At 41.2% G+C, this 144,179-nt stretch overlaps 2 protein-coding genes across 2 annotated transcripts; both read left to right on the forward strand.

The window, feature by feature from the left end:
- The first annotated feature begins 14,129 nt into the window (after nucleotides 1-14,129).
- LOC120930554 (zinc finger protein 91-like) lies at nucleotides 14,130-48,670 on the forward strand. Its single transcript, XM_040341730.1, is given in 3 exon segments — nucleotides 14,130-16,024; nucleotides 20,444-20,455; nucleotides 47,773-48,670. Coding segments are annotated over 3 exon segments (2,805 nt in total).
- Nucleotides 48,671-85,316: 36,646 nt separating this feature from the next.
- On the forward strand, nucleotides 85,317-86,606 carry LOC120930555 (zinc finger protein 665-like). Its single transcript, XM_040341731.1, has one exon. It carries the CDS (start codon nucleotides 85,317-85,319, stop codon nucleotides 86,604-86,606), a length of 1,290 nt encoding a protein of 429 aa, XP_040197665.1.
- The last annotated feature ends 57,573 nt before the right edge of the window (nucleotides 86,607-144,179 follow it).

Here is a 144,179-nt window from a genome sequence, read left to right on the forward strand (position 1 = left end):
AAATAATTTACTCGTTCACATGTCTTGTTACTTTGACAAATGTATTTCAGCTTGAATGTGTTAAAGACTTATTTTATTTTATTTTCAAGCAAATGTTGCACTAATTGTGTACATTACCCTTGTTCATCATTTGCATTTGAATTTGGTTATTGTTTGATATTTAGTGTTCAAGGTTTATCTCCGGAGAATTACATTCTTTAATAGGGGAGGTAGGATGAAAGTCTTTGAGACTTTGTATTGTTCTCTGTGGCCCTGCTGAGGAGTTTTATTCTCATGTACTGATCTGGTGTATATATAGGTATCACTAGGTTTCTTTTTCTTGATTTTTGGGGATTATTATAATATATTCTATCCAACAAAATATTTGTTTTGCTTTTGTTTTTACATTTTTCATTATTGCTCTTATAATGCATGTATTATGGAGATGAGCAGAGGGGAATGTGTGCAATAGTCCAAAAGTACACAATCTAGGTTGGGGGTCTCAAAACTATGGCCTCCCAGTTGTTCGGGAACTACAATTCCCATAAAAAAAAATAGCCTGCAAAAAATGAATGCAAGAATTACATGAAAGACTTGTTAGTTTTTTTATTATTTAGTTTGTCTCTCACAAAATAGAATTCTTCTGGGAAATAGATCTGACCATGACAAGTATACTGTAGTCATGATGTCATGAGCTATATATATTTTTCTAAGATCTACTCTGATTAACTCTATAAGATTACAAATTATGTGTGAAAAACATTTAGACTCCATGCACACTATAAGCTAAAAAAATTCCAGAAAAATGCTGGATGAAAAATGCTGATAATATCATTTTTGTTCCAGCTTCTAGTAGCATTTTAGTAGTTTTAGGAGCATTTAGAAGCTTTTAGGATAAGTTAGGAGCATTAGCATTTTTGCTGTACATAAAGATTATTTTTTTGGAAAAAAGCTAAAAAAAGGTGTTAGACTTCATGCAAATTGGTTTTGTGTTTTGCCTGTAGAAGCAGATCAATGTTATCCTATGTGTCCATGTACATTAGGATATCAAGGAGCATATTTTGAGTTTAACGTTTAGAAGCAGAAAAAAAACCTTCTCATTCGCATTTCTGATTAGAGATTGGATGCAGAAAAAATGTTAAACTCTCCTAAACTTGTCTAAACTTTGTACAAAAAATGCTAAATATGAGCACTTTTTACTCTGGAGAGAACAGGAATTTTTTAAAGCCCAGTGTGCATGGAGCCTGAGAGGCAGGAAAAAAAACCTTCTGGTTCGTGTTTCTGATTGGAGCTTACTGGCAGAAAAAAACATAAAACTCTCCAAAACTCATCTAAACTTTGTACAAAAATGCTCTATATGAGTGATTTTACTGCCAAGAGAACAGACTTTTTCTTTTTTGTTTACAAAAGTTTATTGAGTAGTATATTGTAGTACAAGCATAGGTAAAGATATAAAGTACAACATTTTTTGAAGGCATACAAATATTAAAGCAACATGTGAACAATTTTGCATTGAATATTCCTGAGTACATTCAAAATGATCATGGTAACATTATTTTAGAAATTGAGAGTATATCACAATATTGGAAGCAACCACAGAGAATTACCAGTACGACCACTTGTCTTCAAAGATGTGAAGGCTATCGTTAATTGTGTGAAATATTCTCTCTGAAAGCTTCAATAGCTCCATTCTATCAAGAACCTGTGACCATACTAATTCCCCAGACCTCCAGTTAAGTGCTATCATCCATTGCACCGAGCTACAAAGTGAGTGGAGGAGTCTGGTGCATGGGGGTGGGATGTTTGGGGCATTACCATATAGGAGGCAGATTTGTGGCGTGAGGGCAATCTTGTGTTTGGAAGAGGTTTCAAGTCTGCGAGCTGCTTCCAGCCAGATTTGTGAGAGACGTGGGCAGCTCCAGAATGTGTGGAGTAAAGTACCGTCTGTTTGGCAGCCCCTGAAGCAATTAGGGGATACTGATGGGTAGAAGGTATGGATTTTTGATGGTGTGAGATACCACCTTGTAAATAGCTTTGTGGGTGTCTCTCTAAAGGATACCGCTTTATTGCTTTTACGGAGGTTTTCCGACATGGAGTGCCAAGTGTCAGGCGAGAGGGTGAAATCTAATTCTGTTTCCCATTGGATCATGGGATGTGATTTTTCTGGGGCAGAGAAGTCATTAAGGAAATTATAGAATTTAGAGATCATGCCTTTGTCTCTGGATGTAGATTTACATATTCTCTCGAATATCGTGATGTTAGGATTTGTGGAAAGTGAGAAGTGCGAGCGAAAAAAAGATTTGATCAGCAGATATCTTTCAGATTCTGAAGAGGGGAAGTTATAATCCTTTTGGAAGGAATCAAAAGATCTAAAGGACCACTTGGACTGCAGCGAACCCAGAGATGTTAGTCCCCTATCAATCCAGGCGGAAAACAGATGACTGTTTGTATATGCAAGGGGTAATCTAGGGTCACCTAAAAATGATGTGAGTGGAGAGACTTCTGAAGCCAGTGGAAAAATGTCTCTGGAGGTTTGCCAGAGTTTGAAGGCATGAGCTACTATAACATTGCGTTTAATGAGGTCTCGGTAAAGAACATATTTGGACCAAAGAATCCCCTGTAGGTGCAACGGTTGTATGGATGAGGTCTCAAAGCTAATCCAGGGGATATTTTTAGTTGGGGAGAACCATTGGGAGATCTGGGAGAGACGTGCGGCTAGGAAATATTTCCATAAGTTGGGAAGACCCAAACCACCCTTGGATTGAGATCTATATTGCAAAGCGTAGCTGTATCTCGGTTTCTTGTCTGCCCATATAAATTTGTTAATGATTCTCTGTAGTGCTTCGAGTTTAGATTTAGGGACATTAATTGGTATGGTACGAAAATAATATAATAATTTGGGGAGTATATTCATCTTAATTGCACAAACTTTGCCCAAAAATGAAATATGATATTTGGACCAGGCATTCAGGAGGGTGGTAATGCGTGCGAACAAGGGGGTGTAGTTGGCCTTAAATAGACCATTATGAAGTGGGGTGATGTTGACACCTAAATATTTGATTGAGGATGAGATCCATGTGAAGGGGAAGTTGGTTTGGAGAAGAGTGAGTGAGTCTGGGGGGATGTTGATAGGTAGAGCGGAGCACTTGCTTAGATTGATTTTGAGTCCGGATACTTTGTGGAAGAGTTCTAGAACTTTAAGTAGCACGGGTAGGGAGGTATGGGGATTTGTAATATATATCAGTGCATCGTCAGCATACAGACTAATTTTATGTTCCTGATGCTCTTTAGCATAGCCCTTTATGTCTGGGTTAGCTCTAATAGCTTGGGCAAGTGGCTCCATAGCTAGGGCGAAGAGGAGTGGGGATAATGGGCAGCCCTGTCTTGTTCCTCTGCCCAGGGGGAAGAAGTCAGAGTTGATACCAGGTAGACGGATGCGTGTTTGTGGGGAGCTATAAAGAGCGTTAAACCCCTGCAAAAATGCTCCAGAGATTCCAAATCTGGGTAGTAAATAATTTAGGTAAGTCCAGCTGACGCTGTCGAACGCCTTGTGAATATCAAGGCTAAGGAGACATGTTTGGCGAGCATGGAGATTTGCATCCTGGATAATGTTGGTAACAAGCCTGATATTATCTGTGATCTGCCTATTGGGGATGAAACCTGATTGGTCTATGTGCACTAATGGAGAAATCACCCTAGCAAGTCTATCTGCCAGGATCCTGCCAAAGATCTTGAGATCATTATTTAGGACCGAAATTGGTCGGAAATTTTGGGGGAGTGAATGGTCCTTATTGGGTTTGGGGATAAGGGAAAGGTTGGCCAATAGCATTTCCTTTGGGAAGGAGTTACCTTCTAGTATGTGGTTGAATAGGTTTTTTAAATGAGGGGCAAGAAGGGGGGCGTATTTTTTATAGTACAAGGAAGTGTAACCATCAGGGCCAGGCTCTGTAGAGGGTTTAAGAGATTTAATGATAGATGTGATTTCCTCAATAGTACATGGGGAATTAAGAGAGTCTAAGCTTTCTTGTTTTAGGGAAGGGAGATTGAGACTGTCCAGCCATGATTTGGCGGCTAAACCTGGGGGAGTGTTGGGATCTGACATAAGGTCTCTATAGAAGGAGGTGAATATTTCCATTACTTTTTGCGGGTGGGAGATTAAGTTACCATTATTGTTTCTAAGTTTATATGTATGGGTGGGGTTACTGTCTTGTTTGAGTTTTCTTGCGAACATTGCTGAGTGAGAGTTACAATGTAGCATATATTTAGCTTTGGAAAATCTAAGTGATTTTTCTACATTGGTGGAAAGGAGTAAATCTAGGGATTTTCGTTTATCTTGTATTTGTTGAGTGATAATAGGATTAACATTGTGATGTAATTTAATGTATAGATGGTGGAGTTCATTGGTAAGACGTTTAATGTCTGCCTGTCTTTTTTTGTTTTTTGATGCTGCTAAACTAATAATATGGCCTCTCAGGACCGCTTTATGAGCGACCCATATTGAGGTGGGTGGGGTTTCATCATTGATGTTGTCTGTGAAATAGTTTTCTATGTGTGTGGAAATAGTAGACTTGCAAGAGGAGTTGGTTAGAAGAGAGTCATTGAGGCGCCAGTTGAATGGGGAGGGGGCTAAGCCAATATATGAGGTGGTGAAAGTACAGATATTATGATCTGACCATGGGCAGGGATGAATTTGAGCCTGTGTAGAATTGGCTAGGAGAATGGGGGTAGAGAATAGGTAGTCAAGCCTGGCGTAACAGTCGTGCGGGTGTGAATAGTGGGTATAGGCCCTGATACCAGTGTTATGAGCTCTCCAAGTGTCTAGTAGTTGTGTTTTGTTGATCAGGCGATTAATGGTTTTAGAAAATGATTTCGTATGTGGGGATACATTACTCCTATCGAGGATTGGGTGAGCAGCCAGATTAAAATCTCCACTTATCAATATGTGGGGTGAGTGGTATCTATCTAGAGTCTCAAAAAAATTGAGGAAAAAGGAGGTGTGTGTATCATTCGGAGCGTAAACAGATTCTATGGTGATCTCCCTGTTATTGATAGTTCCCTTGAGTATGATAAATCTACTCTCAGGATCTCTAAATACGTGCTGTATATCAAAGATTATTGAGTTGCGAATAAAAATGGCGACGCCCCTAGTTTTGTTATTATATGTGGTAAAATATGTCTGATTGTAGGATTTGTGAAAATATTTGGGGTGATTAGAGGATGCAAAGTGAGTCTCCTGGAGAAGAATAATGTCAGCCCCTAGCTTTTTGTATTGTTGAAAAACCTTTTTGCGTTTGTTGGGGGAATTAAACCCATTTGTATTGTGTGAGAGAAATCTAAGACCCATGACTGGATTTAAAGTAGACTATCAGCAGAACAACAGATAAGTTAAGAATCTGCCGGTATAGAAATATTTCAGATTGAGTCAAGTAGACATGTATTGAATCAGTCTTTCTATTGGTGTGCTGTAGGCGAAGTAAACCCAAGAAGTGTTTATATGGAGTTAGTGTAATTGTTACATACATTGGTTTGTAGAAAGCATAAATATATAAAACATGTTGGTTGCGTATACCTATAGGTGAGGAGGAACAAAAATACTTATACTCTATGCTCGTAAGAAACACATTCAACTTTTTAAATAGAGAATAATAGGAGATAGCACTCGTGGTGCCATCCAGGAATATCATGACAGGTGGAGACCCATCTAACCTGGATGAATATAGTATCAATGAAGAAAAAAAAATAAACGAGAAAAACAATATGAAGGACAACAAGAAAAAAAAGTCCTTTTCCTGCGTCAGGCCTAGCCAGACCATCAGTGATGGAAGTCTAGACGAGGACCGAGGCAGGGGTGGGGTCAATCCAGCGACGGTGGACGCACCCGGTCAAAGAAGGCAATTTAAACTGCAAAGAATCATCATATTAGTGCATGACTGTTAGCAACGTAGAACAACAACATATAACATTATTAAGGTTAAAGAACATGGCCTGTAAGGTTAACAACATCTTCATGGTAATTGAATGAGAGCAAATGATGGGTATGAACCTGTGGGCAGTATCCCCGATTGACCAGCAGGGGGGGGAGAGACACACATGAAACACATGAAAATGCAACACAGAGACTGGGGATCAGGATAGGAAAGTCTAGGGAGTCCATCCTTTTTCTGTAGAATCCAAATGTGGTATTAAATTCCGATCAACCTGGGTGCTAGGGTATAGGGAAGAATCATACTGAAGGAGTAGGCACCTGGCATGTAAAAAAGATTATAGTGCAGACAATACAGTGACTTGAAGTGTCCCATTACTATATATGGGAGCTGGTAGTGTGTTTCAATGAGCTGTATGAGTGACTTCCCAGCCTAGATGTCTAGAAGCCTCTGACAGGTAAGACGCATACAGGGCAGACAGTACTATGACTTGAAGTGTTCCCTTATCATACCTAGCAGCTGGTAATATGCTTCACTGAGCTTCAGTGAGCTGTGTCAGAGAATTTCCAGTCCATATATTGAGACTTAACTGGGTGATGCCATATGTCAGTATAATCATGGGGGTTAGACATATGTAAATCTATGATGTCTCACCCACTCCCGCATAATCCGCACAGAGCCATCAAATTAAAGTTGTCTGCACTCCATGCAGAGTGAGGTCGAATTCCAGGAGTAAACAATTTAGAAAATAAAGTCATACCTTCAGAACAGATGGTATAATAACATGAAGCATCCATTCAAAGTTAACATGGGTTAGTTCTGATGGGGGTTGAAAAGTCTCCTTTGATCTCTCTGGCTGCGCCTGTTGGAAGGGGTAGACCAAATAGGTGAGGGCCTTGGAGTGGAAGGGAGCCGTGGGTGAGGTTCAGGGGGCAAGAGGCCCAGCTTAATCAGGAGTTCCTTTCCTTCTATTACATTATAAACTGTGTACGTGGATCCGTTGTGGGGGATAGTTAGTTTGAAGGGGAATCCCCATCTGTACTTTATCCTAGCAGATTGTAGGACCGAGGTAACCTCCTTCATCCTGCGTCTTCTGTCTAATGTAGCAGGGGAGATGTCTGGGTAGATTTGTATGCGTTTCCCTTCAAAGGAAATGTTGGGGGAATTCCTGGAAGCACGCATGATGTCTTCTTTTACAAGGAAATCCTTCATGCACATAATGATGTCTCTAGGGGGATTTTCAGGGGGGGGTTTGGGACGGAGGGCCCTGTGTATCCTATCGCAGGCAAATGCTGAAATCTGCTTTTCTGGTAGGAGACCATGAAATACTTTGGACACTGCTGGTAATAGATCTGTAGTAGATTCTGGAATACCACGTATTCTTATGTTCTGGCGGCGATTGCGATTGTCCAAATCTTCGACCTGGGCCTGCATGAACGCAAAGTTATCTGCTAAATTTTCATAGTCCTTTCTCAGGTCGTTATGTGCCAGGGAGAGTTCGTCATGTTTTGTCTCTAGGAGATCCGTGCGGCCCCCTATGCTGGCTATCTCATGGGACAATGCAGCGGTGGATTTGTGTACCTCCCTCTCAATTTTATCTACCAGCTTATCAAAAATGTGTGAGAGACTCTCATCCAAGTCAGCCTTAGAGAGAGGGGAGTTGTACTCACGATTTTCCAAACTTTTGGGAGGCTGTGAGACGAGTTCATCCTCTCCCCACACGCTGCTGCCGGCGCCATTTTGGGATTTCTTCCCTGATCTCTGCTCCATGTCCAGGAGGAAGTTTGTCAGCGAATGCTGCTGGTTTCGATTTTTTTTTTTGGTTGCCAGGCATGCACCCCGCTTTCCCACAGGGGTGCTGATGGTTTTTTTCTTAAAACGAGGGTTGTGGCCCTGGGGAAACGGCTTCTGAGTGACCGGGTGTGGCGGAGCTGTGACTAGGCACGTCCCATCAGCGTCACGCCGCGCATGCGAGAACAGACTTTTTCTTAAGCCCAGTGTGCATGGAAACTTAGTTTACTAGCTTTTAGAAGCAGTTAGGAGCTTGTAGAAGCAGTTAGGAACATTTCTGCTGGAAAACGCTCCAAGAAACTCTACAAAAACAATTTTTTTAAGGTCAAACCTTAATGCCGCGTGCACACGACTGTTTTTTGGGTTGTAAAAATAATGACGTTTTTAATGGTCTAGTTTTTTTCAACCCGATCATTAAAAGTGCCTTGCCTACACATGATCGTGAAAAAAAAAGTACGACGGCACTATAAAGGGGAAGTTCCATTCGAATGGCGCCACCTTTTGGGCTGATTATGCAAATTTCCCTTTATTAACTTGCTTCTGAGCATGCACATTTTTTTCACGTTGTTAAAGCCCACACACAACCATTTTTAAGACGTTAAAAACGACAACGTGAAAAATTAGAGCATGTTCGAAATTTTTAATGCCCATTTTTAACGTCGTGAAAAATGCTCTGGAGCCCACACACGATCGTTTTTAATGAAAAAAAAAACAACATCATTTTTTACAACCCGAAAAACGGTCGTGTGTACGCGCATAAGAGATTTAATTTGTATGCAATCAGGGAGGACCTTGCACTACATGGTTTTGGTAAATCTGAAGACAAAAACCTGCAGAAAATGTAATCATGTATATGGGGCTTTGTCTTATTTTCTAAAGGAGCTGAGAATCTTTACCTTATAAATTACATCAATATGCACTTAAATTATCCAATCATTTAAAAAGAAAATTCATGTTTACCTATTTTATCGGCACTTTATTCGATATTCAGAATGGACATGAATTTGTTTTATACTTGTTGGAATATTTAAAGTGAATATTTGAAGTGGAGCAATTGATTGTTCAGAAGGTTTGTAATAGTAAGCTCTTTATTTTTTCTTCAAAAGTTTGTATATAAATAGATTTAGTATGTCACTATACTAAATCTATTTTTTCTTCAAATTTCACATAGGGCAACTTAATTGGGTACAGGATGGGTCCTATATCGCAATATTTTTTAAGAAGCCATACATATTTTATCTACAAGTGTTCAGATAAAACAATAATCTTTGGAAAAGACCAAAACATTTCTAAGCATTTCCATTCACAATGACATCCTTGTTTAAGTTGTTTTTGGTATCTATTGAGCCAATTATCATACTGTTTAGTTTAAGGATCCTTCCCAATACTGTATATCCCCCCTCAGTATTAAAATGCTAATGACTGGGATGATCAATGAAAATAAAGGATAGTTGCACTGTTCCAAATATATCACAATATATATCACAAAGTAAAAAAGGAAAAAATATAGCCTGGAAAAAATGAATGCAAGAATTACATGAAAGACTTGTTAGCAGCAACATATACAATTTGGGTTTTAGATACACTTTAATCTGAATGGAAGTGAGGCAGAAATTAGATACAAAGATGTTTTTCTATTGAGAGCATTTTACCTGTTGTGATTAGATATACATGTTTTTCTAATATCTTCTCTGATTAACTCTCTATGATTAAAAATATGTGTAAAAAGACATTTAGGCTTAGTTGAGAAAGGCTAAAGGCTTACCGGTATTTGCTAAAGAAGCTGAGAATCTCTACTCTATAAATTGAATGAATATTCACTTCAATTATCCAATCATTTAAAAAGAAAATGCATGTTTACTTATCGGCACTTGATTAGATATTCATAAAGGGCATGCATTTGTTTTATATTTGTTGGAATGTTTGAAATGAATATTCACATACATTTTTAAGTCAAAATTCTCAACTACCTTAGCAAATCAGCCTCATTACATAGTACATAGTAGGTGAGGTTGAAAAAAGACACAAGTCCATCAAGTCCACTCTATAACCTATATCATTAATTCACTTGTACCTAATTTAATCTATAAATTAGTCAGTGACTAAAGGCCCGTACACACAATATGAAAATCGGATTGAAAAATTAGTACGACGAGCGGCCTGCGGATTTTCAGATCATTAGTACAGTGCTTTCGACAGCCAATTTCACTTTTTCCTCAGACAAAAGCTGTATATGTAGACTATAACATTTTTGTCGATGTGAACTCAACATCCAATTTTTGTGTCATTAGTGCGATTTTCGTACGAAGAAAAATCATAAGAGCATTACTACGCATGCTTAGAAACAAAAGAACACATACAAAACTATTCAACACATTACGTCACTTTTGACGTTGTAATTTGTCGTACGAAAAATGTTGTATTGTGAGTAACCTCTTCACTTCCAACATGAGCCTAGCATGCCACAAAAAATGGATGTTCGGTCGTCCGAAAATAAAAGTGTGTGTACAAGGCTTTAGTTTACAGCAGCTTATCTAACTTCCATTTTCTCAGCAGGACTTTGTAAAGGTGGGTGCGCACAGATTAAAATTTGGCCAGTTCAGCAGGGAGAGGTCGAATTTTGATGTGTGTGTGTAGCCCTTCCTTTTCAACAGAAGTCAATTGACATATTGGGCACAATTCACTAAAGGTTATCGCATGCGTTATGATGGTCACCTGACCACTTAACACATGTGATAATGAGAATGTCAATTCACTATTGTTCGTATGCGGTGTTTAGCGCAAACACTAAAACTGTTTGTTAGAAACTGCATAAAAGTAATAAGTACTGGTCCAAGCTTGCGATAACTATGATAATGGTCAGATCCTGGTTTAGTGGTAAGTGATTGATTTAAAAAAAATAGGCAGGAAAGAACACGCTGGAGTAGGTATAATTTTGGTTCTACTCAGAAGTTGTCTCTGGGGGCTGGGAGATTTCATAGCACAGAGGATGGAGCCCTTTGAATCCAATCTTCTGGAATTCAAAGTAATGCAGAAAAGGAGGAGGAGAAGATCTCTAGTGGTCCTTTTCTAGGAAATTTCAGGATAAATTCATGGATGCTGATACCCTGAAGAAGTTCCGCTTATTCAAGATACAAATCATGGCGATGTATACCCATATCATATGGTAGCAGGAACAAAGATTGTCTCTGGACAGCCCAGTGGCGGCCCATCCATAGGGACGCACGGGTGCTGCCCCTCCTCCCACAGTCACAAAAAAAACAAAAAAAAACGGGCCCTTTAAGAACTTTTATTCGGCTAAAATGTCATTTTGACATTTTAACCGCAGTTCTGGCAGCCGTCTATAGAGGGCGCTGCAGCGCCACCCCCTCTCGCAAATAACACACATTCGTGCATAAATGCACGAATGTATGTTATTGTTGGTTGCCAGCTGCCTGGTCTATTCATAAAACCGGACGTGGGACGCCGGTTCCCCGAATAGCGGCAGCTGGTTGGCTGGGGGGAACTTCCTATCAAAGCCAGCGGCTCTGATAGGCTTTTCTAGTACCTCCCTCCGGCTCTCGGATGTCTATACTCAGAGCGCAGGCAATCTGCGGTCCTTGCATAAGACAAACGGCCATTTCAGCCAATCAGGTTCCCGGATTCTGGTTATCAGGAACCTGATTGGCTGAAGCTTCACCACAGCGGCAGAAGACATCAAGGGAGGACATGGAAGCTTCAGGTAAGTGCTTTTTACAGGGAAAGGGGCGACAATGGGCACAGTGGCATCATGGGGCACAGTGGTGACAAAGGGCACAGAGGTGACAATTGGCACAGTGGCATCATGGGGCACAGTGGTAACAATGGGCACAGTGGCATCATGGGGCACAGTGGTGACAATAGGCACAGTGGCATCATGGTGCACAGTGGTGACAATTAAAGGGCACAGTGGTGACAATTGAGGGGCACAGTGGCTGCGTTTGATGGCATGGCACAGTGGTGACAATTGATGGAACAGTGACTGCGTTTGATGGCATGGCACAGTGGTGACAATTGGTGGCACAGTTTCTGTGTTGCATGGCACAGTGGTGACAATTGATGGCACAGTGGCTGCGTTTGATGGCATGGCACAGTGGTGACAATTGATGGCACAGTTGCTGTTTGATGGCATGGCACAGTGGTGACAATTGATGGCACAGTGACTGTGTTGCATGGCACAGTGGTGACAATTGATGGCACAGTGACTGCATGTGATGGCATGGTACAGTGGTGACAATTGATGGAACAGTTGCTGTGTTTGATGGCATGGCACAGTGGTGACAATTGATGGCACAGTGGCTGCATTTGGTGGCATGGCACAGTGGTGACAATTGATGGCACAGTTGCTGTGTTGCATGGCACAGTGGTGACACAGTGGCTGCGTTTGATGGCACAGTGGCTGCATGTGATGGGCACAGTGAGGCTGCAAGTTTTTTTTGCGCCCCCCCCCAAAAATTTTGAGCACCAGCCGCCACTGGGACAGCTGCACACTGAACAAATTGTAGCCTTTATTGAAAGAAGGACAGCACTACAAATTGGGTTTTATTTTATTTTACTTTGCTGTGACTTTTAGTGCTGTACTTCTTTCAATAAAGGCTACAATTTGTTCAGTGTGTGGCTGTCCAGAGACAATCTTTGTTCCTGCTTTGCTAAGTGCATTGCCTGCACCTGAGTTGTCTGCAATGGTGGATGTTCGTTTGGGTTCCCACCTGGAGTGGCTATTCCCTTTCCCTATCTCATAGGGTACCTTGAGCCCTCAACCCAGAGCAGCCATGCCACACCAGCCATGATTAAATTGTTGGCTGCCTTACACTTTTACACTTGCACAATTGAGATCCTTGCGATAACTTACCACATGGTTTCATGCGGTATTTGAGGCAGAATTCGAAAATATAACACTTGATTTTAAGGAGAGTTTCTTTATGAATTACACAGTTTTTTTAAAAAAACACTGTGCATTATTTTACCGCATACTCGGATGTGGCAATATATCGCTAAATGAATTGTGCCCATTAACTTTTGTTGAACGGCCAAGCTGGAAAACTTTTGGTGATCAGTGGCTGCAGGTGCTGATCAGTGTATTCTCACAGTGCAGAGCACCACTGTCAGAATACAATGTTGCAGTGACGCAGATTCCTCCATTCACCTCGCTTATGTGGAATGGAGAATCTATTCATTCTTTTTTCATTTTACCCACAAGATGAAAAAAAACTGGAGGTTTACAGATCAGTCCCCCAGTTTTCTTGCTGTAGCACTGTAACATATAAAGGTAACTGAAAACCTGTTGACTTGGTGGATGGGAGGGTTATAACTCCTGTCAATTTATTTTTTGCCATGTTTGTCCAATTGGGTAGATTTACCTTTACGTTTTGTTCCATAGCCAAGTAAGTAGATAAAGAAAATTATGTGAATTCCTTGGGTGTCCACAGGTCACCAGAACTTGTGCCCCATTTGAAAATGTCCCCTCCATTACATTTCTAGGGACAGCCCAAAATGTGGGGTTCCTTTTACTTTCAGTTTCAATGATAATGGTAGACAGGACAAATAGAGAATGTGAATTTCCCTAACAGGTGCAAAGACTGCATTAAAACAGTTTTCCCATCCATCTTCACTCTAAAACAAACAAAAAAAGCTTTGCTTTTAGTTATACTTCAAATAAAAAATGTTATGATTTAATGACAATTGGATCATAAGTACTCATCATGACTAGTCATTATTATAAATAACATCCCGCTATGGTCACCATAATGATAAACTATAGTGTACACTTTTACTTATTAATCCACAAATCTGTAAAGTTGTATAGCTATACATCTCAGTCTGTTGGTGATATTACACATCTGTTTACACATCTATTTTTATTTCTCTTATAGGTAAATTATTAAGCTCAGTTGTAAACCAAACACCTATTGTTGAATAAATCACAGCTAAACTGATTGTCATTAACACAAGATGAGTCACATAGGCCTAAAAGGCCAAAATGTTCTGGACTTGAGAGATATTGAACCTCAATGTCACTAAAGTCAATTGAAAAAATTCTGCAGATTTTTCAGCCCTCTGGAGGGAAGAAGGTTCTGAAGGGGGTGCAAACTTGTACCCCCCTTTCCTGTTCAGCCAGGATGCATGTATATATGATGGTTTGGTAAATATTTTGGGATGATCAACACATCATTTTTTTGTGTTGAAGGATCTGGAATGGATTTTGGACTATAGTGTGCATGCTTAATTATTAATCTAAAAATCAGTAAAGTTTTATAGCTATACTTCTCAGTCTGTTGGTAATAATAACATCTGTGTAAACATCTGTGTAAACATCTCTTTTTATTTTTCATATAGGTAAATTACTAAGCTCATCTGTAAATTGAACATCTATTGTTGAAAAAAAATCGCAGCTAAACTGATTGACATTAACACAAGATGAGCCAAAGAGGAGAAAATTTGTATCCGTGCTCTGAGTGCCAGAATATATTTACTTCTAAGTCCAAACTCAATGTTCATCTGAGGATTCACACTGGAGAGAGGCCATATAAATGTTCAGAATGTGACAAATCCTTCTTAAAAAGTGATCTTCTTGCTAAACACCTGAGAATTCACACAGGAGAGAAACCGTTTAATTGTTCAGAATGTGGCAAGTGCTTCTCACAAAATGGTAGTCTTACTCAACACCAGAAGATTCACACAGGAGAGAAACCATTTAAGTGTTCAGAATGTGAAAAGTGCTTCTCATTAAGTTCTGCTCTTACTAAACACCAGAAGATTCACACAGGAGAGAAACCATTTAAGTGTTCAGAATGTGGAAAGTGCTTCTCATACATTTCTGATCTTACTAATCACCAGAAGATTCACACAGGAGAGAAACCATTTAAATGCTCAGAATGTGGCAAGTGCTTCTCACAAAATGGTAATCTTACTCAACATCAGAAGATTCACACAGGAGAGAAACCATTTAAGTGTTCAGAATGTGGAAAGTGCTTCTCATATAGTTCTGCTCTTACTAAACACCAGAAGATTCACACAGGAGAGAAATCATTTAAGTGTTCAGAATGTGGAAAGTGCTTCTCACATAGTTCTGATCTTACTAAACACCAGAGGATTCACACAGGAGAGAAACTATTTAAGTGTTCAGAATGTGGAAAGTGCTTCTCAGAAAATAGTAATCTTACTCAACACCAGAAGACTCACACAGGAGAGAAACCATTTAAGTGTTCAGAATGTGGAAAGTGCTTCTCATATAGTTCTGATCTTACTAAACATCAGAGGACTCACACAGGAGAGAAACCATTTAAATGTTCAGAATGTGGCAAGTGCTTCTCACATAGTTCTATACTTACACAACACCAGAGAATTCACACAGGAGAGAAACCATTTAAGTGTTCAGAATGTGGAAAGTGCTTCTCATATAGTTCTGTTCTTACTAAACACCAGAAGATTCACACAGGAGAGAAATCATTTAAGTGTTCAGAATGTGGAAAGTGCTTCTCACATAGTTCTGATCTTACTAAACACCAGAGGATTCACACAGGAGAGAAATTATTTAAGTGTTCAGAATGTGGAAAGTGCTTCTCACAAAATAGTAATCTTACTCAACACCAGAAGACTCACACAGGAGAGAAACCATTTAAGTGTTCAGAATGTGGAAAGTGCTTCTCATATAGTTCTGCTCTTACTAAACACCAGAAGATTCACACAGGAGAGAAATCATTTAAGTGTTCAGAATGTGGAAAGTGCTTCTCATATAGTTCTGATCTTACTAAACACCAGAGGACTCACACAGGAGAGAAACCATTTAAATGTTCAGAATGTGGCAAGTGCTTCTCACATAGTTCTATACTTACACAACACCAGATAATTCACACAGGAGAGAAACCGTTTAATTGTTTGGAATGTGGCAAATGCTTCTCACAAAGTTCTCATCTTACAACACATCAGAGAAATCACACAGGAGAAAAAACATTTCAATGTTCAGAGTGTGAAATGTGCTTCTCTGATGGTTCTACACTTAGTATGCATAAGAGAATTCACACAGGAGAAAGACCATTCAAATGTTCAGAATGTGACAAGTGCTTCTCTTTAAAGTCAAGTCTTGTTACACACCAGAGAACTCACACTGGAGAAAAAACATTTTAATGTTCAGAATGTGGCAAGTGCTTTTCAGATAATTCTTATTTTAATTTTCATAAAAGGAGTCACACCGGAGAGAAATCATTTAAATGTTTAGAATGTGGAAAGGGCTTCTCAGAAGGTTCTAAACTTAATATGCATAAGAGGATTCACACAGGAGAGAAACCATTTAAATGTTCAGAATGTGACAAGTGCTTCTCTTATAAGAAAAACCTTGTTACACTTTTTTCTTTTTTCTTTTATTCTTCTTCTCTTTTTTTCTTCTCTTCTTCTTCTCTCTTCCTTTTCCTCCGAAAATACTCTGTGTTATGCTTTTATTATCGGCCATATCGCTACAGCTTACCAGTCCCAGATGATGGGATTGGAATTTTGTCAGACATGCTAATCCTGACATACCTTTGCTATATTAATAGGCCATGTAAACTCGAATGAACATATGTCTATGTACTTTCCTTGTCTGTATATTGTGTTGTTCCATTTTCTTTCAATAAAAATTGTTTATGGAAAAAAAAAAACCTTGTTACACACCAGAGAATTCACACAGGAGAAAAAAACATTTAAATGCTCAGAATGTGGCAAGTGCTTCTCACAAGGTTCTATTCTTAATAAACATAAAAGGATTCACACAAAAGAGAAATCATTTCAATGATCAGATTGTAGAAAGTGCTTCTTACATAGTTCTAATGGGCCAGATCCACAAAAACCCGGCGCAACGTAACTTTTCCGATTTAAGTTACACCGCCGCAAAATTCCCAAGTTAGTGCCCGATCCAAAAAGCACTTACCTGGAAATTTGCAGCGGTGTAACTTAAATCCGTCCAGCGCAAGGCGTTCCTAATCTAATGGGGCGAGTCCCATTTAAATTAGGCGCGCTCCCGCGCCGGACGTACTGCGCATGCTCCGTCGGGTAACTTACCCGACGTGCATTGCGCTAACTGACGTCGCTCCGGCGTCATTTGCTTAGACGTTAATGTAAATGGCGTCCAGCGCCATTCACGGACGTCTTACGCAAACGAAGTAGAGTTTTAAATTTCGACGCGGGAACAACGGCCATACTTACCATGGTCAAATAGGACTCAGCCCTAGTTTTACGCGGCGTAACTCGACATAAACGACGTAGATTTAGAGCGACGGGTCGGTCCGAACGTTCGGGGATCGCCGTAAGTCTTCATTTGCATATTCTACGCTGGCCGCAATGGCCTCGCCACCTAGCGGCCAGCCTAGAATTGCATCCTTAAGATCCGACAGTGTAATTCAATTACACATGTCGGATCTTCTGCCTATCTATAGGAAACTGATTCTGTGGATCAGTTCCATAGATAGTGTGAAGAAAATAGACTTTATTCTGGACTTTCTCATAGGTTCTGTTTGTTTTTTAAGAACCCCTGGACCGATCTGGGTGAAATTTGGATATGTTGATCCCCCAGATCGGAGCTATCAGGGGATATGTAATTGTAGGGATACCTTGTGTGGAAAGGGGTGCTCCAACTTTTGGGAAACTTGGGGTGCTCTCTGCCTGGAGATAATTGGTTTATTCCTTAACTGATATCAATATCTCCCAGGCAGAGCTTGCTGTGATAATATCGTCTGCGGTGTCATGTAAATGAACTTTGGTCTGCCTCTCAAGAAGCATTCATTGTGTGAATCTCTATTGTTTAGCAGGTGAGAAGAGCTTAGCTCTGCATCACCTCGTCTGGGTAACTGACCAGTAATTAACACATGTGAATTACATCGGAGACAGGACGTCTGTTTCCTTAGAGGTCATTAGTAAAACCATTGTATGATGTTGTGTGAGGAGATTGTCATTGTTCATCTGATTACTTCAAGTATTCCTTTTGCTGTATATAAGACCTGCCTCTCATTAAAGCTATTGTATATCTGGACACCCTTCATGAAGTCTTGGCTCATGTTTGGGGGGAACATTCATCTTGGAAACTGCATTCATCTCCACTATCCCCCTACCTTCTATGGTAGCGATAATCACTTATGCTCGGCGATTGAGGGACAGAAAGAAGGCCGCAGTACCTTAACCACTGCAGGTCTTAACAGATAGAAACAGGGATACAACGGCGTATCAGTAGATATGCCGTCGTATCTCTTTTGAGGATCTGGCCCAATGTTACTATATACCAGAAGATTCACATGGGAGAAAAGGCCATTTACATCTTCAAACTGTGAGTGTGAATTCTGACACAGATCGCCAGTGAAGAGCTCAGATCACAGCTTCATAAACTGTCCGTTTCTGTGTCAGTCTATGAGACTTCACTGTGTGTAGAGATAATCGGCGGGAGAACAAATTCAAACACTTCTCCCCCGATTATCTCTGTTTCATAAACTGTTTATGGGCTGTGATCAGTGGTGATCCCTGGGATCACCGCTCTTCACTGCTTCATAAACGGACACCTTAGTATGCATAAGAGAATTCAAACAGGAGAAAGACCATTCAAATGTTCAGAATGTGACATGTGCCTTTCTTACAAGTCAAGTCTTGTTACACACCAGAGAATTCACACTGGAGAAAAAACATTTTAATGTTCAGAATGTGGCAAGTGCTTTTCAGATAATTCTTATTTTAATTTTCATAAAAAGGATTCACACCGGAGAGAAATCATTTAAATGTTTAGAATGTGGAAAGGGCTTCTCAGAAGGTTCTAAACTTAATATGCATAAGAGGATTCACACAGGAGAGAAACCATTTAAATGTTCAGAATGTGACATGTGCTTCACTTATAAGCAAAACCTTGTTACACTTTTTTCTTTTTTTTTCTTCTTCTTCTCTTCCTTTCTTCTCTTCTTCTCTCTTCCTTTTCCTCAGAAAATATTCTGTGCTATGCTTTTATTATCGGCCATATCGCTACAGTTTAACAGTCCTAGATGATGGGATTGGAATTGTGTCAGACATGCTAATCCTGACATACCTTTGCTATATTAATAGGCCATGTAAACTTGAATGAACGTATGTCTATGTACTTTCATTGTCTGTATATTGTGTTGTTCCACTTTCTTTCAATAAAAATTGTTTATGGAAAAAAAAAACCTTGTTACACACCAGAGAATTCACACAGGAGAAAAAAAATATTTAAATGCTCAGAATGTGGCAAGTGCTTCTCACAAGGTTCTACTCTTAATACACATAAAAGGATTCACACAAGAGAGAAATAATTTCAATGACCAGATTATAGAAAGTGCTTCTTACATAGTTCTAATGGGCCAAATCTTCAAAGGAGATACGCAGGCGGAACTGCTGTTCAGCCTGCGTATCCCTGTGGCTATCTTTGGAAACGATCCTCAGAAGGATTTTTCCAAAGATAGGCATAAGATCCGACATCTGTAAGAGACTTACACTGTCGGATCTTAGGATGCAGTATCGCATCCGCCGCTGGGGGCATTTCGAGTCGAAATGCCACTTTGCGTATGCAAATGAGTACTTAGGCAGATCCACAAAGCTTTTTAGCTTTGTGTTTTCTGCGTAAGTTACGTTTTGCATGCGTAAAATTAGGGATGCTTTTACAAGGCCTAAACTGTTTAGACCTTGTAAAAACAAACCTTTTTTTCGATCGCCGCGTTTTTTTTAAAATTTCGAATTTTTTTCCCGGCGTGTATTTTGTTTTTTACCCGACGCAACTTTATTGTCCCGTCGCGATACACAAAGCCCGGCGTAAAGTACGTTTGCGCGATGCACGTCGGGAAAAATGACGTCACACGCATGTGCCGAACGTCCGGCGCGGGAGCGCGCCTCATTTAAATAGGAATCGCCCCCTCGATCAGACGACCACCTTGCGACGGAGGCACTTAGGTTACTCGGCGTGTAATTTCTAGGTAAGTGCTTTGTGGATCGGGCACTTAGGTAGAAATTTAACGCCTGTGTAACTTAACTGCTGAAAGTTAAGTTAGGCAGGTTTTTTGAGAATTTGGCCCCATGTTACTATATACCAGAGGATTCACATGGGAGAAAAGGCCATTTACATCTTCAAACTGTGACAAATTCTTTATACAAAGGGAACATCTTACTCAACACTAGACAATTCACACAGGAGAGAAGACATATCCAAATCTACAATCACATCAAAAGTTTTTTCTGGTGGGGAGCGATATATAGAGCAAATTAGACTATAAGAAACAAGTACTGATCCATACAGGACTCATGTTACTGACTCATAATTTCAAAGCTAAAACTGACTTCTTAATGTTGTATTAATTAAAATCATATCATTCTAATGCACATGTAGAAGCATAAAACATTTTTAACCACTTGATCTCCGGGAGATTTACCCCCCCTTAATGTGAACAGCCTCAGAAGATATACAGAGATGAAACAAATAATCCTAAAGTACATACGTTTTTCTTGTATATTTGCTGTCATAAGCTTTCTACACTCTTGGCAAAGTGCAGATCATGTTAAAAATCATTCCTCCTCTTTCAGCAGCACATAGGGGTGGGTGGGGATTACACAGAGTGAGATCTGATTGGTGAAAAGGGATACCCCTCCTCCACATAGGCAGAGGAACAAAGGAACATGCCGAGCTATAGTCTGAAAAGACAAAATCCCTGTTAAACTCACTCTAACCTCCCGACACAAATTTTTAGCTCATGTTATGTCATGTGTAGGAGAACTTTTCAGAAGTGACTCATGCTGATAACAGAGGAACGGAGCACCAGAGAGAAATGACACAATGGGGTTGACTTACTAAGGCAAATCCACTGTGCACTGCAAGCAGGGCTGATCCGCCCTATAGGCTCACTATGCAAGCCGCTTAGGGCCCCGCAAAGATGCGGAGGGCCCCCCAAATTACTAAAGGCCACACCTGGTGAGAAGTCATTTTCGGCCCCCTACCCCGATTCTCAACTGGCTTCTGGCTGCATGGGAGAAGAGGTAAGAAGTCAGGACCCCCCCGCTTCTCACTTTACTGTAAGATGACATTTCCGACAGCAGAATACCCCCCTCCTCCCCCTTCTCAACTTTAACAACTTTAATGTGACATGTCACTGTCGGCAGCACCCCCCCCGCAAATTTTATGTGACATGTAATTTTAGGCAAACCCTCCCCGCTTCTCAACTTTTAATGTCACATGTCATCTTGCTTAGGGCCCCAGGGAGGTCAGGATTGGCACTGACTGCAAGTGTATTTGGAAGTGCAGTTGCAGTATATCTTAAATGAGGGGAAACTCTGCCGTTTTCTATCATCTAATCCAAGCAAAAATGCTGTTTTTTATTTTCCTTGCATGTCCCCTCAGTTCTTTAGTGACTGCACTTCCAACTGCACTTGTAGTGCACAGTGGATTTGTCTTTAGTAAATCAACTCCTATGGGAAGTGCAATCACTGTAGATTTGAGGAGGGCATACAAGGAAAATAAAAAAACAGCATTTTTGCTTGTACATGATTGGATGATAAAATCAACAGAGCTTCCTCTCATTTCAGATCTTCCCCTCAGATCTACAGCAACTGCACTTCCAAGTGCACTTGCAGTGTACTTGTAGTGCAAAGTGGATTTGCCTTTAGTAAACCAACCCCTTAGAGCTTTAGAGAGAGAGACACGTAAACACTACTGATATTTGTACTTAGTTCAACTTACTTGAATGGGGTTTACAAACACTTTAATGACCAGGCCATTTTTTGCGATACGGCACTGCTAAACTATACCTGACAATTGAGCTGTCATGCAGCGATGTACCCAAATAAAATTTTCATCTTTTTCCCCACAAATAGAGCTTTCTTTTGGTGGTATTTGATCACCACTGTGTTTTTTTTTATTCTTTGTGCTATACAAAAAAAGTCTGACAATTAAAAAAATATATATATATTTGTATGTTCTGCTATAAAACATATACAACAACAAAAAAATCTTCATAAATTTAGACCAATAAAATATTTTTTTTATTTTTTCCCCCAACAATTAGAGCTTTCTTTTGGTGGTATTTGATCACCATTGCATTTTTCTTTATTATTTGTGCTATAAACAAAAAAAGACTGACAATATTTGCACTTTCTGCTATAAAACATATCCATAAAAATAAAAGTAAAATGTATTCATATATTTAGACCAATATATATTCTGCTATATATTTTTGGTAAAAATTCCCAATAAGTGTATATCGATTGGTTTGTGCAATAGTTATAGCATCTGCAAACTTTGGGATATATACCGTAATTCTCATTTTAATTTTCTTTCTACTAGTAATGCTGGTGATCAGCGACTTATAGCGGGACTGCGATATTGCAGCGGACATTCTGACACTGACACTTTTTGAGAAGCAGTGACACTAATACAGTGATCAGTGTTAAATGTATGCCTAGCCAGTGTTATGGTATAAACTGTGTGCTGATTTTACTAAGGGAAATTATGGATTTTATTCTTTTTTTTTGCAGGAAAATAAAAATCCATAATTTCCCCACTGCCAGGACAAAACTCTACCTTCTTTACATTGACAGAGTTTTGTACTTTGTGTCTTCCAGAAGATTGGCGGGTGCCGGTGGTCATCCATTGGCCGACACCCGCTGATCGGCATCTGCTGTGTCTAATCACAGCAGAGTGTGCACACCCCCTACCCAAAAAAGCTGGATCAAGTGGCTAGTACGGGATCCAGAAGAGCTGCCTTGCTGCCGTATATCTGTGTTATTTGGTCAGAAGGCAGTTAATATATCTCTTTTTACTTTACACACAGAATGTTGAGAATGCCATGAAAATAATTGGTTTTGCTTAATAAAGCTTAAGGGGATGACTAAGTTGCAAATATATAAAAAAAGATGTTTAAATTCTGTAGATGTACTCAAAATGTGTCTAAAAAATAAAAAGTGTATCTGTACAAATCATTACTGCCAAGGCAAGGATGGCAAGGATTAACATTACCTGGAAGAAACATTCTCCCTCCTGTTCATCAAAACATGATATTACAAGAATAACAGTTTTCAAATGCTATTACACTAGTATCCAAGCCTGTGCTACTGCCCATGCTTCTCAAGTATAGACCTCAGTTCACCAAAAAAACAAGTAGATACTCAGGAAGTCCACAGGTGCCAAATCTTGTCATATATTGGGACATCCTCGGCATAAATATGTTGCTTTGTAGAGGGATACCACATAACTAACAAATTGCATCCAGGGGGACAAGGTTGGGGTCCTAGCTGACTTCAATTTGAGTTCCTTTAACCTTCCTGGGATAAAATAGCAGAATACCCAGTAGATTATGTGTCAGTCTAGCAAACGCTAGTGAATCCACCAGTCCAAGGAGACAAATGCTGACTTTCGGGGGGATAGGTGGTCAACCTATAAAGAAATTGAGTCACCTCTTGCCAATAATCCTGAATCTGTGGACACTCCCAAAAGATAAGCACAAAGCCTGCCGGAGCACTAGGGCATCTCCAACAGGAGGCTGGTTTCATCAATTTAAATGTGAATAATAATTTCAGTATTAGATTAGCATAAAAAGATTGTATTTTTGATCCATGTAATTTATCTTGGACTGAATATTTTAACTCTTCCCCACTATATTCCAAGCTAAAGGGGAAATGTTAGTACGAGTTATATTGTTAGTCACAATAGTGATATTTCAGTTACAAGTGGATCCTCTATGTTATATATATATATGTGATAAATATAAAGTTATGCACTTAGGGAATAAGAATATGCATGCATCATACATGCTAGGGGGAGTACAACTGGGGGGATCTGTAGTGGAGAAGGATCTGGGGGTCTTGGTAGATCATAAGCTCAATAATAACATGCAATGCCAAGCTGCGGTTTCCAAAGCGAGCAAAGTCCTTTCTTGTATTAAGAGAGGTATGGACTCCAGAGACAGAGATATAATTTTGCCCCTGTACAAATCATTAGTAAGACCTCATCTGTAATATGCAGTTCAGTTTTGGGCACCAGTTCTCAAAAAGGATATCGGGGAACTGGAGAAAGTGCAGAGAAGGGCAACCAAACTGATAAGAGGCATGGAGGAGCTCAGCTATGAGGAAAGATTAGAGGAACTGAATTTATTCACTCTTGAGAAGAGGAGAATTAGGGGGGATATGATCAACATGTACAAATATATAAGAGGTCCATACAGTGGACTTGGTGTTGAGTTATTCACTTTACGGTCAACACTGAGGACAAGGGGGCACTCTTTACGTCTAGAGGAAAAGAGATTTCACCTCCAAATATGGAAAGGTTTTTTCACAGTAAGAGCTGTGAAAATGTGGAACAGACTCCCTCCAGAGGTGGTTCTGGCCAGCTCAGTAGATTGCTTTAAGAAAGGCCTGGATACTTTCCTAAATGTACATAAAATAACTGAGTACTAAGATTTGTAGGTAAAGTTGATCCAGGGTAAATCCGATTGCCTCTCGGGGGATCAGGAAGGAATTTTTTCCCCTGCTGTAGCAAATTGGATCATGCTCTGCTGTTTTTTTTTGCCTTCCTCTGGATCAACTGTGGGTATGAAGTTGGGTGTATGGGATTGTACTGTGTTTTTTATTTTGTTTATTTTTTTGTGGTAACTAACTATGTAACTATATCTCTTGGATGCTCTGGAAATGTAAGGCCCTGTACACACAATCAGTCCAAACTGATGAAAACGGCCTGAAGTTCAGTTTCATCAGTCCAAACCGACCGTGTGTAGGCCCCATCGGTCTGTTGTCCTTCAATCCAGAAACAGAGAACTTGCTTTAAAATTGGACCGATGGACGCCTGACCGATAGGTCAAAACCGATGGTAAGTACGCAAAAGAATCGGTTTCAAACCCGGGCATGCTAAGAATCAAGTCGGCGCATGCTTGGAAGCATTGAACTTAATTTTTCTCTGCACGTCAATGTGTTTTACGTCACCGCTTTGGACTTGAACGGTTTTTGAACTGATGGTGTGTAGGCACATCAGACCATCAGTCAGCTTCATCGGTTAACCGATGAAACTGAACTTCAGTCCGTTTTTATCAGTTTGGACTGATCGTGTGTACAGGGCCTTAGAGCCTCCCTAACCTTTGTGCGATCCACCATTTTATAGTTATATTTTCCATAATACAAAATAAACAAAAACCACAGTGCGGAGAGTAGAATACTCTCTTTAACCCTAAACAATATACATCTAACCCTCAAATACGGTCCAAGAAGAAATATGGGATGGGTAAATCTTCACAGGGTAATATGTACACCCCATTTCTATATAATGCCAATTTTATTTTAATGTTTTAAATACCTCTTTTTATTGCATACATTCTAATAATATACTATATGGGTCAACCATAATAACACATTAGACAGGTAGATGCTCCTTCTTTATTAGTGCTGCACAAAGGCTGTGCTTTGCTGATCCTTTTATGTCTATAGAAGTTTATCTGGCAGGGATTATACCAGTGAGATTATAACAGTATGCTGTCTCTAATGATATCATCCCAACCAAACTGCTGAAAGAGTGTGCCGATATTTTGGCACCAGCTATCTTGCAGCTCTTAAACCAATCATTCAACGGTGCCCACCTTGCTGAAACATGGTATAATCAAACCGATTCTAAAAAAAAACACCCTCAACCCCAAAGATCCAAACAACCGTCGACCCATAACAGCCCTAAATGTCTTCTCCAAGATAGTGGAGAAAGAAGTTGTACAACAGCTACAACATCATTTAGACGCTCATAAATTACTCGATCCATTTCAATCGGGTTTTCGTCCTGGTCACGGAACAGAAACAGCGCTGCTCAAAATATGGGATGACGTTCTAGAGGCCGCAGACGAAGGAGAATCCTGTCTCCTGGTACTGTTGGACCTAAGCACTGCCTTCGACACTGTAGAGCATGGACTACTTCTGACTCGGCTAGTTGAAGTAGCCAGAGTCACGGAATGTGATTTAGCTTGGTTCTCCTCCTTCTTGGAAAACCGATCACAAAAAGTGAAATTGGGGCCTTTTACTTCTGAAAAACGGACGGTATCATGTGGAGTCCCTCAGGGTTCCCCTTTGTCGCCGGTTCTGTTCAATATTTATCTCCGCCCTCTTTTTGAAATCATCAGTAACCAGAAGTTACTTTATCACTCTTATGCAGATGATACACAATTGTATTTTCGCATATGCAACAAAAAGGATCATTCTCTTGGACTAGAGAAATGCCTTTCTTTAATAGAAAACTGGATGACAAAGAGTTATCTTAAACTCAACGGTTCAAAAAACAGAACTTCTTCTGTTTCACGCCAACCGTAAAAAATCATCCCGCAATGACATGGACGCCCCCGCCCATTCTGGGTCAATCCATCACCCCCAGCGCCAAAGTCAAAAGTCTCAGAGTCATTTTTGACACCAACATGACAATGGATGCACAAATAGGGTCAGTAGTCAGCGTATCGCACCATCTGCCGCGCCTACTACGCAGACTCACCCCCTTTATTCTGAAAGAAGACGTTGCAGTCGTGGTGGGAACAATTATCAATTCCAGACTGGACTATGCAAATGCCCTCTATCTCGGACTCCCCAAATACCAAATCACTCATCTGCAAGTCGTTCAAAATACGGCCGCTCGACTAGTGACTGGCAAAAAAACATGGGAATCAATCTCACCTTCACTGAGATCCCTTCACTGGTTGCCAGTAAAAGACAGAATCACTTTCAAGGCACTCTGTCTAATGCATAAGTGCATTCATGGAAACGCCCCCCAATATCTATGCGAAAAAATAAAAGACCACAACCCCAATGCTATTCTACGATCCACCAATCAGAACCTTGTCCAGATACCCAAAGCCAGATACAAGTCCAAAGGAGATCGAAGGTTTGCAGTCCAGGGACCTCGACTGTGGAACACTCTGCCCGCCACCACTCGATTGGAGTCGGACCACTTGGCCTTCAGGAGAAAGATTTAAACCCATCTCTTCTGAGGTCAAGGGGTTGCACTCACAGAATGGATACAGCGCCCAGAGGCGATTCAGTTCACATGTGTTGCGCTATATAAGTTTTTCACTCACTCACTCACTCATTCACTAAAATACAAACTAATTCGAAATTAAGTGATGCCTAAGCTTTACATCAATTGATTGAGTTTAGAAGCAGCAGTTTCTTATAAAGACAGGAGCCTTGCATTCACAACATTTGGTCTCCCACATTACACAGAACATGGAAATACAATAGTTTTAGAAACACAAACTAGTAAAGTTTGTAGGAGGAGTTTTCATACTGCACTGAGCTGTCTTATAAGTATCCAGGACCCCGGCAGCATGGGCGTCTACTCCATAGGGCAAGGGAGGGCGCTTGCCCATCTAGAAATCAGTGCCATGATCCCCGGGGAGAAAAACAGTGGGCAGGACGCAAGGTGGCGGCACGGCGAATCCAATTAGTGCCACTCTCTCTTCTAGCTCCAGCTGACAGAGAGGGGGAGGGGGGGGCGATCAGGGGAGATATACAGCACAGCCAGCCCACCGCTCTCCTCTCCCTGTCACAGTGCCGCTGCCGAGTTCTCCGGTAAATGGAGCAGCGTTGCTGTGACAGGGAGAGGAGAGCCGCGGGCTGGCTGTACTGTATATCTCCCCCGATCGCCCCCTCCCCCTCTCTGTCAAGAGAGAGAGAGCGGCTCTAATTGGATTTGCCGTGCCACCGCCTTGCTCATTGCTTTCCTCACCATGATTGACCACAGCAGAGGGCCAATCAGAAGATTCTGGGGACTGGGGGCATCATGGAAAATGTAGTCCCTTAAGAGTGGCGGCCCCAGCGTGTCCACAGACACCATGCTAAAGCCCCCAGCATGCAAGCACTCTGCTGGGGGGGGTTACAAGAGGAAAAAAGAGAATACTGTGCTCATGCTGGGGGAAGCCAGAGAGCGAGCCACGGTGTGCCCTCACCACCAGAGAGCCACGCTGTACCCGCACCAACCAGAGAGTCACGCTGTACCCGCACCAACCAGAGAGCTACGCTGTACCCACACCAACCTGAGAGCCACTCTGTACCCGCACCAACCAGAGAGCCACGCTGTACCCACACCAACCAGAGAGCCACGCTGTACCCACACCAACCAGAGAGCCACGCTGTACCCGCACCAACCAGAGAGCCATGCTGTACCCGCACCAACCAGAGAGAGAGCCACTCTGTACCCGCATCAACCAGAGAGGGAGTCACACTGTACCCGCACCACCAGAGAGAGCCCAGCTGTACCCACACTACCAGAGAGGGAGCCCCGCTGTACCCGCACGACCAGAGAGGGAGAAAGACTGAGCCGCTGCCAGGGTACAGGCATGCTACACTACTGACTAGAGTCACCCCAGGCAACCCAGAGTGAGCAAACATCCAGTTGCGGTTTCACCAGGTCTGGTAAGAGGGCCTGTTGGCCATTATCCATTACTGTTCCTAGGGACTTCCTAGGGAAGTGTCTAACCTGATATCCTCCCATCTATGCTGGGGGCAATTATTGCAGAAAATGACACCAAATGCTGGGAGTTTTTAGTGCAGAAACTGACACCAGTGCTGAGGGTCATTATTATGTACACTGGTACAGATGCTGAAGTTTTTATTCTAGAAATCTGCACCGATGTGGGGGGTTATTATTGTTGCTACTGACACCAATGCTGGCGATTTTTATTGAGGAAACTGACAGCAAAGCTGGAGATTGTTATTGCAGAAACTGGCACTGATCCTGGGGGTTGTTATTTACCTGGGGGGGGCTCCCTTTTTTATGATATTGTTATTCAAAGTTGCTTGATAGTTGCATCAGGTTTCTCAAAACTTTGCATGCCTGCGCTTTATGTGATAATGACTAAGCCCTTCATGACATTGTCAAAAAGGGACCGAGCATGGATGACCTTAAAATAATGATCACATTATTAATAACACATGATTGTTCCCTAGTGTCGGGTAGACACTAAGGGCACATTCACGTTGAGGTGCTGGGGGGATCAACACATTTACTGTCATTTTAGCAATGCTTTTGGCCACTGGCTAGTATCTCTGGGGTGGTCCTAAAGCACCCCAAAGATACTGCTTGCATGATTGTTTTTTAACGCGTTGCAAGTGCACCACTCCAGTGTGAAAGCACTCGGATTTTCACACTGGAGAGACAGAAGAGACGCTTTGCAGGAGCTATTTTTAGCGCTTAAACGCCTGTAAAGTGCCTTAGTGTGAAAGTAGTCTTAGGAAATGTGAGTGTATTTTCAACAGTTTTTAATAAATATTACATGTTGTAAAACAAGATTAGGCTTTTGAAGTTTTCCTTTCTTCTTCCCCTTAATTGTCGGTGGTTCATTGTGGGTGAAATACTGACAAGTGGAAAGATTGAAATCAGAGAGTGGAGAGAGATACAACATCACGCTATTGCAGACTTGGAAACGGATCATCCACATGGGTTGGAGGAGATACTAACAGGTTGAGAAGTTGGAGTCCACCGAGTAGGAATAATCCAAATATTTAATTCTGTGCAATTGCTGGATTATAATTTTACCAGCCACAACTGTTGGTGAGTCACTTTAGAACTTTTCTGATGAAAGGAGCACATTAGCCATCTGAATCTAAAGCCCCATACACACTATCAGTTTTCCTGCAGGTTTTTCTCTTCAGGTTTACCAAAACCATCTAATATGAGGTCAAACCTTAAGGCCGCGTACACACGATCGGTCAAACCGATGAGAACGGTCTGATGGACCGTTTTCATCAGACTAAACTGATCGTGTGTGGGCGCCATTGGTTATTTATCCATCGGTTAAAAAAAATTAAACTTGTTTTAAATTTAACCGATAGAAAAAAAACGATCGTTTGTAGGCACGTCCATTGGTTAAAAATCCACACGTGCTCAGAATCAAGTCGACGCATGCTTGGAAGCATTTAACTTCATTTTTTTCAGCACGTCTTTGTGTTTTCCGTCACCGCGTTCTGACATGATCGTTTTTTTAACCGATGGTGTGTAGGCACGACTGACCATCAGTCAGCTTCATTGGTTAACTGATGGAAAAATCCATCAGACCGTTCTCATCGGACGGACCGATCGTGTGTACAGGGCATAAGAGTTTCAATTCGTATGCAATCAGGCAGGCCCTTGCACTATATGGTTTTGGTAAACCTGAAGAGAAAAACCCACAAGAAAACTGAAAGTGTGTTTGGGGCTTAAGAAGTGTTGGATCACGCTGTCTCAGCCTTTTGCTTGAGAACTGGGATTTGGGTTTTGGATTTTTTTAGACTTTTTTGCACAGATGCACTTTGGGAGATTTTAAGTGATTTTTTTGTTTTAACCACTTAAAGTGGTTGTAAACCCTTGTGGTGTTTTACCTTAATGTATGGTATGCATTAAGGTAAAAAAAAACTTCTGGCAGTGACAGGCCCCCCGTTTAACTTATCTGAACCCCTTCATTCTCATGGCGGATGCGCACTCTCCCTCTCTGCATGAGGTCCTGGCTCTTGATTGGATATAATGATAGCAGCGCAGACATTGGCTCCCACTGCTGTCAATCAAATCCAATGACGCGGGCACCAGGGGGAGAGGCCGTGTCCCGCTGCTCTGTGTGAAAACACGCAGAAGCAGGACTCAGGAGCATGCTCGCACAGGGGTCCACCAAGGGGATCGTATCTCCCGAGGTGAACACTCGGTGCGGGAAGGAGCTACCAGCGCTGCTGGAGGACCCCAGAAGAGGATGATCGGGGGCCACTCTGTGCAAAACAAACTGCACAGTGGAGGTAAGTATGACATGTTTGTTATTTAAAAAAATTGAGTTTACAACCCCTTTAACCACTTCCCGACTGCCGCATGTAGATATACGTCGGCAGAATGGCACGTACAGGCACATTGGCATACCTGTACGTCCCTGCCTAGACGTGGGTCGGTCGGATTCCCACGGGGAGCAATCCGGGATGATGGCGTGGCTATTCATTCATAGGCGCTCCGTCGCAATCGCTCCCCGGAGCTGAAGAATGGGGAGAGCCGTATGTAAACACGCCTTCCCCGTGCTTCACTGTGGCAGGTGCATCGATCGAGTGATCCCTTTTATAGGGAGACTCGATCGATGACGTCAGTCCTACAGCCACACCCCCCTACAGTTGTAAACACACACTAGGTGAACCCTAACTCCTACAGCGCCCCCTGTGGTTAACTCCCAAACTGCAACTGTCATTTTCACAATAAACAATGCAATTTAAATGCATTTTTTGCTGTGAAAATTACAATGGTCCCAAAAATGTGTCAAAATTGTCCGAAGTGTCCAGCCATAATGTCGCAGTCATGAAAAAAATCACTGATTAGTACCATTAGTAGTAAAAAAAAAAAAATAATAAAACTATCCCCTATTTTGTAAACGCTATACATTTTGCGCAAACCAATCGATAAACGCTTATTGCGATTTTTTTTACCAAAAATAGGTAGAAGAATACGTATCGGCCTAAACTGAGGAAATTTTTTTTATATATGTTTTTGGGGGATATTTATTACAGCAAAAAGTAAAAAATATTGCATTTTTTTCAAAATTGACGCTCTATTTTTGTTTATAGCGCAAAAAATAAAAACCGCAGAGGTGATCAAATACCACCAAAAGAAAGCTCTATTTGTGGGGAAAAAAGGATGCCAATTTTGTTTGGAAGCCACGTCGCACGACTGCGCAATTGTCTGTTAAAGCGATGCAGTGCCGAATTGTAAAAACCCCTTGGGTCATTTAGCAGCATATTGGTCCGGTCCTTAAGTGGTTAAAGGACTGTGCCTGATTTTCAGACTTGGTGTTTACAAGTTAAAATCAGTTTTGTTTGCAAGAAAATTACTTAGAAACACCAAACATTATATATATATATTTTTTTCTAACACCCTAGAGAATAAAATGATGGTTGTTGCAATACTTTCTGTCACACCGTATTTGTGCAGTGGTCTTACAAGCGCACCTTTTTGGGGAAAAACAAAAGTTTTTTAATTTAAAAAAAGCCAACATTAAAGTTAGCCCAATTTTTTTTATATTGTGAAAGATAATGTTACGCCGAGTAAATTGATGCCCAACATGTCAGACTTCAAAATTGCGCATCCCTTGTAATAGAAAAAAGCATGACAGAACCTCTTAAATATGAGATGTGGGGTCAAAAAGACCTCAAATCTCATATTTACACTAAAATGCAATAAAAAAATTTTATTGGAAAAAAATAAAACAACGTTAAAAGCATTGGGTGGAAGTGACGTTTGACGTTGCTTCTGCCAGTCAATGCTATGGAGCCAAGTGGGGGCCATCTTCCCATTACTCGGCAGCCAGCCAAACGGAGGAAGGATGCTATTGGCTTTGTTGCTACCGACAGGTCTTGTAAGCGACGGAGACCACCGAACCACGGTGGGTGGGGACCCCTCTCCCCCACAGATAAAAGTGTTCTTGCAGCGAATCCGCTGCAGAGACCACTTTTATCTGAAAGCCGACCGCCTGCTGAAGAAGAGGATACCGAGTTTTGACAGCTAGGTGCTGCCATAACAATAATATTCCTCTTCAAATAGCCGACATGTAACGACGTTGGGTGGTCGGCTAGTGGTTAAGAAAATATTTAAATAATTAACCGTATATAAAAAAAAAAACTGTAGATATACAGATTAGCAATTCTGATCTTTATGATAGGTTATATATTATAGGAAAGTGACTTAATCCAGAGGGTTAGCAAAATGACAAGTGATTCTTCAGGTTTGCAATAGTAAGCTCTGTGTTGTTTTCAACAAAGGTTTTTCTCCATGTGTTACCATACTAAATCTATTATTTATCCACATTTCACATAGGGCAACTGAATAGGGGTCAGGATGGGTCCTACAGTATGTCTGAATGTTTTTATTTACTACAAGGAGTCATATCTATGTTACGTAAAAGTGTTTAGATAGAACAATAATCTATCTTTGGAAAAGACCAGAAGGTATGTGTTAAGCATTTCCAGTAATAATGAAATCATTGTTTTATTTGTTGTTGGTATCTATTGAGCCAATTATCATACTGTTTAGTTTAAGGATCCTTCCTGATACTGTTTATCCTCTCCCAGTATTGAAATGCTAATGACTGGGATGATCAATGAAAGCAAAGGATAGTTGCACTGTTCAATAAGAAGTAATAAACATGCCTTTAGTTAGGTAAATTAAACCTATTAGCAAATCTAATATCACTTCATGTTGGTGAGTGGTGGTAAACTGTATATAAGATGAGGTAGAGCTCAGTGAGTTACTAATATTACAGACTGATCAGGAGAAGAGGGAGCTGCTGAGATATCTCTAACTATACTACACTATTCCAGGTATCTATACATTGTTTGATGGTGAAATTAATTTACTTGTTCACATGTCTTGTAACTTTGACAAATGTATTTCAGCTTGAATGTGTTACAGACTTATTTTATTTTATTTTCAAGCAAATGTTGCACTAATTGTGTACATTAACCTTGTTCATCATTTGCATTTGAATTTGGTTATTGGTTATTGGTTTGATATTTAGTGTTCAAGATGTATCTCCGGAGAATTTAATTTTTTAATAGGGGAGGTAGGATGAAAGTCTGTGTGACTTTTTATTGCTCTCTGTGGCCCTGCTGAGGAGTTTTATTCTCATGTACTGATCTGGTGTATATATAGGTATCACTAGGTTTCTTTTTCTAGATTTTTGGGGATTATTATAATAAATTCTGTCCAGCAAAATATTTGTTTTGCTTTTGTTTTTACATTTTTCATTATTGCCCTTATAATGCATGTATTATGGAGATGAGCAGAGGGGAATGTGTGCAATAGTCCAAAAGTACATAATCTAGGGTGGGGTCTCAAAACTATGGCCCCCAGTTGTTCAGGAACAACGATTCCCATAAAAAAATAGCCTGGAAAAAAGGAATGCAAGAATTACATGAAAGACTTGTTAGCAGCAAAATATACTGGGGTTTAGATACACTTTAATCTGAATGAAAGTGAAACAGAAATTGTAGATAAAATTATGCTTTTTTATTATTTAGTTTGTCTCTCACAAAATAGAATTCTTCTGGGAAACAGTTCTGGCCACAACAAGTATATTGTAGTCATAATGTCATGAGATATATATATTTTTCTAAGATATACTCTGATTAACTCTCTAAGATTACAAATTATGTGTGAAAAACATTTAGGCTCCATGCACACTATAAGCTAAAAAATGGAAGAAAAATGCTGGATGAAAAATGCTGATAATATCTTTTTTGTTCCAGTTTCTAGTAGCATTTTAGTGGGCAACATCGTTTTTAATGATGAAGTTGGAAAAACTTATTTTTTTTCATGCCGAAAAACGATTGTGTGTACGCAGCATTAGATTCAGATGGCTAATGTGCTCCTTTCATCAAAAAAGTTCTAAAGTGACTCACCAACCTCACCATTTGTGGCTGGTGAAATTATAAACCAGCAACTGCACAGAATTAAATATTTGGATTATTTCTACTCCGTGGACTCCAACTTCTCAGCCTGTTAGTATCTCCTCCAACCCATGTGGATGATCTGTTTCCAAGTTTGCAATAGCGTGATGTTGTATCTCTCTCCACTCTCTGATTTAAATCTCTCCACCTGTCAGTATTTCACCCACAATGAACCACCGACAATAAAGGGGAAGGAGAAAGGAAAACTTCCATAGCGTAATCTTGTTTTAAAACTTGTAACATTTATTAAAAACTGTTGAAAATACACTCACATTTCTTAAGTGTCTACCCGACACTAGGTAATAATCGCATGTTATTAATAATGCGATCATCTGTTCCTGGCTATGTTCCAAAACACGAGAGCCTGATCTCTAAAAATGCGTCCTACACTCCGCTCTGCTAGTTTTGTTGTATTTACTTCCTCACGGAGCGGGTTTTGGAACATATCTAGGAGCAGAGGATTACATTATTAATAACACATGATTGTTCTCTAGTATCGGGGAGACACTAAGGGCACATTTACGTTGAGGTGGTGGGGGCATCGGCAACTTTACTGTAATTTTAGCGATGCTTTTTGGCCACTGGCTAGTATCTTTAGGGTGCTCCTAAAGTGCCTCAAAGATACTGCTTGCAGGATTGTTTTTTAAAGCACTCGGATTTTCACACTGGAGTGACAGAAGAGGCGCTTTACAGGTGCTTTGCAGGAGCTATTTACGCCTGTAAAGTGCCTCAGTGTGAAAATAGCCTTAGGAAATGTGAGTGTATTTTCAACAGTTTTTAATAAATATTACAAGTTGTAAAACAGGATTACGCTATTGAAGTTTTCCTTTCTTCTTCCCCTTAATTGTCGGTGGTTGAAATACCTTTGTGGGTGAAATACTGACAGGTGGAAAGATTGAAATCAGAGAGTGGAGAGAGATACAACATCACGCTATTGCAGACTTGGAAACAGATTATCCACATGAGTTGGAGGAGATACTATCAGGTTGAGAAGTTGGAGTCCACGGAGTAGAAATATTGCAAATATTTAATTCTGTGCAATTGCTGGATTATAATTTTAACAGCCACAACTGTTGGTGAGTCACTTTAGAACTTTTCTGATGAAAGGAGCACATTAGCCATCTGAAACTTAAGCCAAATAACACACTATGGCCCGGATTCCCATACATCGGCGCATATTTATGCCAGCGTACCGTATCTAATATACACTACGCCGATGCCGCGCAGAGAGGCAAGCACCAAATTCACAAAGCACTTGCCTCCCAAACTGCACTGGGTTCCCTCGGCATAAGTCGTCGTAAGTGAAAGTGGGCGTGAGCCATGCTAATGAGGCGTGACCCCATACAAATGATGGGCCGAGTGCCATACAAGTACTTAAAACTAAGGGCGCATGCGCCGTCCCGGGGACGTACCCCAGTGCGCATGCTCAGAATCACGTCGGAACGTCTCCCTAAAATACGACGGATCACTGCCTATGATGTGAACGTAACCTACGCCCAGCCCTATTCACGTATTACGTAAACGATGTAAAATATGACGGCTGTGTTCCCTGGTCCATACGTTTGCATGAGTTGCGCCTCATATATGGGGAATAACTTTATGCCGGGCGTACGACTTACGTAAATCGCGTATATTATGCGCCGGGCGCAAGTACGTTCGTGAATCGACGTATCTCCCTCATTAGCATATGTGAATAGGAAATCAATGGGAGCGCCACCTACGTCCAGCGTAAATATGCACCCATGATACGCCGGCAAAGGAAAGTTACGTCGGTCAGATGAAGCCTATTTTCAGGCGTATCTTGTTTTCAGAGTCTGGCGCATAGATACGACGTGGCATATTTACACTTACGCGGCATATCTGTAGATACATCGGTGTAAGTGCTTTGTGAATCCGGGCCTATCAGTTTTCCTGCAGGTTTTTCTCTTCAGGTTTACCAAAACCATCTAATATGAGGTCAAACCTTAAGAGTTTCAACTCGTATGCAATCAGGCAGGCCCTCACACTACATAGTTTTGGTAAACCTGAAGAGAAAAACCTGCAAGAAAACTGATAGTGTGTATGGGGCTTGAGAAGTGTTGGATCACGCTGTCTCAGCCTTTTGATTGAGAACTGGGATTTGGGTTTTGGACTTTTTTGGACTTTTTTGCACAGATGCACTTTGGGAGATATTAAGTGATTTTTTTGTTTTAACCACTTAAAATGGTTGTAAACCTTGTGTTTTTTTACCTTAATGCATGGTATGCATTAAGGTACAAAAACTTCTGGCAGTGACAGGCTCCGTGTTTAACTTATCTGAGCCACTTCATTCTCTTGGTGGAGATGCGCTTTCCCTCTCTGCATGAGGTCCCAGCTCTTGATTGGATAGGTTGATAGCAGCGCAGACATTGGCTCCCGCTGCTGTCAATCAAATCCAATGACGCGGGCGCCAGGGGGTGAGGCAGAGTCCTGCTGCTCTGTGTGAAAACACGCAGAAGCAGGACTCAGGAGCATGCTCGCACGGGGTCCACCAATGGGAGCGTTTCTCCCAAGGTGAACTCTCGATGCGGGGAGGAGCTGACAGCGTCGCTGGAGGACCCCAGAAGATCTGGGCCACTCTGTGCAAAACAAACTGCACAGTGTAGGTAAGTATGACATGTTTGTTATTTAAAAAAAAAAAAAAGGAGAGTTTACAACCCCTTTAAGGACTGGGCCTATTTTTCAGACTTGGTGTTTACAAGTTAAAACCCCAAACATTATGGCCCGGATTCACAGAGCACTTACACCGACGTATCTTGAGACACGCCGCGTAAGTGCTTATATGTGCCGTTGTATCTATGCGCCTGACTCTGAAAGCAAGATATGCCTGAAAATAGGCTTCATCCGACTGACGTAAGCTTCCTACGCCGTCATATCGTGGGCACATATTTACGCTGGCCGCAAGGGGCGCTCCTATTGATTTACGATTCGAATATGCAAATGAGTGAGATACACCGATTCACGAACGTACTTGCGCCCGGCGCATTAATATACACGGTTTACGTAAGTCCGGTGTAAAGTTAAGCCTCATAAAGCAGGTGTAAGTCAGCAAATGGCTGCACCAGGAAATACAGCCGTAGTTTTTTCCGTAGTTTACGTAGTACGTGAATAGGGCTAGTCGTAGGTTACGTTCAAGTCGTAGGCAGTGATTCGACGTAACTTAGGCAGTTGTTACGACGTGATTCTGAGCATGCGCACTGGGAAGCGTCCATGGGACGGCGCATGCGCCGATTGTTATTCGTATATTGATGGTGCTCGGCCCATCATTTACATGGGGTCATGCCTCATTTGCATGGCTCACGCCCACTGCCACTTACGACGAGTTATGCCGAGGGAACCCAGCGTAGATTAGGGAGCAAGTGCTTTGTGAATACTGTGCTCGCCACTCCGCGCTATTTTCGATACGCTACACCGGCAGAACTATGCGCCAAGGTATGTGAATCCGGGCCTATATATATATTTTTTTCTAACACCCTAGAGAATAAAATGATGGTTGTTGCAATACTTTCTGTCACACCGTGTTTGTGCAGCGGTCTTACAAGCGCACTTTTTTGGAGAAAAATACACTTTTTTTATTAAAAAATAAGCCAACAGTAAAGTTAGCCCAATTTTCTTTATATTGTGAAAGATAGTGTTACGCCGAGTAAATTGATGCCCAACATGTCAGAATTCAAATTTGCACATCCCTTGTAATAGAAAAAAGCACGACAGAACCTCTTAAATATGAGATGTGGGGTCACATCTAAAATGCACTAAAATGCAATAAAAAAATGTAATTGAAAAAAAAATGAAACGTTAAAAGCATTGGGTGGAAGTGATTTTTGACGTTGCTTCTGCCAATCAATGCTATGGAGCCGAGTGGGGGCCATCTTCCCATTACTCGGCAGCCAGCCAAACGGGGGAAGAATGCTACGGACAGGTCTTGTAAGCGATGGAGACCACCGAACCACGGCGGGTGGGGACCCCTCTCCCCCACAGATAAAAGTGTTCTTGCAGCGAATCCGCTGCAGAGACCACTTTTATCTGAAAGCCGACCACCTGCTGAAGAAGAGGATACCGGGTTATGGCAGCTAGGTGCTGCCATAAGAACAATATTCCTCTTCAAATAGCCGACATGTAACAACGTTGGGTGGTCGGCTAGTGGTTAAGAAAATATTTAAATAATTAACCGTATATAAAAAAAAAATCTGTAGATATACAGATTAGGAATTCTGATTTTTATGATAGGTTATATATTATAGGAAAGTGACTTAATCCAGAGGGTTGGCAAAATGACCAGACAAGTGATTCTTCAGGTTTGCAATAGTAAGCTCTGTGTTGTTTTCAACAAAGGTTTTTCTCCATGTCTTACCATACTAAATCTATTATTTCTCCACATTTCACATAGGGCAACTGAATAGGGGTCAGGATGGGTCCTACAGTATATCTGGAAAAAAGATGAGTTGCGCTAGGAGTCGCAACTTAATGCGAAAATAATATAAATAAATAAATGCATAAATGAATAAATGAATAAAGTGCTAGTGCAAAAAATAGCAAAAAAAAGGGGATGATGCCCAAACAGTCATGGGAAAAACCTTTCGGGGTAATTACAACAATCTGCTATTTGGGACCAAACGCTTAAAAAACTTTGTTAGTCCATTAGAATTGCATACTAATCAATTGTTAGGCAGTCCAAAATGAGAGGGGAAATCAACAGCAGAACCCCAAAACATATGAATGTCCAAATAGATGGGCAAAAAACAGTTGCAGAGTAATAAAATGATCCAAATATTGAACAGCCTCTGGTCTCTGGTCAGAAGAAACATATATTCCCACCGAGAGGTAAGTAAGGGTGTGCTCTTACCAGATCCACGATCATAAAAAGCGTGTCGATCCACTCAGGTCATGGAGAAAACTCGGTCACAGCTGACAGGCAGAATATCCTCTCCAATGTGTTTAACGGCTCCACGTCCATCCGGCGAACCAGGGGAAGAAATAGGCTCAGAATGTGAAGTACCGTCAAATATTTATTAAAAATTGTGCAACATATACACAGCGGTACATATAATTTAAAATTGCCGGCTAAACAAGCAAACAGATACAAATAAAAAACGTGTGCCCGTGCATCCGGGGTCACGTAAAACGCAATGACGTTCGGTGCGTGGCTCTGCCCGGATCGATTTCACCACAGATGGCGTTGTCAAAGGGCACCTTTGACAACGCCATCTGTGGTGAAATCGATCAGGGCGGAGCCACGCACCGAACGTCATTGCGTTTTACGTGACCCCGGATGCACGGGCACACGTTTTTTATTTGTATCTGTTTGCTTGTTTAGCCGGCAATTTTAAATTATATGTACCGCTGTGTATATGTTGCACAATTTTTAATAAATATTTGACGGTACTTCACATTCTGAGCCTATTTCTTCCCCTGGTTCGCCGGATGGACGTGGAGCCGTTAAACACATTGGAGAGGATATTCTGCCTGTCAGCTGTGACCGAGTTTTCTCCATGACCTGAGTGGATCGACACGCTTTTTATGATCGTGGATCTGGTAAGAGCACACCCTTACTTACCTCTCGGTGGGAATATATGTTTCTTCTGACCAGAGACCAGAGGCTGTTCAATATTTGGATCATTTTATTACTCTGCAACTGTTTTTTGCCCATCTATTTGGACATTCATATGTTTTGGGGTTCTGCTGTTGATTTCCCCTCTCATTTTGGACTGCCTAACAATTGATTAGTATGCAATTCTAATGGACTAACAAAGTTTTTTAAGCGTTTGGTCCCAAATAGCAGATTGTTGTAATTACCCCGAAAGGTTTTTCCCATGACTGTTTGGGCATCATCCCCTTTTTTTTGCTATTTTTTGCACTAGCACTTTATTCATTTATTCATTTATGCATTTATTTATTTATATTATTTTCGCATTAAGTTGCGACTCCTAGCGCAACTCATCTTTTTTCTTTTTACTTTTTGCGTGTATATCACATGTTTAGCGTTGCTGCTGGAATTACTCACTATTTATTTATTCACTTATCCATTTGAAATTCATTTATATTCATTCTCCTAGCGCGAGGAAAACCCCCCCTCTTTCCTACAGTATATCTGAATGTTTTTTTTTCTTCAAGAAGTCATATCTATCTTATGTAAAAGTGATTAGATAGAACAATGAACTATCTTTGGAAAAGACCAGAAAGTATGTGTTAAAGCATTTCCAGTAATAATGAATTCATTGTTTTATTTGTTGTTGGTATCTATTGAGCCAATTATCATACTGTTTAGTTTAAGGATCCTTCCTGATGCTGTTTATCCCCTCCCAGTATTGAAATGCTAATGACTGGGATGATCAATGAAAACAAAGGATAGTTGCACTGTTCAATAAGAAGTAATAAACATGCCTTTACTAAAGTAAATTAAACCTATTAGCAAATAGAAATCTAATATCACTTCATGTTGGTGAGTGGTGGTAAACTGTATATAAGATGAGGTAGATCTCAGTGAGTTACAAGTATTACAGATTGGTCAGGAGAAGAGGGAGCTGCTGAGATATCTCTAACTATACTACACTATTCCAGGTATCTATACATTGTTTGTTGGTGCAATTAATTTACTCGTTCACATGTCTTGTTACTTTGACAAATGTATTTCAGCTTGAATGTGTTACAGACTTATTTTATTTTATTTTCAAGCAAATGTTGCACTAATTGTGTACATTACCATTGTTCATCAATTGCATTTGAATTTGGTTATTGGTTTGATATTTAGTGTTTAAGATGTATCTCCGGAGAATTAAATTTTTTAATAGGGGAGGTAGGATGAAAGTCTGTGTGACTTTTTATTGGTCTCTGTGGCCCTGCTGAGGAGTTTTATTCTCATGTACTGATCTGGTGTATATATAGGTATCACTAGGTTTCTTTTTCTATATTTTTGGGCATTATTATAATATATTCTGTCCAGCAAAATATTTGTTTTGCTTTTGTTTTTAAATTTTTCATTATTGCTCTTATAATGCATGTATTATGGAGATGAGCAGAGGGGAATGTGTGCAATAGTCCAAAAGTACACAATCTAAGGTGGGGGTCTCAAAACGATGGCCCCCCAGTTGTTCAGGAACTAAAATTCCCATAAAAGAATAGCCTGAAAAAATGAATGCAAGAATTACATGAAAGACTTGTTAGCAGCAAAATATACAATTTGGGGTTTAGATACAATTCAATCTGAATGAAAGTGTCTCTCACAAAATGGAATTCTTCTGGGAAACAGATATGGCCATAACAAGTATACTGTAGTCATGATGTCATGAGATATATATATTTTTCTAAGATCTACTCTGATTAACTCTCTAAGATTACAAATTATGTGTGAAAAACATTTAGACTCCATGCATACTATAAGCTAAAAATAATGGCAGAAAAATGCTGTATGAAAAATGCTGAAAATATCATTTTTGTGCCAGCTTCTAGTAGCATTTTAGTAGCTTTTAGGAGCATTTAGAAGCTTTTAGAAGTTAGGAGCATTAGCCTTTTTGCTGTACATAGATTATTTTGAAAAAAAGCTAAAAAAAGGTGTTTGGTTCCATGCACACTGGGCTTAAAAATGTCTGTTCTTTTTGGAGAAAAAAACTTCCATATAAAGCATTTTTTGTACAAAGTTTAGACGAGTTTAGGAGAGTTTTAATTTTTTTCTGCCAGTGAGCTCCAATCAGAAAACACGAATGAGAAGGGTTTTTTTTTCAGCCTCTAAACATTGTTATAAAAAATATGCCTGTAAACGTGCTAATGTGTATGGACACAAAGGATAACATTGAGTTGTTTCTACAGGCAGAACACAAAACTCCTGTAGAAGCAACGTTTTTTATTTTTTAAAAAGCGCTGCTTCTACTATGCTTCTACACATATCCTATGTGTCCATGTACATTAGGACATTTAGAGGCATATTTTGAGTTTAACGTTTAGGCAGAAAAAAAACCCTCCTCATTCGCATTTCTGATTGGAGCTTGGAGGCAGAAAAAATGTAAAACTCCCCTAAACTCGTCTAAACTTTGAAAAAAAAATGCTCTATATGAGCGCATTTTAATCCAGAGAGAACAGGCATTTTTAAAGCCCAGTGTGCATGGAGCCTGAGAGGCAGGAAAAAAAAAACCCTTCTGGTTCATGTTTCTGATTGGAGCTTACCATATATACTCGAGTATAAGCTGACCCGAATATAAGCTGAGGCACCTAATTTTACCACAAAAAATTGGGAAAACTTATTGACTCGAGTATAAGCCTAGGGTGTTCATCTGCATGCCTCATTGTGCCTCACTTTGCCTCACTGTGTCCATGTGCATGCCTCACTGTGTCCATGTGCATGTCTCACTGTGCCCATGCCTCACTGTGCCCATGCCTCACTGTGCAAATGCCTCACTGTGTCCATGCCTCACTGTGTCCATGCCTCACTGTGCCCATGCCTCACTATGCCCATGCCTCACTGTGTCCATGACTAGACTGACGTTTAACATGGGAGTCTATGGAAGGGGTGCCCGGCATTGAAAAATCGGTGCTCCCCAGCCGTAAGTCCCCCAGACAACAAATTTTGCACACTTGTAGAGGAAGAGTGGTGCTACATGTGTGCAAAGTTTACCAGGTACCGGTACCGGATCCCCAAAGTCCGAGGAGATCAGGCGCAAAAAGGTGACTCGAGTATAAGCCAAGGGGGCATTTTCAGCACAAAAAAATGTGCTGAAAAACTTATACTCGAGTATATACGGTACTGGCAGAAAAAAACGTAAAAATCTCCAAAACTAAAAATTAAATCTAAACTTTGTACAGAAATGCTCTATATGAGCGATTTTACTGCCAAGAGAACAGATTTTTTTTAAGCCCAGTGTGCATGGAAACTTTTTCCTAGCTTGTAGAAGCAAGTTAGGAGCATTTCTGCTGGAAAACGCTCCAAGAAACTCTACAAAAACAATTTTTTTCCTGCTCCTAGAAGCTGAAGCTCAAAAAATGCTAATAGCCTAAAGTAGTGTGCATGGACACTATTTATCTTCTAGAAACTTACAAAAATTCTAGTGTGCATGGAGCCTTAGACCCCATACACACTATTAGATTTTCAGCATATTTTTGTCTTCAGATTTATCAAAACCATATATTATGAGGTCAAACCTTAAGAGTTTTAATATGTATGCAATCAGGGAGGACCTTGCACTACATGGTTTTGGTAAATCTGAAGACAAAAATCTGCAGAGAATCTAATCATGTGTATGGGGCTATATTTTCTAAAGGAGCTGAGAATCTTTACTTTATAAATTACATCAATATTCACTTAAATTATCCAATCATTAAAAAAGAAAATTCATGTTTACCTGTTTTATCGGCACTTGATTAGATATTCAGAATTGTTATGAATTTGTTTTATACTTGTTGGAATATTTGAAGTGAATATTTGAAGTGAAGCAATTGAATGTTTGCAATAGTAAGCTCTTTGTTTTTTCATCAAAAGTTTTTCTCCATATGTCACCATACTAAATCTATTCTTTCTCCAAATTTCACATAGGGCAACTTAATTGGGTACAGGATGGGTCCTATATCTCAATGTTTTTTAACAAGCTATTCATATTTTATGTACAAGTGTTCAGATAAAACAATAATCTTTGGAAAAAAACAAAAAGTTTCTAAGCATTTCCATTCACAATGACATCCTTGTTTAAGTTGTTTTTGGTATCTATTGAGCCAATTATCATACTGTTTAGTTTAAGGATATATCCCAATACTGTATATCCCCTCCCAGTATTAAAATGCTACTGACTGGGATGATCAATGAAAAAAAAAGGATAGTTGCACCGTTCAAAATATATCAAAATATACATCACAAAGTAAAAAAGGAAAACATATAGCCTGGAAAAAATGAATGCAAGAATTACATGGAAGACTTGTTAGCAGCAACATATACAATTTGGGTTTTAGATACACTTTAATCTGAATGAAAGTGAAGCAGAAATTAGATACAAAGATGTTTTTCTATTGAGAGCATTTTATGTGTTGTGATTAGATATACATGTTTTTTTTAATATCTACTCTGATTAACTCTCTATGATTAAAAATATGTGTAAAAAGACATTTAGGCTTAGTTGCGAAAGGCAAAAGGCTTACTTGGCTAAAGGAGCTGAGGATCTCTACTCTATAAATTGCATGAATATTTACTTCAATTATCCAATCATTTAAAAAGTAAATTCATGTATACTTATAGGCACTTGATTAGATATTTATAAAGGGCATGAATTTGTTTTATATTTGTTGGAATATTTGAAGTGAATATTCACATACATTTTTAAGTCAAAATTCTCAACTACTTTAGCAAATCAGCCTCATTACATAGTACATAGTAGGTGGTGTTGAAAAAAGACACAAGTCCATCAAGTCCACTCTATAACCTATATCATTAATTCACTTGTACCTAATTGAATCTATAAATTAGTCAGTGACTAAAGGTCCGTACAAACGATATGAAAATCGGATGGAAAAATTAGTATGACGAGCGACCTGCTGATTTTCAGATCGTTAGTACGGTGCTTTAGACAGCCAATTTCACTTTTTCCTCAGATAAAAGCTGTATATTCAGACTATAAAATTTTTGTCGATGTGAACTCAACATCCAATTTTTGTTTCATTAGTGCAGTTTTCGTACAAAAAAAATCATAAGAGCATGCTTAGAAACAAAAGAACACATACAAAACTATTCAACACATTACGTCACTTCTGATGTTGTATTTTGTCGTACAAAAATTTTCATATTGTGAGTAACCTCTTCACTTCTGACATGAGCCTAGCATGCCACAAAAAATGGATGTTTGGTCATCCGAAAATAAAAGCATGTGTACAAGGCTTTAGTTTACAGCAGCTTATTGAACTTCCATTTTCTCAGCAGGCCTTTGTAAAGGTTAGTGCGTACAGATCAAAATTTGGTCAGTTCAGCAGGGAGAGGTCGAATTTTGATGTGTGTGTGTAGCCCTTCCTTTTTAACAGAAGTCAATTGACATATTGGGCACAATTCACTAAAGGTTATCACATGCATTATACTGGTCACGTGACAGTTTAACGCATGTGATAATGAACATGTCAATTCACTATTATTTGTATGCGGTATTTAGCGCAAACACTAAAACTGTTGTTAGATACTGCATATAAGTAATAAGTACTGGTCCAAGCTTGCGATAACTATGATAATGGGCAGATCCTGGGTTAGAGGTAAGTGACTTTTTGCTATAATAAATATCCCCCAAAAACATATAAAAAATGTTTATTTCCTCAGTTTAGGCCGATACGTATTCTACCTATTTTTGGTAAAAAAAATCGCAATAAGCGTTTAATGATTGGTTTGCGCAAAATTTATAGCGCTTACAAAATAGGGGATAGTTTTATTGCATTTTTATAAACTTTTTTTACTACTAATGGTGGCGATCAGCAATTTTTCTCGTGACTGCGACATTATGGCGGACACTTTGGACAATTTTGACACATTTTTAGGACCATTGTCATTTTCACAGCAAACAATGCATTAAAAATGCATTGTTTACTGTGAAAATGACAATTGCAGTTTGGGAGTTAACCACAAGGGGGTGCTGAAGGGGTTAAGTGTGACCTCATCTGTCTTTCTAACTGTAGGCGGTGTGGCTGTAGGTGTGACGTCATTGATTGTGGTTCCCTATATTATGGAACACACGATCGATGATGGCGCCACAGCGAAGAACGGGGATGCTGTGTTTACACACAGCTCTCCCCGTTCTTCAGCTCCGGGGACCGATCGCGGGACTCCAGCGGCGATCTGGTCCGCGGGTCCCGCGGTCACGGAGCTTCGGGGGCCGGGTCGCGGCCGCGCACCGCGGGCACCCGCCCGCAACCCACGGCTAGGCACTAAAAGAGGACGTACCTGTACGTGCTTGTGCCCAGCCGTGCCATTCTGCCGACGTATATGTGCAGGAGGTGGTCCTTAAGTGGTTAAGGAGAGTTTCTTTGTGACTTACACAGTTTTTTTAAAAACACTGTGCATTATTTTACCGCATTCTCGGATGTGGCAAAATATCGCTTAATGAATTGTGCCCATTAACTTTTGTTGAACGGCCAAGCTGGAAAACTTTTGGTGATCAGTGGCTGCAGGTGCTAATCAGTGTATTCTCACAGTGCAGAGCCCCACTGTCAGAATACAATGTTGCAGTGACGTGGATTCCTCCATTCACCTCTCTTATGTGGAAGGGAGAATCTATTTATTCTTTTTTCATTTTACCCACAAGATGAACAAAAAAAACCCTAAGTGAATATACTCAGCTTTACACATAACTGGAAGTTTACAGATTAGTCCCCCAGTTTTTTTTTACTGTAGCACTGTAACATATAAAAGTAACTGAAAACCTGTTGACTTGGTGGATGGGAGGGTTATAACCCCTGTCCGTTTATTTTTTGCCATGTTTTTCCAATTGGGGAGATTTTCCTTCACTTTTTGTTCCATAGCCAAGTATGAAGTTAAATAACATCCCTGTTAATTACGTGAATTCCTTGGGTGTCCACAGGTCACCAGAACTTGTGTCCCCATTTGAAAATGTCCCCTCCATTACTCCAAAATGTGGGGTTCCTTTTACTTTCACTTTCAATGATAATAGTAAACAGGACAAATAGAGAATGTGAATTTCCCTAACAGGTGAACAGACTGCACTAAAATAGTTTTCCCATCCATCTTTACTCTAAAACAAATAAAAAAAGCTTTGTTTTTAGTTATACTTGGAATAAAAAATAAACTTTTATGATTTAATGACAATTGGATCATAAGTACTCATCATGACTAGTCATTATTATAAATAACTACCCGCTACGGTCACCATAATGATAAACTATAGTGTACACTTTTACTTATTAATCTAAAAATCTGTAACGTTGTATCAGTCTGTTGGTGATATTTCAAATCTGTTTAAACATCTATTTTTATTTCTCATATAGGTAAATTACTAAGCTCAGCAGTAAACCAAACACCTATTGTTGAATAAATCACAGCTAAACTGATTGTCATTAACACAAGATGAGTCACATAGGCCTAAAAGGCCAAAATGTTTTGGACTTGAGAGATATTGAACCTCAATGTCACTAAAGTCAATTGTAAAAATTCTGAAGATTTTTTCAACCCTCTGGAGGGAAGAAGGTTCAGGAGGGGGTGCAAACGTGTACCCCATTTCCTGTTAAGCCAGGATGCATGTGTATATGAGGGTTTGGTATATATTTTGGGATGATCAACACATCATTTTTTTTTGTTGTAGGATCTGGAATGGATTTTGGACTATAGTGTGCACGCTTAATTATTAATCTAAAAATCAGTAAAGTTTTATAGCTATACTTCTCAGTCTGTTGGTAATAATAACATTTGTGTAAACATATTTTTTTTATTTTTTATATAGGCAAATTACTAAGCTCAGCTGTAAATTGAACATCTATCGTTGGAAAAAAATCACAACAAAACTGATTGACATTAACACAAGATGAGCCAAAGCAGAGAAAATGTGTATCCGTGCTCTGAGTGCCAGAAGATATTTACTTCTAAGTCCAAACTCAATGTTCATCTGAAGATTCACACTAGAATGAGGCCATATAAATGTTCAGAATGTGACAAGTCCTTTTTAAGAAGTGATCATCTTGCTAAACACCTGAGAATTCACACAGGAGTGAAACCGTTTAATTGTTCAGAATGTGGCAAGTGCTTCTCAAATACTTCTAATCTTAGTCAACACAAGAAGATTCACACAGGTGAGAAACCATTTACATGTTCAGAATGTGGAAAGTGCTTCTCACAAAATGCTAATCTTACTCAACACCAGAAGATTCACACAGGAGAGAAACCATTTAAGTGTTCAGAATGTGGAAAGTGCTTCTCACATAGTTCTGTTCTTACTCAACACCAGAAGATTCACACAGGAGAGAAACCATTTAAATGTTCAGAATGTGGAAAGTGCTTCTCAGGAAATGGTAATCTTACTAAACACCAGAAGACGCACACAGGAGAGAAACCATTTAAATGTTCAGAATGTGGAAAGTGCTTCTCAGATCATTCTACTCTTACTCAACACCAGAGAATTCACACAGGAGAGAAACCGTTCAATTGTTTGGAATGTGGCAAATGCTTCTTAAAAAGTTCTCATCTTACAACACATCAGAGAATTCACACAGGAGAAAAAACATTTCAATGTTCAGAATGTGACATGTGCTTCTCTGATGGTTCTACACTTAGTGTGCATAAGAGAATTCACACAGGAGAAAGACCATTCAAATGTTCAGAATGTGACAAGTGCTTTTCAGATAATTCTCATTTTTATGTTCATAAAAGGAGTCACACCGGAGAGAAATCATTTAAATGTTTAGAATGTGGAATGTGCTTCTCAGTAGTTTCTAAACTTAATATGCATAAGAGGATTCACACAGGAGAGAAACCATTTAAATGTTCAGAATGTGACATGTGCTTCTCACGAGGTTCTATTCTTAATAAACATAAAAGGATTCACACAAGAGAGAAATCATTTCAATGATCAGATTATAGAAAGTGCTTCTTACATAGTTCTAATGTTACTATATACCAGAGGATTCATATGGGAGAAAAGGCCATTTACATCTTCAAACTGTGACAAATTCTTTACACAAAGGGAACAACTTACTCCACACTAGAAAATTCACACAGGAGAGAAGCCATATCCAAATCTACAATCACATCAAAAGTATTTTTTTTGGGGGGGGGTATATAGAGAAAATTAGACTATAAGAAACAAGTACTGATCCATACAGGACTCATGTTAGGGACTCATTTTAAAGCTATAACTGACTTCTTAATGGTGTATTAATTAAAATCATATAATTCTAATGCACATGTACAAGCATAAAACATTTTTAACCACTTGACCTCTGGAAGATTTACCCCCCCTTAACGTGAATAGCCTCAGAAGATATACAGAGATGAAACAAATAATCCTAAAGTACATACGTTTTACTTGTATATTTGCTGTCATCAGCTTTCTACACTCTTGGGAAAGTGCAGATCATGTTAAAAATCATTCCTCCTCTTTCAGCAGCACATATGGGTGGGTGGGGCTTACATCGAGTGAGAGCTGATTGGTGAAAATGGATACCCCTCCTCCACATAGGCAGAGGAACAAAGGAACATGCCGAGCTGTAGTCTGAATAGACAAAATCCCTGTTAAACTCACTCTAACCTCCCCGACACAAATTTTTAGCTCATGTTATCTCATGTGTAGGCAGGGCTGCCATCAGGAATCATGGGGGCCCTTACACAGCTTCAGGCATGGCCCCCTAGAGCAGAGAACTGGGGGTGGGTGCTGCGGCCTAAAAATTGAGAAGCAGGGGGGGCCGCGAATTGGGTTTCTTTACAAAAGAAAGAAATAAAAAGATATATATATATAAAAAAAGGGGGTAGCCATCCGGGGCCCTGGGGACCAATGGGCCCTTTAAGAAAAAGAAAAAAAAAACCCTTACAAAAAAATGGGGTTGCCATCCGGGCCCCTTACAGGTTTACTGCCTGTACCCCCCTGAAGGCAGCCCTGTGTGTAGGAGAACTTGTCAGAAGTGACTCATGCTGATAACAGAGTAATGGAGCACCAGAGATAAACGACACATTGGGGTTGATTTACTAAGGCAAATGCACTGTGCACTGCAAGTGTACTTGGAAGTGCAGTTGCTATATATCTGAAATGAGGGGAAGCTCTGCTGATTTCTATCATCCAAACCAAGCAAAATGCTGTTTTTTATTTTCCTTGAATGTCCTCTCAGTTCTTCAGTGACTGCACTTCCAAGTGCACTTGTAGTGCACAGTGGATTTTTCTTTAGTAAATCAACTCCTATGGGAAGTGCAGTCGCTGTAGATTTGAGGAGGGCATACAAGGAAAATAAAAAACAGCATTTTTGCTTGTACATCATTGGATGATAAAATCAAGAGAGCTTCCTCTCATTTCAGATCTTCCCCCTCAGATCTTCAGCAACTGCACTTCAAAGTGCACTTGCAGTGCACTTGTAGTGCAAAGTGGATTTGTAAACCAATCCCTTATGCCGCGTAGACACGATTGGTTCATCTGATGAAAACGGTCTGATGGACCGTTTTCATCAGACTAACCGATCGTGTGTGGGTCCCATCGTTTTTTTTCCCATCGGTAAAAAAACGTAGAACCTGTTTTAAAATTATCTGATGGTTAAAAAACTCATAAACAAAAACGATCGTCTGTGGGGAAATCCATCAGTTAAAAATCAACGCATGCTCAGAATCAAGTCAACGCATGCTCGGAAGCATTGAACTTTTACGTCACTGCGTTCTGACACAAACGTTTTTTTAACTGATGGTGCGTAGGCAAGACTGATGAAAGTCAGCTTCATCGGATATCTGATGAAAAATCCATCGGTGTGTGTACAGGGCATTAGAGCTTTAGAGAGAGAGACACACGTAAACACTACAGATATATGTGCTTAGTTCAACTTTCATGAATGGGGTTTACAACCACTTTAATGACCAGGCCATTTTTTTGCGATACGGCACTGCTAAACTATACCTGACAATTGAGCGGTCATGCAGCGCTGTACCCGAATACAATTTTCATCTTTTTCCCCACAAATAGAGCTTTCTTTTGGTGGTATTTGATCACCACTGTGTTTTATTTTAATTTTTTGTGCTATACAATAAATGACTGACAATTAAAAAAAATATATATATAGTTGTATGTTCTGCTATAAAACATATCCCAAAAAAAAAATCTTCATAAATTTAGACCAATAAAATAAAAATTTTATTTTTTCCCCCAACAATTAGAGCTTTTTTTGGTGCTATTTGATCACCATTGCATTTTTTTTATTATTTGTGCTATAAACAATATGTATTCATATATTTAGACCAATATATATTCTGCTATATATTTTTGGTAAAAAATTCCCAATAAGTAAACTTTGGGATATATACCGGAATTCTCATTTAAATTTTCTTTCTACTAGTAATGCTGGTGATCAGCGACTTATAGCGGGACTGCAATATTGCGGCGGACATTCTGACACTGACACTTTTTGAGAACCAGTGACACTAATACAGTGATCAGTGTTAAACGTATGCCTAGCCAGTGTTGTGGTATAAACTGTGTGCCAATTTTACTAAGGGAAATGATGGATTTTGTTCTCTTTTTTGCAGGGAAAGAAAAATCCATAATTTCCCCACTGCCAGGACAAAACTCTGCCTCGTTTACATTGACAGAGTTTTGTCCTTTGTGTCTTCCAGATGATTGGCGGGTGCCGGTGGTCATCCATCGACCGACACCCGCTGATCAGCATCTGCTGTGTCTAATCACAGCAGAGTCAGGTCGTCGGTGTGCACACCCCCTACCCGAAAGTGCTGGATCAAGTGCCTAGTACGGGATCCAATGCAGAAGAACTGCTTTGCTGCCGTATATCTGTGTTATTTGGTCAGCAAGTGGTTAATATATCTCTTTTTACTTTAGACACAGAATTTTGAGGATGCCATGAAAATAATTGTTTTTTCTTAATAAAGCTTAAGGGGATGACTAAGTTGCAAATATATAAAAAAAGATGTTTGAATTCTGTAGATGTACTCAAAATGTGTCTAAAAAATAAAAAGTGTATCTGTACAAATCATTCCTGCCTTAGTTTCATCAATTTGTTTGACATCTCTCTTTATTATAAATTGTGGCCCAGATTCGGAAAGAATCACGTATCTTTAGGGCGGGCTTAGCGCATCTCATATACGCTACGCGCCGTAACTTAGAGAGGCGAGTACCGTATTCAGAAAGAACTTGTGCCCTAAGTTACGGCGGCGTAGTGTAAATGGGCCGGCGTAAGCCCACGTAATTCAAATGATCAAGGCAGTGGGCGTGTTGTATTGAAATGAGCCGTGACCCCATGTAAATGAGTGTCCGATCGAACGGCGCATGCACGCGAATTCTCAGAGTCACATCGCAAATACTCCCTAGGATACGTCGGCTCAATGCTTTGTCGAAGTGAACGTAACATACGCCCAGCCCCATTCACGTACGACTTACGCAAACAACGTAAAATACGACGCTGTTCCGACGTTTCCGACGTCCATACCTTAACATGACTTACCCCTGCATTATGAGGGGTAAACTTACGCCGGACCGACGTCTTACGTAAACGGCGTAGGTAAATCCGACGGGCGCAAGTACGTTTCTAAATCAGCGGATCTAGCTCATTTGCATATTCTATGCGTAAATCTACGGAAGCGCCCCTAGCGGCCAGCGTAAATATGCACCCAAGATACGACGGCGAAATAGACTTACGTCAGTCGTATCTTGGACAAATTCTAGCGTATCTGATTCTTTAAATCAGGCGCCAAGATACGACGTCTCACATTCAGACTTACGACGGCGTATCTGAAGATACGCCGTCGTAAGTTGTTTCTGAATCCCGGCCAGTATGTTTAAGTTACAAAACATAGCCATTGGGACATACCCTGGCTAACAATTGCACATAACTATGTGCATAACAGAGTACAACTCACATCTTATCTTATAACTCTAACCACACATTGCTCAGATCCACCTCAGTTAGGAGTATGGAAAGGATTAACATTACCTGGAAGAAACATTCTCCCTCCTGTTCACCAAAACGTGATATTACAAGAATAACAGTTTTCAATTGCTATTACACTAGTATCCAAACCTGTACTACTGCCCATGCTTCTCAAGCATAGACCTCAGTTCACCATCAATCCAAGTAGATACTCTGGAAGTCCACAGGTGCCAAACCTTGTCATATATTGGGACATTTTTGGGATAAATATGTTGCTTTGTAGAGGAATACCACATAATGAACAAATTGCATCCAGGGGGACAAGGTTGGGGGCCTAGCTGACTTCCATTTGAGTTCCTTTAACCTTCCTAGTATAAAATAGGAGAATACCCAGTAGAGTATGTGTCGCTCTAGCAAAAGCGGCAAATCTACCAGTCCAAGGAGATAAATGCTGACTGTCGGGGGGATAGGTGGTCAACCTATAGAGAAATTGAGTCACCTCTCGCCAATAATCCTGAATCTGTGGACACTCCCAAAAGATATGCACAAAGCCTGCCGGAGCACTAGGGCATCTCCAACAGCAGGCTGGTTTAATCAATTTAAATGTGAATAATAATTTCAGCATTAGATTAGCATAAAAAGATTGAATTTCGATCCATGTAATTTATCTTGGACTGAATATTTTAACTCTTCCCCACTATATTCCAAACTAAAGCGTAAATGTTAGTACGAGTTAAATTGTTAGTCACAATAGTGATATTTCAGTTACAAGTGGAGCCTCTATGTTATATCTCTTGGATGCTCTAGCAATGTTAGAGACTCCCTAACCTTTGTGCGATCCACCATTTTATAGTTATATTTTCCATAATACAAAATAAACAAAAACCACAGTACGGAGAGTAGAATACTCCTTAACCCTAAACAATATACATCTAACCCTCAAATACGGTCCAAGAAGAAATATGGGATGGGTAAATCTTCAAAGGGAAATATATACACACCATTTTTATATAATGTCAATTTTGTTTTAATGTTTTAAATACCTATTTTTATTGCATACATTGTAATAATATACGATATGGTTCATCCATAATAACACATTAAACAGGTAGACACTCCTTCTTTATTAGTGCTGCACAAAGGCAGTGCTTTGCTGATCCTTTTATGTCTATAGAAGTTTATCTGGCAGGTATTATAACAGTGAGATTATAACAGTATGCTGTCTCTAATGATGTAAAATACAAACTGGGTAATTCGAAATTAAGCTTTAACCGCTTAACGACGGCCGCATTTATATGTATGTCCACAGAATGGCACGTACAGGCATATGGGCGTACCCGTACATCCCTGCCTTTCCCTGGGTCCAATCGGGAACCCCCCGCTACATGCAGCAGTCGGAAATCGTCGGGAAGCGATCCGGGACGAGGGCACGGCTATTCATTTCTCCCCGGAGCTGAAGAACGGGGAGAGCCGTATGTAAACACGGCTTCCCCGTGCTTCACTGTGGCGGCTGCATCGATCTTGTCATCCCTTTTATAGGGAGACACAATTGATGATGTCAGACCTACAGCGACACCCCCCTACAGTTGTAAACACACACTAGGTGAAGCATAACTCCTTCAGCGCCCCCTGTGGTTAACTCCCAAACTGCAACTGTCATTTTCACAATAAACAATGCAATTTAAATGCATTTTTTGCTGTGAAAATGACAATGGTCCCAAAAATGTGTCAAAATTGTCCGAAGTGTTCGCCATAATGTCGCAGTCACGAAAAAAAATCGCTGGTCGCCGCCATTAGTAGTAAAAAAAATTATAATAATAAAAATACGATAAAACTATCCCCTATTTTGTAAACGCTATACATTTTACGCAAACCAATTGATAAACGCTTATTGCAATTTTTTTTTACCAAAAATAGGTAGAAGAATACGTATCGGCCTAAACTGAGGAAAAAACATTTTTTTATATATGTTTTTGGGGGATATTTATTATAGAAAAAAGTAAAAAAATATTGCATTTTTTTCAAAATTGACGCTCTGTTTTTGTTTATAGCGCAAAAAATAAAAACCGCAGAGGTGATCAAATACCACCAAAAGAAAGCTCTATTTGTGGGAAAAAAAGGATGTCAATTTTGTTTGGAAGCCACGTCGCACGACCGCGCAGTGCCGAATCGCAAAACCTGGCCTGGGCATTTAGCTGCCTAAAGGTCCAGGGCTTAAGTGGTTAAGCTTTTGAGCTTTACATCAATTGATAGATTTTAGAAGCAGCAGTTTCTTCTTAAAGTGTTACTAAACCCAGGAGCCTGCATTCACAATATTTGGTCTCCCACAGTACACAGAACATGGAAATACAATAGTTTTAGAAACACAAACTAGTTTTGTTACTTCTATCTAGTAAAACTTGTAGGAGGAGTTTTCATACTGCACTGAGCTGTCTTATCAGGATCCAGGACCCCTGGCAGTGCTGATTGGCCCTCTGCTGATCACATGCACTCTTCCAAGAAAAAATACCTCTCTAGCAATGGAGTTGAAAAAACTAGTAGAGTTGGCGCCAGCCTAGCAAATTCTGATAGTGTGAGTGTACTTTCCAAATGCATGCTCTAAAATGACCATAAATATGGAAAAATTAATGAATATAAAATAACTATAAATATAAAGAGTAAATGATGAGAGATTAAATTAAATACAAAAAGTGCACGTGAATGGTGCTATGGATAAGAACAGTCAATGTGCAACTGTGTGCTGGAGTGCTGGATTTTGCATAGTAAAAAGTGCTTTGTGCCAAATTCAACGCTGTTGACGTGTTCCACACAGTGACCCCTCCTGCTGTGCTCTTATGTGTACTCACCAGATCCTCCACCCCCTCTTGGGGTGAAGCGCTTTCACAGTGTATGCCCTGTGCGGCACTCTGGCAATTTGAGGTTTCCAATGTTAGCTCATATACAAAAGAGAGGAATCCCAATAGTGTGATACCATTTAAAAAACGTTTTGCCTTTATTGATAAAACTAGGTACTCACAATTTAGGCAGATTAAACAAGCGATATAATAGACCATTTTTCGGAAGTGTGTAGTGACAGCCGTCTCTTTGCTCGACCGGTTTCGTCATCCGACATCATCTGGAGTGACCAGATGTCACTCTCACTTCCTATTTATCCTAACATTGCGTCCTGAGCTACGGCCGCCATTTTCCGTGTGATTTTGGAGACCGAAGCCCGTTTGCATGGATGTCTATGGACGGCGGCCATCTTTGGTAAGGTTTTGCAGACCGAAGACTGATACTGTCACCGCCGCAATTTTCTATGAGTTTTTGAAGACTGTGGCCACAGTGTTCTTGTGAATAAGTTTCAATGCAGCCTTACGAGTGGGACGCAATGTGATTACATTCTTTGTGTTTACAATCGGGAAACTAAAATGTGACTTACATTTAAAAACATATAAAAACATACTTATTTGCACAGAAATTGAAACGGACAGTAATACATCTTAATAGAACACCTTTGGGGTCATATAAGAACGCATGTCTATGTGTATAGAGAAAACCTATGCATATGCTAATAATATATATATATGTAATGCAGCTATGGCAATGCATATCTGCCTATTAATAGCCCCCTGTGAAAGCATATGTGTATGCCTATGTACATTCACTGTGCTAGCAATATTAAAAACCATAAATGGAGGGAAACTATAAAAATATAGACTTATAGGGGAACTGGGGATTATAAGAATGAATTACTAATGTAGGATATATATGTATAAAATTATTAAAAATATGGAGATTAAAATGCAGAAATGAAAGATAGAATAAATAGAGGAAATATAAATGTATATGTGTTGAAATGGGAATGATTAATTGTGTTATTCCCAATTAAAAGCCGGATCGAAGGAAATATAGGAGCCCAATTAGAAATTGGTCAGGAAGCAATTTAAGTCCAAATCTATGTTTATACCCGAAGGTTGGAGGGTATCAAGCTCAAAGATCTATCGAGTTTCATTTTGTGATACTTTGATTTTCTTATTTTCTCCTCTCCAATGGCCTTTATTCTTGTAAATTGCATAAAACATCATGCATATGGGATCTCTATTGTGGTAGTCCCTAAAGTGTCTCGAGGCGCTATTTTTATTGAACCCTTTTTTTATATTAGCAATATGTTCACGAATCCTGACATGTAATTCCCTAGTGGTTCTTCCTACATATTGTTTTTGACATGGGCACTCTATGACATACGTCAAATGAGTACTGTTGCATATTATTAGTCGTTTTATATGGTGCCTTGATCCATTTGATGTAGAGGTGAAATCAACTTTTTTCTTGTCAGTTTTTTTACTCACCTTACAGGGGAGACATGCACCACACTTGTGGAACCCTTTTAGATTTTTAAAGATCTTAATCTGTTTAGGAGGGTCCAGAGCATTATGCAGAAGTTGGTTCCTGAGATTTGGTGCCTTTCTGTAGATGAAAGAAGGCCTATTAGGTATTATAGTTTTCAAGATTTTGTCTGATTGTAGGATGGGCCAGTGTTTGTTTATTATGGTTTCAATGTCCTTATGCTGTATATTATATCCTGTTAGGAAGGCCATGTCCATAGCCTTCTTTTTCTTTTTGGGTACTTCTACAGTCATAAGTTCTCTTTTCATTTTCTTCACTTTCTCTTTGAGCGCTACCATATCTTTCTTCTTATAGGCTTTTTCCACAAACTTATTTATGATAGAGTTTGCCTGGGTTTCATAATCCTTGGCATTACTGCAATTTCTGTAGATCCTCATTAGCTGTCCCTTTGGGATATTGCTTATCCACTGTTTATGGTGACAGCTCTTGGTTGGAATATAGCCATTCCTGTCCGTTTTTTGAAGAAAGTTCTGGTATTAATGTTTCCATTTTCCTTAAACAATTGTAAGTCTAAAAAATCGATTGTCTGTGTGTTCTAAGTACCTGAGAAAGTGATCCCATAGGCGTTATGGTTGATTTCAGCAAAGAAAGATTGTAATTCTTCTTCTGTGCCTCGCCAAATGATTAAAATATCATCTATGTATCTACGGTACAGTTGGAGATTTGTCCTTTGGGTGCTGTATATTTGTTCAGCCTCCCAATGGTTTAGAAAAACGTTATCTACACTGGGGGCATATTTGGCCCCCATTGCCATGCCTTCAGTTTGGGTAAAAAATTCCCCTTTATGCCAGAAATAGTTATGGCTCATTGCCAGCCTCAGGCCTTCTATGATGTACTGTATGTGTTCTTCTTTATTGTTGGTTTGATTATATAGGGCCCATTCAACACGTTGTGTCCCATCCTCTTGAACTATATTTGTGTACAATGAATTTACATCAATTGTAAGCAGTATGTCAGTTTCCTCCACCTCCACACTTTTTAATTCATTGATTAATTGTCTGCTGTCCTTAAGATATGATTGTCCCTCCTCCACTAGTGGTTGTAAAAACCCATCAATGTACGCTCCTAATCTCAAAAATAGCGAATCAATTCCACTTATTATTGGCCTCCCCGGTGGTTTACACTTCCGAAAAACGGTCTTTTATATCGCTTGTTTAATCTGCCTAAATTGTGAGTACCTAGTTTTATCAATAAAGGCAAAATGTTTTTTAAATGGTATCACACTATTGGGATTCCTCTCTTTTGTATATGAGCTATCATTGGAAACCTCAGCAGCAACACAGGGGGACAAGAAATTGCCAGAGTGCTGCACAGGGCATGCACTGTGAAAGTGTTTCACCCCAAGAGGGGGTGAAGGATCTGGTGAGTGCGGGCCACATAAGAGAGCAGCAGGAGGGGTCACTGTGTGGAACACGTCAACAGCGTTGAATTTGGCACAAAGCCCTTTTTACTATGCAAAATCCAGCCCCGGGGGGCGTGCATCGCAGCGATCGTTGTTGCAGGGTGTCAGTCTGACACCCCGCAACACCGATCACCCCTAGATCGGCTGCTTCTCTGACAGGGGGGGTTTGTGCTGATCGATTATCAGCACAGCCCCCCCGAGGATGCCCACACTGGACCACCAGGCATGCCACTAGACCACCAGGGATGCAAAACACAGGTATGCCACCCTAGACCACCAGGGATGACAATGACAGAAATAATGGATGCCAATCAGTGCCCGCAATGGATGCCAATCAGTGCCCACAATGGGCATCACAGATTGACAGGCATTGTTTGGCACTGATTGGCATCCATTAGTACAACACATACGTTAGTGCCACCTATCAGTGCCCATCTATGCCCATCTGTGCCACCTATCAGTGCTCATCCATGCCGCCTATCAGTGCCCATCCATGCCGCCTATCCGAGCCCATCCATGCCACCTATCCGTGCCTATCCGTGCCGCCTATCCATGCCCATCCATGCCACCTATCCGTGCCTATCCGCGCTGCCTATTCATGCCCATCCATGCCGCCTATCCATGCCCATCTGTGCCGCATATCAGTGCCCATCAGTGCCGCCTATCAGTGCCCATCAATGCCACCACATCAGTGCCACCTCATCTGTGCCCATCAGTGCCACCTTATCAGTGCAATGCCACCTTATCAGTGCCCGTCAGTGCAGTACCATCAGTGCCCATCAGTGAAGGAGAAAACTTACTTATTTACAATGTTTTATAACAGAAACAAAAAAAAACTTTCGGTCATTTTTTTTTTTTTGCAGAAAATAAAAATCCCAGAGGTGATGAAATACCACCAAACGAAAGCTCTATTTGTGGGTACAAAATGATAAAAATGTAGTTTGGGTACAGTGTAGCACGACCGCGCAATTGTCATTCAAAGTGCAACAGCACTGAAAGCTAAAAATTAGTCTGGGCGGGAAGGTGTATAAATGCCCTGTATGGAAGTGGTTAATTACAAATAACAAAAAAACCTGGGGAATGCCCAGGGAATGCCCAGGGAATAACCAAGCCCACTTACCAACCAGAACAACCAATTAACCTGTCTAACAGTATGCGTTAAAAACAGGGGTTTTGTCCGCACGCAAACGCATGCGTGAGCCACAGAGCCGCGCCAAGGAACCCTGCAATCTGTGGTCCTAACACTAAACAATGAGTGTCCCCACAATGGAGGCACATGCATTTTAATGGATAGATAGGGGCAGGTGGACTGAAGGGGAGCCACTCCTCCTTAAAGGTGCAGGAGCACACCAAACACCCAGCATATAGCACAATGGCTGCAAAGGTGTTGGTGTGTTGCTGGACCAATACAAGCACCACAGGTAAAAAAAAAAAAGGTGTCCACCACCCCATCTATAGCTGGCCATAGCAGTAAGTAGCATTGGAAGGCTAAAGCAGATAACAAAAAAACCTGGGGAATGCCCAGGGAATAACCAAGCCCACTTAACGACCAGTTCGCAAATAATACAACAAATCAAGCTTGGTACATACATATTGAAAATCTGCCGGTACAGCAGGAATCGGACAACTTTTTGTATGTGTGTACTTTCTGTTCAACAGACGCACATCAGTGAAGGAGAAAAATTACCTGTTTGCAAAATTTTATAACAAACTATGAAAAAGGTTTTTCATTTTTTTTCAGTCTTTCCCTGTATGTTTCAAAGTGAAATACTGTACTGTCTAAAGTGACACCATATGTAAAGTATAGAGTGATACATTTGGTGAATGTGCTGCTGCAACTCTTATGTGAGATACACACACCAGAACAGATATAAACAAACCGAGCTGCGCTGCAACTTACCATATTTTTCGCACTATAAGACACACTTTTTTCCCCACAAAAAATGGTTGAAAATGCCTGTGCATCTTATGGAGCGAATATAGACCGGCCGACTGCCCAATCCCACATACAGCAGCAGCACAAGCTGAGTAAGAGATGGAAGACACACAGAGCGGGCTGTGTCTGTGTGCATTCCATTTCCTCTCCCTTCTTCTGTGAGCAGTGGGGGTGGGGATTGTTAAAGCAGCAGCAGGACTGAGAAACTTGCAGAGGGGAACACTGCATTGCAGGCAATTAGTGTGCAATAACCACTAGCAACTGAATGGTGAGTGACAATCTGTAGTAACCTCTAGAAACCAATCAGCAAGTAGTAATGTGTTATAACCTCCAGCAACTGAATGGTAAATAGTCTGAGGTGGTTATTACACATTACCATTTTTTTCCTCTAAAACTTAGGTGCGTCTTATGAGCAGGTGTGTCATATGGACCGAAAAACTAAGTGCAAATGTCGCAAAAACGACTATATTAAATTGCATCGTATGATAGATACGTGAATTGAAAGAAACATCTACAATAATAAAAGTAATACAAAAATTTTATTTAATCGTAAAAAAATCAATTAGATCCAAAAATGTGTGACAAGACACTATTGGACCAAAATGTTACATGTGAGTTCCATAAAAATGAATGACATACCAAATGTCCATGTCACTAAGGTCAATTAGGAACACAAACAGTGAACCTCACACTAAAACACCAATGGTGAGTCCCACACGGCAAGCGATGGAATACAGTTATAGCAGACAGTTCGTCAATCTATTATTCATTGGAGACTTCAAACAGATATGCACCCAAGAAGAAGTGATGAAAAATAGGAAAAGGGGTCCTCCACCTTTGATATTAGAGCCGCTTACTAGCTATACAGATCTCTTGTCAGGAGATCGTAACCGCATGTGGCTGATCATCCCAGCCTTGGGTCTCCTATTGGTAAACTGCAGACACTCCTGAGTCCTCTACGCTTAATATACTCAATTTACCTCTTGGTTAGTGAATCCCCATGTGAATATAGAAACTACCATAGTGTGATACTGTCTGGATGTTTTATTATTCATGTTATGTTCTTGTTCTTGTATGTTTGTTTAGCCCAAAAAAAAAAAAACCCAGGGGTGAATAAATACCACTAAAAAAACTCTATTTGAGTGAAAAAAAATGATAAAAATTCCATATGGGTACAGTGTTGCATGACTGTGCAATTGGTTAACCTCCCTGGCAGTATGATTCTGTCTGGAATTACGTACCAAAAGCGGTACATTTATTTTGCAAGGAAATTGGTGTTTTATACTGTAGGCCTGTAATTTTTAGAAATAACTCACTTAAATCTGACCAAGCAAGAGTCTTGTAGGCATCCCGGGTATGATTTTTTTTTTTAAAACAAAATTATAAATTATAATATAATAAATAATTATAAATAATTATAACAAATAATAATATAATTATAATAAAAATTATTCAATAATGTAATCAACTCAAAATCACTGAAATTTGCAGTTGCAGAATTGTCGCTGTCATTATTTTATTTTTTTTATGACGAATTTCCCCGCAAATCGCTATCGCACAATTCTGCAAGTGATTATAATTTATTATCGCTGTTTTCTAGCTGATCTAAAACCATTTTTGACATAAAGGGACACTTTTGGACAATCTACAGTTTGCAGGCAGAAATGACATTTTTTATTATATAAAAGTACATGTAGGGCACTGGGCAGACCACTAGGGACAAGGGGGTGTGTATTTTTTACATACAGTACTGTAATCTATAAGATTACAGTATACTGTATGTAATGTGTTTGTTTACTTTTTTGAATTTGGCGCCGTTCTCCGTCCCCGTGCGTCGTAACGTCGCAGGGAACGGAGATCGGCGTCACACGGGGACTGTGAATCGAGCGAGGAGGTCCCGCTCGCTCACACAGCGGGTGGCATCGCTGGATCCAGGGACAAGGTGAGTAAACCAAGCCTGTGGATCCAGCGAAAGGTAAGCCCGTCCAGCCCGAGCGTGACTCGGGTTTGCCGATCCTAACATGTAAAACCAACCCCGAGTCGCGCTCGGGTTTACCGTCAGGGGGGTTAAAGGACACAACATAAAAGAGGAATCAGCGCCACAGAACTACCTGGACAATTGTGGATCCCAATTGAGAATGCTGCCGCTCAATCGTAGTAAAATAATAGTAGATAATGCAACAAATATGTTTGCAGCGCAAAGCTCTGGAATATCCACAATTGTGTTAACAATTTGTACCAAATATGTATTAATTCTAAAAAAGATGGACTTTATATGGTTCAAAAATCTCAGCCTTTCACTGAAACAATCTACCCTCTTCTTATATGTGGAATAAATTAAATAATATTGATAATATGTGAAATAGAGTGAAACTAAAAATATTCTATTTAATAATTTAAATAAAGTGCAAGTGCTTATTCACTGAATAAATGTCTGTGATAACGTAACATTCAATACTCTCAAATCCATAGACAATAGTGTGTGTAAAACAATAAATTAAACTGCAAAAAAATGTTGTAAACCCAAAAATGTTAAATAAGTGTTTAAAGCTCAAAGAAAATGACTGAATTTATATACACCTAAGCAAACTGTGCAAGACCATATATGTGCCATAATTATGTGTAAATAAATAAATAAAATGATATATGGTTATTTATTGAAATATTTTCTTAAAACAAAAACAAACCAAAAAATTCACTTAATATCCCCCAAAGTGCATCCGGGCAAAAAAAAAATCCAAAAAATTCCAAAACCCAAATCACAGTTCTCAATCAAAAGGCTGAAACAGCGAGATCCAACACTTCTTAGATTCAGATGGCTAATGTGCTCCTTTCATCAGAAAAGTTCTAAAGTGACTCACCAACAGTTGTGGCTGGTAAAATTATAAACCAGCAATTGCACAGAATTAAATATTTGGATTATTTCTACTCTGTGGACTCCAACTTCTCAGCCTGTTTATATCTCCTCCAACCCATGTGGATGATATGTTTCCAAGTCTGCAATAGTGTGATGTTGTATCTCTCTCCACTCTGCTGATTTCAATCTCTCCACCTGTCAGTATTTCACCCACAATGAACCACCGACAATTAAGGGGAAGAAGAAAGGAAAACTTCCATAGCATAATCTTGTTTTAAAACTTGTAACATTTATTAAAAACTGCTAAAATACACTCACATTTCTTAAGTGTCTACCCGACACTAGGTAACAATCAAGCGTTATTAATAATGCGATCCTCTGCTCCTGGCTATGTTCCAAAACACGAGAGCCTGATCTCTAAAAAAGCATTCTAGCCTCCGCTCTACGGGCCAGATTCACAGAGAACTTACGCCGACGTATCTGTTGATACGCCGCGTAAGTTCTAGGATGCGCCGTCGTATCTATGCCTCGTATTCTTGAAACCAGATATGCCTGAATTCTGGCTCCATCCGACCGACGTAAGTCTCCTACGCCGTCGTATCTTGGGTGCATATTTACGCTGGCCACTAGGGGCGTTTCCGTTGATTTACACATTGAATATGTAAATGAGCTAGATACGCTGATTCACGAACGTACTTACACCCGTCGCAGTAATCTACGCCGTTTACGTAAGGCGTATGTCTGGCGTATAGTTATCCCTCATAAAGCAGGGGTAAGTGATGTTAGGGTATGGACGTCGGAACAGCCGTCGGATTTTACATCGTTTGCGTAAGTCGTACGTGGATGGGGCTGGGAGTAGGTTACGTTCACGTCGAAAGCATTGAGCCGACGTATCTTAGGGAGTATATGCAACGTGATTCCTAGCATGCGCGCACATGCGCCGTTCGTTTTGGAATTAATTTACATGGGTTCACGGCTAATTTTAATACAACACGCCCACTACCTTCCTAATTTGAATTAGGCGGGCTTACGCCGGCCCATTTACGTTACGCCGGCGTAAATACGGGAGCAAGTGCTTTGTGAATACTCAGCTTGCCTCTCAATGTTACGTCGGCGTAGTGCATATGAGATGCGCTACGCCGGCACAAAAATACGCCGCTGTCTCTGGCCCTCCTAGTTTTGTTGTATTAACATCCTCACGGAGCAGGTTTTGGAACAAATCCAGGAGCAAAGGATCACATTATTAATAACACATGATTGTTCCATAGTGTCGGGTAGACACTAAGGGCATATTTACGTTGAGGTGGTGGGGGCATCGGCAGCTTTACTGTTATTTTAGCGATGCTTTTGGCCGCTGGCTAGTATCTTTGGGATGCTCCTAAAGCGCCCCAAAGATACTGCTTGCAGGATTGTTTTTAACGCCCCGCAAGTGCACCACTCCAGTGTGAAAGCACTCGGATTTTCACACTGGAGAGACAGAAGAGTCGCTTTGCAGGAGCTATTTTTAGCGCTTAAACGCCTGTAAAGTGCCTGAGTGTGAAAGTAGCCTTAGGAAATGTGAGTGTATTTTCAACAGTTTTTAATAAATATTACAAGAAGTAAAACAAGATTACGCTATTGAAGTTTTCCTTTCTTCTTCCCCTTAATTGTCGGTGGTTCATTGTGGGTGAAATCTGTGGCGTAACTAGAGACTTCAGGGCCCCGGTGCAAGAAATCATGAAGGACCCCCCCGCCCCCCCCCCCCCAAAAGCCTGATTTTGATACTTAATTTTTTCACACTGTACAACTCTGTTTCTGATTTCACTTGAGGGGGGGGGGGTCTGCGGCGACAGTGATGGTGCCATCCTCTCCCACCACCACCTGTGCCTCTTACTAATCCCATCCCCCCACCACTGATCTCATCCCTACCTCTGTTGTAGAAGTAATAGGGGGATAGGGATGAGATCAGTGGTGGGATGAGATCAGTAAGAGGCACGGGTGGTGGTGGGAGAGGATGGAACCTCCACTGCCACCACAGCCACCCCTCCTCAAGTACCACCGCTGCCACCTCCCTCAAGTATCACCGCTTCCACCCCCCCTCAAGTACCAGCGGTACTTGGCTGCGGCAGCAGTGTTGGTGCCATCCTCTCCCACCACCACCCGTGCCTTTTAGGGATCCCATCCCCCCACCACTGATCTCATTCCTATCGCCCCCATCACCTCTGTTGTAGAAGTAATAGGGGGATAGGGATAAGATCAGTGGTGGGGGGATGGGATCAGTTAGAGGCACAGGTGGTGGTGGGATAGGATGGCACCACCACTGCCAACCCCCCTCAAGTACCACCACTGCCAACTCCCTCAAGTATCACCGCTAGCACGTATCACCGCTACCACCCCCTCAAGTACCACTGCAGCCACCCCCCTCAAGTACCAGTGGTGGTACTTGATGGGGGGGTGGCAGCGGTGGTACTTGAGGGGGGTGGCAGCGGTGGTACTTGAGGGGGGTGGCAGCAGTGGTACTTGAGGGGGGTGGCAGCAGTGGTACTTGAGGGGGGTGGCAGCAGTGGTACTTGAGGGGGGGTGGCTGCAGTGCTACTTGAGGGGGGTGGCTGGGGTGCTACTTGAGGGGGGGTGGCTGCGGTGCTATTTGAGGGGGGGTGGCTGCGGTGCTATTTGAGGGGGGTGGCTGCGGTGGCGGTGCCATCCTCTCCCACCACCACATGTGCCTCTTACTGACCCCATCCCCCACCACTGATCTCATCCCTATCCCCCTATCCTATCACCTCTGTTGTAGAAGTAATGGGGGGATAGGGATGAGATCAGTGGTGGGGGGATGGGATCAGTAAGAGGCACAGCCAGGTGTTGGAGGAGGATGGTATCAATTGCTGAGCTGAGTGATCTCTGACTGTCACTTTTGATTCACTTACCGTCAGTTATCCACCACTTTCTGTTCTGTGGCCTGCCCTGGGTCACTCTGTCCCCTTCACTGTGCGGCTGTTCTGTGCCTTCTCCCGCCAGGATGCCTTGCCTCATGCCTGGGACACCGGGTGGGTACACGCGCGCACGCTGCTGCAGAGTCCGCCCCGCCTCCCTACATCTGTCTGTGTCTCTGGATAGGCGTGGGGCGGAGGCGGGGGCGGGGACGGTCCACAATCTCAGTCAGTTTGAGACGCTGCCTCAGCCTCTGCATTGTTTTTCTCAGGCTCGCGGCTGAACGAACGGCATGCAGTGCGCACCACATCAGCCAATAAACAGTGTGACAGTCAGGTGGGCCCCCCCGGACTTACAGGGCCCGGTCGCAGCTGCGACTGTTGCGACTATGAAAATTCCGCCACTGGGTGAAATACTGACAGGTGGAAAGATTGAAATCAGAGAGTGGAGAGAGATACAACATCACGCTTTTGCAGACTTGGAAACGGATCATCCACATGGGTTGGAGGAGATACTAACAGGCTGATAAGTTGGAGTCCACTGAGTAGAAATAATCCAAATATTTAATTCTGTGCAATTGCTGGATTATAATTTTACCAGCCACAACTGTTGGTGAGTCACTTTAGAACTTTTCTGATGAAAGGAGCACATTAACCATCTGAATCTAAGAAGTGTTGGATCACGCTGTCTCAGCCTTTTGATTGAGAACTGGGATTTGGGCTTTGGATTTTTTTGGACTTTTTTGCACAGATGCACTTTGGGGGATATTAAGTGATTTTTTTGTTTTAACCACTTAACCACTTCCAGACCCGCGCACGACGATGTACGTCCTTTTTTTAAAGATGGATATCTCGGTAACGGTGTTCAAATCACACAAGTGATGTATCGCCGCGATTGTTAGAGCGAGAGCATTAATTCTAGCCCTAGGCCTACTCTGTAGCTCAAAAAATGCAACCTCTATTTTTTTTAAACGTCGCCTATCGAGATTTTTATGGGTAAAAGTTTGACGCCATGCCACGAGCGGGCGCAATTTTTAAGCGTGACATGTTGGGTATCATTTTACTCGGCGTAACATTATCTTTCACAATATATAAAAAAATTGGGCCAAATTTATTGTTGTCTTATTTTTTAATTAAAAAAAGTGATTTTTTTCCAAAAATGTGCGCTTGTAAGACCGCTGCGCAAATACGGTGAGACAAAAAGTATTGCAATGACCACTATTTTATTCTATAGGGTGTTAGAAAAAGAATATATAATGTTTGGGGGTTTTAAGTAATTTTCTAGCAGAAAAAACTGTTTTAGTCTTGCAAACACCAAATCTGAAAAACACCTAAGGTCTGGAAGTGGTTAAAATGGTTGTAAACCCTCCTATGCATTAAGGTAAAAAAACTTCTGGCAGTGACAGGCTCCCCGTTTAACTTACCTGAGCCCCTTCATTCTCTTGGCGGAGACGCGCTTTCCCTCTCTGCACGAGGTCCCGGCTCTTGATTGTATAGATTGATAGCAGTGCAGACATTGGCTCCCGCTACTGTCAAATCTAATGACGCGGGTGCCAGGGGGCAAGGCTGAGTCCCGCTGCTCTGTGAGAAAACACGCAGAAGCAGGACTCGGGAGCATGGGGGGTCCACCAAGGGGAGCGTTTCTCTCGAGGTGAACACTCGATGCGGGGATGAGCTACCAGTGCCGCTGGAGGACCCAAGAAGAGGGCGATCGGGGCCACTGTGTGCAAAACAAACTGCACAGTGGAGGTAAGTATCACATGTTTGTTATTTAAAAAAAACAAAAAAGGAGAGTTTACAAACCCTTTAACCACTTAAGACCCGGACCAAAATGCAGCTAAAGGACCTTGCCCCTTTTTGCGATTCGGCACTGTGTCGATTTAACTGAAAATTGCGCAGTCGTGCGATGTGGCTCCCAAACAAAATTGGCGTCCTTTTTTTCCCACAAATAGAGCTTTCTTTTGGTGGTATTTGATCACCTCTGCGGTTTTTATTTTTTTTGCTATAAACAAAAATAGAGCGACAATTTAAAAAAAAATGCAATATTTTTAACTTTTTGCTATAATAAATATCCCCCAAAAATATATATATAAAAAAAATTTCCTCAGTTTAGGCCGATACGTATTCTTCTACCTATTTTTGGTAAAAAAAATCACAATAAGTGTTTATCGGTTGGTTTGCGCAAAATTTATAGTGTTTACAAAATAGGGGATAGTTTTATTGCATTTTTATTAATTTTTTTTACTACTAATGGCGGCGATCAGTGATTTTTTTTCATGACTGCGACATTATGGCAGACACTTTGGACAATTTTGACACATTTTTGGGACCATTGTCATTTTCACAGCAAAAAATGCATTTAAAATGCATTGTTTATTGTGAAAATGACAGTTGCAGTTTTGGAGTTAACCACAGGGGGTGTTGTTGGGGTTATGTGTTCCCTGAAGTGTGTTTACAACTGTAGGGGGGTGTGGCTGAAGGTGTGATGTCATCGATTGTATCCCCCTATAAAAGGGATGACACGATCAATGATGGAGCCACAGTGAAGAACGGGGAAGCCGTGTTTACACACAGCTCTCCTCATTCTTCAGCTCCGGGGATGGATCGCGGGACTCCAGCGGCGATCAGGTCCGTGAGTCCCGCGGTCACGGTCACGGAGCTTCGGACCGGGTTGCGGGAGCGTGCTGCGGGCTCGTGCCCGTGACCCCACGGCTGGGTTTAAAGGACAACATACCTATACATTGATGTGCCCAGCCGTGCCATTCTGCTGACGTATATCAGCGTGAAGGGGTCCTTAAGTGGTTAAGGACTGGGCCTATTTTTCAGACTTGGTGTTTACAAGTTAAAATCAGTTTTGTTTGCTAGAAAATTACTTAGAAACCCAAAACATTATATATATATATTTTTTTATAACACCCTAGAGAATAAAATGATGGTTGTTGCAATACTTTCTGTCACACCGTATTTGTACAGTGGTCGTACAAGCACACTTTTTTGGGGAAAAATTATTTTTTTAATAAAAAAATAAGCCAACAGTAAAGTTAGCCAATTTTTTTTATATTGTGAAAGATAATGTTACGCCGAGTAAATTGATGCCCAACATGTCAGACTTCAAAATTGCGCATCCCTTGTAATAGAAAAAAGCATGACAGGACCTCTTAAATATGAGATGTGGGGTCAAAATGACCTCACATCTCATATTTACAATAAAATGCATTAAAAAAGTTTAATTGGAGAAAAATAAAACAAAGTTAAAAGCATTGGGTGGAAGTGATGTTTGACGTTGCTTCTGCCAGTCAATGCTATGGAGCCGAGTGGGGGCCATCTTCCCATTACTCGGCAGCCAGCCAAACGGAGGAAGGATGCTATTGGCTTTGTTGCTACCGACAGGTTTTGTAAGCGATGGAGACCACAGAACCACGGTGGGTGGGGACCCCTCTCCCCCACAGATAAAAGTGTTCTTGCGGCAAATCCGCTGCAGAGACCACTTTTATCTGAAAGCCGACCGCCTGCTGAAGAAGAGGATACCGAGTTTTGGCAGCTAGGTGCTGCCATAACAACAATATTCCTCTTCAAATAGCCGACATGTAACGACGTTGGGTGGTCGGCTAGTGGTTAAGAAAATATTTAAATAATTAATCGTATATAAGAAAAAAATCTGTAGATATACAGATTAGGAATTCTGATTTTTATGATAGGTTATATATTATAGGAAAGTGACTTAATTAGCAAAATGACCAGACAAGTGATTCTTCAGGTTTGCAATACTAAGCTCTACGTTGTTTTCAACAAAGGTTTTTCTCCATGTGTTACCATACTAAATCTATTCTTTCTCCACATTTCACATAGGGCAACTGAATAGGGGTCAGGATGGGTCCTACAGTATATCTGAATGTTTTTATTTACTTTAAGAAGTCATATCTATGTTATTCAAAAGTGTTTAGATAGAACAATAATCTATCTTTGGAAAAGACCAGAAAGTATGTGTTAAGCATTTCCAGTAATAATGAACTCATTGTTTTATTTGTTGTTGGTATCTATTGAGCCAATTATCATACTGTTTAGTTTAAGGATCCTTCCTGATACTGTTTATCCCCTCCCAGTATAGAAATGCTAATGACTGGGATGATAAATGAAAGCAAAGGATAGTTGCACTGTTCAATAAGAAGTAATAAACATGCCTTTAGTTAGGTAAATTAAACCTATTAGCAAATCTAATATCACTTCATGTTGGTGAGTGGTAGTAAACTGTATATAAGATGAGGTAGAGCTCAGTGAGTTACTAGTATTACAGACTGGTCAGGAGAAGAGGGAGCTGCTGAGATATCTCTAACTATACTACACTATTCCAGGTATCTATACATTGTTTGATGGTGAAATTAATTTACTCGTTCACATGTCTTGTTACTTTGACAAATGTATTTCAGCTTGAATGTGTTACAGACTTTTTTTATTTTATTTTCAAGCAAACATTGCACTAATTGTGTACATTACCCTTGTTCATCATTTGCATTTGAATTTGGTTATTGGTTTGATATTTAGTGTTCAAGATTTATCTCCGGAGAATTACATTCTTTAACCACTTGACCACCAGGCCTATTCTGGCACTTCTCTCCTTCATGTGAAAATCACAATTTTTTTGCTAGAAAATTAATCAGAACCCCCAAACATTATATATTTTTTTTTAGCAGACATCCTAGGGAATAAAATGGCAGTCATTGCAATACTTTTTGTCACACCGTATTTGCGCAGCGGTCTTACAAGCGCACTTTTTTTGGATAAAAATCACTTTTTTGAATTAAAAAATAAGACAACAATACATTTTGCCCAATTTTTTATATATTGTGAAAGATAATGTTATGCCGAGTAAAATGATACCCAACATGTCACGCTTAAAAATTGCGCCTGCTCGTGGCATGGCGTCAAACTTTTACCCTTAAAAATCTCGATAGGCGACGTTTAAAAAATTCTACAGGTTGCATTTTTTGAGTTGCAGAGTAGTAGTTCTAGGGCTAGAATTATTGCTCTCACTCTAACGATCGCGGCGATACCTCACTTGTGTGGTTTGAATACCGTTTTCATATGCGGGCGCTACTCGCGTATGCGTTTGCTTCTGCGCGCGAGCTCGTCGGGATGGGGCGCTTTAAAAATTTTTTTTTTTGTTTTCTTATTTATTTTTATTTAGCTTTATAATTTTCTACACTGAAAAAAATAAATAAAAAAATTGATCACTTTTATTCCTATTACAAGGAATGTAAACATCCCTTGTAATAGAAAAAAGCATGACAGGTCCTCTTAAATATGAGATCTGGGGTCAAAAAGACCTCAGATCTCATATTTAGACTTAAATGCAAAAAAAAAAAAAAATGTAATTTTTTCAAATGACAAAAAAAAAAATGTTTCTTTAAGAGGCTGGGCGGGACTGACGTTTTGACGTCACTTCCGCCCAGCAGAGCTGTGAGGACGGGTGAAGGAGATTTCTCCTTCAGTCCCGTCCCCGCTCAGCTGCCGGACACATCCGATCCCCTCCGCCGCTACCGACGGCTCCGGTAAGCGGCGGAGGGCGCGGGAGAGCGGCGGGAGGCCCCTCTCCCGCCACCGATAACGGCGATCTCGCGGCGAATCCGCCACGGAGACCGCCGTTATCGTGTACACCAGAGCCCCCTGAAAAGATGAATATCTCGGTTGTGGCAGCAGCTGCTGCCATTATCGAGATATTCAACTTTAAAAACAGGACGTCTTTTTGACATGGGGCGGTGGTCAAGTGGTTAATAGGGGAGGTAGGATGAAAGTCTCTGTGACTTTTTATTGCTCTCTGTGGCCCTGCTGAGGAGTTTTATTCTCATGTACTGATCTGGTGTATATATAGGTATCACTAGGTTTCTTTTTCTAGATTTTTGGGGATTATTATAATATATTCTATCCAGCAAAATATTTGTTTTGCTTTTGTTTTAAAATTTTTCATTATTGCTCTTATAATGCATGTATTATCCACTTCCAGACCGAAGGTGTTTTTCAGATTCGGCATTTACAAGACTAAAACAGTTTTTTTTGCTAGACAATTACTTAAAACCCCCAAAAATTATATATATTTTTTTCTAACACCCTAGAGAATAAAATGGCGGTCATCGCAATACTTTTTGTCACACCGTATTTGCGCAGCGGTCTTACAAGCGCACTTTTTTTGGAAAAAATTAACTTTTTTGGATTAAAAAATAAGACAACAATAGATTTGGCCCAATTTTTTTATTTATTGTGAAAGATAATGTTACGCCGAGTAAAATGATACCCAACATGTCACGCTTTAAAATTGCGCCCGCTCGTGGCATGGCATCAAAGTTTTACCCTTAAAAATCTCGATAGGCGACGTTTAAAAAATTCTATAGGTTGCATTTTTTGAGCTACAGAGTAGCTCTAGGGCTATAATTATTTCTCTCGCTCTAACAATCACGGCGATACCTCACTTGTGTGGTTTTAATACCGTTTTCATATGCGGGCGCTACTCACGTATGCGTTCGCTTCTGCGCGCGAGCTCGTCGGGACGGGGCGCTTTAAAAATTTTTTTTTTGTTTTCTTATTTATTTTTATTGATTTTATTATTTTTTACACTGAAATAAAAAAAATTATCACTTTTATTCCTATTATAAGGAATGTAAACATCCCTTGTAATAGAAAAAAGCATGACAGGTCCTCTTAAATATGAGATATGGGGTCAAAAAGACCTCAGATCCCATATTTAGACTTAAATACAAGAAAAAAAAAAAGGAAAATTTTTCATTTAAAAAAATGACAACAAAAAAATTGTCTCTTTAAGAGGCTGGGCGGGACTGACGTTTTGACGTCACTTCCGCCCAGCAGAGCTATGAGGATGGGTGGGGGCCATCTTGCCCTCACTCAAGTCCTCACTCATCAGGCGGCAGCATCCGATCTCCTCCGCCGCTACCGATGGCTCCGGTAAGTAGCGGAGGGCGCGAAAAGAGCGGCGGGAGGGGGGGCCTCTCCCGCCACTGATAACGGCGATCTTGCAGCAAATCCGCCACGGAGACCGCCGTTATCGTTTACACGGCCGCCCGCTGAAAATATGGATACCTCGGTTGTGGCAGCAGCTGCTGCCGTTACCGAGATATCCATATTTAAAAACAGGACGTACATTTACAATAGGCGGGTCGGGAAGTGGTTATGGAGATGAGCAGAGGGGAATGTGTGCAATAGTCCAAAAGTACACAATCTAGGGTGGGGGTCTCAAAACTATGGCCCCCAGTTGTTCAGGAACTACAATTCCCATAAAAAAATAGCCTGGAAAAAATGAATGCAAGAATTACATGAAAGACTTGTTAGTTTTTTTATTATTTAGTTTGTCTCTCACAAAATAGAATTCTTCTGGGAAACAAATCTGGCCATAACAAGTATTCTGTAGTCATGATGTCATGAGATATATATGTTTTTCTAAGATCTACTCTGATTAACACTCTAAGATTACAAATTATGTGTGAAAAACATTTAGGCTCCATGCACACTATAAGCCAAAAAAATGCCAGAAAAATGCTGGATGAAAAATGCTGATAATATCATTTTTGTAGCTTTTAGGAGCATTTAGAAGCTTTTAGGATAAGTTAGGAGCATTAGCATTTTTGCTGTACATAAAGATAATTTTTTTGGAAAAAAGCTAAAAAAAGGTGTTAGACTCCATGCAAACTGGTTTTGTGTTTTGCCTGTAGAAGCAGATCAATGTTATCCTATGTGTCCATGTACATTAGGATATCAAGGGGCATATTTTGAGTTTAACGTTTAGAGGCAGAAAAAAAAACCTTCTCATTCGCATTTCTGAGTGGAGATTGGAGGCAGAACATTTTTAAAACTCTCCTAAATTCATCTAAACTTTGTACAAAAAATGCTAAATATGAGCACTTTTTACTCCAGAGAGAACGGTTATTTTTTAAAGCCCAGTGTGCATGGAACCCGAGAGGCAGGAAAAAAACACCTTCTGGTTCGTGTTTCTGGCAGAAAAAACGTAAAACTCTCCAAAACTAAACTTTGTACAAAAATGCTCTATATGAGCGATTTTACTGCCAAGAGAACAGACTTTTTCTTAAGCCCAGTGTGCATGGAAACTTAGTTTACTAGCTTTTAGAAGCAGTTAGGAGCTTGTAGAAGCAGTTAGGAACATTTCTGCTGGAAAACGCTCCAAGAAACTCTACAAAAAAAAAAATTTTAAGGTCAAAACTTAATGCTGTGTGCACATGACCGTTTTTGCAGGTTGTAAAAAAATTAAGGGCCAGATCCACAAAAGAGATACGCTGACTTAACTCGATTTTTCTAAATTTACACGGCGTGTATCTTTGCGCCCGATCCTCAAAACGAGAAGCGCCTGAAATTCCGGCTTTTCCGTCCTACCTAAAATAATTACACCGGCGCATTCTCGGGCGCAAATTACGCTAGGCACGCCGCTTTATTTGATAGGCAAAGATGCAAATCAGGGAGATAGGGCGATCCACAGAATTAATTGTGTGCGCCGTAGATTACGCCCTGTGCGCACCTGTTAGTTTCCCGGTGGGAATTTACACTTTATAAAAGCAGCCCTAATTTTACACATGCCGTCTGAATGTCTGCTGAAGCAACACCATTGCTGAAGAGCTCAGCACACACACACTTTCAGGACTACATCTGTCTGCCAAAATGCCAGGACCATCAATGATCCTAGCTGCATTAGTGTCTATAGAGGCGCAAAGAAGGAGGAGGGCACAGAGGAGGAGGAGGAGGGCACAGGAGAGGGTATACCGCCCACGCCAAGATCTCTTTGGCATGCCTGATTCTGAAGTATTCCGCATCTTCAGATTTAACCGTGAGGCCATCCTTGAATTAACAACAATACTTCAGGATGATCTTACCAGCCCAACACAACGCTCCCATGCACTGCAGCCACTCATGAAAGTACTGGCAACTCTTCATTTTCTTGCCACTGGCTCTTTCCAACGCACAAGTGGAGGCGTGGCTGGGATGGCACAATCCTCCATCAGTAGGTGTGTGCACCAAGTGGTCCCTGCAATCCTGCGGCGCATGGGAAATCAATTTCAAAAACCCACCCAGGAGGACCAGCGTTTGAAGACCATGACAGACTTCTATCAGTTTGCCAGATTTCCACACACCATCGGGGCCATTGATTGTACCCATGTGGCACTACAACCCCCCCATGCTACTGAGCACATGTTCCGGAATCGTAAAGGCTGGCATTCCATAAATGTGCAAGTGATCGTAGATGCCCATGGCCTCATCTGGCACGTCTGTGCTAAATTTCCGGGATATTGCCATGATAGTTATATTTACCGGCAGACCCAGATCTCCAGAGATTTGGACCAGAACATGTATGGAGACAGCTGGCTGATTGGTGAGTGACATGTGTGTCAGGTATGTCCCCCCCATGATGCTGACATCACAAGGGGCACATGCATGACTAATATCCTCCTGTCTTTTCCCTTACAGGTGACTCTGGATATGCCCTGGGACCTCACATGATGACCCCATTCAGGAACCCCCAAACCCCAGGAGAGCAACGCTACAACCAGGCGCACATACGTACCCGGGGCGTGGTTGAACGTACCTTTGGGCTTCTGAAGTCCCGCTTCAGATGCCTGGACAAGACTGGGGGTACACTGCTGTATTCCCCAGACTTTGTGTGCCAAATAATTGGGGCATGTTGTATACTCCACAACTTTGCCCTCAGAAGGGGACTGCATATTGACTTATGTGATGACCTGACCCCCGACCCAGGCAATACCCCCCGAACCAACTCTACCCGGTCTGCTGAGGGCACAGCAGCCAGGAGATGCCTTGCAGAAGGCATTTTTTCCCAGTAAACGTACATGATTAATGTCACAATAAGAATGTATCTTTTCCCTGTAAATGCACATCAATAAAGTCACAATGATAATGCATGAATGCACACCACTGTGGTTCCTAGCACAGACACATCACATGCACATCGAATTGGATTAGATCCAAGTCCCCCCCCCTTTGGGACTTGGGAGCAGTAACGCCATGCCACGGCTCCAATTATGTCACTGTGCATTCATACACCATTCAGGAACCTGGGATTGCACTTCTCCCTGGTCCTGGGGATCCCTACTCCACCAAAACTGAGGGTGACACCCTTAATTTCTCAAGAATGCCACCCCCCCACATTCACACATCATTCACACACATAAATCAAATCATAAGTACAGAAGACCAAATTAAATAATAAAAAAAAAAAATGCATAAACAAAAAAACAAAAGTATCCCAGCAAATTAATTAGCGGCAGCGATTGCTACGCCTTGGCTGGGCAGGGGCACGGGCAGGGGCACGGGCAGGGGCATGGGCAGGGGCACGGGCAGGGGCACGGCCACGGCCAGGCTGTCGCGGAGGATGTCCATTGGGGGGGGTGAGCTGGGGAAGGAGGAGCCTCCTGGGGGGGTGAGCTGGGGAAGGAGGAGCCTCCTGGGGGGGTCAGCTGGGGAAGGAGGAGCCGCCCCTGCTGGCCTGCCCTCCATGGCCCCTGCAATGCGAGTGAGACAGGCAGTGAGGGCAGCCGCATTGGCCTGGCCAGACCTAGTATTGTCCTGCACAGCCTGGGTCAGGGCACTCAGCTCATGGGCCACGCGTGTTGTGGCGGTCTGTATGTCGTTCAAACATGTAATGACCGCCGTTGAGTTGGTGGCCACATCACCGAGTGCCTCCATCATTTCACCCTGGCTGTGCTCCATCTGCGTAATTTTTTCAAGTATTTTCCCAAGAGTGCGGGTCTGCCGGGCATTGTCCTTCACCACACTGGCCGACAGACGCTCGCCCACAGCCACGGTCTCCTGGGTTGGCCCCCTGGCTGCCGCTGAGTCTTGCGGGCCTGGAGGAGGGGAGAGAGTGACCCTGGTGACTGGAGGCCTGTTGGGGGAGAAGTGGGAGGGGCTACCCCTGATGGTGGCCTGACTGGTGCCAGCCTCAGGGGTAGCCTCAGGGGAAGAATCAAAGGTCATCATATCAGTGGCCAGGAGGACTTCCTGGCCAATCTGCATATTTTCGTCCTCCTCCCCCTCATCATCCTCCTCCCACTCATCCTCCTCCCCCTCAACCTCCTCCCCCTCAACCTCCTCATGAGTGGAGGTTTGGCCAATCCCCTCCCCTGGGGAATCCTGCCCTTCTTGGGACTCATCATCAGCCTGTCTTGGGGGTGGTGCTGCAGCCTGGCCCGATGGGCCTGCAACCTCCTGGCCTGCAACCTCCTGGCGTGCAACCTCCTGGCGTGCAACCTCCTGGCCATCTGTGGAGGACACAAAACAATCACATGTTTGAGGAACCACACACTTGGCACATCTTCCCTTCCCCCACCCACACATGCTAATCAACAGAGAATAAACAAAAAAACCTACCTGTCCTCCTAGGAACATCTGACGTATAGCCAGGCAGGCCCACCACCTGCTGTGGGTGGAAACACTGGGCCACTGCCCATTCCTCCTCCATCAGTCTGACTGGGCAGGGTCCCCCTCCTCCAGTGCCCCTGGTATGGGCGTCGATCCTTGCCATCTTATTCCGGACGACGCTCCTCAGATCATTTATTTTTTTCTGTATGCCAGCGGGGGTCCTGGTCTCCCCCCCGCCGCATTGATCTGGTCCGTGATTTTTTTAATAAGCTGCCTCCTCCTGGCCGGGGTGGTGTTCTGGCTCTCAGGGCCATGCAGAAATCGCCCATATTTCACAATGCCCCGAGCAAGAATTTGCTTCTCTCCCAGGGTGAAATTAAGCTTCCTGCGTTTGGGGGGCATCACATACACCACCCAGCAACAACAAACACACCCGACAAACAATCTACAATACACACCCAAAAACCAGACAAAAATATACACCACAAAAAACTAACCAAAATCTAACCACACAAGGACACAGCTAATAGTAATTCAAAAACAAACACGCACCAACAAACAAACAAAAAACAAACACCAAAAAAAAATCAGCAAAAACACTAACAAACAAATTAAATAAAGACACTTCGCAAAAACAAACAACAACTAGACTCTCCAACTCCTCAAACACTTTTCTCACAAACACAACTTACCAACACACAAACAAACAGAGCAGAAGCAAATTGCTCATGGAAGGGGAACAATGGGATATACTTTTGCAAGGGAAGTGTGTGTGTGTGGTGCTTTTTACACACAGGGCGATCCTCAAACTAAGTACACTTGGCCTTCTACCTATCTCACTGATTGCGCCAAGACCAGTTCTGCACATGCCCAGTGAGGTCCCGATTCGTGCGCGCATGCGCAGTACGGCCGGCGCCTCATATGCATGGGGTCACGGCTCATTACAATGAAGCACGCCCACTTCCTTCCCACTTGCAAAAACCCCGCCTTACGCCTCTGAATTTAAGTTACGCAGGCGCAAATTTAGACGCAAATGCGCTGTGGATACGGCACTTACGACACCAACTTAGGGCAACGTAACTTAAATGACATAAGTTAGGACAAACTAAATTTGCACCGCTGGCTGAGGATCTGGCCCTAAGTTTTTAATGGTCTAGAAAAACAACGTTTTTTTCAACCCGATCGTTAAAACTGCCTTGCCTACACACTATCGTGAAAAAAAAAATGTACGACGGCACTTTAAAGGGGAAGTTCCATTCGAATGGCGCCACCCTTTGGGCTGATTATGCAAATTTCCCTTTAATAACTTGCTTCTGAGCATGCACATTTTTTTCACGTAGTTAAAGCCCACACACAACCATTTTTTAAGACGTTAAAAATGACAAAGTGAAAAATTAGAGCATGTTCGAAATTTTTAAAGCCCATTTTTAACGTCGTGAAAAATGCTCTGGAGCCCACACTCGATAATTTTTAATGAAAAAAAAACAACATAATTTTTTACAACCCGAAAAACGGTCGTGTGTACGCGCATAAGAGATTTAATTTGTATGCAATCAGGGAAGACCTTGCACTACATGGTTTTGGTAAATCTGAAGACAAAAATCTAATCATGTGTATGGGGCTTTGGCTTATTTTCTAAAGGAGCTGAGAATCTTTACCTTATAAATTACATCAATATGCACTTAAATTATCCAATCATTTAAAAAGAAAATTCATGTTTACCTATTTTATCGGCACTTTATTCGATATTCAGAATGGGCATGAATTTGTTTTATACTTGTTGGAATATTTGAAGTGAATATTTGAAGTGGAGCAATTGAATGTTCAGAAGGTTTGTAATAGTAAGCTCTATGGGCCAGATCCACAAAAGGGATACGCCGGCGTATCTACTGATACGCCGTCGTATCCCTGTTTCTATCTATGGAACTGATCCACAGAATCAGTTTCTCATAGATAGGCAGAAGATTCGACATGTGTAAGGGACTTACACTGTTGGATCTTAGGATGCAGTACCTCGGCCACCGCTGGGGGCATTTCTCGTAGAAATGCCGCGTCGTGAAGTCTCCGTAAAGTGTTAGTTTGCAAACGCAAAATTAGGGCTGCTTTTACAAGGTGTAAAGTTAGTACACCTTGTAAAAGTATACCCTTCTTTCCCGCGACGCTGTAATTTTTTTTCTTTATTTTTTTTTCCCGCCGCATGTCTTTTTTTCCCGACGCAACTTTTTTTACCCGGCGCGATTCACAAAGCTCGGCGCAACGTAATTTTGCGCAATGCACGTCAGGAAAATCGCGTCGGAAGCATGCGCAGTATGTCCGGCACGGGAGCGCGCCTAATTTAAATGGGACTCGCCCCATTAGATTAGGAACGCCTTACGCCGGACGGATTTAAGTTACACCGCTCAAAATTTCTAGGTAAGTGCTTTGTGGATCGGGCACTTAGGTAGAGATTTTGCGGCAGTGTAACTTAAATGGCAAAAGTTGAGTTACGGCTGTTTTTTGTGGATCTGGCCCTTTATTTTTTCTTCAAAAGTTTGTATATAAATTGATTTAGTATGTCACCATACTAAATCTATTCTTTCTTCAAATTTCACACAGGGCAACTTAATTGGGTACAGGAAGGGTCCTATATCACAATATTTTTTAAGAAGCCATACCTACTTTATCTACAAGTGTTCAGATAAAACAATAATCTTTGGAAAAGACCAAAACGTTTCTAAGCATTTCCATTCACAATGACATCCTTGTTTAAGTTGTTTTCTGTATCTATTGAGCCAATTATCATACTGTTTAGTTTAAGGATCCTTCCCAATACTGTATACCCCCCCCCCAGTATTAAAATGCTAATGACTGGGATGATCAATGAAAACAAAGGATAGTTGCACCGTTCAAAATATATCACAATATATATCACAAAGTAAAAAAGGAAAACATATAGCCTGGAAAAAACTGAATGCAAGAATTACATGAAAGACTTGTTAGTAGCAACATATGCAATTTGGGTTTTAGATGCACTTTAATCTGAATGAAAGTGAGGCGGAATATAGATACAAAGATGTTTTTCTATTGAGAGCATTTTACGTGTTGTCATTAGATATACATGTTTTTCTAATATCTACTCTGATTAATTCTCTATAATTAAAAATATGTGAAAAAAGACATTTAGGCTTAGTTGAGAAAGGCTAAAGGCTTACTGGTATTTGCTAAAGAATCTGAGAATCTCTACTCTATATTCATAAAGGGCATGCATTTGTTTTATATTTGTTGGAATATTTTAAGTGAATATTCACATACATTTTTAAGTGAAAATTCTCAACTACCTTAGCAAATCAGCCTAATTTACATAGTACATAGTAGGTGAGGTTGAAAAACGACACAAGTCCATCAAGTCCACTCTATAACCTATATCATTAATTCACTTGTACCTAATTTAATCTATAAATTAGTCAGTGACTAAAGGCCCGTACACACAATATGAAAATCGGATTGAAAAATTAGTACGACGAGCGGCCTGCTGATCTTCAGATCGTTAGTACGGTGCTTTCGATAGCCAATTTCACTTTTTCCTCAGACAAAAGCTGTATATGTAGACTATAAAATTTTTGTTGATGTGAACTCAACATCCAATATTTGTTTCATTAGTGCAGTTTTCGTACAAAGAAAATCATAAGAGCATGACTACGCATGCTTAGAAACAAAAGAACACATACAAAACTATTTAACACAAGACCTCACTTATGACTAGGGTTGTCCCGATACCACTTTTTTAGGACCGAGTACAAGTACCGATATTTTTTTTCATGTACTCGCCGATACCGAATACCGATACTTTTTTTAATGTCATGTGACAGTTTTCAAACCACAATACAGACTAATGATATGAAGAATGCTCTTTACATTGGGAAGAATGATCCTTACATTGGTGATCAGTGGGAAGAATGCCCTTTACATTGGTGGTCGGTGGGAAGAATGCCCATTACATTGGTGGTCGGTGGGAAGAATGCCCATTACATTGGTGGTCGGTGGGAAGAATGCCCATTACATTGGTGGTCGGTGGGAAGAATGCCCATTACATTGGTGGTCGGTGGGAAGAATGCCCATTACATTGGTGGTCGGTGGGAAGAATGTCCCTTACATTGGTGGTCGGTGGGAAGAATGCCCATTACATTGGTGGTCGGTGGGAAGAATGCCCATTACATTGGTGGTCGGTGGGAAGAATGCCCATTACATTGGTGGTCGGTGGGAAGAATGCCCCTTTACAGATAGCGAAAACATTCATTGGGGTCACTATTTTGCGAGTTGGAAATTAATCAATGCTGCTTTTTGGATTTTAGGTGCAATGAAGAATAACTGTCAGAAGGTGGCACTGTCTTCCTTAAGAGTTAATTCTTATCTTTGTATTCATGAGAGAAAGGCAACCCCCTCCCAGCTCTTCCCTCCCCCTGGGCCATGCTGAGCTTATTAAAAATGAACTTTGATAAAAAAAATCGGTTCTAAAATAAAATATAAATCTATAAATAAATGTATCAATTTCTTCTAAATGAGTAATGCTATTTAGAAAACAGAAAACATGCAATGCAGTAGACAGTGACACACGGCACTTCTGCCAACTGCACATAGCTTGCAATTACTGTGTCCTACTAGTGACAGTATTCATACTTCACAGTTCACACAATCTTTTACTTGCCGAGGTCTGCCTGCTACAACGTCCGTCCTCGTCCTGATCTCCGCCCACTCTCCACCCCTTTCCGCCAACTCTCAGCAGTTAGCACGATCTCCTGTGCTAGTTCTCCGCCCCTCTAAGCAAATACAATGATCTCCGCTGTCTCCCCACCCCTTCTCAGCCCCCTGCTCTCCACCCACTCTCTGTACCCACTCACTCTTTTACTTGCCGAGGTCTGCCTGCTAAAACATCTGTCCTGCTCGTCCTGATCTCCGCCCATCTCCGCCCCTTTCCGCCCACTCTCCGCCCCTTTCCGCCCACTCTCAGCAGTTAGCACGATCTCCGCTGCTAGCTCTCCGCCCCTTCTCAGCCCCGCTCTCCGCCCCTCTAAGCAAATACAATGATCTCCGCTGTCTCCCCACCCCTTCTCAGCCCCCTGCTCTCCACCCTCTCTCTGTACCCGCTCTCCGCCCTCGATCTGCACCCGCTCGTCACATGAGAAAAAAAAGTATCGGCAGAAGTATCGGGAAGCATCGGGAGCATTTGCGCGAGTACAAGTACTCGCGCAAATGCTCAGTATCGGTCCCGATACCGATACTAGTATCGGTATCGGGACAACCATACTTCTGACATTGTGTTTTGTCGTACGAAAATGTTCGTATTGTGAGTAACCTCTTCACTTCCGACATGAGCCTAGCATGCCACAAAGATGGAGGTTCGGTCGTCCAAAAATAAAAGCGCGTGTACAAGGCTTTAGTTTACAGCAGCTTATCTAACTTCCATTTTCTCAGCAGGCCTTTGTAAAGGTGAGTGCGCACAGATCAAAATGTGGCCAGTTAAGCAGGGAGAGGTTGTATTTTGATGTGTTGCCCTTCCTGTTCAACAGAAGTCAATTGACATATTGGGCACAATTCACTAAAGGTTATCGCATGCGTTATGATGGTCACGTGACCACTTAACACATGTGATAATGAAAATGTCAATTCACTATTATTTGTATGTGGTATTTAGCGCAAACACTAAAACTGTTTGTTAGATACTGCATAAAAGTAATAAGTACTGGTCCAAGATTGCGATAACTATGATAATGGTCAGATCCTGGGTTAGAGGTAAGGTATTGGTTTAAAAAAATAGGCAGGAAAGTACACGCTGGAGTAGGTATCAGCTAGGTTCCACTCAGGAGTTGTGTCTGGAGGCTGGGAGATTTCATAGCACACATGGAGCCCTTTGAATCCAATCTTCTGGAATTCAAAGTATTGCAGAAAAGGAGGAGGAGAAGATGTCGAGTGGTCCTTTTCTAGGAAATTTCTGGATAAATTCATAGATGCTGATACCCTGAAAAAGTTCCACTTATCCAAGATACTAATCATGGTACAGCATACCCAACTAATAGGGTACCTTGAGCCCTCAACCCAGAGCAGCCATGCCATACCAGCCATGAATAAACTGTTGACTGCCTTACATTTTTACACTTGCACAATTGAGATCCTTGCGATAACTTACCGTACGGTTTCATTCGGTATTTGAGGCAGAATTCAGAAATATAACACATGATTTTAAGGGGAGTTTCTTTGTGAATTACACAGTTTTTTAAAAACACTGTGCATTATTTTACCGCATACTCGGATGTTGCAAAATATCGCTTAATGAATTGTGCCCATTAACTTTTGTTGAACGGCAAAGCTGGAAAACTTTTGGTGATCAGTGGCTGCAGGTGCTGATCAGTGTATTCTCACAGTGCAGAGCCCCACTGTCAGAATACAATGTTGCAGTCACGTGGATTCCTCCATTCACCTCGCTTATGTGGAAGGGAGAATCTATTTATTCTTTTTTTCATTTTACCCACAAGATTAAAAAAAAACTGTGAATATACTCATCTTTAGACATAACTGGAGGTTTACAGATCAGTCCCCCAGTTTTCTTGCTGTAGCACTGTAACATATAAAGGTAACTGAAAACCTGCTGACTTGGTGGAAGGGAGGGTTATAACCCCTGTCCATTTATTTTTTGCCATGTTTGTCCAATTGGGGAGATTTACCTTCACTTTTTGTTCCATAGCCAAGTAGGTAATTAAAGAAAATCCCTGTTAATTACGTGAATTCCTTGGGTGTCCACAGGTCACCAGAACTTGTGTCCCCATTTGAAAATGTCCCCTCCATTACTTTTCTAGGGACAGTCCAAAATGTGGGTTCCTTTTACTTTCACTTTCAATGATAATGGTAAACAGGAGAAATAGGGAATGTGAATTTCCCTACCAGGTAAACAGACTGCACTAAAACAGTTTTCCCATCCATCTTTACTCTAAAACAAACAAAAAAAAGCTTTGCTTTTAGTTATACTTGAAAAAAAAATAAACTTTTATGATTTAATGACAATTGGATCATAAGTACATATCATGACTAGTCATTATTATAAATAACATCCCGCTATGGTCACCATAATGATAAACTATAGTGTACACTTTTACTTATTAATCTAAAAATCTGTAAAGTTGTATAGCTATACATATCAGTCTGTTGGTGATATTACAAATCTGTGAAAACATCTATTTTTATTTTTCATACAGGAAAATTACTAAGCTCAGTTGTAAACAAAACACCTATTGTTGAATAAATCACAGTTAAACTGATTGTCATTATAACAAGATGAGTCACATAGACCTAAAAGGCCAAAATGTTCTGGAATTGAGAAATATTGAACCTCAATGTCACTGAAGTCAATTGTAAAAATTCTGCAGATTTTTCAGCTCTGGAGGGAAGAAGGTTCGGGAGGGGGTGCAAACTTGTACCCCCCTTTCCTGTTCAGCCAGGATGCATGTATATATGAGGGTTTGGTATATATTTTAAGATGATCAACATGTTTTTTTTTTGTGTTGAAGGATCTGGAATGGATTTTGGACTATAGTGTGCACGCTTAATTATTAATCAAAAAATCAGTAAAGTTTTATAGCTATACTTCTCAATCTGTTGGTAATAATAACATCTGTGTAAACATCTCTTTTTATTTTCATATAGGTAAATTACTAAGCTCAGCTGTAAATTGAACATCTATCTATTGAAAAAGAAAAATCACAGCTAAACTGATTGACATTAACACAAGATGAGTCAAAGAGGAGAAAATTTGTATCCGTGCTCTGAGTGCCAGAAGATATTTACTTCTAAGTCCAATCTCAATGTTCATCTGAGGATTCACACTGGAGAGAGGCCATATAAATGTTCAGAATGTGACAAATCCTTCTTAAAAAGGGATTTTCTTGCTAAACACCTGAGAATTCACACAGGAGAGAAACCGTTTAATTGTTTAGAATGTGGCAAGTGCTTCTCACATAGTTCTAATCTTACTCAACACAAGAAGATTCACACAGGAGAAAAAACATTTAAATGCTCAGAATGTGGCAAGTACTTCTCACAAAATGGTAATCTTACTCAACACCAGAAGACTCACACAGGAGAGAAACCATTTAAGTGTTCAGAATGTGGAAAGTGCTTCTCATACATTTCTGATCTTACTAATCACCAGAAGATTCACACAGGAGAGAAACCATTTAAATGCTCAGAATGTGGCAAGTGCTTCTCACAAAATGGTAATCTTACTCAACACCAGAAGATTCACACAGGAGAGAAACCATTTAAGTGTTCAGAATGTGGAAAGTGCTTCTCATATAGTTCTGCTCTAACTAAACACCAGAAGATTCACACAGGAGAGAAACTATTTAAGTGTTCAGAATGTGGAAAGTGCTTCTCACAAAATGGTAATCTTACTCAACACCAGAAGACTCACACAGGAGAGAAACCATTTAAGTGTTCAGAATGTGGAAAGTGCTTCTCATATAGTTCTGATCTTACTAAACACCAGAAGACTCACACAGGAGAGAAACCATTTAAATGTTTAGAATGTGGCAAGTGCTTCTCACATAGTTCTAATCTTACTAAACACCAGAGGACTCACACAGGAGAGAAACCATTTAAATGTTCAGAATGTGGCAAGTGCTTCTCAGATCGTTCTATACTTACACAACACCAGAGCATTCACACAGGAGAGAAACCGTTTAATTGTTTGGAATGTGGCAAATGCTTCTCACAAAGTTCTCATCTTACAACACATCAGAGAAATCACATAGGAGAAAAAACATTTCAATGTTCAGAGTGTGAAATATGCTTCTCTGATGGTTCTACACTTAGTATGCATAAGAGAATTCACACAGGAGAAAGTCCATTCAAATGTTCAGAAAGTGGCAAATGCTTTTCAGATAATTCTTATTTTAATTTTCATAAAAGGATTCACATTGGAGAGAAATCATTAAAATGTTTAGAATGTGGAAAGAGCTTCTCAGAAGGTTCTAAACTTAATATGCATAAGAGGATTCACACAGGAGAGAAACCATTTTAATGTTCAGAATGTGACATGTGCTTCACTTATAAGAAAAACCTTGTTACACTTTTTTTCTTTTTTTTTTCTTCTTCTTCTTCTTCTCTTTCTTTCTTCTCTTCCTTTTCCTCAGAAAATACTCTGTGTTATGCTCTTATTATCGGCCATATCGCTACAGCTTACCAGTCCTAGATGATGGGATTGGAATTTTGTCAGACATGCTAATCCTGACATACCTTTGCTATATTAATAGGCCATGTAATCTCGAATGAATGTATGTCTATGTACTTTCCTTGTCTGTATATTGTGTTGTTCCATTTTCTTTCAATAAAAATTGTTTATGGAAAAAAAAAAACCTTGTTACACACCAGAGAATTCACACAGGAGAAAAAAACATTTAAATGCTCAGAATGTGGCAAGTGCTTCTCACAAGGTTCTATTCTTAATACACATAAAAGGATTCACACAAGAGAGAAATCATTTCAATGATCAGATTATAGAAAGTGATTGTTACATAGTTCTAATGTTACTATATACCAGAGGATTCACATGGGAGAAAAGGCCATTTACATCTTCAAACTGTGATATATTCTTTATACAAAGGGAACATCTTACTCGACACTAGAAAATTCACACAGGAGAGAAGCCATATGCAAATCTACAATCACATCAAAAGTTTTTTTTGGTGGGGAGCGATATATAGAGCAAATTAGACTATAAGAAACAAGTACTCATCCATTCAGGACTCATGTTATTGACTCATAATTTCAAAGCTATAACTGACTTCTTAATGTTGTATTAATTAAAATCATATCATTCTAATGCACATGTACAAGCATAAAACATTTTTAACCACTTGATCTCCGGAAGATTTACCCCCCCTAAGCCTCAGAAGATATACAGAGATGAAACAAATAATCCTAAAGTACATAAGTATTACTTGTTTATTTGCTGTCATCAGTTTTCTACACTCTTGGGAAAGTGCAGATCATGTTAAAAATCATTCCTTAATATATTTTTTAAAAGCTAAAGTGATACCGCTATACTTGGAACGTAAATTAACAGTATTTGAGGATCAGTGCATGAGAAAAGATCCAAGTACGCATACAATATCTAAAATGTATACGAGATTGAGCAATCCACCTGAAAATTTTCAGTTGCCCTTTATTCAGAAATGGGAAACAGATTTGGGAAACCCAAAAAATGTAAATGATACAAGCTACATTCACGACAGCAACATGTACTAAAATGCAAGAAAATAATTCTAAAATAATTTCACAATGGTACAAGACCCCAGATAGGCTGCATAGATACTTCCCAAATATAAAAAGTGAGTATTGGAGATGCCAGGCAGAACAAGGCACCATGGTGCATATCTTTTGGACCTGCTCAAGAATTAAAAGGTATTGGGGTGAAATTCGGAAAATTGTTCAAAAATTTACTGAGACGGATATACCAGATGATCCAGCCTTCTTCCTCCAGCATCTGTCAAATATACCGGGGGGAATAAATGGGAACCCACTAATACACCATTTGTTGAACGCTGCTAAAGCGTGTATACCGCTTAAATGGAAACAAGTACAACCCCCCACTTTGAACATGTGGTTTAGGAAGGTTGAAGAAGTGAACAGAATGGAAGAGCTAATATGGACAAGTAGGAAAAAAAGAGAAAGATATACTAAAATTGGTCACCATGGAATGACTTAATTCAGTCGGAGGAGGGTGAGGGACTAACTGAGGGGGACTAGGGGAGGATGGGGAGAGGGAGGAGATATATCCGTTGGGGGTTCAGTTGGGGAGGGTTTTTTTTTTGGGCTGGGGGGAGGAGGGGGGGAACAGGGCTATGAAGACAGATGGGTAGGAATTAGAGGTATAGAGGTGGGAGAGGGAGCGGAAAGGACCAAGGAAAAAAAGGATAAAGGTCGGGTCGTGGGAAGCGTCGCCCCATGGCAGGACACTGGGAGGGGAGACACTGCCTTAAAAGGCCATTCCATTAGTCCTTCTCTTCCCTTTTTTTTCTTCTTTTTTTACCATTGGCCGGGAGCCAGCTTCTCATTGCCTGGATCCCCGCTCCAAAGGAAAGCGGGGGAGATGGGATGTATTGGTTCTTAGCATTTGGAATTTCTATTTTTTGCTGTATAGTTTCCTCTTGTCCTAATATCTTTTTGTTGAGAAGTATGCAAAAGGAGTAATGCTTAATTTAATTATTTGACTATATACTGACCTCTTATATTAAATTAATGTCAATTCATATGCTCTGTATAAATGAAGGAAAAATTTCGAAAAATAAAGAAATTGAAGGAAAAAATAAAAATAAAAATAATTTCTCCTCTTTCAGCAGCACATAGGGGTGGGTGGGGATTACACTGAGTGAAAGCTGATTGGTGAAAAGGGATACCCCTCCTCCACATAGGCAGAGGAACAAAGGAACATGCCGAGCTGTAGTCTGAATAGACAAAATCCCTGTTAAACTCACTCTAACCTCCCCGACATAAATTTTTATCTCATGTTATCTCATGTGTAGGAGAACTTTTCAGAAGTGACTCATGCTGATAACAGAGGAACGGAGCACCAGAGAGAAATGACACAATGGGGTTGACTTACTAAGGCAAATCCACTGTGCACTGCAAGCAGGGCCGATCTGCCCTATAGGCTCACTATGCAAGCCGCTTAGGGCCCTGCAAAGATGCAGAGGGCCCCCCAAATTTCTAAAGGGCCCACCTGGTGAGAAGTCATTTTCGGTCCCTCACCGTCATCTCAACTGGCTTCTGGCTGCATAGGAGAAGAGGTACGAAGTCAGGACCCCCTCCCCTTCTCACTTTACTGTGAGGCCTCGTACACATGACCGAGTTTCTCGGCAATAACCAGTTAGAAACTTGCTGGGATTTTTTTTTTGCAGAGGAAACCGGTCGTGTGTACATTTTTCGACAAGGAAACTGTCGAGGATCCCGTCGAGCCAAAAAGAGAGCATGTCTTCTTTTTCCTCGACGGGAATGGAGAAACTTGCCTTGTCGAGTTCCTCGACAGCCTAACAAGGAACTCGATGAGGAAAACGATGTGTTTCGCCCGCCGAGTTCCTCGGTCGTGTGTACGAGGCTTGAGATGAAATTTCCGACAGCAGAACACCCCCTCCTGCCCCTTCTCAACTTTAACAACTTTAATGTGACATGTCACTGTTGGCAGCGCCCCCCCCCCCCCCGCAAATTTTATGTGACATGTCATTTTAGGCAATCCCCCCCGCTTCTCAACTTTTAATGTCACATGTCATCTTGCTTAGGGCCCCAGGGAGGTCAGGATTGCCACTGACTGACTGCAAGTGTATTTGGAAGTGCAGTTGCTGTATATCTGAAATGAGGGGAAACTCTGCTGTTTTCTATCATCTAATCCAAGCAAAAATGCTGTTTTTTCTTTTCCTTGCATGTCCCCTCAGTTCTTCAGTGACTGCACTTCCAACTGCACTTGTAGTGCACAGTGGATTTGTCTTTAGTAAATCAACTCCTATGGGAAGTGCAATCACTGTAGATTTGAGGAGGGCATACAAGGAAAATTAAAAACAGCATTTTTGCTTGTACATGATTGGATGATAAAATCAACAGAGCTTCCTCTCATTTCAGATCTTCCCCTCAGATCTACAGCAACTGCACTTCAAAGTGCACTTGCAGTGCACTTGTGGTGCAAAGTGGATTTGCCTTTAGTAAATCAACCCCTTAGAGCTTTAGAGAGAGAGACACGTAAACACTACAGATATATGTGCTTAGTTCAACTTTCATGAATGGGGTTTACAACCACTTTAATGACCAGGCCATTTTTTGCGATACGGCACTGCTAAACTATACCTGACAATTGAGTTGTCATGCAGCGATGTACCCGAATAAAATGTTCATCTTTTTCCCCACAAATAGAGCTTTCTTTCTGTGTTTTTTTTATTCTTTGTGCTATACAAAAAAAGACTGACAATTAAAAAAAGATATATATTTTTATGTTCTGCTATAAAACATATCCAACAAAAAAAATTCTTCATAAATTTAGACCAATAAAATAAAATAAACATTTCCCCAACAATTAGAGCTTTCTTTTGGTGGTATTTGATCACCATTGCATTTTTTTAATTATTTGTGCTATAAACAAAAAAAGACTGACAATATTTGTACTTTCTACTATAAACACATCCATAAAATTAAAAATTAAATGTATTCATAAATTTAGACCAATATATATTCTGCTACATATTTTTGGTAAAAATTCCCAATAAGTGTATATCGATTGTTTTGCGCAATAGTTATAGCATCTACAAACTTTGGGATATATACCGGAAATCTCATTTTAATTTTCTTTCTACTAGTAATGCTGGTGATCAGCGACTTATTGCGGTGGACATTCTGACACTGACACTTTTTGAGAACCAGTGACACTAATACAGTGATCAGTGTTAAATATATGCCTAGCCAGTGTTGTGGTATAAACTGTGTGCTGATTTTACTAAGGGAAATGATGGATTTTGTTCTCTTTTTTGCAGGGAAAGAAAAATCCATAATTTCCCCACTACCAAGACAAAACTCTGCCTTGTTTACATTGACAGAGTTTTGTCCTTTGTGTCTTTGGCTTAGTACTCACGACCGAGAAACTCGACGGGTGAAACACATCGTTTTGCTCGTCGAGTTCCTTGTGAAGCCGTTGAGAAACTCGACAAGCCAATTTTCTCCATTCCCGTCAAGGAAATAGAGAACATGCTTTTTTTTGGCTCGTCGAGTTTCTCGACAGTTTCCTTGACGAAAATGTACACACGACCGGTTTCCTCGGCAAAAAAATATCTCCCAGCAAGTTTCTTGATGGTTTTTGCTGAGAAACTCGGTCGTGTGTACGAGGCCTTCCAGATGATTGGCAGGTGCCGGTTGTCATCCATTGGCTGACACCCGCTGATCGGCATCTGCTGTGTCTAATCACAGCAGAGTCGGGTCATCGTTGTGCACACCCCCTACCCTAAAGTGCTGGATCAAGTGCCTAGTACGGGATTCAGAAGAGCTGCCTTGCTGCCATATATCTGTGTTATTTGGTCAGCAAGCGGTTAATATATCTCTTTTTACTTTACACACAGAATGTTGAGGATACCATGAAAATAATTGGTTTGCTTTATAAAGCTTAAGGGGATGACTAAGTTGTAAATATATAAAAAAAGATGTTTAAATTATGTAGATGTTCTCAAAATGTGTCTAAAAAATAAAAAGTGTATCTGTACAAATCATTCCTGCCTTAGTTTCATAATTTTTTTTGACAACTCTCTTTATTATAAATTATATGTTTAAGGTACAAAACAGCCATTGGGACTTACCCCGGCTAACAATTGCACATAACCATGTGCATAACAGAGTACAACTCACAACTTATCTTATAACTCTAACCACACATTGCTCAGATCCACCTCAGTTAGGAGTATGGCAAGGATTAACATTACCTGGAAGAAACATTCTCCCTCCTGTTCACCAAAACGTGATATTACAAGAATAACAGTTTTCAATTGCTATTACACTAGTATCCAAACCTGTACTACTGCCCATGCTTCTCAAGCATAGACCTCAGTTCACCATCAATCCAAGTAGATACTCAGGAAGTCCACAGGTGCCAAACCTTGTCATATATTGGGACATCCTCGGCATAAATATGTTGCTTTGTAGAGGGATACCAAATAATGAACTAATTGCATCCAGGGGGACAAGGTTGGGGGCCTAGCTCACTTCCATTTGAGTTCCTTTAACCTTCCTAGCATAAAATAGGAGAATACCCAGTAGAGTATGTGTCGCTCTAGCAAAAGCTGGCGAATCTACCAGTCCAAGGAGATAAATGCTGACTGTCAGGGGAATAGGTGGTCAACCTATAGAGAGATTGAGTCACCTCTCGCCAATAATCCTGAATCTGTGGACACTCCCAAAAGATATGCACAAAGCCTGCCGGAGCACTAGGGCATCTCCAACAGCAGGCTGGTTTCATCAATTTAAATGTGAATAATAATTTCAGCATTAGATTAGCATAAAAAGATTGAATTTCGATCCATGTAATTTATCTTGGATTGAATATTTTAACTCTTCCCCACTATATTCCAAACTAAAGGGGAAATGTTAGTACAAGTTAAATTGTTAGTCACAATAGTGATATTTCAGTTACAAGCGGAGCCTCTAAATGATATCTCTTGGATGCTCTGGCAATGTTAGAGCCTCACTAACCTTTGTGCGATCCACCATTTTATAGTTATATTTTCCATAATACAAAATAAACAAAAACCACAGTACGGAGAGTAGAATACTCCTTAACCCTAAACAATATACATCTAAACCTCAAATACGGTCCAAGAAGAAATATGGGATGGGTAAATCTTCAAAGGGAAATATATACACACCATTTTTATATAATGTCAATTTTGTTTTAATGTTTTAAATACCTCTTTTTATTGCATACATTGTAATAATATACGATATGGTTCATCCATAATAACACATTAAACAGGTAGACACTCCTTCTTTATTAGTGCTGCACAAAGGCTGAGCTTTGCTGATCCTTTTATGTCTATAGAAGTTTATCTGGCAGTGATTATAACAGTGAGATTATAACAGTATGCTGTCTCTAATGATGTAAAATACAAACTGGGTAATTCGAAATTAAGCTTTACGCTTTTAAGCTTTACATCAATTGATAGATTTTAGAAGCAGCAGTTTCTTCTTAAAGTGTTACTAAACCCAGGAGCCTGCATTCACAATATTTGGTCTCCCACAGTACACAGAACATGGAAATACAATAGTTTTAGAAACACAAACTAGTTTTGTTACTTCTATCTAGTAAAGCTTGTAGGAGGAGTTTTCATATTGCACTGAGCTGTCTTATCAGGATCCAGGACCCCTGGCAGTGCTGATTGGCCCTCTGCTGATCACATGCACTCTTCCAAGAAAAAATACCTCTCTAGCAATGGAGTTGAAATAGCTAGTAGAGTTGGCGCCAGCCTAGCAAATTCTTATAGTGTGAGTGTACTTTCCAAATGCGTGCTCTAAAATGACCATAAATATGGAAAAATGTATAAATATAAAATAACTATAAATATTAAGAGTAAATGATGAGAGATTAAATTAAATGAAATACAAAAAGTGCACGTGAATGGTGCTATGAATAAGAATAATCCATGTGCAACTGTGTTCTCTTTAACCACTTAAGGACTGCCTAACGACAATATATGTCAGCAGAATGGCACCGCTGGGCACAGTCACGTACCTGTACGTGGTTGTATAAAGCCCAGTGGTGGGTCGCGGGTGCACGCCCGTGGCGCGCTCCCACGACCCGGTCCGAAGCTCCGTGACCGGGACATCGGGACTCGTGGACCCGATCGCCGCTAGAGTCTGGCGATCAGTCCCCAGAGCTGAAAAATTAGGAGAGCCGCATGTAAACACGGCTTCCCCATTCTTTACTGTGGCGCTGTCATCGATTGTGTGTTCCTTAATATAGGGACGCACAATCAATGACATCAGACCTACAGCCACACCCCCCTACAGTTGTAAACACACTTCAGGGAACACATAACCCCTTCAGCGCCCCCTTGTGGTTAACTCCCAAACTGCAACTGTCATTTTTACAATAAACAATGCATATTAAATGAATTATAAAAAATTATAAAAATGCAATAAAACTATCCCCTATTTTGTAAACGCTATCAATGTTGCGCAAACCAATCGATAAACGCTTATTGCGATTTTTTTACCACAAATAGGTAGAAGAATACGTATCGACCTAAACTGAGGAACAATTTTTTTTATATATGTTTTTGGGGGATATTTATTATAGCAAAAAGTAAAAAATATTGAATTTCTTTCAAAATTGTCGCTCTTTTTTATTTATAGAGCAAAAAAAAAAAAAACGCAGAGGTGATCAAATACCACCAAAAGAAAGCTCTATTTGTGGGAAAAAAAGGATGCCAATTTTGTTTGGGAGCAACGTCGCAAGACCGCGCAATTGTCAGTTAAAGCGACACAGTGCCGAATTGCAAAAAGGGGCCTGGTCTTTTACCTGCATTTTGGTCCAGGTCTTAAGTGGTTAAAGGAGTGCTGGATTTTGCATAGTAAAAAGTGCTTTGTGCCAAATTCAACACTGTTGACGTGTTCCACACAGTGACCCTTCCTGCTGTGCTCTTATGTGTACTCACCAGATCCTCCACCCCCTCTTGGGGTGAAACACTTTCACAGTAAATGCCCTGTGCGGCACTCGGCAATTTCTCATCCCCCTGTGTTGCTGCTGAGGTTTCCAATGTTAGCTCATATACAAAAGAGAGGAATCCCAATAGTGTGATACCATTTAAAAACCGTTTTGCCTTTATTGATAAAACTAGGTACTCTCAATTTAAGCAGATTAAACAAGCAATATAAAAGACCATTTTTCGGAAGTGTGTAGTGACAGCCGTCTGTTTACTCGACTGGTTTCATCATCCGACGTCATCTGGAGCGCCCAGACGTCACTCTCACTTCCTATTTAACCTAACATTGCGTCCTGAGCTACGCCCGCCATTTTCCGTGTGATTTTGGAGACCGAAGCCCGTTTGCATGGATGTCTATGGACGGCGGCCATCTTTGGTAAGGTTTTGCAGACCACAATTTTCTATGAGATTTTGAAGACTGTGGCCACAGTCTTCTTGTGAATAAGTTTCAATGCAGCCTTACGAGTGGGACACAATGTGATTACATTCATTGTGTTTACAATCGGGAAACTAAAAAGTGACTTACATTTAAAAACATACTTATTTGCACTGAAATTGAAACGGACAGTAATACATCTTAATAGAACACCTTTGGGGTCATATAAGATTGCATGTCTAAGGCCCAGATTCTCAAAGAGCTTACGACGGCGCAATGCCATGTACGCCGTCGTAAATCCTAAGCTGGGCCGTCGTATCTATGCGACTGATTCTTAGAATCAGTTACGCATAGATATCCATTAGATCCAACAGGCGTAAGGCTCTTACGCCGCCGGATCTTAACTGCAATTTTTTTTGCCCGCTAGGTGGCGCCTCCGTAGTTTTCCCCGTCGAATATGCAAATTAGCTAGATACGCGAATTCCCGAACGTACGCGCGGCCGAAACAGTGAAGTAACGACGTTTACGTTAGGATTTTCCGGCGTAAAGTTGCCCCTATGCCCCTGCTATATGAGGGGCAACCAATGTTAAGTATGGCCGTCGTTCCCGTGTAGAAATTTAAAGATTTACGTCATTTGCGTAAGTCGTCCGTGAATGGGGCTGGACGCCATTTACGTTTGCGTCGAAACCAATGACGTCCTTGCGACGTCATTTGGAGCAATGCACCCTGGGATATTTTATGGATGGCGCATGCGCAGTACGTTCGGCGCGGGAACACGCTTAATTTAAATACTACACGCCCCCTACCCGCCTATTTTGAATTAGGCGGGCTTGCGCCGGGTGATTTACTCTACGCCGCCACAACTTTACAGGCAAGTGCTTTGTGAATAAAGCACTTGCCTGAAAAACTTGTGGCGGCGTAACGTAAATGACATACATTACGCCGCCGCAGAGATACGCTCTAGGTACAAGAATCTGGCCCTAAGTGTATAGAGAAAACCTATGCATCTGCTAAAAAAATATATATATGTAATGCAGCTATGGCAATGCATATCTGCCTATTAATAGCCCCCTGTGAAAGCATATGTGTATGCCTATGTACATTCACTGTGCTAGCAATATTAAAAACCATAAATGGAGGGAAACTATAAAAATATAGACTTATAGGGGAACTGGGGATTATAAGAATGAATTACTAATGAAGGATATATATGTATAAAATTATTAAAAATAGGGGCGTGGCTTGGCACGTGAGCCGGATGGACGTCTGAGCACGGAGCTCCGGACTAACGGGGAGACCAGCGGCACAATCCGACTCTGACACAGGCTTTTTACACCGACCATCCATCGCTTACGTCCCGCGGCACATCAGCCATGACCGGGAAGAGGCAGAAGTCGCAGACTCCTCACCGCCTGACGGACTTTTTCGCTCCGGCCGGAGGACGCGCCAGGCAAGATGGCGCTGAGGCCTCCTCGGCGCAACGGACCTCCTGTGGAGCCCGGACCTCGCCACGAGCTTCACCACAAGGTACCGGTCCTGCACAAAGAGCATCGGATGATGCATCCTCATCCCCTCCACCTACCCCGTCCTCCTGTAGCCCAGCAAAGTCCAAGCCTAGGCTGGATGGCGGGGGATTAGGCCAGTCCACGAGCCCGACAGCCAGCCAGGCCTCTGACTCAGGGGAAGACACCAGGGAACTGCCAGAATCCATCATATCATTCCCCACGCAAAACCAACCCGTGATGGACACTGTCCTCAAGGATATGTTAATATCCCTGCGTAGTACCCTACAATCAGATATGGCAACTTATATGCATCGCTTAACGGGGGATATACAGGAGGTAGGAAACAGGGTGAATCATATTGAATCCAAAATGGAGGAGTATGCTACTACTATAAACGAGCTGGTTGATGCTAATGAGGACAGGGAGGTAGATAATGAATGGATCAAAGCGAAGTTGGCAGACATGGAGGACAGGTCCAGAAGGAATAACCTTAAGATTAGGGGGATCCCTGAATCGGTCCAACAACATGACCTGAACCATTATGTCACTTCTATGTTTAAAGACATGCTGCCAGATCTCTCTGATCTGAATGTCACTATTGACCGCATTCACCGCTTGCAGAAACCATCGCATTTGTCAGAGCAGGTTCCGAGAGATGTATTGCTACGCTTACACTTTTTTCATGTCAAGGACAAGCTCATGGTCAATATGAGGAAACGGGAACAAATCCCGGAGCAGTATCAGAACATACAGTTCTACGCCGATCTATCCCAATATACGCTGCAAAAGAGGAAAAATCTAACCTCTGTCACAAAAATGTTACGTAACTACAAAATTATATACAGATGGGGTTACCCGACAAAACTGTCAGTGACCAAGGATAACCATAGCTACATAATAACTTCGTTGGAAAAAGGCCTTGACCTCCTTAGGGACTGGGGGCTCCTCCCTGCTGATCATGAACAACAGGCCATGACCAGCACACCGCACCATGTGGAGTCGGGCTGGAAACAGGTTACCTCCAGGAACGCAAAAACCCACGCTTGATACAGTCTGTGGAGATTTTTCAATTCCTACTATGTCTTCCACTTGTCATTGAGTTGCCGCCATTGACATTGTTACCCCAATTGTATGCAGCAGGTAGCTGCCCTTAGTGACTTGTCGCCTTCTATGGCTCGCACCCTGGGCTCAGGGTTATTGTTGTGCTGTTCTGTTCATGTTTCCTTTTATTTCCTTCTTTTTTCTTTTTTTGTTTCATTTTTTTCTATTATTGAGGTTACCCGGATCACACTCAGTTTTTCTAGTAGTCGACGGATGGAAATACACCACTGCACCCGGATTAATGATGATGTAGATCTGCTCTGCCAGTCAATTCGACACTTCACCCTTACTGATCGTATAGAATGGAGGCCTTCTGACTGTGAGTACTTTTGGTTGAACTTGAGTTGCAACTGGTATCAGACAGCTGTACAGACCAATTACTGCACCGAACTTTTGAATTGTCATTCAACTTGCCGAGCATTCATTCCTACTGTACAATATGCCACTTAGAGTTGTGTCTATGAACGTCAAGGGTCTGAACCACCCGGTAAAAAGGAAATCAATGTGGGCAGAAGCTATCTCACACAGGGGAGACGTTCTGTGTGCCCAAGAAACACACTTTAACAGCACAGCCCCACCCAAGTGTTCACATAAGTGCTTCCCCCATGTGTTCATGGCCAATGCAGACTCTAAGACGAAAGGAGTACTGATTGCCATAAGGGACTCAGTGGCCTTTTCTCTACACTCCCAGATCCTGGATCCGCTGGGAAGATTCATCATACTCCTATGTGAAATGGACTCTGTTCCTTACACTATAGTGACAGCTTATTCACCAAACACCCTCCAGATCCGTTTTTTCAACAAGCTGATGAAGAAAATTCTCAAGGTGCAAAGAGGACATTTAATAGTTTGCGGTGATTTTAATATCACCCCTGACCCCAATATGGACTCTAATTCCCAGTCTACTCGATACCAACCCTCCTTGCTTCCTTGCATGCAGAGCCGGGGTGTATATGATGCCTGGTGCTGTCTGCATGGATCCGAGAGGGACTTCACATATTTTTCCCCCCCTCATAAGGTCTACACCAGGATTGACCTTTTTGTAGTAGATCAGCAGGTATTGTTAAAAACTAAATCTGTGGACATTAATACTATAACATGGTCTGACCATGCATCCATTGTTCTAACTATTGACAATGCAATTCCTCCCCAGAGGAGCTCAGTATGGAGGCTCAACACCTTTCTTCTACAGCATCGAGATACAAGAGGGGTGTTTGAATCTAACCTGTCTTCCGATTTTTCAGATAATGTTGGTTCGGTTGATAATCCATTCATATTGTGGAATGCCCATAAGGCTTACATGCGGGGTATTGGGATTCAGGTGGGGGCGCGGTTCAAGAGGCAGAGGCAGCAGCGTGTTGTCGAGTTGACTGACCAAATAGCTAAATTAGAATTAATAAACAAAAAAAATACGTCCCTCACCGTTTCTGACCAATTATCAAAACTCAGGTATGACCTTAGACTATTGCTGTTAGAGAATTTTGAAAGGGCAACCAAAAAACTTAAGATGACATACTACTCTACAGGTAATAAAGCGGGGAAATTATTAGCACAAACCCTCAAAGGACATAGGTATAGATGTAAGATACCCTTTATTCACCATCCACAATCTCACCAAAAAGAGTACCATCCTCAAAAAATTGCTGACGCTTTTAGTCATTACTACAGCACTTTATACAATCTAAAAGATGATCCCTCTACCTTCCAACCAACACCAGAAATTATTAACAGTTTCCTCAGTAAACTAAATATCCCTAAACTGTCCCCCGAACATCTCTTGGCCTTGAATTCGCCATTCACTGACCAGGAATTGTCCAGAGTAATTGACTCACTCCCCTTGAATAAATCCCCGTGTCCAGATGGTTTTAGTGGAGAATATTACAAGTCGTTCAAATCAACCCTATCCTCTTACTTGTTAAAGGTGTTTCACTCTGCTGCTGCCTCGGCCTCTTTCCCCCCAGAAATGTTAGAGGCCCTGATCATTACTCTGCCTAAACCTGGGAAGGAACCCACCTGCCCGGCAAACTTTAGACCGATTTCATTATTAAACATTGACATTAAGATTTACGCAAAGTTATTGGCATTGAGGCTGGTGGATATTTTGCCTATGTTGATACATCCTGATCAAACTGGATTTACTAAACACAGGCAGACATCCGACGCTACTCGTCGCATGATTAACATTATACATCTAGCTCAGGTGCGGCGAAGGCCTTCTCTGCTCCTCTCTTTGGATGCAGAGAAGGCCTTCGATAGAGTCCACTGGTTGTATTTGACCAAGGCACTTGAGGCTTTTGGATTTCGGGACGAGATCCTCTCGGCTATCCTGGCTCTCTATTCCAAGCCCTCCGCCAGAGTCTTTATGTCGGGTATCCTCTCTACCCCATTCACTATTTCAAACGGCACGAGACAGGGTTGCCCCCTGTCCCCCTTAATATTCAATTTAGTAATGGAGCCCTTTGCAGTATACATTAGGTCCCATCCGGACATAACCGGGTTCGATATAGGCACTCAAAAACACTCAATCAGTCTTTTCGCAGACGACATCATTATGATCATGACGAAGGTGGGTTCCTCCCTAGCCGCAACTTCTGAAGCAATAAAACTGTTCAACCGTGTTTCGTATTATAAGGTCAATGAGAGCAAGTCTTTTATCCTGGGGTTGGGAGTTGATCCTTAAACTCGCTCTGGACTTCAATCCCGTTATCCATTCAAGTGGGTGGACAAGGGTATAAAATATTTAGGTATCATATTAACTGCTCGGGTAGAGGACCTGGTTGGTGCCAACTACACCCCATTCCTCGCTACATTAGGTAACAAATTACAAGACCTTTCTTGGAAAGAATCTACTTGGTCTGGGCGCCTAGCTGCATTTAAAATGCTGATCTTGCCCCAATTTATCTACTTGTTCAGGAACCTTCCTATTTCTGTCCTGAACAAATTTTTTCAAACTGCTCAATCCCTTGTCGGTAAATATTTGTGGCAGGGAAAGAGAGCTAGGTGCGCGGCGCACAAGCTATTGAAGTCCAGAGCGACGGGGGGAGTAGGTCTTGTCTAAGGGATTACCATAGAGCTGCTATATTGGCTCAACTGAAGCATTGGTTCCCTGGTGGGACGGTCACCAGATGGCTGGAGTTGGAAGCTGCACAATGCTCCCACTACACCTTATTTGACTTGTTGATCTCGTGTAGGAATCTCAGCACCACTCTTCCAGACTTGTCGCCCACTACAGTGGCCTCGGTGATTACATGGCAGGGGTTCCTGACGGAGCCTATGACAGTTTCCACCCAAAAGACCATCCATCTTAATATCTCGGGCCTTCATCTAACTATCCCTAACCTAAATATTGGGACTTGGGAATCGAAGGGTCTCCTGAGAGTTGAGGACTTGAGAGTAGGCCCAGCAACCAAGTCCTTCCGATCTCTTCAGATCGAGTTTGGACTGCAGAGTAGGGACCAATATGCTTATTCCCAAATATCCCACCTACTAGCCACCCCCTTTGAGTCATCTATCAGGGTTCCTTGGCGCGTGTATCTATATCTATCTAACGCTGGCTCGTCTATTAAGGGGATATCTTTATTCAATAATCTATTAGGTCAGAAGTCAGAATTTAGCAAAACTCCATCCATGAGAACCTGGGAACTTGACCTGAAGCACTCTTATTCCTTGTCCCAATGGAAATTAGCTGTAATATCTAACTACAAAGCCACAAGGAGTGCTAACCTTTGGGAATTATCTAAAAAAATACTACTTAGGTGGTATCTGACACCTACGAGATTAGCGGGCTTCTCAAAGAAGCTGTCCCCTTTGTGTTGGAGACAGTGTGGGGAAAAAGGATCTTTACTGCACATACTGGGCAAATGTCCCAAGTTGACGGCCTACTGGACAGAGGTCTTTGACCTCATTGGTCAGTTGATAGGATCTAGAGTTCCCTTTGACCTAGGATTTGCAGTCCTTTCCTTGGGTATTGAGTCCATGACACATTCGCATAGATGTATAATATCTCAAATACTACTGAGCGCGAGACTAGAACTAATGAGACGTTGGAGGTCAGTGGAACTGCCTACTCTGAAGGAGGTGATTAGAACTACCAACCTACATATCACGTACGAATCCATGTTCATGGCCTCTCAAAACAATCTGGAGCGTGGGCGGCAGGTCTGGAACCCATGGGTAGAATGGTATAAACTGAATGCCGTTTGACATTGATAATGGACCTCTATGTTTAACAATACCTATCCGTCGTATCATACTCATCCTTCCCTCTCTTTATCTCTCCTTTTAATTTTTCTTACCTTTTGTTCTGTTTCTTCTTCTACTTATGCTTAATATGAGTTCTAAAGTTTATGATGTACGAAACGAGGGGGGGGATGGCGGGGCCCTGGGGGGTGGGGCCCTCCCTCCATAGACGCAGTGTGATCCCTTGGGGGCGTCGGAGGGGTGGGCCCTTGCTCTTGGGGGTCTCGGTGTCCTCTCATCTGAAGCAGATTTACGGTTAGATGCGTTAATAGCCATACTTATGGCAATCGTGTTATTGAACTCAGTTATGCTATTTTTCTTTCCTGTCAATATTTTGATAGGGTTGCATGTATTTCATGTTTTCTTACATTATAAATGTCTTAGCGTAACTTAGTACCAAAATCTTTAAGGTACAATAATAAACATATTACCACGTTGCATTTACTATTGTTGAACAACTTGTACCCAGTGATTGGAGTTTATGCTTGAACTCTGTGTATTGTATGTACAAAAACGCTATGCTTTTATATACCAATAAAAATGTATTGAATGAAAAAAAATTATTAAAAATATGGAGATTAAAATGCAGAAATAAAAGATAGAATAAATAGAGGAAATATAAATGTACCGTATTTATTGGGGTATAGCGCGCAAGATTTTTTGTACTAACAGTTTTGGTGTCTTGCGCGGCGTCCATCGGCGGCCACTTCGGGTCCGGCATCCATCTGCGACTTCGGCGTCCTACTGTGGCGTCCTCGTGTCCTCCCCGCTCATTTCCCGTGCCGAGTTTGAATACTGCGCCGACATATACAGAGCGCAGTACACTTGGTCGGGCAGGCTCGGCTACTCTCGCGCTGACGTCCTGTACGTCCAGGACGTCAGCACGAGAGGAGCCGAGACTGGCCGACTATACATGAGTGTACTGCGCTCGGTATATGTCGGCGCAGTATTCAAACTCGACGCGGGAAAGCGGGTATCGGCGTATATCGCGCACCGACGATTTTGCCCTGTTTTTCAGGGCAAAAAAGTGCGTGGTATACGCCGATAAATACGGTATATGTGTTGCAATGGGAATGATTAATTGTGTTACTCCCTATTAATAGGTGGATTGAAGGAAATATAGGAGCCCTATTAGAAATTGGTCAGGAAGCAATTTAAGTCCAAATCTATGTTCATACCCAAAGGTTGGAGGGTATCAAGCTCAAAGATCCATCGAGTTTCATTTTGTGATACTTTGATTTTCTTATTTTCTCCTCTCCAATGGCCTTTTATCTTGTTAATTGCTTAAAACGTCATGCATGTGGGATCTCTATTGTGGTAGTCCCTAAAGTGTCTCGAGATGCTATGTTTATTGAACCCTTTTTTTATATTAGCAATATGTTCACGAATCTTGACATGTAATTCCCTAGTGGTTCTTCCTACATATTGTTTTTGACATGGGCACTCTATGACATACGTCACATGAGTACTGTTGCATGTTATTAGTTGTTTTATATGGTGCCTTGATCTATTTGATGTAGAGGTGAAATCAACTTTTTTCTTGTCAGTTTTTTACTCTCCCTACAGGGGAGACATGTACCACACTTGTGGAACACTTTTAGATTTTTTAAGATCTTAATCTGTTTAGGAGGGTCCAGAGCATAATGCGCAAGTCGGTTCCTGAGATTTGGTGCCTTTCTGTAGATGAAAGAAGGTCTATTAGGTATTATAGTTTTCAAGATTTTGTCTGATTGGATGGGCCAGTGTTTGTTTATTATGGTTTCAATGTCCTTATGCTGTATATTATATCCTGTTAGGTAGGCCATGTCCATAGTCTTCTTCTTCTTCTTCTTCTTCTTTTTGGGTACTTCTACAGTCATAAGTTCTCTGTTCATTTTCTTCACTTTCTCTTTGAGTGCTACCATATCTTTCTTCTTATAGCCTTTTTCCACAAACTTATTTATGATAGAGTTTGCCTGGGTTTCATAATCCTTGGCATTACTGCAATTTCTGTAGATCCTCATTAGCTGTCCCTTTGGGATATTGCTTATCCACTGTTTATGGTGACAGCTCTTGGTTGGAATATAGCCATTCCTGTCCGTTTTTTTGAAGAAAGTTCTGGTATTAATGTTTCCATTATGGAAACCTCAGCAGCAACCCAGGGGGACGAGAAATAGTCAGACTGCCGCACAGGGCATACACTGTGAAAGTGTTTCACCCCAAGTGGGCGTGGAGGATCTGGTGAGTGCGGGCCACATAAGAGCACAACAGGAGGTGTCACTGTGTGGAACACATCAACAGCGTTGAATTTGGCACAAAGCATTTATTACTATGAAAAATCCAGCACTCCTTTAAAGAGAACACAGTTGCACATGGACTGTTTAATTCATAGCACCATTCACGTGCACTTTTTGTATTTAAATACATTTTATTAAATTTAATCTCTCGTAATTTTCTCTTTATATTTATAGTTATTTTATATTTATAATTTTTTTCCATATTTATGGTCATTTTAGAGCACGCATTTGGAAAGTACACTCACACTATAAGAATTTGCTAGGCTGGCGCCAACTCTACTAGCTTTTTCAACTCCATTCATTATCTCACCTAGGTGGGATAAACATGTAGAGGCAGCCACCTAAAAAATTCCTTTAACGTATTCACCCATTTTATATTTGAACTATATATATTTAGGGTTTTTTCTATCTCTGTTTCTATATATATATTTTTTCGCTGGACATATATTTATATTTCTGGTTCTGTTGCGCGGATTCATCCAACTACTTTCATACCTCTCTAGCAATACACACCAAACTGAGCATGTGCAGCCTGACTCCAAAGGCTATGTCTTATGCAGACATGTTCTGGAGTCAGTGGAAGAAGGGGGAGGACCAGAGAAGACAGGATCAAACAGCCTTTTTACACAATGCAGAGGATTAACCCCTTAGGTTCCTTAGTGTGTATAACAAGCATGATTTACTGCATATACAGACTGATTTTACTGTTGTGAGTTTAGTAACACTTTAATGGCATGAAAGCGATACTTGCTAATTACAAATTATACAACGAATCAAGCTTGGTACACACATATTGAAAATCTGCCGGTACAGCAGGAATCAGACAACTTTTTGTATGTGTGTACTTCCTGTTTAACAGACGCACATCAGTGAAGGAGAAAAATTTTATAACAAACTATGAAAAAGGTTTTTCAATTTTTTTCAGGCTTTCTTGTATGTTTCAAAGTGAAATACTGAATTTTAGACATGAGCCAAACACCCCCCTGTTCGGTTCGCACCAGAACTTGCAAACACACCAAATGTTCGTGTGAACTTTAGAACCCCGTTAAAGTCTATGGGACTCGAACATTTGAAATCTAAAGTGCTAATTTTAAAGGCTAATATGCAAGTTATTGTCCTAAAAAGTGTTTGGGGACCTAGGTCCTGTCCCCAAAAAAAGTTTTAAAAACTTTGAATTGCCAGAGCCGACAATTCATTATAGCCGCAAGTCAGTTTTAAATGTCTTTTTTCTTTTAGAAATGACACTTTGTGCAGGGACAGTTCTATGTACGGGAAACATGCGCTATTTCACATGCTAACTTTACACCCCCCCTAGGTACAAAATTTTAAGTAATATTTCACTTTTATTGTTTCACTTTTAGCATTATTAAAATCACTGCTCCCGAAAAAACGGTGGTTTTTAAAACTTTTTTTTGCATTGATACATGTCCCCTGGGACAGGACCCAGGTCTCCAAACACTTTTTAGGACAATAAATTGCATATTAGCCTTTAAAATTAGCACTTTAGATTTCTCCCATAGACTTTAACAGGGTGTTCCGCGGCTTTTCGAATTTGCCGCAAACACCCCTAATTGTTCGTTGTTCGCCGAACAGGCGAACAGGCAATGTTCGAGTTGAACATGAGTTCGACTCGAACTCGAAGCTCATCCCTACTGCACTGTCTAAAGTGACACCATATGTAAAGTATAGAGTGATAAATTTGGTGAATGTGCTGCTGCAACTCTAATGTGAGATACACACACCAGAACAGATATAAACAAACCGAGCTGCGCTGCAACTTACTAAGTGCAAATGTCATGTGAATCACATGCACAAACTACTATATTAAATTGCATCGTATGATAGATACTTGAGGTGAAAGAAACATCTACAATAATAAAAGTAATACAAAAATTAAATTAAATCGTGAAAATAATCAATTAGATCCAAAAATGTGTGACAAGACACTATTGGACCAAAATGATACATGTGAGTTCCATCAAACAAAAATGAATGACATACCAAATGTCCATGGCACTAAAGTCAATTAGGAACACAAACAGTGAACCTCACACTAAAACACCAATGGTGAGTCCCACACTGCAAGCAATGGAATACGGTTATAGCAGACAGTTCATCAATCTATTATTCATTGGAGACTTCAAACAGATATGCACCCAAGAAGAAGTGATGAAAAATAGGGAAAGGGGTCCTCCACCTTTGATATCAGAGCCGCTTACCAGCTATACAGATCTCTTGCCAGGAGATTGTAACCGCATGTGGCTGATCACCCCAGCCTTGGGTCTCCTAATGGTAAACTGCAGACACTCTTGAGTCCTCTGCGCTTAATATACTAAATTTTACTCTCAGTTAGTGATTCCCCATGTGAATATAGAAACTACCATAGTTTGATACTGTATGGATGTTTTATTATTCATGTTATGTTCTTGTTCTTGTATATTTGTTTAGCAAAACATAAAAAACCCAGGGGTGATTAAATACCACCAAAAAAACTCTATTTGAATGAAAAAAATGATAACAATTTCATATGGGTACAGAGTTGCATGACTGCACAATTGTCATTCAAAATGTGACGGAACTGAAAGCTGAAAATTGGCCTGGGCAGTAAGGGGTTAAAATTGCCCAGTAGGCAAGTGGTTAAAGGACACGACATAAAAGAGGAATCAGCGCCACAGAACTACCTGGACAATTGTGGATCCCAATTGAGAATGCTGCCGCTCAATCCTAGTAAAATACTAGTAGATAATGCAATAAATATGTTTGCAGCGCAAAGCTCTGGAATATCCACAATTGTGTTAACAATTTGTACCAAATATGTATTAATTCTAGAAAAGATGGACTTTATATGGTTCAAAAATCTCAGCCCTTCACTGAAAAAATCTACCCTTCCTCTTATATGTGGAATATCTTAAATAATATTGATAATATGTGAAATAGAGTGAAACTAAAAATATTCTATTTAATAATTTAAATAAAGTGCAAGTGCATATTCACTGAATAAATGTCTGTGATAACGTAACATTCAATGTGTTGAAAACAATACTCTCAAATCCATAGACAATAGTGTGTGTAAAAAAACAATGTAACTGCAAAAAAACTGCTAATTACCATGTGGTAAATAAAAAAAATAAGTGTATAAAACTAAAAAAAAAAAATATACTGAATTTATATACACCTAATCTTTAAACTGTGCATGCCCATATACGTGCCATAATTATGAGTACATTTTTTTCTATATATGGTTTTTTATTTAAATATTTTCTTAAACCAAAAACAAACAAAAAAAATCACTTAATCACTTAAGCCCCGGACCAAAATGCAGGTAAAGGACCAGGCCCCTTTTTGCGTCACTTTAACTGACAATTGCTCGGTCGTGCGACGTGGCTCCCAAACAAAATTGGCGTCCTTTTTTTCCCAAAAATAGAGCTTTCTTTTGGTGGTATTTGATCACCTCTGCAGTTTTTATTTTTTGCGCTATAAACAAAAATAGAGCGTACATTTTGAAAAAAAATCAATATATTTTACTTTTTGCTATAATAAATATCACCCAAAAATATATAAAAAAATATATTTTTTCCTCAGTTTAGGCCGATACGTATTCTTCTATATATTCTACAAATCGGTTGGTTTGCGCAAAATTTATAGCGTTTACAAAATAGGGGATAGTTTTATTGCATTTTTATAAAAAAAACATTTTTTTACTACTAATGGCGGCGATCAGCGATTTATTTTGTGACTGCGACATTATGGTGGACACTCCGGACAATTTTGACACATTTTTGGGACCAATGTCATTTTCACAGCAAAAAAATGATTTAAAATGCATTGTTTATTGTGGAAATGACAGTTGCAGTTTGGGAGTTAACCACAGGGGGCGCTGAATGAGTTATGTTTCACCTTGTGTGTGTTTACAACTGTACGAGGGTGTGGCTGTAGGAGTGATGTCATCGATTGTGTCTCCTATAAAGGGGATGACACGATCGATGCAGCCGCCACAGTGTTTACACGCGGCTCTCCCCGTTCTTCAGCTCAGGGGACCGATCGCGGGACCCCAGCGGCGATCGGGTCCGCAGGTCTTGCAGTCCCGGAGCTTCAGACCGGGTCGCGGGAGCGCGCCGTGGGTGCGCGCCCACGACCCACGGCTGGATAGATGTACAGGACGTACCTGTACGTACATCTGCCCAGTCGTGCCATTCTGCTGACGTATACATGCAGGAGGCAGTCGTTAAGTGGTTAATATCCCCCAAAGTGCATCCGTGCAAAAAAAGTCCAAACAATTCCAAAACCCAAATCCCAGTTCTCAATCAAAAAGCTGAAACAGCGTGATCCAACACTTCTTAGATTCAGATAGCTAATGTGCTCCTTTCATCAAAAAAGTTCAAAAGTGACTCACCAACCTCACCATTTGTGGCTGGTAAAATTATAAACCAGCAATTGCACAGAATTAAATATTTGGATTATTTCTACTCAGCCTGTTTGTATCTCCTCCAACCCATGTGATTGATTGATTTGATTGATTTAATGAATTTATAATGCGCCAAATACTGGCCCATCAAGGCAGTGTCTAAGCGCTGGAAGCATAACTGGAGAAAAGCATGTGGATGATATGTTTTCAAGTCTGCAATAGCGTGATGTTGTATCTCTCTCCACTCTGCTGTTTGCAATCTCTCCACCTGTCAGTATTTCACCCACAATGAACCACCGACAATAAAGGGGAAGGAGAAAGGAAAACTTCCATAGCGTAATCATGCAGCCCCAGCCATGATACTCTCACCATCATGCTTGACTGTAGGCATGAGTTCAACTCAAACATTGGCTGTTCGCCCATTCGCCGAACAGCAAACAATTTGGGGTGTTCGCAGCAAATTCAAAATGCCGCAGAACACGCTTTAAAAGTCTATGGGAGAAAGTGCTAATTGTAAAGGTTAATATGCAAGTTATTGTCATAAAAAGTGTTTGGGGAACTGGGTACTGCCCCAGGGGACATGTATCAATGCAAAAAAAGTTTTAAAAACTAAAACATTTCTCTGCACAAAATGACATTTCTAAAGGAAAAAAGTCATTTTAAACTATACGCGGCTGTAATGAATTATCGGGTCCCGTCAATACAGATAAAAGTCATTGAAAGTCTGGTCTGGTATGGATATTAAGGGGAACTCCACACCAAATAAAAAAAATTGGCATAGGGGTTCCCCCCAAAAATCCATACCAGACCCTTATCTGAGCATGCAACCTGGCAGACCGCAAGAAAAGAGGGGGGGACGAGAGAGTGCCCCCCTCCTGAACCATACCAGGCTACATGCCCTCAACTTGGGGAGGATGTCCCCATGTTGATGGGGACAAGGGCTGGAGTCGCTGGAGAACATCCATCGCTGGAGATCGACAATTGGATTACATCGCTGGAGATGGAGGATGGATTTATTGGATTACATCGCTGGAATCTTTTTTATTCTTTTATTTATAATAAAGTACTTAATAAAGGTCCCAAACTGTGAACTGTGGTTTTTAACATTTTGACACTTTTTTTGTGAAATGGTAGGAGTACAATGTACCCCTTACCAATTCACATAGGGGGGCAGGATCTGGAGGCCCCCTTTATTAAAGGGGGCTTCCAGATTCCGATAAGCCCCCCGCCCACAGACCAACACAACCACCGGGCAAGGGTTGTGGGGATGAGGCCCTTGTCCCCATCAACATGGGGGCATCCTCCCCATGTTGAGGTCATGTGGCCTGGTACGGTTCAGGGGGGACACTCTCTAGTTCCCCCTCTTTTCCTGCGGCCTGCCAGGTTGCGTGCTCGGAAGGGTCTGGTGTGGATTTTTGGGCGGAACCCCATGCCATTTTTTTTATTTTGGCGTGGAGTTCCCCTTAAAATCCATACCAAACCTGAAGGGCCTGGTAATGGAATTTTGGGTGACCCCTACACATTTTTTTTCAATTACTTTCAATGACTTGTATCTGTATTGCCGGGACCCGACAATTCATTACAGCCGCGATTAGTTTTAAATTACATTTTTTCCTTTAAAAATTTCATTTTGTGCAGAGACTGTTCTAAACACGGGAAACACACGCCACTTTACTGGCATACTATAGACACCCCCCAGATACGAATTTTAGAGGAAAACTTCACTTTTATTGTTTCACTTAGCATTATTAAAATCGCAGCTCCCGAAAAAACTGACATTTTTAAAACTTTTTTTGCATTGATACCCGGGTCCCAAATACTTTTTATGACAATAACTTGCATATTAACCTTTAAAATTAGCACTTTTGATTTTTTATGTTCGTGTTCCATAGACTTTAATGGTGTTTGCGTGTTCGAACTAATTCTTTGCCTGTTCGCATGTTCTGGATGCGAACCGAACAGGGGGGGGTGTTCGGCTCATCCCCACTCTTTACCTGGTTGCCTCCACACACACTTGACATGATCTGAACCAAATACGTTTATCTTGGTCTCATCAGACCACAGAACATGGTTCCAGTAATCCATGTCCTTAGTCTGATTGTCTTAAACAAACTGTTTGTGGGCTTTCTTGTGCATCATCTTTAGAAGAGGCTTCCTTCTGGGATGACAGCCATGCACACCAATTTGATGCAGTGTGCGGCATATGGTCTGAGCACTGACAGGCTGACCTCCTACCTCTTCAACCTCTGTAGCAATGCTGGCAGCACTCATACGTCTATTTCCCAAAGACATCCCCTGGATATGACGCTGAGTATGTGCACTCAACTTCTTTGGTCAACCATGGAGAAGCCTGTTCTGAGTAGAACCTGTCCTATTAAACCACTGTATAGTCTTGGCCATCATGCTGCAGCTCAGTTTCAGGGTGTTGGCAATCTTTTTATAGCCTAGGCCATCTTTATGTAGAGAAACAATTCGTTTTTCAAATCCTCAGAGAGTTTTTTGCCATGAGGTGTCATGTTGAACTTCCAGTGACCAGTTTGAGAGAGTGAGAGTGATAACACCACATTTAACACACCTGCTTCCCATTCACAGCTGAGACCATGTAACACTAATGAGTCACATGACACATGGGAGGGAAAATGGCTAATTGGGCCCAATTTGGACATTTTCACTTAGGGGTGTACTCACTTTTGTTGCCAGCAGTTTAGACATTAGTGGCTGTGTGTTGAGTTATTTTGAGGGGACAAGAAATTTACACTGTTATACAAGCTGTACACTCACTACTTTACATTGTAGCAAAGAGTAATTTATTCAGTGTTGTCATGAAAAGATATATTAAAATATTTACAAAAATTTGAGGGGTGTACTCACTTTTGTGAGATACTGTATTTGTGTATTTAGGTTTTCATTTACATAGTTATTTTTTTATTTGTTGGAACTCACCAGGTGTGTGTTTACCTAATGCCAAACCAGCCAACTGGGAATTTGCTGCTGTGGAGGCCTAGGGCATTAGGGAATATCCTGAGAACTTTTCCCATAAATATCACAATTGTTGTTACAACTGTTCTTGAATCAAATGCGTGTAATTTGGAGAGAGTTTCAGAGTTATTGGAACACAAACAGCCATGCTAGTGATGAATTAAATAGGTGTGCAAATTTTATCATAAATGGCATCGTAGTGTGGTATCCACTATGTCCAATATATCTAGGAATCTAGGATGGAAAAGGACCTGGGGATCCTAGTAGATAATAGGCTCAGCAATGGCATGCATGGCACCAAGCTGCTGCTAACAAAGCAAACAGAATATTGGCATGCATTTAAAAGGGGATTAACTCCAGAAACAAAACAATAATTCTCCCGCTCTACAAGTATTTGGTACGGCCGCACCTGAAGTATGTTGTCCAGTTCTAGGCACCAGTCCTCTGGAAGGATGTACTGGAAATGGAGCTAGGACAAAGAAGGGAAACAAAGCTAATAAAGGGTCTGGAGGATATTAGTTACGAGGAAAGGTTGCAAGCACTGAACTTATTCTTTCTGGAGAAGAGATGCTTGAGAGGGCATATGATTTTAATTTACAAATACCGTACTGGTGACCCCACAACAGGGATAAAACTTTTTTGCAGAAGGGAGTTTAACATGACATGTGGCCACTCATTAAAATTAGAAGAAAAGAGGTTTAACCTAAAACTAGGTAGAGGGGGCCAGATTCACAAAGCACTTACGCCGGCGTATCTAGAGATGCGCGGCGTTATTGTAAATATGCGCCGCACGTATCTATGCGCCGTATCCTCAAAATGAGATACGCCTGAAAACCAGCTTTTTCCGACCGACGTAAAACGATTACACCGGCGCATCTTGGGGCGCAATAATACGCTAGACGCACCATTGTTTTGCTAGTCAAATATGCAAATGAGGGAGATACGGCGATGCACAAAAGTACTTTGTGCGGCGCAGGCTACGCCATGTGCGCATCAGCTGAATGTCCGTTCTAAAGATACCCCTTATAAAAGCAGGCTTAACTTTGCACCAGACGTGTGCAGGTCAGCTAAAGCAACACCGTTAGGGACGAGCTGAGCACACACACTTGCAGGACAACAATCTGTATGCCAACATGCCAGGGGCATCCATGCTCATAGCTATACTAGTGACTTTAGAGGTGCGCAGAAGGCACCTTTGCACGTTAAACCCACACATTAATCATGGCACAATGAGAATGCATGCATGCACACCACTGTGGTCCCTAGCACAGACACATTACATCCACATCGAATTGGATTAGACCAAAGTACACGGCATGATACTAGGGAGCAGCAACTCCCCACCAAGGCTCCAATTATGTCACTGTACATTCATACACCATTCACATGGACCTGGGGATCACTTCTCCCTGGTCCTTCTCCACCAAAACTGAGGGTGACACCCCTTTTCCGGCAAAAATGTCACCCCCACATTCATACATCATTCACAAACAAAAAAAATCATAATCACAGTAAAAACAAAACAAAAAAAAACACTGAAAACAAAAGTACACCACAAATTAACGTCGGCGTGACTCACGCCTGGGCCGGCCACGGCCCCTCAGGGGAGACTCATGGGGGGGGGATCAAGGGAAGGAGACTCCCCTGGTGTCTGCCCACCTGCTGGCCTGCCCTCCAAGGCCACGGCTATCCTGTTGAGGCCAACATTCAGGGCTGGACAGCCTGGGCCAGGGCATGCACCTCCTGACCCACGCCTGCTGTGGCAGTCTGCAGTTCATTAAAACAGTTTATGAATGCCAAGGAGTTCGTGCTCACATCCATCACGGAGTCCTTTATGGAGACCAGGCTCTCCTCCATCTGGGCCAAAGTCTGGGTGACCTGACCCAGATGGCGGGTCTGAAGGGCCTGGTCCCTCCTAAGATTGGCCAGCAGAAAGTCTGCCACCCCCCTGGTCTTCCGGGTGGCCTTCCTGCCTGCAGATGAGGCTTGTGGCATGGGAGAAGGGGAGCCCCCTGGGGGGAGCCCTGTTTGGGGAGGAGTGGGAGGGGCTACCCCTGATGGAGGCCTGACTGCTGCCAGCCACAGGGGGAGCCTCATCCAAAAGGCGAAGTATCTCACTGGCAATGGTGACCTCCTCCCCCTCAACCTCCTCATCCTCCTCATGAGGTGAGTTGTGGCCACTCCCCTCCCCTGAGGACTCCTGCCTTTCCTGGGGATCTTCAGCAGCCTGATGTCCGGGGGATGGTGCAGACTGGCCAGATGGCCCACACCCTCCTGGCCATCTGTGGATGACACAAAACATACACAGGTTGGAGGATCCACACACTTGTCACATATTCCCTCCCCCCCCCACACATGCTACTCACCAGATATTAAAAAAAACTTACCTGTCCTCACGGCCTCCTCGGAGTCAAAGCCAGGCAGACCCACCACTTGCTGGCTGTTGAAGCACCGGGCCACTGCACGCTCCTCCTCAGTCAGCCTGATGGTGCAAGGTGGTCCCCCTCCAGTGCCCCTGGAATGTGCTGTAAGCTTGGCCAGCTTATCACAGACCACACTCCTCAGATCATTAATCTTTTTGGAAATCCTCGTCTCCCCCCCCAACGCATTGATCTCATCAGTAATGTCCTGCAGGATCTGGCCGGGGTGGTGTCCTGGCTCTTAGGGCCATGCAAAAAATGCAGATATTGGGTAATGGCCCTCGCAAGGATCTGCTTCTCCTGGACAGAGAAGTTTAACTTCCTCCTCTTTGGTGCCATATCACCACCAAACACTCAGCACCAAGCAGACACAAAAACAGACAGAACAAACAGACACAAAAACAGACAGCAAAAAACAGACACCAAAATCAGACAGAACAAACAGACAGCTAATACAGTCAGCAAAAACCAGACACCAAAATCAGACAGAACAAACAGACAACTAATATAGACAGCAAAAAACACACAGAAAAAACAGACACAAAAAACACACAGAAAAAACAAACAGCTAATACAATCTCCTACTCCAATAAATCTTTCCTATAACACTCCTACACAAACCAACACACAGCCACAGACAACAGAACAAAAGCACCTTGCTTCAGGAAGGGAAACACATGGATGTACTTTTGCAATGGAAGGGTGATTGTCTGGGCCTATTCATACACAGGGCGTATCTCACTAAGTACGCCGGGCCTAGTTCCTATCTCACTGATTGCGCCGGGCCGAGTTCTGCGCATGCGCAGTGAGGTGCAGAATCATGCGCGCATGTGTAGTCCGGCCGGCCCTTCATTTGCATGGGGTCACGGCTCATTTCAATGGAGCATGCCCACTTCCTTCCCACTTTCAATTACCCCGCCTTACGCCTCTGAATTTACATTACGTTGGCGCAAATTTGTGCGCAAATACTCTGTGGATACGGTACTTGCGTTACGAAATTGAGCCGGCGTAACGGAAATGAGATGCGATACGCCGGTCTATATATGCGCTGATGTACGTGAATCTGGCCCAGGGTTCTTTACTGTAAGAGCAGCAAGGATGTGGAGTTCCCATCCACATGAGGAGGCCAGGAGAAAAGGGCGCTTCTGAGATATCTATAACTATACTACACTATTCCACTACACTATACATTGTTTGATGGTGCAATTAATTTACTTGTTCACATGTCTTGTTTACTTTGACAAATGTATTTCAGCTTGAATGTGTTACAGACCTATTTTCAAGAAAAATTTGCACTAATTGTGTACATTAACATTGTTTACCATTTGCTTTTGAATTTAGGTATTGTTTTGATATTTAACCACTTAAGGACCGCCTCCTGCACATATACGTCATCAGAATGGCACGGCTGGGCACATGCACGTATAGGAACATCCTGTGCTAGTACCCAGCCGTGGGTCGCGGCCGTGACCCGGTCCGAAGCTCTGTGACCGGGACCGCGGGACCCGTGGACCCGATCGCTGCTGGAGTCCCACGAATGGTCCCCGGAGCTGAAGAACGGGGAGAGCTGTGTGTAAACACAGCTTCCCCGTTCTTCACTGTGGCGGCGTCATCGATCGTGTGATCCCTCCTATAGGGGGACACAATCGATGACGTCACACCTACAGCCACACCCCCCTACAGTTGTAAACACACTTCAGGTCACACATAACCCCATCAGCGCCCCCTGTGGTTAACTCCCAAACTGCAATTGTCATTTTCACAATAAACAATGCATTTTAAATGCATTTTTTGCTGTAAAAATGACAATGGTCCCAAAAATGTGTCAAAATTGTCCGAAGTGTCCACCATAATGTCGCAGTCACGAAAAAAATCGCTGATTGCCACCATTAGTAGTAAAAAAAAAAAATTATAAAAATGCATTAAACCTATCCCCTATTTTGTAAACGCTATAAATTTTGCTATAATATTGCGATTTTTTTTACCAAAAATTGGTAGAAGAATACGTATCGGCCTAAACTGAGGGAAAAAATGTTTTTTATATGTTTTGGGGGATATTTATTATAGCAAAAAGTAAAAAATATTGATTTTTTTCAAAATTGTCACTCTATTTTTGTTTATAGCGCAAAAAATGAAAAATGCTGAGGTGATCAAATACCACCAAAAGAAAGCTCTATTTGTGGGAAAAAATGACGCCAATTTTGTTTGGGAGCCACGTCGCACGACTGCACAATTGTCTGTTAAATCGACGCAGTGCTGAATCGCAAAACCTGGCCGGGTGCTTTAGCTGCATTTTGGTCCGGGTCTTAAGTGGTTAATGTTCAAAATGTATCTCTGAAGAATTACATTTTTAATAGGGGAGGTAGGATGAAAGTCTGTGTGACTTTTTATTGTTCTCTGTGACCCTGCTGGGGAGTTAAATTCTCATTTACTGACCTGGTGAATAGGTATCATTAGATTTATTTTTAAATTTTTTTGGATTATTATAATATACAGTATTCTGTTCAGCAAATATGAAAATATTTGTTTCATTTAGTTTTTCAGTTTTACTTTCCCTTGATCTTTTAATGCATATATTATAGAAAGAGATAAAAAGGGGGGAATGTGTGCAATATTCCAAATCAAAAGTATACAATCTAGGAGGAAAACACTGCACATTTATAGATATGATACAGTGAGTCTGTTTTTTTCACCCTTGCAAAGTTTGCAAGTGGCAGAATCCAAAGTAGGAAAGGAAAACAAATGAGAATCTTTACTCTATAAATTGCATGAATATTCTATTTGATTCGAGAAATATTGAATCTTAATCTCACTAAAGTTAATTGTAAAAATTCCGGGGACTTTTTTCAGACCTCTGGAAGTAACTGTGTTCAGGAGGGGGCAACGGGATGCAAACTTGTACCCTCTTTCCTTGTCAGGTGGGATGCATGTGTATATGAGAGTTTGGTATATATTTTGGTATAGCCAACACTTAATTTTTTTGTGTTGAAGGGTCTGGAATGGGTTTTGGAGGGACGCCACAACATTTTTATCTATTTTTTTTACTTAAATGTAGTCCCCTCTTGCAATCCATAACAAACCTTAATTAACCATTAGGATTATGATATTAATTTTCTGGGGGCAATTTTTTCAGCTTTTTGTCATTCTTCCTGTAGGATATACTAAAAAAACTACTATAAAAAAGATTGCTGTAATTTACCTGCCAACTTTCTTTTTGTTTTAAAACTAGCATGGAGACCCCTCAAAAGTGGCCTCAATATATATAGCAGACCCTTAAGGCCCCGTACTCACGGCCAAACATGTCTGCTGAAACTGGTCCGCGGACCAGTTTCAGCGGACATGTTCGATCGTGTGTAGGCAGTAACGGACAGGATTCCAGCAAACATTTGTCGGCCAGACCGTTTCCCAACGAACAACTGTTTACTGGTCTTGCTTTAAAACAGTCCGCTGGAATCGTGTCCGCTCGGACATGTTCGGTCGTCTGTAAGCTGCGTACAAAAACCCTGCGCATGCTCAGTCAAAATGAGGAGACGGGAGCGCTCGTTCAGGTAAAACTCGCGTTTGTTTGGGATATGGCACATTCATCATTTGCAAGCTTTTATTCTAGCAAGAGAACAATGTCTTCAAATGGCGCAATAAACAACAGTTTATTGCCTCGTTTTATTAATTCTTCTCTTGCTAGAATAACCCCGTTCTCTTGCTGATGCAATTTCAACTGAGTTGTCCCATACTGAAATGTGACATTTCTTGCTTGTGATGTAATCATTTATAAATGTTTTCTAGGCCAGACGTGTGTTTTTTTTGGTGGTCCTCCATATTTTTTAAATTTAAATTTGTAAAGGAATGTTCATCTTCTTTTTTTTTTGGGTGTGTTTCTAGTTATGTCACCATGTTGTTCATTTTGTTCTTACATGTTATTTTTTTTTTAGGGCATTTTTTGTTTTTTTATTTTTTTAATTTTAGAATATTTAACCATGTTGGCACAACAAATGTCCCCCCCCCAAGGAGTTTGTGTCCTTTGTAAATGACCCATTGTATTTTTTTTTAAGGTTTGCTGCTTAATAATCCCAACAGTATAACAAACAATAGACAGGTTTTCAAATGAAAGCAAAAAGCCATTTATTTTGGCAAATGTCATAAAAAAAAACAGAACGGCAGCACTAGATGCAAAAATTCAAAACGAACGACAGATTGCAAAAGATAGTAGGACAAACCCCAAAAAATTCTTTAAATATATTAATAGTAAAAAGGTGAAGTCTGAGCATGTAGGCCCCTTACAAAATAATCTAGAGTGGGTGACTGGGGACAAAGAGAAGGCAAATTTATTAAATGTTTTCTTCAGCTCTGTGTATACAATGGAGCATGGGGGAGCTCATGTCCAAAATGGGGGTGGGAGTGACACAGCCTCAAATCCACAATGGCTCAAAAGTGATATGGTCCAGAAATATTTAGACAGAATAAAGGTGGATAAAGCACCTGGACCTGATGGCATCCATCCACGGATCCTAGGTGAGTTGAGCTCTGTCATTTCAAAGCCACTGTATCTAATATTTAGGGACTCATTAAAGACAGGAATAGTACCACTGGATTGGCGCAGGGCCAATGTGGTGCCCATATTTAAAAAGGGAACAAAGTCTTTACCAAGTAACTATAGACCTGTTAGTTTAACTTCTATAGTTGGGAAGATACTGGAACGTTTAATAAAAGACCACATGGATGAGTTCTTGCTGGAAAAAAACTATTTAAGCAGCAGACAACATGGATTCATGAAAGACAGAAGTTGTCAGACAAACCTGATTTCCTTTTATGAAGAGGTAAGTAAAACCCTGGACAGAGGCGTGGCTGTGGACGTGATATATTTGGATTTTGCAAAAGCGTTCGATACAGTTCCGCACACACGGCTCATGTGTAAGGTAAGGTCTACAGGATTGGATATATCAGTTTGTAAATAGATAGAAAACTGGCTGAAAGACAGAATTCAGAGAGTTGTGGTTAATGATTCTTACTCTGAATGGTCCAAGGTTATCAGTGGTGTACCCCAAGGTTCAGTGCTGGGACCCTTACTTTTCAATATATTTATAAATGATATTGGGTCTGAGATCAAAAGTAACATTTCTGTCTTTGCAGATGACACCAAGCTATGCAGTGGAATAACGTCCTTGCAGGATGTCTCCAATTTACAAGCCGACCTCAATGCTCTGTCTAATTGGGCGACTAAGTGGCAGATGAGGTTTAATGTAGATAAATGTAAAGTTATGCACTTGGGGGCTAAGAATATGCATGCATCATACATACTAGGGGGAGTACAACTGGGGGGATCTGTAGTGGAGAAGGATCTGGGGGTTTTAGTTGATCATAAGCTCAATAATGGCATGCAATGCCAAGCTGCGGTTTCCAAAGCGAGCAAAGTCCTTTCTTGTATTAAGAGAGGTATGGACTCCAGAGACAGAGATATAATTTTGCCCCTGTACAAATCATTAGTAAGACCTCATCTGGAATATGCAGTTCAGTTTTAGGCACCAGTTCTCAAAAAGGACATCGGAGAACTGGAGAAAGTGCAGAGAAGGGCAACCAAACTGATAAGAGGCATGGAGGAGCTCAGCTATGAGGAAAGATTAGAGGAACTGAATTTATTCACTCTTGAGAAGAGGAGAATAAGGGGGGATATGATCAACATGTACAAATATATAAGAGGTCCATACAGTGAACTTGGTGTTGAGTTATTCACTTTACGGTCAACGCTGAGGACAAGGGGGCACTCTTTACGTCTAGAGGAAAAGAGATTTCACCTCCAAATACGGAAAGTTTTTTTCACAGTAAGAGCTGTGAAAATGTGGAACAGACTCCCTCCAGAGGTGGTTCTGGCCAGCTCAGTAGATTGCTTTAAGAAAGGCCTGGATTCTTTCCTAAATGTACAGAATATAAGTGAGTACTAAGATTTGTAGGTAAAGTTGATCCAGGGTAAATCCGATTGCCTCTCGGGGGATCAGGAAGGAATTTTTTCCCCTGCTGTAGCAAATTGGATCATGCTCTGATGGGGTTTTTTGCCTTCCTCTGGATCAACTGTGGGTATGGAGTTGGGTGTATAGGATTTTACTGTGTTTTTTATTTTGTTTTTTTATTTTTTGTGGTTGAACTGGATGGACTTGTGTCTTTTTTCAACCTGACTAACTATGTAACTATGTAACTAGAACAGATAGCAAACTATATGCAAACTCGCATTTCCAACATGGTGAAGGATAAACTACCAAACCTCAGGAGGCAAACAAAAAAATCTGAAGCAGCAGCACAGAACCAAAGGAACCCAAACTGTGGTACTCCAAACAATATGTCCTTTGTGTGGAAGGAAATGGAAGGCAGGGAATCACCGTTTCCTCCTCTTTCCAGCCTTCCCTCCAGGCTGCCTTCCAGCGGATCTTACACGGGCTCTTGCAGGTGGGGTCGATGTGGCAGCAGGAGGATGGCGTTCAGCAAGCCGGGCCGGGTCACATAGCCTAGTGTCTGGGGTCAGCAGGCCCTTCTGCATCCACCAAAGGACCTGGTTCATCAGGGCCTTTGCCAGTCTTCTCTGGTCCTCCTCCCCTTCATTTAAATCGTGTGCCAAGGAGGCACTGAAGGCCTCTATGGGGTTGAGGGGGGCCCTCATGATGGCGCTTGCCTCCTGGATCATGCGGAGGCTTGCCTCCTCCACAGGCCTCAACTGCCTCCTTCGGCCTGATGGCCTCACCTGGGGGGGAGAAGACTGGCTGGTGGTGGTTGTCCTGGGCGGGGGGACCTGCTGCAGGCCACTGGGCCCGGCCTCCTCCTGGCTGCCACTGACCCAGGCCTCCTACTGGCTGACAGAGACGGGAGGATGTGCCACCTCCTGGCTGATCTCTTCTTCCTGTGTCTAAAAAAGGGACATGTTTTACTATTTTTCAAAATCAAAACACACACATTTTCATGTTTTTCTTTTATTATTTTTGGTTCATTATAACTTGAATAGACTCTCCTTCTGACCCCTGCAGTTGTCATCCCTGACACCTATTTGTCTGGCGACCTTTTTTTTTGGTTTTCCCAGCTTGGCTTTTCTTTTACAATATCAACTCATTAATCCACCAATAATTATTTACGCCAGAAATATAGAGGAAACTACTATACCTCCTCATCGAAGGGTGGCAGATCTGCCTTCCGACTCTGCAGGGCTGTGGTCATCTGGGTAAGGTCCGCTGGAATGTAGCATGGAGGGAAGGTTGGAAGCAAGACTAGACATCGATTTCCTGCCCTCCATTTCCTTACGCAAAAAAGCCATCTGTTTGTAATACCACAGTTTGGGTTCCTTTGCTTGTGTTGCTGCTGCTCCAGATTTTTTAGATTTATTAGCTTTGTATGCTCTTCTATATGTGCTTCTCAGGTTGGCAAGTTTATCCTTCACCATGTTGGCAGTGCATCCTGGCACCCATGTTTGCATATAGTTTGCTAGCTCCTCTAGTGCTGCCGCTCGTACATCTTTATTGCAATATAAAGAGTTTGTGGAATCCCACAGGATAGGCGTGTCCTCAAATTTTTCAAGTAAGGCCTCTATTGCTTCCTTAGTTTGGAGGAGGTCCATTTCCCGGCCTTATTTTCTTATTTGATTTTTGAGTCTAGATTAGCAAAACATAAACCAAATAAAAATAGATATTAAAAAGGATCAGCGTTGACCTTGATATAATATGTGTCTCCAAATTTATGACCTATATATAATTACAAACACAGTCTCTCTTGTTGTAAAAATGATGGCCAGCTCGGCCGCATTGGTTGTACCAAACATTGATTTGCTACATGCAGACCCATTGGTAACATTGCAGTAACTAATTTTAATATAGAAACCTAAACAATGCTTACAAATGAGAGCATTCATCTAGGCACTCTTTCATGTGTAGATCTCCTGCCCCTGAGAATGGATGACATAAAAGACACTTCCTAATGACCTCTGTACAACCAACACTGAACAATACTTTGCCTGATCTGAATACACCATTCAAAAAGATTTAAAGGAGGTACAGCATTGTTCACATCTCTATTTTGTGAGGTGTCCAAAAGCATTTGGATACCAAAATAACATTGTGGTACTCAAGAGACAGAATAGCTTAAAAAGGGTGCAACCAACAGACCAAACCCCCATCCCATGGCTCTCCATTTTCTAGGCCTCTGCTGATCCCATTTTGAATTTACTTACCTTCCTGTCTCTCGCTCCTCGTTTCTCACGCTCGCCTAATTACCGTGTAACCTGCGTAATCACGGCGAGCGCCTTTTATACACTCCACGTATGTATGAAACGCCGCCCTCGTCAGCTTTGCCATGCCCCTAATCAATGTGTTTCGGAAATATGGCGTTAACTGTGTATGTTCTGGATGCGCTCGAATATTCTCCGCGTAACCTACGTAAACACGTTGTTTGCATTCTCTACACTCCGCGTATGTATGAAATGCCGCCCTCATCTCCGCCCATGGCGGAACATTTCTTCTTTTCCCCGCCCATAATCTCTGTGGGAAGGAAAGATTGGGATGTCACACGAGCGGGCACGATGCTCTCAGGCCGCAAGTGAAGGGACAGAAGCATGGACGTCCCAATCCAGGCAAAGAAGATACAAAGCCACTAATATGCGGTTCGAGGAAATGGTGAAGTTAGTTTCTATCATGCGGAGGAAGGACTATGATGGTGAATTAGGGCCATACAAGACCCCTAACCGCCGAAAGGCACACATTATGGACAAGGTGGCGAGGAGAATGCAGAGGATGTTTGGGATCACCAGGTCCAAAGAACAGCTGAGGAAACGCTGGTCCGACTTAAAATTGAGGGAGCCACATCAGATGAAGAAGATCCTTAAAATTCTGCGTAAAAGTAAGTAAATTTTTTTGGGGTTGGGGGGGGGATTGTCTGCAAGAATGTGTTGCCATGTATATTTCACCATCTGCCTCCTTGGCCTGCTTGTACTTTTGAAGACATGTTGACAATTTTTTTTTTTTACGTAAATACCTACCTATTTACAAATAGTGTTCTTAGTAAACCGCGTAACATCACATCGTTTCTCCGAAATGCAAGGTTATTCCAGGAACAACACACATGGACATGGCTCACTGGCCAAAAACTTTGTTTGTAAACATTGTGTAAAAGCTAGTTTATAAAACTCAAATTAAGAGAATGTGAAAGGCAAACAGGATTCTTTCTAAAAACAGTGATAAAAAAGCAGATGTTTTCCCATCTGCAATGCAGAGCACCTGTGTCTCCCCAAAAAAATTAACGTTTTTGGTAGGGTCTCCCAGAAATACAGTTTAGGGGGGACATCCATGTGTGTCACTTTGCTAAAAAGGGGCAGGATCAGAGCTTGGCATAGAAGTCTGTCAAAAATGTAGGTTTGGTGAAAGATAAAACTAAATAAATGAAAACCTCTTCTAAGCAATGTATGCGATTTCTGCTCTCCAATATCTGTGTGCTGATGAGTATACCTTTTGTTTTGTGTTATTTAGGGGAAAGAAGTCGCCAGCATTTGGAGGAGGCAGAGAGGACCAGACAAGGCCAAAATCTTCCATCTCGCCATGTGGAGGAGGAGGAGGATGTGGAAGGAGAAGAGGATGTGGAAGGAGAAGAGGATGTGGAAGGAGAAGAGGATGTGGAAGGAGAAGAGGATGTTGAAGGAGAGGAGGATGTGGAAGGAGAAGAGGATGTTGAAGGAGAGGAGGAAGTAAGAAAGGAGGAAGGAAGAGAGGAGGAAGAAGTAATTTTGGACTTAGAATTTATAGCAGATGAAGGGCAAGTTGAGGAAGAAGAATTTGGCGAATTGAAAGAAGGTGGATTGATGGATGAAGGAGGAGTCGATGATGATGGGGAAGTGGTTGAAGAAGGAGGAGTCGTGGAAGATGATGGGGAGGTGGTTGAAGAAGGAGGAGTCGTAGAAGATGATGGGGAAGTGGTGGAAGAAGGAGGAGTGATCGAAAATGGCGAAGTTGTGGAGGTGGAAAGGAGAAGACCATCAGGTCAGTGTCACCCCAGCTTGATTTGGCAAAACATATGTAGATAGGCCTCATCAAATATTTTAGTTTTGATTGCCCATTTTTTTTTTTTTTTAGGGGATGAAGATGGTGTTGCAATTTTTTCGCGTGCAAGTGCTGCTATAATTATTCAGCAGGTAATGGAGTGCAGCACTGAAATGCACAATATGCGTGAAATGATGGTTGTCATGGAACAGAATGTAACAAATGTCCTTTTGGAGTGCAGCACGGAAATGGACAATATGCGGCAAAGAATGATGGTCATCGAATCTAATTTTAAAAATATTATTGACATGATGGGCCGTGTCAAAGACTGAAACACCCCCCGCCCATCCCCCGCCCCCACAACCATTTTTAATTTTTTAATAATGAATACGCCAAAATTTGAAGATGCACACACAGTGTGCCAACATGTGCTATCTGCCATCACAGAATATCTAGTGTCTGTGCTTTGTGGGTCCAACCCCCTCCTCCATCCTCAAGTAGTTGAGAGGAAGGGTTTGCTCCCACAAAACACAGACATTGATCACCCATGATGTCAGATAGCACATGTGGCCATTTGTCTGTTGAACCAATGACATTTGGCGAGTTTTCACTGAATGTGTGCATCTTCAAATTTTGGCGTGTTCCAGTGTGAAAGCACACCATGACTGACTGCTGTTGTGAATTCTTATATTTTTAGAAGGTTTAAGTTCTTTTGTTTGTCCATTTTGTTAATTTTTGGATACTATAAAGTTTAGACCATAAACAATCAAAGAATAAACACCAAACAAAAATATATATATATATATATATATATATATAATTATATATCTTAAAAAATCCAAAATTTAGGGAAGTCGAGATTTGACACCAAAATCAAAAACAAATATAATCGTATTTAAAAAAAAAAAATTTCAACAAGAAAAAAAAAAATATATATATATATATATTGGTAAAAAAATAGAAAAAGATAACATTTCGAAAAATCGGAAAAAAATATTTAACAAAAATAAAAAATATTATTTTTGGAAACAAAAGGTCCAAAAAAATATTATCTTTTTTTTTTCGCCAAAAAACTGAAAAAAAAACAAAATAAATGGCGGTAAACACCCCACCAAAAAAATTATATATATATATATCTCTCTATTTTTTGAGTTTATTGGCAACAAAAAAAAGAAATAGAACTATATTTGATAACCAAAACTGTGAACTTGTTTAAAAATGTATATTCTTGAGAATATTTTTTGGTAAATAAAATAAAAAATTACTAAAAAAAGGACTAAAAAAATTGTAGACTCCTAAGTCCAAAAGCAGGGAGTACTTTAAAAAAATAACAAATTTGGTGTGGTCATGAACAAGCAGAAAATAAAAAGCTTGACCTCAAAATTTGAAAATGGAGTGGCTTCTTATTTCTAGACTCAATACCCTGTTTGTAGATGAGTGAAAAATGTGCTAATGTGGTTATTTACTAAAAGTGGAGAACTAAATTTTGCACTATAAGTGCAGAAGTTAGTTTGAGAACCAGGAAGACAGATAAAAAGAGAAAAAGCATTAATGACAAACAACTGTATAAAGTCCAATGGTCTAATTATTTATTAGTTCTGTGAATATTTCTTTCTTTTGGGGGCCGAATTAGAAAGAAATATGATCTGGCATAGCAATGGCCCCCCGACCCATGAAGTACTCAACATATTTGTCGCGTACCTCACGAGCTGATTGGGTGGCCAAGCCAGCGCGACCAGTGTCCAGCCCGGGAAGGGGATCTGAGGGTAGTCTTGCCTCAGAACCGATGTCGGGTAGGTACGTCTGGGAGTGCCTGCGTAAAAAGTTGTGCAAAATGCAGCAGGCAAATACAACGGTGTTCAATTTATATTCCGCCAAGTGTATCACTGTCCTGAACAGGCGGAACCAGTTGGAGAGTATCCCAAAGGCATTCTCGACTACCCTCCGAGCCCTGGCCAACCGATAATTAAACACCCTCCTCTCTGAGGTGAGGGTCCTCTGGGTAAAAGGCCGCATGAGGTGAGGACCAAGCCCGAAAGCCTCGTCCGCTAGGAACACAAACGGAAGTCCTTCCACATTATCTTCATCTGGTGGCAGTGCCAGACCACCAGCTTGGAGACGATCATAGAAATCAGTCCGTGCGAACACTCCCCCATCAGACAGCCGGCCGTTCTTCCCCATGTCCACATATAGAAACTCATACTGTGCCGACACCACCGCCATCAACACAATACTATGATAACCCTTGTAGTTATAATAGTAGGACCCCGAGTGGGGTGGGGGCACTATGCGGACGTGTTTCCCATCTATTGCTCCACCGCAGTTCGGGAAATCCCACCGCTGGGCAAATTGGGAAGCCACAGACTGCCATTCCTGTGGTGTGGAGGGTAGCTGTGGGGACAAACAAATAAAGAGATTTAGTACTTTGGCACATAAACATTGCAAACATAATCCTACAAGCATCCTTGTGCTACTTCACAGTATTAAAATTGCATTTCGGAAATGTGCAGGGAGAATTTGGGTAATGAAATATATAGGGACACTTAATTAAGAGACTCCACAGCCCTCTGATGGGGAATACAAAAGTTTTAAGGGGGTGGGGTTGGAACAGAAAAACCAAAAACTCCTGTTTTAAAAATTGGCAAGGTGGGTTTGTCCCTAGGATAGCATGCTGGACAGGTTAATATTGGGTAAGGGCCAAATATGCAGGTAGGCCAATAAAAAAACATGGACAGCTTATATCAATAGGCATAGGGAGAAAAGGGAACGTTAGTTAATAAACACACAGCATATCTGGGAAATAAAAAAAATGGTAGTTGCCCACATTATTACAGCCAGATTTTGAGGGTAAAATGAGGAAACTTACCTTCATATACTCCTCCTGCAGAACTTTGATGATGGCAGCACACGTGTCCGGTATGATGACCCCAAGCGCCTGCGGAGAGATGCCTGTCGAGAACTTGAGGTCCTGCAGGCTCCTCCCAGTCGCCAGGTACCGCAACGTGGCAATAAGCCTCTGCTCGGCCATGATGGCTTGGCGCATCACAGTGTCCTGCCTCGTGATATAGGGGGACAGAAGATCCAGAAGACGGTTGAATACGGGGTCCGTCATGCGGAGAAAGTTCCTATAGTCATTAGGATTATTCTTCTGGAGTTCCATAAGCAGAGGCATATGTGAGAACTGGTCACGCTGGCGCAACCAATTCTTGGTCCAGAAACGCCTCCGCCCCCTGTTTCTGGCCAAAGTACTGGAATGATGAACATATCCAGCAGCCATCCCATAAACAGCACCAACTCGCGAAAATTGACGCTGCTGCTCCGTCATGGCTTCAAACCGGCCGGCTGGTCAGTCAAGAACACACTCCAACAGAAAGCACTCGCAAATCCAGCACTACCTGCGAAGAACGCGTGACAAACAGCTACGAGCGTACAGGATGCAACTGCAAAAGCAGAAACAACCTGCAAGCCTATAACCGAATGACAACTACGATCCCGCAAGCACACGCACTGAACCCGTGAATACAAGCTGTCAAAGCGTGGAGACCGAAAAGCGCGAATCAGCTCTAACCAAACCTTCACTAACACGAGCAAACCCGTAACTAGCAAAAGAGGAACAGAGGGCGGCGCCATTAACTTTGGTCTTCCCCTTTATAGTGACGTCGTACGTGGTTTTGGTGCACGCGTTCCGGTCCGACGGGAATTTGGTCCGCTGGTGTGTACAAGCCAGCGGAACAAAACAAAAATCAGCCTTGTTCGCCGGAAACTGTCCGTCAGACAGTTTTCAGCGGACAGATCCGGTCATGAGTACAAGGCCTAAGGGTCTTTCACAAAGAAAAATCAAGCTGGAAAGGAAATTTAATTTATTGGCAATTTAAATTGTATTTTTCTTTTGTAAATGTCAGTTTTATTGCAGTACTTTGTATATACTTAGCTAGATTCACGTAGGGTTACGCCGGTGTATCAGTAGATATGCCGTCGTAACTCTGAATCTACGCCGTTGTAAATGTAAGCGTATTCTGGAAACCAGATACGCTTTAATTAGGCTAAGATACGAGTTGCGTAAGTCTCCTACGCTGTCGTATCTTAGGGTGCATATTTACACTGGCCGCTAGGTGGCGCTTCCGTTGAGTTCGGGGTAGAATACGCAAATGACTAGATACGCCGATTCACGAATGTACGTGCGCCCGTCACAGTAAAGATGCACAGTTTCAGTAAGAGGTATGTCGGCATAAAGATAAAGCTGCCCCCTAGGTGGCCTAGCCAATTTTAAGTATGGCCGTCGTTCCCGCGTCGAAATTTGAAAACTTTACGTTGTTTGCGTAAGTCGTCCGTGAATGGGGCTGGACATAATTTACGTTCACATCGAAACCAATACGTCCTTGCGGCGTACTTTGGAGCAATGCACACTGGGATATGTACACGGACGGCGCATGCGCCGTTCGTAAAAAACGTCAATCACATCGGGTCACCAATCATTTACATAAAACACGTCCCCCTCATCCTCATTTGAATTAGGCGCGCTTACGCCGGCCCCATTTACGCTACGCCACCTTAACTTAGGAGGCAAGTGCTTTGTGAATACAGCACTTGCCTCTCTGACTTAAGGCGGCGTAGTGTAAATACGTTACGCTACACCGCCTGAAAGATGCGCCCATCTACCTGAATCCAGCTAACTGTATAGATGCTTCACTTCAGGAACTACCCAGTTTTTTTCTTAAATAGATATTGGCATTTTGATTTTTTTTTACTTTGAAATTGCTGCTCCCTGCAAAACTGTATTTAAAAAACAAAAAAAATAGCATCCATACATATTATCCTGGAGGTGCACAGCCCACATGATATTTGTTCTATTAGCCTATAAAACTGTCAGAAATTATTTTAAAGATGTGGCTCCCACTGACTTCAGGGAGGTTCAGCTTAACATTCAAAATGTGTGAGCTGTTCAACAAACCTCCTACAAACCAGGCCTATGTACAGTATGTTCAGCTCAGTACCATATATTTAGAGATCATAATTATTGTATTACAGATATGCTGTAGTGAGAGGAATTCGGGGGAGGCAGTAATAACAGCACTACCTAGCAGGAAGTATGTGCTCTTAATTTTGTAAACAAATAATCCATCACAGATAAAGGGACCTGGCTGAATGTATGCAGATACTAGTTTTTGCTTTGCAATTTCTGGTTACTGATCTATCTTAGATGCCCAGTAGTCCTTAGGGTCTTTCTTCACATCTGAGATTGTTGGTTTCTGAATTGGAACTCAAATACTTGCTGACCATCCTGCATGAGCCATGCTTATGAGTGCTAGCTTGGGCCAAGTTGGCCCAATATTGTCTGAAGAAAGTTTGCAATGTCTCTGTTGATTGTTCCTGCTGGTGATGGGGCTACTGTTGCTGCTGACTTGTCCACAGTGGCTATTAGAGCTGCAATGGATAGCAGAGGCATTCCTGTTTCCAACAGGAAAGGTAATGTGCAAGAATCTTAGAAAAACCTTCCCATAGTGATGTATTTTTAAGCATTTTCACATGGTGAAATGTAATCGTCCATTTTGGTCTTGTAGCATTAACCCGAGATGGAGACAGAAGTCCCTTGGAGGGGTAATCTCGATCAAAGAGACAGACCTCAGATCAGAGGCAGAAGCTTCTTAACCACTTCCTTACTAGGCACTTAAACCTCCCTCCTGCCCAGATGCACTTTGAATGACAATTGCACGGTCTTACAACGCTGTACCCAAATTACATTTTTATCATTTTTTTTCACACAAATAGAGCATTCTTTTGGTAATATTTAATCACCACTGGGGTTTTTATAATTTGCTAAATAAACAAAAAAAAAGAAAATTTTGAAAAAAACAAATCATGTTTCATAGTTTGTTATAAAACTTTGCAAACATGTAATTTTTCTCCTTCATTGGTATTCTCTGATGAGACGGCACTAGTGGGTATTGATAGGCTGCACTGGTGGGCACAGATAAGGCGGCACTGATAGGCACAGAAAAGGCGGCACTGATGGGGGCAGATAAGGCTGCTCTGATGGGCACAGATAAGCAGGCACTAATGGCCACTGATGGGTGGCACTGATGGGGGGAACTGATGGGTGGCACTGATTGGGGCAATGATGGGGGCACTGATGGGCACTGATAGGTGGCACTGATGGGCACTGGTAGGTGAAACTGATGGGCACTGGTAGGTGACACTGATGAGCACTGGTAGTGGACACTGATGGGCGGCACTGGTAGGTGACACTGATTGGTGACACTGATAGGTGGCATTGTGTGATCTGATGGGTGGAACTGTGGGCACCGATGGGTGACCTTGTGGGTTCTGATGGGTGGCACTGTGGACGGAATGTGGGTACTGAGGGCACTGATAGGTGGCGCTGGTGGGCACTGGTAGGCAGCATTGTTATGCACTGGCAGGTGGTACAGATGAGCAAGCGGCTGCTCTCCTTCATCAGGACCGATGTCCCTCTGACAGCCGCCGGTGATCGGCTATTTTTTATTTTTTTTCCTTGCGCTATCAGCGTGAGGATAAAACATAGCCATTTACATGTTTACATGACATGATCAGCTGTCATTGGCTGACAGCTGATCATGTGGTAAGGGGTCGCGATCGACCCTTTACTCCCGGAAAATTGGGTCTGCACTGTAGCCGTCTTTCGGCTATAGCGCGGATCTTAAGTAATTAAAGTTGATGACAATTAAAAAAACAATAAAAAATCAAAAATGCGTCAATTGTTTTGTGTATCTTTTTATTTAACTATTTTATTTATTTATCTTTTTATTTGTGTAGTTATGTTTTTATTTACCTGTTTATTTTTTGAATTGCTGAAACTCACCATGTGTGTGTTTACCTAAGTCCAAGCCAGCCAAATGTGAATTTGCTGATGTGGAGGCCCAGGGCATTAGAGAGAATATCTTGAGAAATGTTAACAACAATATCACAATTTTTGTTGCAACTGTTTTTGAATCAAATATGTGTAATTTGGAGAGAGTTTCAGATTTATATGAACACAAACAGCAATGCTACTAATGAATAAAATAGGTGTGCAAGTTTTATCAGAAAGGGCATCTTAGTGTGGTATTACTAAAGTTCAACAATTTTTTTGAGCTTGTGGTTGTTTTTATAAAGTATATAGAGACACATAATACATGTAATTTCTGGAGTCTGCTCCAGTTCAGTGAAAAGTATTTCGTATTACATATTGGCCCATCTCACAGAGATTTTCCTACTTGTGTGGTAATAATCAGTACGTTTTATGGTTAGAACTATTTACCAAAATAATTCCATCTTGTGACCTTTCACACATGACTGACTATTCACTGCTACTGCTAAGTACATGTCTCCTTGTGAACCTCTGGCTTCAATTCTTCATGCCAATATTCTAGAAAAGGTGTATAGATTAGTAATTTTGACTTTCATGATAGGGTATTTATGCTAAGTAAGTAATTTCAAATATATTGAAGCCAGAGGGTCAGGTCAGCAAAGTGGCCAGGCAAATGGATTTGAAAAAGGTTTGCAATAGTAAGCTCTGTATTGTTTTAACACTTTTTTCTTCATACTACATCTGTTATTTCTCCAAATATCACATAGAGTACAGGATGGGTCCTACATGTGAATGGTTATTTAAGAAGCCATTCAAATTGTATGTAACAGTATTCAGACACAACAATGTGCTATCTTTGGAAAACTCCCCAGAGTATCAGTTAGGCAATTCCATTGATAATGACATCATTGTTTTATTTGTTGTTGGTACCTATTGATCCAATTATCATACTGTTTAATTTAAGAGTCCTTCCTGATATATCCCCTCCCAGTATTAAATTGCTAATGACTAGTATGATCAATGAAAACAAAGGATAGTTACACTGTTCAGTAGGAATGTATGAAACATGCCTTTTGTTAAGCAAATTAAAACTTTTAGCAAATCTAACATCACCGCGTGTTGGTGAGTGGTGGTAAATTGGATTTAACAGGGAGGTAGAGCTCAGTCAGTTACTAGAATCACAAACAGGCCAGGAGAAGAAGGAGCTGCTGAGATATCTCAATCTATGCTACTTCATTCCAGGTATGTATACATTGTATGATGATGCAATTGAGTTATTTGTTCAAATATTTTTTTTACCTTGACAAATGTGTGTCAGCTTGAATGTATTCAATTCTCTTTTTATTTCCTTTTTAAGCAAACTCTTCACTAAGTGTGTACAATACATTTACTGTGTTCACCTTTTTTTTTGAAGGTGCCTATTGTTTTGTTATTTAAAGTTCAAAATGTATCTCTGAAGAATTCCATTTTTAAAAGGGGTGAAGTGTGAACGTTTCTATGAATTCTTATTGCTCTCTGTAGCCTTGTTATATTCTAATTTTCTGGCCTGGTGCATAGTTGTCACTAGTTTTCTTTTTCTATTGGTTTAATAATATGAATATTATATATTATGTGCAGCAAAATATTTTTTTTTGCTTTGTATTGCTCTTACATTGCATTCATTATACAGAGGTGTCCAATATTCCAAATCAAATGCACACAATTTCGGGGGTGCAACATTGCTCATTCATAGATATGATAAGTTCATTAGGGAATATCCTGAGAAAGTTTCCCACCAATATCACAATTTTTGTTTTTACTGTTATTGAATCAAGTATGCATAATTTGGAGAACATAATTTGACAAAGTTATCTAAAGACAAACAGCAATTCTAATGATAAATAAAACAGATGTTCAAGCTTTAGCAGAGATGGCATCTTAGTGTGGTGTCAGGAAAGTCCAACATGTTTCTCAACTTGTGGTTGTTTATATAAAGTATATAGGGCCAGATTCACAAAAGAGATACGACAGCGTATCTCCTGATACGCCGTTGTATCTCTGTGATCCGCCCGTCCTAACTATGCGGCTGATTCATATAATCAGGTTACGCATAGATAGCCCTAAGATCCGACAGGTGTAATTGACTTACACCGTCGGATCTTAGGATGCAATTCTAGGCCGGCCGCTAGGTGGCGAGGCCATTGCGGTCGGCATAGAATATGCAAATGACTAGTTACGGCGATTCACGAACGTCCGCGATGCCCGTCGATCTAAATTTACGTCGTTTTCATCGAGATACGTGTCGTAAAATTAGGGCTACCTCCTTGGTGTTCTAAGCAATGTTAAGTATGGCCGTCGTTCCCGCGTCGAAATTTAAAATTTCACGTCGTTTGTGTAAGTCGTCCGTGAATGGCGCTGTGAGAGACATAAAGGCTGCCATTACTGAATGATCACTGCTACAATTACCCATCATCTAACTTCAATACTTCATGTCACTAACTTAGAATAAGTATACCGATTAGGAATTCTGACTTTCATGATAGGGTATTTATACTAGGTAAATGATCTAAAAAATATTGAAGTCAGAGGGTCAGCAAAATGGCCAGTTGAATCATTTTTTCTGAAGGTTTGCAATATTAAAGGGGTTGTTAAGGTACATTTTTTTCACCTTAATACATTCTATGCATTAAGGTGAAAAAACATCAGATGACGCCGGCCCCCTCTGATCCCCCGTTTTACTTACCTAACCCTTTGAAAGTCCCAGACTCACCCCCGTCATCCTCCTCAAGTTGAAGCCTGACCATTGATTGGCTGCAGTGGATGGATTGAAAGCAGCGTGGGGGGGCAGGGGCGAGTGATACAGCGGCGGCTATGGCCGCCGCTGTATCACGGGAGCGCTCCCGCAACAGCTCCACATTATGCAAGCTCGCTTGCATATGTGTGTGGAGTTGTTGCGGGGAGGAGTAGAGACAGCTGCAGAGGGACCCCAGAAGACTAGGATCGGGGCCACTGTATACAAAACGAACTGCACAGTAGAGGTAAGTATAACATGTTTGTTATTTAAAAACATTTTTTTTCCTTTACTGACCCTTTAAGCTTTGTGTTGTTTTCAACAAAGGTTTTCTCCATATTTTACCAAACTAAATCTAATTATTTCTCCAAATATCCCGTAGGGCAACTCGATTGGGTGCAGAATGGGTCCTACATGTGATTGGTTATTTAAGAAGCCATACAAATTTTATGTTAGAGCATTCAGATAAAACAATGAGCCATCTTTAGTTTATTTACAGTCAGTTAGGCAAGTCCATTGATAATGAAATCATTTTTTTATTTGTATCTATTGGTCCAATTATCATACTGCTTAATTTAAGGTTCCTTTCTGATATATCCCCTCCCAGTATTAAAATGCTAATGACCAGGATGATCAATGAAAACAAAGGATAGTTACACTGCTCAGTATGAATGTATGAAACATGCCTTTTTCTACATAAATTAAAACTATTAGCAAGTCTAGCATCACCTCATGTTGGTGAGTGGTGGTAAATTGGATTTAACAGGGGGGCGTGGTCTAGCCGAGCTCAGGAATGGCAGCTTGAAAGGAGAGCTCCCGCCGCCGCGGACTTTGAACGGATCGCATAAGCGCCGGTAAGAAGACCGACTGGCCCGACTTTACAAGCCAACACCCCTGATCTTCAGGGATTCGTTTGATACCACTCCCATTCCCCAAAAGGGAGTTTTGGATAAAATAACGCTCATGGACATACTGTACAACTCCGCAATGACTGATGTTCACAGCCTCCCTGTGGGAGCCAACGGAGTTCAATTTGCCGGTAATGTTCCGGTTTCCCCGAATGACGGATCGGGTACAAAGATTACAAAGGATTTGTCACAATCCCCCAGCCTCAATGACCTCCACCTTGTAGCGGCAGATATAAAATCTACCCTTGCTGCAGCCATTGCAGAGATCAGTTTAGAGATGCGCGCAGTGACAGCGCGAGTACAGGAGGTTGAGAAAGTAACTGCGCAACAGGGGGCAGCGCTGCTTCACATCAACAACAAGACAGATGCCAATACATTGCGTCTCAGAGAAATGAATCGCCAGCTGGAAGATTTGGAAAATCGCAGCAGGCGCCATAATGTGAGACTTAGGGGTTTACCCAAGTCATTTGATGTGGATCAACTGGCCATTGTTGTATCTGAGATCTTTAACAACCTGCTGGGACACCCCCCACTTACGGTCATAAAAATGGAGCGTATACACAGAGCTCTCAGACCGAGAGGCAAACCGACGGACCCCCCAGGGATGTTATCTGTCATGTGGATGACTTTCAGCTCAAGGAGGGAATTCTAAGAAATGCCAAATTAAGATCGAAGTATATCCATGAGGGTCATCCAATTTCCTTCTACCAGGACCTTTCCCCCATCACATTGCAAAATAGGAGGGACCTGAGACCCTTACTGGAAAAACTGAGAGATAACGGAATTATATACAAGTGGAAATTCCCATTCGGTTTGCAGGCTACTAATCAGGGACACACGGCAATATTGAGAGTCCCAGAAGACCTCCGGGCATTTTGAAGGGCAATGGACATACAACCCTTAGAACTTCCTGATTGGTATGCCGAATACCGCTTCAAGTTACCAGCTAAAGAAAATACTAAAGATGATCTAATGGAAACGACTCAATCAAGAAACCGGAGACGACGATCCCAATCGAACGACGGCCGACTGACATCCTCTGCTGATCCAAACACAGATCCCCGATCAACATCTTCACTGAGAGCAAGAAGATCAAGAAAAGGATACTGATATGTTGATATATATTATATGTTTCCCCCTATTCGTTTATAACAGTGTCACCCCTTTTTCTCTCTATTCATTTGTTTTCTAAATGTCAACAAGTGAGTGGTGATTAGTGGCGTTGTTATCATTGGGACTTGCTATAGTTTTAGATACAAATGCTACATAAGTATATATGTTACTTTCTATTTGTTGAATATATGCTACTCTCCATTGCTATAGTTTGAAAAGTATGTTTATTTATTGTGAAGTTTCACTTCTGTTACAAACTGTAACATTGTTTTCGTTGTAAGGATCTCTCGACTTATTTACAAATAGGTTGGATACTTATTTGTAAGGCAATTGTGGAGAGTTCACATAAAGTCGGATATCTTGCACAATGACATTATCTCTTTGTTACAATTTTTTGATTAATGGTAGCAGTATGTTGTTAATGTGACATCCGCTTTATGTGCATACAACTTGCATCTGAAGCGTCTGCGGCGGAGGGCAGACGAGTAGTTTGGGTTGCTGATTTTGTGCCTGGCTATTTTCAACCCCCGAGTAGCAATATTCTTTGTCTAATTCTCCTTTTAGGACTAGGACAAGAGGGTATTGCTACATTTCAGTTGCTATATTTCCTCCGGTAGGAGGAATTTGGTTAAATTGTTTTACATTATTTTGTTGATATCCCCCTTACTTGATTTAATTATTCTTTGAATTTTTATTTTTTTTTATTGGGTGAGATCTTTCTGCTCACCTTCTTCCCATCCTTTCCTCTTTTCCTTTGATTACCCCCCCCCCCCCATCCGATTAACCTATATTACTTAATTTTTCTTAAACGATAGAAATGTCTTCACCCGCTGGCAATGTGATTGATTCGAAGCTAAAAATTAAATTATACTCTATCAACGCTAAGGGTCTCAATATACCGGAAAAAAGGTCTAAACTGCTAATGTTAATTAAAAAATCTAGATCTGACATAACTTTTATACAAGAAACGCACTTTAAAACCGATAACTACCCCTTATTTAAAGATAAAAAATTCTCTCATATGATTCATGCTACTAACCCAGAATCCAAGAGTAGAGGTGTTTCCATTTTGATATCAAAACACTGTCCCATCCGAATCTTAGATACGAAATTAGACACGGATGGCAGGTACATCTTTATAAAGGGTTCACTATATAATAAGCCAATAACCTTGGGAAATATCTACGCCCCCAACAGACTCCACGCTTCATTCTTTCAGAATGTCCTGGATTCCCTTGAAGCCTTTGCTAATGGAATGATAATATTAGGAGGTGACTTTAACCTAGCTCTCAATCCCCTTCTTGACACGTCATCCGGTTCTTCCAAGACCCCTTACAAAACATTAAACATGGTTAAAAAACTGCTACATAGACTTAACTTACATGACTCCTGGCGCACTTTGAACACATCTTCAAAAGACTATACTTACTACTCTCCCCCACACAATACTTACTCCAGGTTGGACTACTTTTTTATTTCCCAAGGGGACCTGGAATGTCTGAAAAGCACTTCTATAGATCCAATGGTTTTGTCGGACCACAATCCCATATCTATGTGTTTGACATTTGATGACAGACCTGTCCCACGTAAATCTTGGAGGTTGGATAACTCGTTACTCACCGATACTGGCGTTGTTAATAGAATACAATCTTTGCTTTCTTATTACTTCATGGAAAATTCAACACCGGATGTAAACCTTCCAACTACGTGGCTTGCCCACAAATGTGTAATCAGAGGAGAATTTATTTCCATGGCGGCTAAGAGGGTTAAAGATAGGAGAGAGCATATTGAAAAACTCACCAACCAAATAGAGAATTTAGAAAAGTCTCATAAACGATCCATGGATTCGAATGTGCTCACGGAATTGACTAATGCCAGGAATGAATTGCTTGAAATATTAGATAAAAAAATTAAAATAAATAATATATACTCGCAGAAATTTTTCTACGAATACGGAAATAAAACCGGTAGGCTATTAGCCAACTCCTTGAATGCTTCAAATAAAAAATTTGACAATATTCATTCTATAATGGATGCTAAAGGTAATAAACTCACATGCACTTCTGATATTGCCAAGCAATTCCAATTTTACTATTCAAACTTATATAATTTACAATCTAAAGAACCATCCAATAAAACACAATCGAGAAAAGATATGATTACTGACTTTCTTAAGTCTTACTGCCCTAAACCAATAGACCTGGAAGTGGCAAAAGATTTAGATAAACCATTGGTACTATCTGAAGCCCTTGACGCTCTCCATCAACTTAATATAGGTAAAAGTCCTGGACCTGATGGTTTTTCGGTCAACTACTATAAGACTTTTAAGGATACGCTAATTCCCCATTTTATTTCAACATTTAACTCTACACCTGATCAATGGCCACCTTCTAATGAACTTCTCAAAGCCCATATAGTCGTGATTCCCAAACCCAATAAAGATGGGAATCAAGTATCTAATTACAGACCCATTTCATTGCTGAACGTGGATATTAAACTATACGCGAAAATCTTAGCGAATCGCCTCTTACCTCTTTTAAAAGATTTAATTTCATTGGACCAAGTGGGTTTCACCCCGGGAAGGGAAGCTAGGGATAACACCATCAAGGCCCTTTGCATTCAAAATTGGCTTATTGAATCAAGATTCCCTGGCTTTATGCTCTCCCTCGACGCAGAGAAAGCCTTCGACAGGATTGCATGGGATTACATGCACGCAGCTTTAAGTTCTTTAGGCCGTATGTTACAGTTCATTAACCTTCTATACTCGTCCCCAACGGCAAAGATCAAAGTTAATGGTAGCCTGTCGGAGGCTTTCTCTGTGTCGAATGGGACACGCCAGGGATGCCCACTGTCACCAATTATTTTTATTTTAATTTTAGAACCCATCTTGTGTAGAATTCGCACCAACCACAATATTGTGGGTATCACTATAAGAGATAATCAATACAAGTTAGCAGCATTTGCTGACGATATATTGCTGTTTCTAACTAATCCCGTGATTACGCTCCCCAACTTGTTGAAGGATTTTTCAATGTTTCAAGATATTTCTAATTTGAAAATTCATTTGGCAAAATCCAGAGCCCTTAACATCTCACTGCCCACTGATGCGGTGACACTATGTAAACGAAACTTCCCATTTATTTGGGTGGATAAGGATTTATCTTATCTGGGCATTAATATATCATCTAATATAAAAGACTTATACATTAATAACTTCGTACCCTTATTAAATACGGTTAGCGCGGACATATCGAGATGGGATAAGGGTATATTTTCATGGTTCGGCCGAGCGAATGTTCTAAAAATGAATATTCTTCCTAGATTTTTATATCTGTTCCAGACACTCCCTATAACTGTTACAGGTTCTTTTTTTAAATCATTTAGACGGCTCTGCCTAAGAATTATATGGGGTGGGAAACAACCACGAATTAGCTGGGATAAATTGACTACACCAAAACTTCTAGGAGGAATTGGAGTACCAGACTTGCGCAAATATTATTGGGCCAATCACTTATCCAGAATAGTAGATTGGCATGTGCATCTACACTCCAAAGATTGGATTGAATTGGAAGAGGTTTCTTGCCTTTCGTCTGTACCAATAAGACACTTACCTTGGACCATTACCAAAAAAATTCCACGTAGCGCCAAAATACATCCCGTGACGGGGACATCTCTAAAGATCTTCAGGTATCTTTGTAAAGCAGTTGACCTGTCCTCTATATATGGACCGTTCACTCCGGTTACCCATAATCTTGAAATCCCTCTTCCTGATTGTGACGCAAAATACTCATGCAACACCCCCACAGTGACACACAGGGCTGCGGAATTCTTTGAACACCGTTCCCTCATTTCTTATGAATCCTTCAAATCCGTCAATAAGAATAGCAATATTTCAGATATCAGTTTTATCAGGATCACTGGGTTTTTAAACAAATTGAGCCAAAAAAGCGGGTGGTATAGGCCTAGAACGATGTTCGAATCTATTTGTCTTAGGGATTCCCCTCAGAAACATCTCATATCTCTTATGTACACCCTTCTCAACTCAAACACAGACCTTCTAAAGGATAATACTAACATTAAATGGGAAAAGGAGCTTCAAATCTCTGTAACGTCTGAACAATGGACAACCATATTCAGGCGTATACATAAAGGCTCGTTAAATATTTTAACACAAGAAAACGGCTACAAGATTTACTCAAGGTGGTATAGAACCCCTTCTATTTTACATAAATTCAACCCTGACACATCTCCCTTGTGTTGGAGATGTGCCAATGCACCGGGTACCTTAATACACATATGGTGGGATTGCTCCGCAATTACCAAATTTTGGAAGGAAGTCCATAGACTGATTACGCACATTACTACTTTTACACCTGACTTCACTCCAGAACAATACTTATTACACCTATCTAGCCTCTCTCATTCGACCTATAAACACACCATTATTATACACTTGATTAACGCAGCAAGACTGTGTATCCCTATCAAATGGAAACAGACTCTCCCACCATCCATCCTAGATTGGTTACGCAGAGTTAACCACATTGCCAGCATGGAAGAACTAATATACCAATCTAGGGACTCATCTAAAGCCTACATTGATATGTGGTCTTGTTGGACGCACTTTACAAAATCAGATGAATATCTTCAGTTAATGAAACCCTGACAGACCGGTATGTCACGGTTGCTAACTTATACCGAAATAATATGATTGTTTCTTTCCTCTTGAAATATTGACCCAAACCGAATCTAATGTGCTGGTTATTAAATTTCTCTATCTATTGCACATCCTTCCCTAATCTATTCTTATCCCTTCCCCTTCATGATACATATTCATTGTTGAGTACAACTGTGCTCATTGCAAACTACCTTCTGCGTATTTTTTTTTTTAAATTATATACTCTACTTTGTCAACGTTACTTGTGCACATATATTATATATGTTAACTTCATGAAACTGTTTGTGAACTTATGTGTTGAAAACCTAATAAAAACATTTAAAAAAAAAAAAAAATTGGATTTAACAGGGAGGTAGAGCTCAGTCAGCTATTAGAATTACGAATAGGTCAGGAGAATAAGGAGCTTCTGAGATATCTCTATTTCTGCTACTTCATTCCAGGTATGTATACATTGTATGACGGTGCAACTGAGTTTTTTGTTCAACCTCTTGACCACTGGGCACTTAAACCCCCTTCCTAACCAGACCAATTTTCAGCTTTCGGTGCTCTCACAATTTGAATGACAATTACTCAGTCATACAACATTGTGCCCGTCTGAAATTTTTGTCCTTTTTTCCCCACAAATAGAGCTTTCTTTTGGTGGTATTTGATCGCCTCTGGGTTTTTTATTTTTTGCGCTAAAAAAGAAAAAACACTGACAATTCTGTAAAAAAAAAAAAAAAAAATCTTGTTTCTGTCATATTAGCGGGTATTGCGGAGTATTGGGGGTATTGCGGAGTATTGGCGGTATTGCAGAGTATGGCGGGGTTATTGCAGAGTATGGGGGGGTTATTGCAGCATATGGGGGGGTTATTGCAGAGTATGGGGGGGCTATTGCAGAGTATGGGGGGGGCTATTGCAGAGTATGGGGGGGCTATTGCAGAGTATGGGGGGTTATTAGAGTATTGATTTTATTGCAGAGTTTTGCGCAGGGAGGGATGGCTGGATCTGTGACTGTATTTGTCACAGATCCAGCCACAGCAGCTGCTGCTGCCACCCGCTCTCCCCCCTCTCCTCTCACACTGTACCAATCGTTACAGAGAGGAGAGGGAGGAACTGGCGTCATTACATGACGCCAGTTTGTTTACAAGTGATCGCTCCGTCATATCAGTGGCGATTTACCGCGATCTGTGAAGCGCCGGGTCTTCTAGACCTGGCGCTCACAGATGATTCCGGGATCGCGCCCCAGGGGGCGCGCGAGTGAAGGATTCTGGGAGGACGTCCCAGGGACGTCCTCCCAGAATAACTCCACCGCGCTGTAGACGTATTTTGTCAATAGCGCGGTGGTAAAGAGGTTAAATTCTCTGGAGAATTTAATTTTTTTTAAAGGGTGAAGAATAGGGTTGAGCGAACCCGAACTGTAAAGTTCGGGTTCGGTACGGACTTTGGGTTTTTCCCGAACCCGGACCCGAACCCGAATAATTGAAAAAAGTTTGGGTCCGGGATCGGAGTTCGGGGAAAAAAAATGTGCGGAGGTCCCCGCAAATTCAATAACCAGACCCTTTAGGTCTGGTATGGATATTAAGGGGAACCCCGCCGTCAATTAAAAAAAAAATGACGTGCGGTTCCCGGTAAATATCCATAACCAGACCCTTCAGGTCTGGTATGGATATTCAGGGGAACCCCGCCGTCAATTTAAAACAAAAATGACGTGCGGTTCCCCCTAAATATCCACAACCAGACCCGTTATCCAAGCACGTTGACCTGGCCGGCCGCAGAAAAGAGGGGGGGACAGAGTGCAGCCCCCCTCTCCTGAACCGCACCAGGCCACATGCCCTCAACATGGGGAGGATGTCCCCATGTTGATGGGGACAAGGGTCTCATCCCCACAACCCTTGCCCGGTGGTTGTGGGGGTCTGCGGGCGGGAGGTTTATCAGAATCTGGAAGACCCCTTTAACAAAGGGGACCCCCAGATCCTGACCCCCCCTGTGTGAAATGGTAATGGGGTACACTGTACCTCTACCATTTCACGAAGGAAGTGAAAAGTATTGTAAAAAAAACACACTGACACCGTAGAATAAAGTCCTTTATTAAAAAAAAAAAAGAAAAACTCCAGCGCTGAAAAATCCACTCGTTCCCGGCTTCCAGCGTTGTCCTCATCCTGCGACGGTGATCTCCCGCAATGAGAAGATCCTGCGGCGTCCGGGTCATCTTCGATCCTATAGTGATGCATTTTAATGCATTTTCACATGGTGAAATGTAATCGGCCATTTTGGTCTGGTAGCATGGACCTGGTATGGAGGCAGGAGTGCCTCAGAGGGGGTCTTCTCAAACAAAGAGACATAACTCAGATTCAAGGCAGAAGGTTCTTGAAGTTGATGACAATTGTAAAATGTGTCAATTGTTTTATGTATCCATTTATTTTTGTTGTTATGTTTTATATACCTATTCATTTCTATAATGTTTGGAACTCACCAGTTGCGTGTTTACCCAAGGGCAAGCCACCCAGCTCTAAATTTGCTGCTGTGGAGGCCCAGGACATTAGGGATTAGGGAATATCCTGAGAAATGTTCCCATTAATATCTCAAATTTTGATTCAACCATTCTTGAATCAAATACTGTACTTTACTGTAATCTGGAAAGCGTGTCTGAACACAGCCAGCCATGCTACTAATCAATAGAATATTTGCATACGTTTTATCATAAATTGCATCTTAGTTTGGCATCAAGAAAGTCCATCATGTTCTTTTAGCTTGAAGATGTTTATAGAATGTATTTAGATATTAATATACATTTATTTGTGACTGGTGGGCGTGCTTTAATAAATTTAGATATTATGTATTGGCTCATCTCACAGAGATTTTCTTTCCTATGTGGTAACAATCAGTATTTATTATGGATATAACTGTTTCCTAGAGGAATTCTTTTTTGTGAGAAACATGAAGGTTGCCATTACTGAATCTTCACTTCTGCAAATACCTGTCACTTGATTTTCATTGTGACCCTCTGGCTTCAATTCTGCATGCCACTAACCTAGAAAATGTAAACAGATTATAAATTCTGACTTTCATGATAGGTTATATATTCTAGGAAAGTGACTTAAGCCAGAGGGTCAGCAAAATGGCCAGACAAGTGAATCCTCAGAAGGTTTGCAATAGTAAGCTCTGTGTTGTCTTCAAAAAAGAGTTTTCTCCATATGTCAATAAACTAAATCTATTCTTTCTCCACATTTTACATAGGGCAACTAAATTGGGTACAATATGGGTTCTATATGTGAATGGTTACTTAAGAAGCCATATGAATTGTATGTAACAGTATTCAGTTAGAACAATGAGCTATCTTTGGAAAAGACCTCAGAGTATCAGCTAGGCAATTCCATTGATAATGAAATCATTGTTTTATTTGTTGTTGGTATGTTGAGCCAATTATCATACTGTTAAGTTTAAGGATCCTTCCTGATACTGTATATCCCCTCCCAGTATAAAAATGCTAATGGCTGGGATTATCAATGAAAACAAAGGATAGTTGCACTGTTCAATTAGACCTATTAGCAACCTAATATCACTTCCTGTTGGTGAGTGGTGGTAAACTGTATTTAGGAGGTAGATCTCAGTGAGTTACTAGTATTACAGACTGGTCAGGAGAAGAAGGAGCTGCTGAGATATCTTAACTATACTACACTATTCCAGGTATCTATACATTGTTTGATGGTGCAATTAATTGACTTGTTCACATGTTTTGTTTACTTTGACAAATTTATTTCAGCTTAAATGTGTTACAGGGTTTTTTTAA

The sequence above is a fragment of the Rana temporaria genome, chromosome 3 (assembly GCF_905171775.1).
Source record: "Rana temporaria chromosome 3, aRanTem1.1, whole genome shotgun sequence".
NCBI lineage: Eukaryota > Metazoa > Chordata > Amphibia > Anura > Ranidae > Rana > Rana temporaria.

Coding starts and splice junctions, on each gene's coding strand:
- LOC120930555 (XM_040341731.1), top strand. CDS start 85,317: ATGAGTCAAAGAGGAGAAAATTTGTATCCGTGCTCTGAGTGCCAGAAG.